Source organism: Hippoglossus hippoglossus, chromosome 12 (assembly GCF_009819705.1).
Source record: "Hippoglossus hippoglossus isolate fHipHip1 chromosome 12, fHipHip1.pri, whole genome shotgun sequence".
Lineage (NCBI taxonomy): Eukaryota > Metazoa > Chordata > Actinopteri > Pleuronectiformes > Pleuronectidae > Hippoglossus > Hippoglossus hippoglossus.
This window is the reverse complement of record NC_047162.1, coordinates 4,386,822-4,514,753: the sequence shown is the minus strand read 5'-3', so window position 1 is coordinate 4,514,753 and position 127,932 is coordinate 4,386,822. Positions and strand designations below refer to the sequence as shown.

The 127,932-nt window shown below is 41.9% G+C and overlaps 5 protein-coding genes across 24 annotated transcripts; 3 read left to right on the top strand and 2 right to left on the bottom strand.

Annotated features, from left to right (window-relative positions):
- Positions 1–488: 488 nt before the first annotated feature.
- dck (deoxycytidine kinase) lies at positions 489–7,316 on the bottom strand. The gene is made up of 8 exons (XM_034603053.1): positions 7,041–7,316; positions 6,645–6,760; positions 3,043–3,236; positions 2,652–2,799; positions 2,365–2,480; positions 1,900–1,999; positions 730–765; positions 489–696 (listed from the first exon to the last, which is right to left on the bottom strand). The coding sequence occupies exons 1-7, from the start codon at positions 7,165–7,167 to the stop codon at positions 739–741; spliced, it is 828 nt and encodes a 275-aa protein (XP_034458944.1). The 5' UTR covers positions 7,168–7,316; the 3' UTR covers positions 489–696; positions 730–738.
- Positions 7,317–9,600: 2,284 nt separating this feature from the next.
- LOC117772185 (MOB kinase activator 1B) lies at positions 9,601–17,549 on the bottom strand. The gene is made up of 6 exons (XM_034603159.1): positions 17,244–17,549; positions 15,943–16,109; positions 14,543–14,636; positions 12,743–12,876; positions 11,822–11,985; positions 9,601–11,693 (listed from the first exon to the last, which is right to left on the bottom strand). The coding sequence occupies exons 1-6, from the start codon at positions 17,255–17,257 to the stop codon at positions 11,616–11,618; spliced, it is 651 nt and encodes a 216-aa protein (XP_034459050.1). The 5' UTR covers positions 17,258–17,549; the 3' UTR covers positions 9,601–11,615.
- Positions 17,550–19,923: 2,374 nt separating this feature from the next.
- Positions 19,924–42,000, top strand: tnpo1 (transportin 1). 7 transcript variants are annotated; one of them, XM_034603154.1, is made up of 25 exons: positions 19,924–20,053; positions 20,165–20,284; positions 21,598–21,673; positions 22,353–22,502; positions 22,933–23,039; positions 28,626–28,759; positions 30,555–30,636; positions 31,312–31,434; positions 32,137–32,255; positions 32,627–32,687; positions 32,977–33,151; positions 33,364–33,516; positions 33,635–33,860; positions 34,033–34,204; positions 34,497–34,583; positions 34,669–34,776; positions 35,627–35,785; positions 35,885–35,972; positions 36,059–36,157; positions 36,292–36,387; positions 38,771–38,846; positions 39,726–39,825; positions 39,925–39,999; positions 40,228–40,367; positions 40,462–42,000. In XM_034603154.1, the coding sequence occupies exons 2-24, from the start codon at positions 20,180–20,182 to the stop codon at positions 40,333–40,335; spliced, it is 2,679 nt and encodes an 892-aa protein (XP_034459045.1). In that variant the 5' UTR covers positions 19,924–20,053; positions 20,165–20,179; the 3' UTR covers positions 40,336–40,367; positions 40,462–42,000. The 7 variants fall into 7 exon arrangements, 5 of the variants coding, with proteins under 5 accessions (XP_034459045.1, XP_034459046.1, XP_034459047.1 ...); XM_034603155.1 differs by having other exon boundaries at positions 19,926–20,053; positions 20,168–20,284; XM_034603156.1 differs by having other exon boundaries at positions 19,930–20,053; positions 20,153–20,284.
- Positions 42,001–44,915: 2,915 nt separating this feature from the next.
- Positions 44,916–89,755, top strand: fcho2 (FCH and mu domain containing endocytic adaptor 2). 14 transcript variants are annotated; one of them, XM_034603139.1, is made up of 31 exons: positions 44,918–45,117; positions 54,129–54,220; positions 57,645–57,719; positions 57,845–57,986; positions 59,157–59,309; positions 59,630–59,734; positions 61,669–61,767; positions 66,610–66,706; positions 70,282–70,326; positions 70,488–70,551; positions 70,721–70,745; positions 70,996–71,052; positions 72,158–72,215; positions 72,383–72,558; positions 75,113–75,137; positions 75,745–75,789; positions 76,510–76,549; positions 77,394–77,479; positions 79,014–79,097; positions 79,880–80,389; positions 80,833–80,948; positions 81,049–81,178; positions 81,342–81,452; positions 81,760–81,819; positions 82,382–82,493; positions 84,128–84,283; positions 85,069–85,201; positions 85,974–86,173; positions 86,685–86,749; positions 86,876–87,040; positions 87,130–89,755. In XM_034603139.1, the coding sequence occupies exons 1-31, from the start codon at positions 45,085–45,087 to the stop codon at positions 87,150–87,152; spliced, it is 3,282 nt and encodes a 1,093-aa protein (XP_034459030.1). In that variant the 5' UTR covers positions 44,918–45,084; the 3' UTR covers positions 87,153–89,755. The 14 variants fall into 14 exon arrangements, with proteins under 14 accessions (XP_034459041.1, XP_034459030.1, XP_034459031.1 ...); XM_034603140.1 differs by lacking the exon at positions 75,745–75,789 and having other exon boundaries at positions 44,919–45,117; XM_034603142.1 differs by lacking the exon at positions 79,014–79,097 and having other exon boundaries at positions 44,919–45,117.
- A 6,979-nt stretch (positions 89,756–96,734) lies between these two features.
- tmem174 (transmembrane protein 174) lies at positions 96,735–99,121 on the top strand. The gene is given in 5 exon segments (XM_034603168.1): positions 96,735–96,746; positions 96,988–97,303; positions 97,306–97,710; positions 98,995–99,062; positions 99,065–99,121. Coding segments are annotated over 5 exon segments (858 nt in total).
- Positions 99,122–127,932: the final 28,811 nt, after the last annotated feature.

The window sequence follows — 127,932 nt, the reverse complement described above, 5'->3', positions numbered from 1 at the left end:
TGAAATCTCTATTTTTGCATCTTGAAAAGGCGAATTCAAAATACAAATAACAAAACATTAATGCCTAAAGCAACTTTTGTTTGTATTCAGGTGTAAATTCCACATCCAACAAGTATAACAGCAAATCATGTTGTGCATCATATTCACCTGACACTTGAGTTTGTGTATGGAGGGTACACGCAGAGCTTGAACATGCACTGTGGTTATTTGTCAAACTCACACCGCACCAAAGAGCCTTGAAGCTTTACATAGTGCCTTCTCATCTCAGTAATTATAAGGCATTAAAAGTGAAAATTAAAGCACCTATTTCAGGGAGCTTACTGCGAATCCCATTGGAACTACCTGGTAAAGCTCAGCAGACAAAAATAGCTGACTGTGAGGACTAGCGCCACCTGCCGGACAGAACTCACTTTCACAGGAGCTACACGTCACCAGGACACATGAGGAAACCCAAACGCTTAGAATAAGTACAAGGTTTATTGTCAAGACACCAAAGAACAAAAGAAACGCACATACATTCTCATTTACACACACACACTAAAATTGATAAATACACAACATATGTAAAAAACATATAAAAGCCATTAATGAATTTTTAAAAAATGCAACAGGCTAGATCATATTTAATGATTCTATACAGAGAATGGAAACAAAAGAAAGTCAGTGTTAATGCATTTCATTGCTTTAAAAATAATTCCACTGTTTCTTCCTCCGGCCCCAATCTGTTGATTTCCATCTTCACAACGTGCTCAGGAACTCTTTCACCTGAAAAAGAATGACAACAGGAAAACTGTTTAACAAACATCACAGTCTAAATTTCCTTTGTGTAGTTCATCCTGGGTGACACGCACCCCAAAACAAGACTGTTTATATCAATTGTGAAAAGCTGTGTGTGTCTGTGCCTGGTTCCCTTTGTTGCTAATGACATTTGAACGGGAGTGAAATCTTAAAAAGCACCCGTGTTTACCTTTAACATGAAACTGCTACATAAGCAGTTCTTCAGGCCTCATTACCACAAGTGAAACCGAGGTGCATGCAGGTGTGTGGGTGTGGGTGTGGGTGTGTGTGTTTCAGTATCAGAACAATCCATCGGATCTGCATCTCCACAGACATATATGATAAATACTTTGATATGAGCTTATACTTAACCCCAAAACAACAATATACACATGTTCCACACTCAGTCACAATATAATAACCTTTGGTTACGAGCTAGTGTCCTAAATTTAAGTACAAATATAATGAGAAAAAGTATGAAAAGTAAACATACAGTCACTGCAAAAATCTTAACTAGATACTAGATAGAAAAATCTGTATTTCCACACTGGCAATTTTTACAGCTAAATAACAAATATGAATATATATGCAAATGCTGGTGTTATATCAAATACCATTTAGATTATTATTTCTAACGCATTAGCAATTAATGTTGCAGCAGTTGGAGATGGAGCTAATTTTTTTTACCACTTCAGAGATGGCTGGTTTTATGTAAAGCAAAGTTTTTTAAAACATTTTTGTGTTGTTTAGGAGGAATCGGGTGGTCCAGAAAGCAAAAAGAATCACAAGCCATCACGATCCTGTGCTCTCGAGGGAAGTTTCTGTCACGCCCACAGCCCGGCTCTATGATGTGCCAGCTCGTAAAACAAATCGTAACTCCAACTCCTTCATTCCTTCTGCTATCAAGCTAATGGCCACTGGTATGTTGGCTCGTTGACGTCCGATTGTGGCTCCTAATTGATCTATTCTTGTTTATTTACATGAATGGGTTAGACGGTGTAACAAATTGCACTGCTTGGATTAATAAAGTTGTGTGAATCTGATGGAATATGTGACTTGAGAGAAATACTGAAGCATTACACGACCATTTCAGATCTTTAAAAGGGCTTCAGTGTCACTCACCTTTTCCATCATGTCAGCTTTCTTGTTGTCATTTCCCTTAAATTCTTCATTCACATCTATGGTCAAGACCGGAACATCATTGAGATAGTCAAACTCCATACTGTGGAGGCCAGAGAGGAAGAGGGACATCGTGTTAATTCATATCCAGGAAACAGCATCCATACTTCGTATCGAATATCTTTAAAACATTTGTACACGCAAAACCAAATAAACTACTTATTTATGGCCTCATCTATTTCTTAAACAAATTCATGCAGCAGCCACAGATCACATGGACCTAAAAACTAGTTCAGTCTCCGAGCTGCCGTCAGATTATTGCATGAATGTGGTCTCTCCTTCAGATAATCAATGTGGTGAAACGAAATATTCTACAGGGCTTCTATAAACACAAATACATCTGCTGTTCTCAGACGTGCATTCACTCTCTGGTGCAAATACGTCATGAAAGCCCATGTGTTTGGTCACCTCATGGTCTTGTGCTGCAGCCAGCTTTCGTGCTTGAAGTGGAGCTTCTCCAGATACTCCAGTGGGATTTCTTGCTCCTCTTCTCGGCCTCTCCGGTGCAGGCGCTCTAAACATTTCTAACACACACACAAAAAAAAAAAGGAAATTGCTTGCATCTTACATCAGTTCCCTAAATCCTCTCTTCTGGCCTCATGTGAGCTCAGGAGAGGAAAACAGCCATTATCAACAACAGCCTTATAACGGGATGTGCTCGAATAACAAAGCAGCTGTGAGGGGGGGGGGGCTACCTCAGGTGACGCTCTCAGGTAGATGATACCATCCAGCTCGATGTGCTTGCCAAACTGGCTGTGCAGCCAGCCGTGCCAGTCCTGGTACACAGACCACTCCGTCTCGTTCAGACACTCGCTCTCGTAGAGGTTGGCAGCAAAGATGTACCTGAGACATCAGCAGGACAGCAGAAGGATTTTAAAAAACTTATTATCATTAAAATAGGTCCATAGCAGAGACTGAGCAGTTTTAAGGACACCAAGTGGAAATTGTGTACACTTTGCACGACTGTTGATCATCAACAAACCTAATGAACGCAAATAGTGAGTGCATTGGGTGTCTCAGATGACAAACAGTAGATCAAGTACGTTATTCGGAGATTCTGATATTCCTCATTTCCGTCGCTGATACCTGTCACTGTAGATGGAGCGCTCGAAGAACTGCACAGGATTCTCCGCTTCCCGCAGCTTCCCATTGGCCGACTTCATCTGGGCACGCACCCTGCTGATACAGGCGTAGTTCTGGAACGTGTAGGCCCACCTCTCGGGCTTCTGGTACATCAACTGCAGTATGTTCCCGCCGCTCTTCTGCGATGTGCTCAGCTCCTAGTATAGCAAATTAAAAAAATTGGAGTTGAATTCTAGTTTTCCTCGTGAACTGAGAAGGGTGAACAAATCTGCTGTGGTCACTGTTTGATGTCCACAATCACAATGAAAATCTAAACAATGAATTTGACATTCATGTTCCAAGTCATAAGTTCACTATATTACAAGTGCATTGGTAAAGTTGACATTTTCCATTATTTACAGTGGCTGCTTAATATCTACAGACTAAGCTGTATGAACAACAAACACAATCTTACCTGACATTTTAGATAAGTACTCGCCATTATTTCTCACTGACATTACCATGATCACAGAGAGTTCAAAGGTGTTCGACAGTTCAACTGAGCAATTTTTTAAAATACCACAGATATTTAAATACCCATTTCCTGGTCATAAAAGTCAGAATGACAGCAAGCCAGAAGGGACAAAAATAATATACGGCAAGTGTTTCTGTCAGTACATCACAGCTAAGATGCAGCAAAACTTGACAAATGGATCAATTAAAAGATATATAATAATAATTAATGTGGGTTTTTTAAGTTAGATTTGACATTTGCCCTTTGTGAGTGGATGACATTATGGGGAAAAAACTCCTACATGTACAATCTCCAGTCCCACAAAACGCTTCCATACCTTTACTTTATGAAATTCAAGTCACAGTTTTATATTCTCCAACTTTATTATATTTTGTATGATACAGATGATTTAAAAATATAGATATAATTGTAAGCTTGCGAGAAGAAACAGCTATTTTCCACAACAGCATTATAGTATATAGATATATAAATATTAAGATATTTTCCTGTCGAGGGAGTTGAAAAATTAAATTTTTAGACAAAGCACTTCTACCATAAAAGCAAGCAGTCGTCTCTAACAGACTTCAACATAATGCTGTGTATCTTTTGATTACTCTTCAAAAATGCAACAAATTCAAGTGTTATCATCATCATCATCAAGTATCAGGGATTATTAAAATAATACATTAACATTAAATAATATAAAGCAAGAACCCGAATGACCTGCTAATCGTTAGAGCTACAGTGACAGTGATACTGAAAATATGGGCGTGTTGAACCATTGAAAATAAGTCAGTGAGGGTGAGGCTGCAGCTGTGTGGGACGTTAGAGATGTTTGCCACGATGATGGCATGTTCATCTGTCCATAGTGGGACCATCTGTTGCCCTATGTGTGTGTGCGTGTGCGTGTGCGTGTGCGCGCGGTATAACGGTGACCGGTGCAGACATAAGTACAGATGGCAGCTGCACTCTAAATACAGATGAACACTCTCCCCAATATCTCAACCTGTGAAGTGTGTGTGTGTGTGTGTGTGTGCTGAGGAGGATCATCATATATTTGACATATACATCAGTTAAGCAATCTTTAAAACATACCAAGGCAATAACCAAATAACCTGATCATTGTTGTCACCTGATGTAAAACTACTTTCAGCAGTACTTAATGTGGATCATTATTTATTTATTTTTTAAAACTGGAGGAGCATTGTTGTGTTATGTGTATTGTATGTGACATCTACATACTAATTTCACAAATGTCTGTCTTTCTGTGGAACCGTTCATCTTATCGGCTTCACACTGTGCATCCGTATTGTAAAGTGGAGGGTTGTGCCGGGTTTGGTGCAATTTGGACACGCGATACGTTCAATATTCATTAAAAAAAAAAAAACGTCCGATTTCACTTTATGAAAAACATTGACGAAAAAAACCTTCACTGCAGATAAACCGGGTGGGATGAACACAAAGTTGTCCAACTTCACTCTGAGACATGGACGGTTTATAAAATAAACTCTGCACACAAACAATAACAAGTGACAGTGTATTGTAGAAGTGTTTGAGGGGGACTCACTAGGACAAGAAATAGATCTGAAGCAGCTCCGGAGCATTAGGACCAGAGAACAGACAGACATGGACCAGAGGACAGACAGACATGGACCAGAGGACAGACAGACATGGACCAGAGAACAGACAGACATGGACCAGAGGACAGACAGACATGGACCAGAGAACAGACAGACATGGACCAGAGAACAGACAGACACGGACCAGAGAACAGACAGACACGGACCAGAGAACAGACAGACACGGACCAGAGAACAGACAGACACGGACCAGAGGACAGACAGACACGGACCAGAGGACAGACAGACACGGACCAGAGGACAGACAGACACGGACCAGAGGACAGACAGACATGGACCAGAGGACAGACAGACATGGACCAGAGGACAGACAGACATGAACCAGAGGACAGACAGACATGAACCAGAGAACAGACAGACATGAACCAGAGAACAGACAGACATGGACCAGAGAACAGACAGACACAGATCAGAGAACAGACAGACATGGACCAGAGAACAGACAGACACAGATCAGAGAACAGACAGACACAGATCAGAGAACAGACAGACACAGACCAGAGAACAGACAGACAAGGACCAGAGGACAGACAGACATGGACCAGAGGACAGACAGACATGGACCAGAGGACAGACAGACATGGACCAGAGGACAGACAGACATGAACCAGAGGACAGACAGACATGAACCAGAGGACAGACAGACACGGACCAGAGAACAGACAGACACGGATCAGAGAACAGACAGACACGGATCAGAGAACAGACAGACACGGACCAGAGGACAGACAGACACGGACTAGAGGACAGACAGACACAGACCAGAGAACAGACAGACAAGGACCAGAGAACAGACAGACATGGACCAGAGAACAGACAGACACGGACCAGAGAAAAGACAGACACGGACCAGAGGACAGACAGACATGGACCAGAGGACAGACAGACATGGACCAGAGGACAGACAGACATGGACCAGAGGACAGACAGACATGAACCAGAGGACAGACAGACATGAACCAGAGGACAGACAGACACGGATCAGAGAACAGACAGACATGGACCAGAGGACAGACAGACATGGACCAGAGGACAGACAGACATGAACCAGAGGACAGACAGACATGAACCAGAGGACAGACAGACACGGACCAGAGAACAGACAGACACGGATCAGAGAACAGACAGACACGGACTAGAGGACAGACAGACACAGACCAGAGAACAGACAGACAAGGACCAGAGAACAGACAGACAAGGACCAGAGAACAGACAGACATGGACCAGAGGACAGACAGACATGGACCAGAGAACAGACAGACATGGACCAGAGAACAGACAGACATGGACCAGAGGACAGACAGACATGAACCAGAGGACAGACAGACATGAACCAGAGGACAGACAGACACGGACCAGAGGACAGACAGACACGGACCAGAGGACAGACAGACACGGACCAGAGGACAGACAGACACGGACCAGACACTGCACTTTGTTGTGATGGTTGAGAACAACGACGCTGTAAATACCTCGAAGTCACTGCCGCCTGTTTGGACGTTGCACCACCTGGCGATGGGCTCTGGTACTACCTCCCAGTCCGCGCTCTCCTGCTCCAAAAAGCGCAAAAAGGTGGATTTGCCCGCCGCTGAAACACACACACGGTGCGCAGCGGTCAGCCACATTACACAGGACACACACGCACAGTCACATACAGGCATCATGGAGGATGAGAGGCTGCTGCTTTGGGAAAGGAAGGGGAAGCAGTTTGGCGATTGGCGGCAAATGTTTACAAATCAGGAAGCAACTGGATAAATGAGCAGTGACAGCCTGGGGTCAGTAGGTTTTACGCACAGAGACACAGTCTGACGTCCCACCTGCTGTTCAAGCTTTAACGTTAGATTCAAACATGTCATTTCGCTTCTCACCGATATTTCCCTCCACCGAGAGCCGCCTGATCCGTTTCTCCATCGAGTCGTTCATCGAGTCGTTCGTCGAGTCGTCCGTCGACTCGTTCGTCGAGTCCGGGCAGCGTCTCTTCGGGGTCAAAGACATTTTGTGCGATAACCGCGTCTTGTTGCTCGGGAGAAGTGAGACGGAGCAGCTGCGGGAGGATAAGGCTCCTGGTTTTTTAAAGTTTGGCGGCCACAGACGTCAGGAAGCGGCGGTTTGACCACGTGTGTTCCCGCCTGGTCCCCGCCCAGGAAGCAGCTGCAAGACACACACACACACACAGTCACAGTCACAACCACACACACACACACACACACACACACACACACACACACACACACACACACACAGTCACAACCACACGCAGTCACACATGCACACACCGCAGTAACAATAACATCCCTTTTAAGGCCTCCAGTCAGTGTTTCCCGGCCGTAAAAAAGAAACAACAAAAATACAAATATGTATCAAGTATCCTTTGTAAGGTTTCTGGGATACAAATATACTATATTGTTGAAAAATGTATTTGAGAAACAAATTAAATGTATTATTATTATGTATGTTTTTATTTTTAGTGAGTCTTTTTGCCATTCTTTTGTATCTCTCTTTTAATCCTTTATACAGTGTATTTGAGTTCCATGACAAGTGCTATAAAAATAAAATGTGTTATTTATGTTTTTATCTTAAGTCATTCTTTTAGTCATTCTTTTTTATCTCTTATAATCCTTGTTAAATTTCTTTTAGTTTTTCAGAAGTGTACTGAAGATACCATGAGCTCGATGACTGAGAATTGAGAAACAGATTTCTCTTTTATTTACTTAAAAAGTGCTACACATATTCATACGTATATTATGTATACGTATAGTTGAAATCTTTTCATCTTCAATTCAGCTACAGATAGAAATAAATATTTACAAAAGTTCCACTTCCATGCTGAAGTCATACAATGTCATCCCCTCCTGATGTTTTTTGGTTCATTGGTTAATTTTATATATTTTATGGATTGCTTGATATCACTATTTATCTGCTCACCTTGTTGTTGAGGTTACTAACTGTTGACTTTACCTATTTCCTGTGAGGACAAGCAGCTGCAGATGTATTGATTTGTTCTTGTGAAAAAGAAAACAAGGAACACATGGTACAAGAGATACGAAAACACCTGTGAGCCCTTTAACTTACAAAAGTAAGTCCATGTTCGATGTGTGTAATATAAGAGTTTATTCAGAGGTCTAATGTCCCTCTGGGTGCGGAGGCTGTTTATCAACATTTTTTCAGTGTAACTAACAGCTGACATTAGTAACTGTCATATCCTCCTATCTGTTATGTCTTTTTGAGACAGAGAAGCTGAGAAATAAGACAATTATCATCTTATATTTTATTCTTAAAGTTGTTATTTTCCTCATCTCTGCTATATTTGTCTTTAACAAGAGAGGGCAGCATGTAGCACAATTAAAAATGATACATGCAAAATCATTAACTCGTCAATACTTGTTGACTCAGTCAGATACATGTTCATCCGACTGTTGAGATTGTGAACCATTATTCTCTTGTTTTCCAAAGATGATGATTCACTCCAGATGTGTCCTTATCTGCAGCTGCAGCCGCACAAACACTTGTGACACGTGTCCTGAGGATCCTCCTGATTGTCATCTCACACATATCAAGCTGTAACATAAGTCTCATAAAGTCTGAACGTTTGCAAAGTGTCACAGCTTAATTTGTCATGTTTTACATTTCAGCACAGTCCTGCACTTTAAATGTTCATTTCAGTCAAATACTAAAGTGTTGGAAACAAAATATACATCAAATAATAAAAGTAAAAGTCCTCAATGTGCTTCTTATGGATAAACATCAGCGCTTTCATTTTGTTGAACTGGATCTAATAAAGTGCTTTGTAGACTTTGGGGCAGTTTAATCTATAACACAGCATTATATTTTATAAACCTAATTGTGTGCAAAAATCTTAATCTGCTGTTAACTGGGATAAGAAGTGAATTATCCCACTCTTACTTGTAATGGAGTAGAAGTAGCAAGTAACTTAAAATGCTAATTCCCAAATCGAAGTAACTAAAAAAGTAAAAGTACCACTTATAGTCGTACACTCTTAATATAACGTTATAAAAAAAAAACATATGAACATCATTCAAATATTGTAGAAACTCATTTTTTTAAAATAATTTAGGATAGTTTCATCTAAAGTGATGCATGTTTATCTGATAAAATATAAGTCATGTGAAAGATTACTATCTGTATAGCTAGAGTTGGTGGTTGGAGTCCATCCCAGCTGACATTGGGTTAGAGGCCAGGAACACCCTGGACAGGTTGCCACGGTATCAGGGTCAACATACAGAGACAAACAACCATGTTTTTGGAGTGTGGGAGGAAGCTGGAGAAACCACAGAGACACAGTGAGAACATGCAAACCCGGGATTAAATAGCACAGAATTGAAAAACTCTTGGATTTGCATGAGAGTACCGTACTTCAGTAAAGCGGCTGCACTGAGCTCACAGGTAAATAAGTCAACAGAAAATTCATTCAAAGAGTCAAGACCACCTTTATTCGCCTTGTAAACAGCATCAATCAATTCAGTAGCATTGAAAACCCCTACCAAGCCATTATTTACAAACATTTCATCAATTACTACAGTCGGGGAGGGAAAACTGTAGGCAACAGGCTATGTGACGCATTTCATAAGGATGAGATGCTTTCAGGATGACCCAGGTTCTATTACATTTTCATGTATCTGATCATGAGCAGTAACATTCATAGTACTTAGCTAAGGAAGTGGTAACAGGTTCAGAACAATTAAAACAAACTAAAAGTTTATATCCAAATGGAGGGATGGGGGAAGCAGCGTCTAAAGCAAATCTATGCGTCCTTTGAACCAAAAGCTAGCACCCCATGCTCTTTGAAAATGACGTTTAAGACAGTTCGCACACCCTCAGTACTCAACATGGGTGCAATAAAGTGTTACACGTATCAGATATAAAATGTTCACATCACCTTTTCTCAAACCAAACCCCAATGAGAAGCACTTTTCTATTCTTAACATACACCAGAATTTAAGCACTAAAGGAAAATGAACATCAGATATAAAGTAGGAACGAGCCGCGCACTATAATCCTTTTTTTAGTGTTTTAGTGTCAAATATTGCATAGTAACCTACACTTTGAGATCTGGGGAGGGGGGGTCATGCATCTGCTGTTCGAAGCACAGCGACAAAACGAGTCAAACCGTACAAAAGCAGAAGAAATCTCACTTGTGCCATATGGATGATTTCAGAGGAGGTTCAAGCAGTTCAACATTCATTTGGGGGAAAATATGAGAGGAGACTAAATATGATCAGTCACATGGTACAGCTTCTCACAAAGCACGGTCTATGCAGAATAAACATTCAGGCAAGAGAGGTCAGGGGAATTGTTCAAAGTGCTTTTATGGCTAGTGAGATACCAACGGACGCCTCGAACTCCAATTCAAAATGCGGTTTCTGCTCGACAGTGGAGGCTGCGACACAAGTAACTATTCTACTGACCCTAATATACACTTTAAGGTTTTAGATTCCTTGCGGACATTTTCTAAAACACGTGTGTCTACTTAAAAGTTTTGGGGGGAGAAACTAGTTCACAGGAACATGTTACTAGGAAACGCTAAAGGTTTAAGTTCATTTTCAGTCCCCGCTACGACGTGACGATATTCTAGCCTCATCTATACGTCCTTAATAACATTCATTTATCATAACCTGCACAGCACAGTTGGCAAAAAGACGTAACTAAATAAGAATATGTTTGGTGAGAAGGTGGTTTTACAGAAAAAGAAAATCTTTTTTCAACCCAGTTACAGTACAAATAGAAAAAGGGTCTAAAAGGGAGTTTAGAAACACAGAAAAATGACAAAGGAAGGAGGAGGGGAGAAATTTTAACGCTGTGTCCAGTGTGTCAGTGATATATGGCCTTTATCTTCTTACAGTTCTCACTGTTGATATAGGGCAATTATGAGCCATGCTAGGCACTTAGGGTTCTTTTGTATTGACTGATGCGAACAGTCGCAAATCACGACCGAGCTCCTTCGACGTAGCTTAATGAATAAAATAACCAGCTGAAAAGGTTGGCTTAGATGCCATGACACCAACAATACCCTATTGTAATACAGCAACTTTACTTCCCCTGCGTTCTCCCCTGCAGGTGAGCTGGAAATCTAAGAGCATGGAAATGCCTCATGTTGCCAGAAATCTAGGTGATAAAAAACTGTGCAGTATAATAGAAAACTAATGTGTCTCTAATATCCTAAATGTAAGCCGTGACTGAACACTGTTTAGTTTTTTCATACAGCTAAAACCTTCTTCTCTTATATGTTAATCTGTGGTTTGTTCAATTATCCCTGATAGCATTAGTCCTGGTGCCTTAAACCTATCAAGACCCTTCCTTCTTCCTGGCCCTTTTAAAAACATTTCCCCAAATGGAAATATAGTATATACTGCATACGTACAGCCAGGGTGGGGTGGGTATCTGTGCAAAAACTAGAAGACCAATAAAATAAGGATGACAGCTGTTTATCTGTCCTTGGTTGTCAGTTTTTCAATCAGCTCCTGTAGTGGGACCAGCTCTTTCCTGTCAATGAGGTTGAACTCCTGAAAAAGACAAAGGAGAGGGAACTAACATTATCACATGATACAAAAAAACAGAACTGTTTGTTGCTGATATACTGCGTTCGTTTAAATTAAATAAAAGCCAAAATCAAATGTGAGAGACTCCTCACCTGAACAAAAAAGATGAAGTGTTTGAATGACGTGTTGAGGTGGGCCTCCTCCTGCAGCTGCATGACAGAATCAAAGTGCTGGTGGTAGATGTGGGCGTAGACTCTGAACAGACGCTTGAGAATGGTCTTCGCCACGGACATGAAGTTTCGCTTGAAGGGGACACCTGGGGAAGGAGAGCGCAAGAAAGAAAAGCTGTTCAGATCAATATATAATATATACATATACACACACAACAGAAGATCACTTATTTATGATATAAGGTGTAATGTGCTGGCAAGGGGATAGAAGTCCAGGGCTGGTGTATTGACTCAGACTGTCTGATGCTCCCAGGGAGGAATTGTAAAGTCTGATGACCGCAGCCAGGAATGATTTTCCGTGGAATGACTTCAATTAAATTACAACCAAAGATACAGATCATTTCAGGGATACGGTTGAGGGATTCCCAAGATTTGGGATTTTCTAAATGCCTGAATATTGTTAATATTTTACAAATTGTGCTTGGTTTCTTCAGGCAGAGCCTAAATAAAAAAATAAAAACAAAATATATATGTTATATACAAATATAACAATGTTCCCTCAAGCGGTGAATCACATCTTTTTTTGTTTTTTTTATCTCTGTTGCTGCTGGACATCTCACGAAGCTCAAAAAGCTCAGAGTGATCGAGGCAGACGCAGCCTCACTGAAGTATGTTCTCTTGGATTGAAATGTTATTACAGGCAGGCCGGAGCATGATTTGAGGGAAGTGCAAACACTCATGACTTCAACAAGGAACCACCCTGTTGTATCAATGTGTTACACGCTCATATGCAATTCGGACATTTTTACAATGTTTAAATACAGAAAAGCAGTAATACATCTATTGATCGTGGCTCGACGAAGCTTCGAAGAAACCAACCAGTAAAACAGAAACCAAACCTACCGATCTTTGAAGGGAAAAGTGTCTCATCGTCAAGCTGGTCTTGCACCCAGGTCATGAGGTAATCAATATACTTAGGAGCGGAACACTTGATGGGCTTCTTGATGTTAGTTCCATCTGCCCAGTGGTACTCGTACCTACAGGAAACACAGATGACGAACATTTGTAATATACTTCCATCTAGGTTCACACTCATTCACCACTGATGTAATTCAAATATATAACATAACAATTCCTTATAAACATGTCTAAAAACGACAAGATCTATGTTATATAATTTGTTGACTTGTGTATTAAAATTATCCACATTTTGGTCGCATTTTACTCGTCATGTCCACTTTACTTGTACCTTTGTCTGTCTCTGCTATAACTTCAGGGGCAGACAAGGTATGATGAAGGAAACACACTGCTAGCCAGTCAGCTGTTCCTCCCTTCCACTGTTTGTATTGGTCACTCATAATGGATGATAAGTGATTATTATTCGTTGCCATTTGTTGTACATTCTTTAGCCAAAGTTCTCCCAGTCAAGTGTGAACAAGGAGAAAAAAAGATTATGGGACAAAAATAGTGGTGAAGATAACAACTCCCATGATTCCACACTGCTTCACAACATTATCAAACTAGGTCTTTATTATTTGGACTGAAAGACCAGTGGCAGTTGAAGTTACCTACTGTATGTTTGATGTCAAATATTATTGTAATTTCAATTTTAATGAGAGAGAATGGGTGAGGCACGAAGCAAAGGGCTGGGTCGGAACCGAACTAACAAAATACTATTTTTGATTTTCAGCACCTTCCCATATGAAGCTTTCAACCTCGCAGATTTCAAACTGAATATTATGAAGTAGAACAGGACACTAGCAGATAAAACATATGCTGTTTTCATACAAGATATCTGGAGAAAGTCTACACAATTGGGTCCAGACATTCTCCAGAGTTTGCTTTTTACACATGAATGCTGCAGGAGATTCTCTGCTCAGATGCGTTCACAACAATATAATAATTATAATAATAACTTTATTTGTATAGCACTTATCTAAACAAGGTTACAAAGTGCTTTACAAAAGTCCATGGCAAAAAAATGAATGAACTAAAATAAAAGGTATTCAATTCAGTTCAATTTTTAGGGCCAAATCATAATTATGATAAGGTCAAGACCTTGAAATTTATAGAGAAACCCAACAGCTCCAACCATGAGCAAGCACCTTGGCGTCTGCGGGGAGCAAAAACTCCTTCAACACAGAATTCTCTGGTACATTGAGGTGAGGGGTGGTGCAGCAGGTTCAGGCAGGACGTAACTAGTATTGTGCTGCAGAGATCAAGTGTTTATTCTTACAGCACATCCACACCTGCATTGGCATTTATCACATGCTCTTGACATCTTTGTTGGTGTCTTCTACTTGTATGGCAGCTCTTTTTCATCCCGAGATATATTTATTCTCTTTGTTTCCGGTTTTCTGACTGTTGCGCGTTAGAAACGTCATCAACACACCTACTTGCTCGTGGAGAATCCTGCGGAAAATCTCCTGCTCTGCTCTGACATCAACTCATTTGTATATTATCCAGAACAAGTAAGGGCACTTGTGAGCTGGCCAGAGTAACTCCAGAGAACATCTGGAGCCTCTCACTCAGACATTTGTGTTCTCGTATACAGCCCCTCTGGATAATGTCAGGAGATTACCCGGAGTTCAGGCCATAGACCCTGTGATCGGTGACGGCCGATACTATTTCGATGATCGGCCCCAAAAAGCCCGATCGCAACACCCTTAGTTAACGTGCACGACCTAAAACTATATAACTTACTTAGGACCAGCAGACATGACTGGGCAGCTTTCCTCTGTGCAAAAGTCTGTGATGGTGCCATACAGCATGTTGATCTGGTTGAAGAAATCCACAGCTGAAAAGGCACAAAAAAGAACATATTTGAATCAAGTGCACATGAAACTGAAAACCATGGAAGCTAGTAAAACCACTGGCATCACGTTTCTCTGGAGCGGCTGACCCTTCCCACTTCACTGCCCAGCAGCAGAGTGCAGACCAGTGAACACTCCACTTATCTGGCACAAATTGTGTTATTGTCCATTCCCAGGGGCATATGGCCAACTTTGGCTTTCCATCAGTTTGAGAGATCCATTTAAAGGGTTGGCAGTGTTCGTGCTGGTGCTCTGTTTGCTAATCTTAGACAAAAATACATACTGTGCAGCTGATGTGGCATATGGTTGGCATATGTTTGGCCAGCTCACTTCAGTAGTTGATTAAAGTTTCCCCCTGTCCCCTCTGGAGACACTTTAGTCCCAAACTTTTGTATTCATAGCTAGTTGGAGGTTTAACAATGATAACCACACTAACAACTAGTCAAAATATGGTTTTCCCTGACAGCCACCAAAGTAATTGTCACTACAACTGATATTTCTCAGGGTCCAGAGCTGTATGTAAAGAGACAGCTGAGCCACAGGACATTAGAGACGCTAAACGGACACAGAATAAATTTGTATACACGCTCTCTTTCTCCCTCTGCTGTCACTATCCATTGCAGACAAAAAGCCAAAAAGAGAATCTAAACATTTAAGTGAACTGCTTCTTGTGTGAGAAGATCATTCATTTAAACTGAGCACTTTAAGTCTAACTTGTCCTAATTCTGCAAGTTGGAGCAGCTTGTTTGACTTGACTAACAGTCAAATCACAGAAAAAGGCTCATTTGATGATGCATCAGAACATTTATTTTGTCATGTTTGTCCCACCAAAATTAAAATCTGAATGACACTACTTGCGTTGCACTGTAGTACAGTGTAAACGGCTTAAACAAAAACGTCAGCGAGTAAGGCGATCTGACGTGAGAGGAAACGAAGCCTCCGCTGACCAGCCATTTGTCTCAATTCAGAGGAAAGTAAACAAGGCTCTCAGCACAGACAATAAAGTCTATTTAACATTCACAGTGGTTTTTCCAGCATGAACGCTCATGGTCTTTGGTGGGAATGCCAAGATCTCACACCCCGGTGCTTCACTTCACTGATTCTTTATGTGGATTATTTGAACTTTCAGGAACAGGACTACTGAGAACTTTAACAGCAAATACAAAGACTATGAGGAGACTGACGAATGGAAAAAAAGATTGCGTGAGGGTTGGGTCAATCTTCCTGGAATCTGAACCAAAAAAAGGGTGTATCAAGGCAGAGGAGAGGTGAAGGAAACTTGGCACTTACTGTTGACTGCGACCCATTCATTTAAGTCTTCGCCCTCGGGCAACATGACTGCCATGCGCAGGTTTCCACTTCCCAGTGTAGCCTCTGCATGTTTCAACAGCTCGTACTGATGAGAACCCTCCGGGATATTCTTCTTGGGCTTGAACGTCTTGGATGAGCGGTTTCCACTGTAATGAGTCACATTTCAAAGACAAAGACAAAGACAAATGGTGCGAATTAACATGCAAGGAGTCAAATGATCGGACAATTTGTGAGCTTGCGAGGGCCAAGGTGCGGGCCTCCTGGCGACAAAATATGCAGATCGTCTAAATAAGCCGACCGAGTTACAGTTGAATTGGTTGGTTTGGCAGAATTAATTAAGAGTGGGGGGGCCAGAACAGTGTGGCTCTCTGTGTATGACGCTTAATGAGGTCATTTGGAGAGGTACTGTATTCAATCTCTCTCACTGGCCCATTAAACAAGCATTCTTGTGAGTCATCACAACATGGTAGGGTACATACCAACACTGCTGCTTTGATTAGAGATATGACATCTGCTAATGCCAATCTATACAGAGGATCATGTCCTGGGGTAAAATATAGAATATAGAGTCTGACCATTTATGAACAGATCACCTCAAACCATTAGGAGCAAATCAAATATGTCGATGATAAATATTTAAAGGATGATTTTATGTTGGTTTTTATGCTGTGCAACGCTAAGGAAGTGACGGAAGTTTGAATCAGTTTCTTCAATGTACCATAACAAAAGTGGCATAAGGCAAAATGAGGTGATCTAATTGGCAAATCACTTTCTATGGTTATGTGTTTTTAACTCAGCTCTTCGTTCTCAATGTACCTTAAACACAGTGGTGTTAATTTGATTAATTACTGGATCAGAGATAGATCGCCGGGTTGTGTCATATCGGTGCTGGATAAGCCCGAGGTAACAAAGTGGTGACACCAGCAGATACCCAGGCCCGACAGTGAACCTCACACTGTTTAATCTGCTCTCGTATACGTGCTGAATGGGTTTAAGATTAAAGCCACTGGATGGGCTCGGCTACATTAAACATCCAGTTACACTGACAGTTCAGCCGATGATGATTGTCTTTTAAAAAATCGACAGAAAGCTAAAACGAAACACATCAGACATCCGAGGCGACTCCAGGGTGTAGTCGCAGCCCGTACTATGCTGTGGCTCGCTAACTAGCTCGGTAGCTAGCTAGCTGGGTAGGTGTGTTGCAACGCTGACATTGTGTAAACAGTCGGGCCGGCGGGCGGACAGCGCAAACACTCATCGCACGGTTTTGTTTTACTCACAAAAGAAAGCTCATGTTTCCCCGCAGCCCAGAAGACAAACTCTCCTGGCGAGCAGCTAACGAGCAGAGAGCAGGCAGATCCAAACTCTCCGGTCTCTCACGTCCCCGGTTCTGCTCGGGCTTCCGTTACTGGTCCGTATGAGGAGAAAATCCAAAAGTAACTGTTCCTGTGCCTGTTACAAACAGCTGATGGGAAGGGAAGCTGGTTAATTTGACAGACAGGCTGCTGGTATGTACGCTGAGAGGCAGCAGCGTACTGGATCTAGAGCGCACTTCTTCGTCTGACGCCCCGGGCACGTCACACGCAGCTCTGCCGTATGCTGCCATCTAGTGGAATAACATGGAAACTGTAATATTTCCAAATACGGTCTATGGTAGCAACCAACGACTTTTTTCGTTATTGATTAAACTGCTAATTGTAATTTAGTTTATACATTTGATGAATTGTAATTATCTATCTATCTATCTATCTATCTATCTATCTATCTATCTATCTATCCATCCATCCATCCATCCATCCATCCATCCATCCATCTATCTATCTATCATGCATCCATCTATCCATCCATCTATCCATCCATCTATCTATCTATATGTCTTTTTTTCAGATTTGATATTTATCCTCTAAACAAATAGACTACATCAATAACACGTCAACACCAACGTTTCAAGCTGGATTTACACTACGGATTACAGAGGCATTGTTGGGTAAATGTTATGTGGCCTGGTTTAACAAGGACGACACTCAACATCAAAATCTATGGAAAACCTGGAATACTGACTATTGGAATGTAAAGCCTAAAATTTCCAATTTCTCCCAAACATTAAATCGACTCTGCGCTGGCAACAGCCAGTGGCCGGATGTATTATGTTTTCGGGTTGTCCATCCGTCCCATTCTTGTGAACACGATATCTAAATCTGACTCCTCCAATCTGTCATAATTCCACTAACTCTGCACCTTAGCATATTTGCACTATTGCACACACTTGCACTATTGTTTTCCTTTTTTTCTTTAGGTGTATATATATATTTTAGATATATATATTTTATTTCTATTTTAAATTTTGATATTCTATTTTATCTTATTTTACTCTATATTTTTTCTGCTTGTAATATTCGGAGCATTGCTATAAGAGAGCCTGTGACCCAAGCATTTCATTGCAAGCGACTGCTAAATGTAATCGTTGTGCATATGACAATAAACTCTTGAATCTTGAATCTTGAATCTTGAATCTTGAATCTTAAAGAACGTCCTGAACTGAATGGAATTTGGTGGTCAAAGGTCAAGGTCAGCTCACATAATATACATTTTGGATCTTGTGAATGCGACATCTCAGGAACACATTGAGAGAATTTCTTCAAATTTGCTAGAAACATTAAGTTGGACTCAAAGATGAACTTGTTTGATTTTGGTGGTCGAAGGCCAAAGGTCAAGGATTTAGTGACCTCATGTTCTAGTGAACTTCACACATCATCAACACTCTGTATTTATTTTAAGTAACTGATGTTCAATTATACCCTTTGAATATTTTGAAAACACACTTTTGACAGGAAGCTTACTTCCAGATTCTGCACCTATAGAGAACTGTAATATCACAGATAATACTGTTTCACAACATTATAACACATCCTTGTTTAAACTCTCAATCGGTTTTCAGACAGGAACTCCTGAGGATGTCCCCTCAATTAGGTCTGGACTTTCTCTGGAGTTTGTCCTTCACACTTGAACAACGCAGCAGGAGATTCAGGCGAGGGGTGGTGCAGCAGACAGAGACGGGACGTAACATGAATTTCGCTGCAGACATCATGTATTTTTGTTAACAACACGTTGACACCTGCCCTTATCACCAAACACTCTCTTGACCTCGGTGTCTAATAATACTATTTCACAGCATTATCTATTATTTATTTTTGTATCTATATTGTATGGAAAGCACTTTTAGTTGCATATCTTGTATGGAAGGTGCAATACAAATAAAGTAGTTTATTATTATTATTATTATTGTTATTATGATTCTTATTATATGCGTGCAGCACCGTGTTTCATTCTGAGATATTTGTATTCTTTGTTTTGTTTTTCCATCTTTGCATCCGTTGCGCGTTAGAAACGTCATCAACACGCCCACTTGTTTGCAGTGAATCCTCTGGAGGATCTCCTGCTGTTTTCTCACATGGGCTCATCTGGCCATGTTCCAATTTTTGGAGGCGCCGGCAGGGGAAAGCCCGGAGCCCCTCACCCAGACATTTGTACTCTCACTTACACCCCCTCCGGAGAGTGTCCGGAGATTATCCTCAATTCAGTGCACGTCTGGTCTGAAAGCGGCTTTACTATCTGATCTCTCGCTTTCTTTGGGAATGCAGGTATCCAAACCAACCGCTGGTGGCCGCTGTTTAACGTTTGCTCATATCGAAACCAACAGTGAGGCCTTCAGGTGCACCATGTTGCCTTCAAGTGCTGTCGTAAATATGACACAGTTATCACGCTGTGTTTATACAACCATTAACATCTCTGACAGAAAATGGTTTTAAATTCCAGATCAAAAATTTAAAAAAAACACGCGTTGATGTCGCTACGTGTTAAAGATGATAACAGCTGGTGTATTTGCGAACACATTCTAAATCCTGGAGCACTAGGACCCCTCGGCCGTGTGTCAGCTGACGGGGCTGCCTCTTATATACAGTCTATGTGTGTGTGACCCGCAGCTTTTCCCAGCTTGTTGGAAACGGATGTGGGTGAAGCAGGCCCCTGTCTGAGGAGCCAGACAGCCGCACTCACCCCCTCACGGAGTCCGCCTCAGGCACACGAACAGGTAAACTCACGTCTCTTTACGTCTACCCAATCTGCGGGGGTTTTCATTTGAAAGAGCCGTTTAATGACAAATCCCGTGTGTTGGCTAACGTTGCTCCTTTATCCGCAGCAGCAGCAGAGGAGCAAGATGGAGTGTGAATGGAAGCCAGACGAGCAGGGACTTCAACAGATTCTACAGCTGCTCAAAGAGTCCCAGTCTCCGGACACGTCCACGCAGAGGTCCGTCCAGCAAGTATCCTTCTCCCGAGGCCCCGCTCGGAGGATAACGCGTTGTTTTCCCCACTCGTCTGCGCTGCCAGACTCAACAGGCTAACGATAGCCGGGGCTAGCCGGGTGGTTACCGTTAGGAGCTGGTACGCAGGTGCCCCGGCTCCGGCTGTTGCTTTGTGTTGTCTCCAGTAAGCTCAGCAGGGCCGTGCCGTGCCGTGCCTTTGTGACATTGGGCTGGTGTGTTTCCATCTGCTAAATCGGAGCTACCTTCCTCTGTACACCCAGCGGTTAGTCGCATCCCTGTCCGCCCTCACCTCTCATTGTCCTCTGGCAGTAAACACGAGGAGTGCAATTCATGCGACACCATTTGTTTATCATCCACAAGCTGATGTCCAAGTCAAAGTGCTGTGTCTAGCTGTCAGCCTGCAGTAACGCGTGACGTCTCACATGCACGAAGGGATCAGACAGTCGTTAACATATTATACATGTTGTCATAATGACGTAATGACATTGAGGAGCAGAACAGTAATCCTCATGTATCCAATTAGTGACTGGACTATTTATTTTATTTGAAAGGGACCGTGTACTGTAAAAAAACACACACACAAATGTCCCCATTTGATGCATTGTACCAGATTATATCTTAAAGCTGGTTCCCATCTGCAGACCCTTGGCAGGTCGGAGTAGAAAGACAACAACACAACACAAGACTGTACAAAGATGCACACGGGACACATAAAATAACGCTTTTGCAAATACCCTGATACATCGGTAGTAAATATTAGCATCGGTAGTATTTTGTTCAATCATCCCACTGAATGTCGGAAGTATAAACAAAGTCATCAGTCGATGTATCAAGAGGTGATTTCACAAGGTCATACAGAAGCAGAATGCTTTATGTAGGTGTCACCATATTATTATCACTTGATGTCACCTCCAGCAATGTGTAAAAAAAACCCAGAAGGAAAATCATTCATACTTATGTTACATTTCATATGCGCCGAGTCATTAACTCATAGTCCAAATGCTGTTGTAGCCCTAAGTATGCTATCTGGCTGGGTAGGTACAGCATTCAGTCACGTCAAATGACATATTTATGACCCCCCCCCCCCCCATCAACACACGCCGACTTCCCACTCACACACGTTATTATACTGTTATTTGTAATGTACACCGCCACTCGACAACATAAACACCGGCTCTTTCTACATCTCTTATAGCTGAAGCAAATCAGTTTTTAATCCATGTTATGGATTGCAGTGGTAATGTGCTCACAGCCTTGTGACACGCTGCACGTACAGTTAGCACTTTGTCTTCCTCAACCACCTTCCTTAGAGACTGGAGCAGCTCAACCAGTATCCAGACTTCAACAACTATTTAATATTTGTTTTGACAAAGTTAAAATCCGAAGGTAAGCAATCTGTCTTGTCCGTTTCAGTGTGTTCTGTTCTCGTGTCTGCACCCTGTTCCCGAGATGATCCGACGCTACCGGACAGTGTGAACGACAGACGTGTCATTTTTTTATGTAACTGCCCAGTGACAGGTCTGTGGAGCCATGACTCTGCTTCCCCGGTGGCATCTTTGCCACAGATGATGTGGCACTAAGAATATGGGTCACTCTAATTTTAAACCTAATTCCTGGCACCACACAACTCTTGGCTTGACTGTCTGCACAGTAGATGACCCACATGTTAAGTGGAGTTAAGGCATTTCTCATAGTTCAGATGAAACAAGCCGCATATTCGGGAACAATAAGATGACCAAAAATGAAGCCATCGATTTATAGTTAAATTTATATTGGCAGCAATTCACACAAATAGCATTAGCAGCTATCCATCATTTGTTAACTAATCCCTTTGTTTTACTTTCAAGGATTATTCTAGCATTTCGCTGAACAGCTTCTAGATTATGTTCTGATGCTTGTGTGAATCTTGCTGGGTCTGAATGAACAGTAATGTTGAGGCAGTAAAATCCTGTTATCAATTCAACGACTGAGTCAACGACCTTCACACCACTGTAACACTGAAGCTGTGACTCCACCGGTGTGTTTACTTTACGTTTTCATTTGTTTGTCTTCTCCACCCTACAAGATGAGCCAACGCGCTCCCTGAGTGGGCTGATACTGAAGAACAATGTGAAAGCTCACTATCAGAACTTCCCCAATGGTGTGTCTGATTTCATCAAGAACGAGTGCCTCCAAAACATTGGGGACACTTCTCCCCTTATCCGGGCCACTGTGGGTAAGTTCAGTCCACTGGAGGCAGTGATCACTAGTCATAAGATTGGAACTTGCTCAAGAAAAGTATCCACCAGATAATGCAGATCCAAAATATTGTCACATTAAAAATACAGTTAATTACAAGACCGTAACAGCAGAAAAATGTCAAAACCTGTCAGTATTAGTAGTAGATTACAGCCAAAGCAGGTATCAAATAAAGCAAAGACATCAATAAAACAATTCAGTTTATAACTTCATAATAACATAACAAATAAGATATTTAATTTCACACTATTTAGTTATTATGACAATTTTAATCAATGAATGGTAAACAAGTGTATTCATGAATGATTTTGGATTTGTGTGAGACTGTGCATGACACAACAACATGTCTATTGTTTATACTTGTGTCCCACCAGTGTAACTAACAGTAAATCCTTCCCTCATCTCAGGTATCCTCATCACCACGATTGCCTCCAAAGGAGAGCTACAAAACTGGCCGGAGCTTCTGCCTAAGCTCTGCCTGCTGCTGGATTCGGAGGACTACAACACATGTGAGGTGAGGACAAACAGTGCTGTAGTAGACGGTTTGTAGATGTTGTATATTGTTCTATATGTTTATTTTGTTGTCGATGGTGTCTGATCTCTCTGGCAAGTATTAGACCCAAAGTGGGACTGGCCGAATGTTGGTATTCAGGTCTCTTAAACATTACTGTAGTTCTTCTAAATTCCTAATCTTGTCTTATTGTGCAGAGTCAGCTCAAAGTACATTGAAAGAAAAAATGTGCATCAGCTCTTTTCTATACCTGCTCGTGTGTGTTTGTGTGTGCGTATGTGAGAGAGGTAGTGATTAAATGTGTGCACCTTTGTGAACATATGTTGTAGCTCACTTGTGCTGTTCAGGCACACAGTTCCGCATGTTTGTTTGTTTATTTATTTACTGTGGGGAGGAAGGAGAGCTGGGTCAGCTATAAAACAGCATCTGGATAGTGTCCTGCTGGCCAGATGAGCCAGAGGCAGTCTCACAGCTGGAGCACCAGCCACAACTACAGATTATTTGGACCAGAAAACCATATGACCCCATTTTCTGATCTGACACACTGAATAGCTTTTTTAAAATCTGCATATTAGCAAAAAACAAGATGGTGCCGTCTTTATACTGCAAATACTTTTTTTCTATATAAGCAATCATTAAACAATTATTTGTATTTATTATCTCTACACTGACCCCATTTGATTTACAGTGTAATATCATTTATTATTCAATATATCCAGTTTAAGTGCTAAATGTAGTAGATCGGTTCACGATGATATCTGCTCTTGTACAGTTACTACATTGTAATGGTAGATAAATACACCACTTGAAGACGATATTGGATCAGCTGATCAGTGTGATGGCGCCTCACCCATACTTAGACTCTCATAAACTCCCTGCTTGTTAATATGCTGTCAGCTGCGTGTGCCTGTGACATCAGCCACGGTAGAGAACGTGTACACCTTTGCACCGTAGCACATGCACAAATTAAGTAGCATGTTAAACTGTCGTGCTAAATTCAGCCGTGGCGAAGGGCATTTGAAATGGATCCTTGCAGGATTACCCATCACTGCTCGGAGCAGGAATGTGCACATGATTGTCTGAAATTTAAAGAAGTGGTGTGACAGAAAAAAAATTGTCTCTTCTAGTTGCACCACAGCCCGCCGCTCTTATGAAGCTCATTCAGAAGCGGAGATTTAGGTCATCTATTTACTGCAGAGGATCCTTAAGTGTGTGTGTGTGTGTGTGTGTGTGTGTGTGTGTGTGTGTGTGTGTGTGTGTGTGTGTGTGTGTGTGTGTGTGTTTTTGTGTGTGTGTGGCTTAATACTGAACAGTGACTGAATGTAGCAACTCCTCATAAGACTTGCTATGTTTTTGAAAAGCAGCTTTGAAAGCTTCTTAGGTTCTGACGTTGAAGATGGTTCAAATTGGTGCCGTACTGTTTTTCTAATCTTGTGGCGCAAAAGTGTGTGTGTGTGTGTGTGTGTGTGTGTGTGTGTGTGTGTGTGTGTGTGTGTGTGTGTGTGTGTGTGTGTGTGTGTGTGTGTGTGTGTGTGTGTGTGTGTGTGTGCGCGCGCGTGCGTGCGTGCGTGTGTGTGCCAGGTCTATGTTCACTGTCATTGAGAGAGTCTAGTCTTGTTTAAGTGGATGTGGCAAAATAATGGCAATACTACACTGGATATAATGGTTTTAATTATTACAGGCTGTGAAATTAAGGACTTTTTCCACAGAAAAGTTTCATAAGGTTGTTGGTGTTTTTTCACCCAATTTTGATTTAAACTGGATGTACTGATTTAAACTGGATGTACTGTACTGAATTTTAAAGACAGTCTAGTCCTGCTCCCCTTTTCCATAATAACCTGCATGCTAATCTGTGCACGTCTCACATACACGATATACATGTTTCAGTTGCGAACCTTCGCTTACCGTTCATTACCAATCCGCGCGAGTGGGGGAAGTGAATAAAACCTTCTCTTCCTGTAGTGTGGCTTTGCGTGGAGTTCAACTTTGGTCAATATTGGCCTTGCATTTGCGTCTGTGTGAGTTGGCCCTTTGACATGGTCAAACCCGATCATGAGTAACTTCACTTCATTTTTAAACAATTCCTTCCGTTTGAGCTCACGCAATGATGTTAAGTTAAAACTGATTTCCACTTTATGTCCTCTGCTGTGGACAATAACCTTCTCTGTACGTCTTTGGAGAGTTAGATGTGGACAGAAGTCAGAATTCCCTCTTGTGTGTAAACCACGATGAGCTCGGCCAACCCCACAGCAGCTCTCGTTCATGTTTCGGATGCAGCAAAAATACCCGTGTCGTTCCAAATTCATTTTTGAAGGTGTTGACTGTTGCCATAGAGACCCCTTGATAATCCACGCTGTTACTGCCGACACAAGGACTTTGATATCTATTTTAGGAATATTTTTTACTGGCTGCTGGAGCTATATGCATTCTGGTATCCAAGCCATGTGAAGTGTTTTTAATAGTGTAAATATCCACTGTCATGAATCTGTAGTAGATCTATGCAAGATCATCCTCATCACTCTGTTACAGAGTTATACTCATTATGAGCTTATATATGGTAATGATGGTGTGCAGCTTTGAGTAATGTGTTATTCTAAGTTGAAGTATTTCATTGTCTTACATGGTTTCTGCAGGGTCTTAAAAAGGTCTAAAATTTGATAATAGGAATTTTAGGCCTTAAAAGTTTTAAATGCGTTAAAATATTATGTACTAGGTTGGAAATAAATTTAGTTAGGTCTTAATTATCAGCAGCTAGGCTAAGAACACGAAAACAATAGATATGATCGCATCACACCTGTTTTATAGTTTCTACATTGGCTCCCAGTTTGTTTCAGGATTGATTTTTTTAAAGATTTTATTGATAATTAAGGCTCTTCATGGTGTGACCCCAGGCTGTATCTCAGATCTTTTAATTCCCTATCTACATCTGTGCCGCTTTTGATCTTTAGGGAAGGGTCTGCTGTCACTTCCTGAATCTAGGCTGAAAACTAGGAGGTGGTCAGAGGGTTCACCATCAGGGTCCTTGCCTGAGGAAATGAGGTTGTCTGAGATGGTGTGTCGTCTTTAAATCTCAGCTAAAAACGTACTTTCTTTGGGGGGAAGACATAATCCTGAATTTACTTGGGGTGCCAGGCTATTTTGGTGTTTTAGCTCTATTATTATTATTAGCACTATTATTTATGTACTTCATTTCCTTCTTCCATAGTTTGTAATGTGTAACGTGTGTTGTCGTTCTTTCTCAACGATATTACGTATTATCACACCGTAATCTAACTAAAAACCAGACCAACGTGGAACTGATAACTGAGTCTACAAACACCCTGGTCAGAATTTGGCTCAGTACTCGCGTCTTGGCTGTGGGAAAGACTATGGGTACCTTCTCTCTCTGCAGGTAGTTTGAGACATTACACAGTGTTTTCAGGGTGAATCTCTACCTGGCTACTTCACCTTACCTTTAATGATGGGGAAGTGCAAAAAGTTCGGGGACACCTTCCTGTCTGTCGTACTTACCCTAAGTCTTAAATTTCACTACGTTCTCAAATAGGTCTTCAATTTTGATAGTTTCAATGGTCTTATTTTTGAATGGTTATCAATACATATCATAAATTACTTGCAAATCAACACCAGTTTCTGGAAAACGTGGTGGGGTTGTAGAAGGAGCGCCCTGCACCGCCATGCCACCCCCTCTCTGCGTGCTCTATAAAAAGACACGAGCAGGTGTGTTGGATGCCAAGTGCAGTGTTGGTGGATGGCTTAATATAGGTTTTGCCTGAGAGCACTTTTACTGTTTTGATTAATGGCAGTTGGAAAGCGGGTGTGATGGTGTTGTGAGGGTCAAGTCTGATGCGGCTTCAACAGGATAAATGCTCACCTGTGCTCATGTGAACCGCACCATAATTCAGGTTTTTCTTCAGAGCAGGAGTGTGAAAGGAGATGTGCAGTTGACATACCTCTCTCTGCCCCCGGCAACCGGCTCGCTGTCATCTGTATGACTTACATTCTCCAGTTTAATGACCTTCCGTAGCCGGACTTGAAGGGAGGATTACGCTTCAGCGTCACCGGAATGCCTGAAGGCCACTCCCATTTCTTTGCCCTTCTCTGACACACGCCCGCCCGCTCAAACACTTACAGTATATAATGTCGTGACATCAGCGGGAGCGGCCCTTTGTCGTGCTCCTCATGTTGTCACATGGATCAGTTGGAATAGAGCTACATTTCAGCATTGTATAGAATTTCCAGAGTCTGATGCTGAACTGCTGACTAGTCCTTGTTCATTCATTATTGTCACAAAACAAAATAGTAATTATATGGTTCTGTTAAGAAAGACGTTTGGATTTGCGATATTTCAAAAATGTAAAGCGGCCACATACTGTAACTCTTAACATCCACATTGGGCTGCGACTAACAATCTTATAATTTGAATGAATGAATGAATTTTTCTCAGTATATGGTTTTGTATTTATAAAATATATCAAATCTCGTATTTCTTTGTCCAACCAACAGTCCAAAATGTAAAGATATTCACTTTACAACGATTTCAAACAGAAAAAAGCAGCAAATCTTCTCAAATACTCCATCAGTTGAATGATAGATTTTAAAGGATGTAATTTAAAAACAGCAGTTGGACTAATCAGGAATCATTTTTGTTTTAGTCTGTTAAATCTTGTGATATTTAGTTTTTTCACATTGAAATCATATTTTGTTGTCCCTCCTGTGCAGCCTCTGAAACACAGATTTATTTTTTTCCTAATGAATTTTAAGCCGGCTGCTCCTCTGCAAGGTGCCAGTGAGCCAACCGTACTTATTAGGGGAAAAATGGATTCATTCCTTTGACTCCCACTTGACTTCTGTGACCTTGACACAGTCTCCGCCTTGAGCATCCTCATCTTGCTCCATCCTTCAACGCACCCCCATGTTTTTTTTTTTTCCCTCTTTGAGACATTTCTGTGTCTGTCATCTGAGCAGCATGCAGACGTGAGAACGGTTTCCATGGAAACACATTTCAGACAGCGACGGTGTGTGCGCTTTGCCGTTTCTTGTGTCTGATCCTCAGGCTGCATTTTTGTGAGAAGACACTGGAGTCTGCAGCATATCGTGAGCATGCATACTAACCATCCGTCAAGCAGCCAGTATTAAGAACGAGTGTGGGGGTATATTTAGATCTGACTGCTTGCCAACTGTTAGTGCTCAGAAACGTGCTCAGTCGGCTCATCCCTTCCTGCTCCAATAACCTTCAGACTGTAGAAATATGACCTACAGTCCATATTTCTTACATAAAAGGTTATAATACATGTGCTGACTAGGGAGCAAATACACTATATATGAACATATATTATAAAAACAGCAGGAGGTCAGCACAATATGAAAAAGGAACTGAAAAATAAACCCATTCAACCACCATAGCCTTTTTATAACTGCATGCGAGGAAGACTTCCTTTAGGAATCACCAACAGATCTATTATTAGCTATAGCATCTCAGTATCTGTGGTATAACCGCTTGGTCGTTGTGAGAATCTGTACAGTGGATTTCATCTCATCCCTTTGTTCTGCTGTTATTCTTAGTGCTTTTCTTTTGTCATCATCCCTCAGGGAGCGTTCGGAGCCCTGCAGAAGATCTGTGAAGACTCTGCTGAGATCCTGGACAGTGACATGCTGGATCGTCCTCTCAACGTCATGATCCCCAAGTTCTTACAGTTTTTTAAGCACAACAGTCCGAAGATCAGGTATAATGTTTTTTTCTAATGCTTTCCATCTACCTACTAATTCCGTCTAACGTCTGTCTGTCTGTCTGTATGTGGAATGCATATCTTGTGAACCATTCAGCTAATCAGCTTCACACTTGGCATATGTTTTGCTAATTGGCCGAGGAAATGCAGTGCAGAGTATGGTGCGATTTGGACATGTTCAGTATTAATAAAATTAGATAGGCAATCAGAAGTCAGTGGGGGGGTGCAGTGTGTCTATAGTCAGTGGACAGACTTAAACATGTCTTCTTCTGCGTCCACTGATAAACTACAGCGGCAGTCAGCAACTGGGTCAAACCGCTGGTCAAAATCGCAGCCAGTTCAAGTATCGGACAGACATCGGAGACGTTGGTGCTGATCTCCATCATGGCAGCAACAGTCATAGAAAGCAATTTGTCTTCAAAATAAAAGCATGACGTTCGTTTCGTTGCTAAAATGCCTTATATCAAGGCCTTTGAAATACCCGACATGCAATGCCTGAAAAAATAACAGCAGTTCAGAAAAATCATTCAAACTCAAATATAAACCAGACACATGAGCACTAACAAAGCAATTTCATTTCATGAAAAACATTGACTATAAAATGGTCAGAGCAGATAAACCCAGTAGGATGAACTCAAAGTTGTCTGACATCACTGTGCACCATCCAGTGTTCATAAAATACTCGGCACACAACGTCCAGTACCGTCCGGGGGGGGGGGGGGTGAAGTGTTTGAGTCTACAAAACACTTCTGGAGTTTCAGGTGTAAACAGTTTAGCTGATTAGTGACCTATCATCAGACGTAATACAACAGAAAAAACATAGCATGCCTCCATACTGCTCGTGTGGTGTCATCCAAGTGTCCGGAAGCCCCGACATTCATATTGGACTCGAAACGAGACCATTTCCACTGTGTTCTAAGCCTAAAAATCCACCAGAAGTGGCTAAGCTAGCGGACGTTAGCATTTCCGACGGTCCCTGAAAGCACCTCGTTGGAAGATATCAGAGGACATTTAGGGTTAAAACTTGGTGTAAATGACCTAATTTGGAGTTGAATATAAGTCTCATGGCTTAACGACACTTGGATGACACCACAGGAGCAGTATGGAGGCATGTTATGGTTTTTCTGTTGTTTTATCACATCTGAAGAAGGACTCCCCATTGACTTCAATTGTATTGGATTCTACTCTAACAAAGTTTACCCCTGAGACTCCAGAAGTGTTTTGTGGACTCACCGCCCATCGGCATAGGGGTGAGTAGCTAATGAGTGAATTTTCATTTTTGGATAAACTATCCCTTTAACACAGGACAAGCAAACAAACAGCCCATTCCTAACAGGCAGGTATAGAACAACCACTGCAATAGTTTTGTTTAAATGTAATTTTCACTGTCAGTCATACACTATTTAAACCATCACCATCCAGTGGAGGTTAATTAATATTCAATGAGTGCGTTTATGTATTCACTTCCCTATAGTTGTATATTTTATTCATGATGCATGATATTATCAGTCCATTGTACAAAATGATCTTGAACAGATCTGCTGGTGAGTATGTTTCATGCAGCAGATTCATGTAATCACACGTGCACAGTTCATGCACAGACTAGATTAAAGGTCCATGCAAATGTACGGTTGGAGTCTCCGTCTGTTCGCTGTGGAAAAGAGCTCCTCATATCTGAAGCCTGAATTAGTGCCGTTGGAGCAAAGGAAAAGACAGAGGCTGCATTCATAGCGTGCAACATGTGAGGTAAAATTGTTGGTGTGACTCTTAAGTGTTGGTTATTGTATTACAGGTCCCATGCCATCGCCTGCGTCAATCAGTTCATCATCAGCAGGACCCAGGCTCTCATGCTACACATCGACTCTTTCATCGAGGCAAGTGTGACTCTTATTTATCTGTTGCTATAGTTACACTATGCAGACAAACTGCCTCCCCTCCTGCTTTGGTAAATACCAGCTAACACTCAGACAATTTGTCTGCGGTCTACCTCTCAGCTTGTTGCGTCATACAGCCACTCCTGCCTGCTCCAAGCTGTATGCAAATTATGGCTAGTACGTAATGTGGTTTCTTTTGTATTCTTTGTATTTTGTATATTTAACTCAAATGAAAAAGTTCACGTCGTGATGTTGTTTTCTGCTGTTTTTATGTTGTCCTAAATTTTCTCTGGCTGTTTTAATTAACTTTATCAGTCTGACTTTATTGCTGAATGTGTTAATTATATTTAGAGGTTAGAAGAAGAAATTAAATGGAAAAATGACAAATGGAAAAAAGTATATCTACAATATATCAAACTACTAGTAAGCATAAGTGCAAAATACACTTTATAAAACCGAAGCATTAGATAGATATCTGTATGTGGATATAATGGGATATATTACCATATAGACTTTGTCACCACCGTTTATATTTGTTCCAGAAAACAGTTTGTTACTCACATGTAATACAATGGCTGCTTCACTATTGTTCTTATTATTGGTATTACTTGTTGTGGTACTTGTTGTTTCACACACTTCACCTTTTGACCCTGGTGTCCTTCTATCGTCCCATAGAACCTGTTTGCACTGGCAACAGATGAGGAACCCGAGGTGAGGAAGAATGTGTGCAGAGCTCTGGTCATGCTGCTCGAAGTCCGCCTGGACCGTCTGCTGCCGCACATGCACAACATCATCGAGGTGAGTGAGACTGGGGACTGAATGAGAGTTAAACACTGGTGGAAAGGAGAAGAGTGAATATATGTATTTTAAGGATGAGTCAGATTATATTATATATTTTTATAATTTTACTACTGACATAACTTCTCACTAAAGACCAAATGATAAGCAATAAGAATGACCTGATCCTACAGTGTGTTGTCTGTGTATCTGATGCCTCGTAGTTTATTTCTCGATTACACTTTTTACTTCTGATAAAGTAAAATGTGCTTAAACACTAAAATGGCCACTTGTCAGGATAAACAATTTAGTCTTTTAAATAATACTATGTAATCTTGTTTATGGGATTGTTGACAAAATCAATCAATAGCAAATCAAGGATAGCATCTAGCCTAACCTATTAGCCTGAGCTAGCCAGGTCTCGTCGAGCTATGTGCTTCAGCGACCAGTCTTTACCCGGCCCTCCTCAGCTCTACCCACAGTCCACCTCTTTGCCCATTTTGGGAGTAGACAAGAACCGTGTTGAGTCAGGTGCTGGCAAGAATGCGACAGCTGAGCCGCCCACTGTCTGTGTACACTCCTGATGACGCCCTGTGGACAGACGTACTTGTGTTACAGTTGGGCTACAAATTGCATCCGTATTTTTTGAATTAAATGTTCAGTTTGTGATTAAAAGCCTAACGTATGTAATCCTGAATGTAATTTCTCTTAATTGAATCTCAGTACATGCTACTGAGGACTCAGGACCAAGATGAAAATGTTGCCCTGGAGGCCTGTGAGTTCTGGCTCACTCTGGCGGAGCAGCCAGTGTGTAAGGAAGTGCTGTGTGGACACCTTTCCCAGTAAGATTACACACACACACACACACACACACACACACACACACACACACACACACACACACACACACACACACACACACACCTACTGATAATACACACAGTGACACTCTTATACCAATATTGAAAGCCGTTGATTCATAGCAGCCTTGGCAGGTTCTATCTGAAGACCTTGTCACAGGTTGACATTCTTCTTCCCCACCTCAGGACGGCTGATTAAGAACCTTGGCTGTTGACCTCAGCTGTAACATCAGTCACCACACTGTTCCATTAAACTGTACCACAGCACAAATCAGATGTGAGTGATTACGTGTGGCCTCCAACCTATCCTTGCCCTTTGTCCTCATAATGTTTCCCTCTGGTGTCCACTCCAGGCTCACTCCGGTGCTTGTCAACGGGATGAAGTACTCTGAGATTGACATCATCCTGCTCAAGGTCAGTTTATATAGCCTGGTATTTGTACCTGTACAGATAACACGATGAAGTGGCCCATCACTCAGGATGGCACGTTTTGTATATTTTACTTCGGACATTTTTAGAACGATGTAAACACAAACATGATGTCTGTGAAGAATCTGATTTTATTCAGACTGAACTTCTATTGTGGTCGTGATTGTTCTTTTCAAATACACACTGTTGTAGTTCAACCGCCTTTCAGCCAAGTTAAGAGTAATATAACCGCAACATACATCATCCCTTATTCATTCCTCACATTCGTCATCAGGGCGACATTGAGGAGGAGGACGAAGCGATTCCCGACAACGAGCAAGACATCAGGCCGCGCTTCCACCGGTCGCGCACAGTTGCCCAGCAGCACGAGGGTGATGGGATCGAGGATGAGGAAGATGACGATGATGAACTGGATGATGATGACGACACAATTTCTGACTGGAACCTGCGTGAGTTCATTGTCTGTGCTCTGGGAACTGTCTGCTTCTTTGTCAAACTTTTTTCCCCCCTTACTGATTATAAATTGTCTTTTTAACGGTCTCCCTTTCTTTTTAGTGTATTGATTACTTGTTTTTTGTATGTCTGTACCTGTGTTGTCTGTATGATGTTTGTCCACTTCTGTGTTTGTGTGTGTGTCTTTCTTCTGTTCTCCAAACGTTAGGTAAGTGTTCAGCCGCAGCGTTGGACGTGTTGGCCAACGTGTTCAGGGACGATCTGCTGCTGCACCTTCTGCCACTCCTCAAAGAGCTGCTCTTCCATCCAGAGTGGGTGGTGAAAGAGTCCGGCATCCTTGTGCTGGGCGCCATAGCTGAAGGTAGGTAGAGAAAGAAAGAGAGGAAGGAAAAAGCCGGAGACAAACCATAGGGAGTAAAGCCCCCCCCTCAGAATATGGAATCAGCCTGAGTTGACACTGTTCTCATCCCTGTCTGCAGGATGTATGCAGGGCATGATCCCATACCTGCCTGAGCTCATCCCCCATCTCGTCCAGTGTTTGTCTGACAAGAAGGCCCTGGTCCGTTCAATCACCTGCTGGACGCTAAGCCGCTACGCTCACTGGGTTGTCAGCCAGCCCCCAGATGATTACCTGAAGCCCCTGATGACGGAGCTGCTCAAACGTATTCTGGACAGCAACAAGCGGGTGCAGGAGGCTGCTTGCAGGTAAACCCATGTTGTAATGCATAATGTCATCCCTGTACTGCTTTGTGAATGGTGCGACCCACATTTGTCCTTTTCGGAGTCCGAACTACACGCAGATATGTATTAATGTTTTTGAGAGGTTCCACTTACAGTGTTGTCTTCCTTTTCCACTTCTCTCCACTCTCCTGACCAGTGCCTTTGCCACTCTGGAGGAGGAGGCCTGTACAGAGCTGGTGCCCTACCTGGCGTTCATCCTGGACACGCTGGTGTTCGCTTTCAGCAAGTACCAGCACAAAAATCTGCTTATTCTTTATGACGCCATAGGAACGTTGGCAGACTCTGTGGGACATCATCTGAATAAACCGGTATGCAGAACTGAAAGAAGAACTGTTTCACTTCACTTTTCTGTTTGACTCTAAAATTAGCACGTTAGCACTCTTTATTCCCTCTTCCTCATTTTACTTTTGTAGTAGTGGAAAGTGTACTTTCAATTGTTAAAGAAAAACTAACAAATCCAATTAACACCACCCCCATGCTTTCTAGATTTAATTGTTTGAACGTATGGGTGAATACCTTAATGCCTGTAATTACCATCCTCACTTGTTATTTTCATACAGCGTATATGTGAAGACTAATTTAATCTGTGTCATCTATTAGGAGTACATCCAGATGTTGATGCCTCCACTGATCCAGAAATGGAACCAGCTGAAAGATGAAGACAAAGATCTCTTCCCTTTATTAGAAGTGAGTTTCTAATGGTCACATACTGCCTGTGTAATTGGTGTTAGTCCTGTGATGTTAACAGCTAACGGTTTAATCGTTTCCTCAGTGTCTGTCGTCAGTAGCCACGGCCCTGCAGGATGGCTTCCTGCCCTACTGTGAGCCTGTGTACCAGCGCTGTGTCAACCTGGTCCAAAAAACCCTCGCTCAATCCATGGTGAGAGCACAGGACCCTTAAATGTGTAGATACACACACATGCATACACTCCGAAGGATGTCTGCACAATTTGGAGTTTGCCTTTCACACATGAAGATGTGTGAAAGGCTGTGTGAGAGATTCTCCTCTCAGATGCGTTCACAACAACATAGAAATCTCCGTGGTGCAGAGGCAGGATATAACGTATTAATACCGCTGCAGAGATCCTGTCTTTTTAATTACAGCACATTGAAACCGGCGTTGACCCTTATTACCCAAAGCTCTCGTGACATCTTCTTCAGTGTCTGGCCCCTTGAGATGCTTGTAATATATATATATTTTTTCATTTTTGCATCTGTCACATGTTAGAAACGTCATCAACACACCCACACACTTGTGGTGAATCCTGCGAAGGATCTCCTGCTGTTTTCTCACATCAGTTATTTGGGAATTCTCCAGAGTTTTTACTTGGGGGCTGGCCAGAGAAACTCCAGAGAAAGTCCGGAGATCAGTGCATGTCTTAAATCAGCTTTAGTCAATATCTGTAGAAGTCACTTTCAGTTCATTCATCAGTTGGACACAAACATGAATACGAATGAATGCTGATGTTGCTCTGTCTGCTGGAGGTGTGAGTAGGTAATCATTTCCTTACATGTTGAGGATATCAATTTTTACAAGGTCAGAATAGGTTATCGTTTATAGATTATTGCACTAGCCCCAAGTGGTGAAAACAATATGTAGGTATATAGGTGAACTACCTGAAATCTACCCAACTCCATAACTCCAGAGCTTTACTTCAAAATAATTTTAATTTTAACGTCAATTTAACTTGAACTCTAACCCTCTTTTCTATCGTCCTACGCTGTTGTAGCTTCACCAGTCACAGCCTGACCAGTATGAGGCCCCTGACAAAGATTTCATGATTGTGGCGTTGGATCTTCTCAGTGGACTTGCTGAGGGTCTGGGTGGCACCATTGAGGAGCTAGTTGCTCGCAGCAACATCCTCACTCTCATGTATCAGTGCATGCAGGTGAGGAGCTGTCACAGTGCGTTAACATGTCACTCATCTGATGAACTGATTAAGTCACCTGCAGTGTTAAACCTTTTGTTCTTCACTCCGTCTGTTCAGGACAAAATGCCCGAAGTGCGTCAGAGTTCGTTTGCTCTGCTGGGGGATCTGACCAAGGCTTGTTTCCAGCACGTCAAACCCTGCATCGGTACGTTCTGTGCAGCTGATTCTGAAACACAGTTTGGCAATACGTTTTTAGTTTGTTGCTAAGTTTACTTGCTCTCCTTCTTACAGCTGATTTTATGCCCATACTGGGCACTAATTTAAACCCAGAGTTAATATCAGTGTGCAACAATGCGACATGGGCGATCGGAGAGATATCTATACAAATGGGTAAGTGCCTTAGGTTTACCACACATTCACAGTAAATGATTTTGTACTATGTATTGTGTTGTGCAAATACAATCACCAGAGTGCACAGTCAACAGATTTCTGTCCGTCATTGCTTATCTGTTCTCCACTCATAGGGCCTGAAATGCAGCCATACATTGCCATGGTGCTGCACCAGCTGGTGGAGATCATTAACAGGCCCAATACCCCAAAGACTCTGCTGGAAAACACAGGTACCACTCGGTGGCAGTGCTGAGCTAGCCAGCCAGCTCACCACATGCACAGGGAGGTGCTCACACACTCAGGTCCATTCAGTCAGGATTCACCACACTCACTACGGTGCCTGTCCCGCCCTTCCCAAGCCCTGAGCCTTACAGGTTTCGCTGGTTTCACCAAAGTATGGAATGTAAAGTAGTTCATCTGCTGATTTGCAACCTGGCAGCGCTGTGCCTGCAAATGGGCATCAAAGTAAATGAAACCCCCGGGCAAGACCTGGTGTGAAATTCTTGACAATCTTGAATCGAGCGAGCCATGTAAGTGCCCGGTCTTGGGATTAACTACTGTGGTCTGACTGTGCACCATAGGGTGAGGTAGAATATCGTAACAACAGAAGGTGAAGCACAGGCAGTGTGTGAGATACATAGATTGGAGAGTTCCCAGCCTTACACAGTTAACTGTTAGACTTCAGACATATTTACCCAACACTTTAACAATAACTACTCGTGAATGATTGCGAGAACACTTGAAGTTGCTAAATGTAGGGCACCTAGCCTAGAGCATTCGTCTAAAAAAAGGTTACACTCCTCTCTTGTTTTTACTCTTTGAATTGGAAATTATAATGCGATGAGTCAGAGATCGTTGAGAAAAAGGATTCACGCAAGCGTGAAGTGTAACCTGCCAAAATAAAAGGAAAAGTAGGGACTCTGTAGATGTGTTCCTGTTTGTTTGCTGTCAGTTTATTTGTTGCTTTTATTTACTGTTCTTTAAATGTTGATGCATATCTGCCAATAGATGTTAAGTGTTGTTAAGAATGGCCAATGTTTGATGCAGGATACATGATACGTCTAGTTTTAAAAGAATTTATTAATCACTTTTTTGCATCTGACCCAGTGAATGTTTTCACCTATAGGGGTGGGCGGTAACGACATGGATTGAGCAATATCGTCTTCACTGTGATAAATCAACAGCCGAATTATATTGGAAAGTAAAACATAATCGCTATCTCAGCCGTAGCCTGGTTAGAAAGGGAGCAGTCCAACTGATCAACTAAAGCGTCAAAAGTAGTGTCTTAGCTTTAAGAGAATAGTGGAGTGTCGGATCTGGACGGAGACACTGAGGCAGCCACGGGAGAGGAAACTCTGTTGACAGGGTTTCAGTAAATTTTTACTGTCACTGCTTCAGGTTCAGGGCAGGCGTGCATTTGGCCCAGTTGCCTTTCACTGTGCCGGAGTGTCCTGTTTGAGTGTCCTCACTCCACACTCCCACTCACATTGGAGGAAAAAAAAGAATGCAGCACGCAGTTCACCTGCCACACGCATAGCATAGCCAGGATTGAGGTTAAAGTGGACCGGAATGATCCGGATTCATGATCGGACGTCGTGCCAAAACTTGAAAATACATTAATACCGTGATATTAACTTTAGGTCATATCGCCCACCCCTACTTTCACCTATTGTTGCTTGTTTTCAATGTAAACGATTGAAAACACGACAGTGAAGCAAAATGATACAAATGAATGAACAAATGCTGTTTGTTTCTTTAGAGATCTGTGACAACCAGTTCACGAGTGAAATCTGGTGTAAAATAGCCACGTAAGACCACAGCTAGGAGTGGACGTGGCAATAAATTGACAGCACTTGTCATTTTGACTCTGATCAGCTGATCCTGCACTGAACTGTACTCTAATGAGCATACCATCTGCTTTCTGCATGTGTCATTGGACTGTTCATAAATGCCTGTTTGTTAATGAGAATGTTGCATAGTTTTGTGTCTCTTAAACTTAGGTCCTCCCTCCTCTCTGCCTCATAAGAACCTGCTGTGCTGGATACTAGTCTCCCTCCATGTAGTTGGCTTGGAGTAATCTTTCATTTCTTTTCAAATGAACCACGACAAAAAAAACACATTTCTGTTTCTTATGGAAAAATTGACATTTGTGAGTTTAAGGGAGAAATTTCTCAAGTGAACTGCTCTTGTTTATGCCAGTCGCATACACATGCTAAACCTCAGCGAGCCTGTGTCGTCATTTTTCAGACCTACATTTTAAATCAAGCTAATTGATTTGGATCAGATTACAAAATCTGTTTGAGCCATATGATTTCTGAAAGCAGATGACACTGTTTGCCTTTTTCTATGAATGTCCTGTCAAAGCTGTCAATGTGTTCTCCCTTAAACGTGTTGTATGTTTTTTTTAGAGTGTCATATTTTACATTCCTCCCCGTGACTGAAGGGGCAGTAATAATCGACACCAGTGAAATCTTCTGTTTATTATCATACACAGATTCTGTTGATTTATGTCTCTGAGTTGTTTGTTTTTTCTTTATTTTTCTCCTCCCCCTCCTCATTGCTCATGTCTTGGTTGGCGTTTGGTGGTGTGTAACCGTGATTGCGTTACCTTAGCAATAACAATTGGTCGTCTTGGTTACGTTTGTCCTCAAGAGGTGGCACCCATGCTACAGCAGTTTATAAGACCCTGGTGTGTATTATTCAATCTTTTATTTAATTCATCTTCTCTCTGCTTTCCTCCGATCTCTTCGCTGTCTCCTGTGGCTCTCCTCTTCTCCCCCTGTTGCTCTCCTCCTCTCTTCACTCTCCTTCTCAAATGAAGTCTTTTCTGTTTTTTATTTCTTTTTTCCTTTGTTATCAGTTCGTAATCATTGCCAACCATGTGACTAACCCTGTCCTCTTTTAGGTCCTACATGTGATTTTCTTTTTGCCTCAGTAGCACCTTCGTGTATTACACTTTGATTTGTTTAGTTTTTAGTTTTTTTTGTTGTCATCGTTAACTGTTGCTAACAACCTAAAAGATGCATGGGATCAGATTTGTCACATGCCTGCTGGTTCAACAACATGAGAAAGGATGCAAAAAAAAGCAATTCCTAAATCCCTTTCTCATTTAGTAGTCACCCAGCTGCATGTGCCTGTCCCATAGTGACCCCCAAAACCTTCTCTAGTCAGTCTATCAAAAAGTAATGTTATTTTCAAGGTGCTAAAGACGCTGAACACACTGCTCAGACTAAATCAAGTTATAAGAGCTCAGAGTAGTTGTATTAAGATAAAGACATTGTTTTACTATATTTGTTTTGTGTGCATGCTTGACTCGTTATCTCGGGTCATTGTAGACACTGTTTTTTTATTGATAAGGAAAGAAAACACCTAAACAATACATTTTTATAAGGAAAGAAATAATTTTGTGAATATCTCACAATAAAATGTTAGTGTATTGTTATATATATATATATATATATAGGTATTAGCATCAGTGATTCATAATGGTTGTTATACAAGTTTTTAAAATTGTTACTTTATGGTTTTTGAATCGTCTCATGTTAAATTTGGCCGTCCCCTTTGTCAGGTGCACCTCTCTACGAAATATAAGAGACAATGAGGAGAAAGACTCTGCGTTCAGAGGAATTTGCACTATGATCAGTGTAAATCCGGGAGGTGTAGTGCAGGTGAGATCCAGCACGAAGATAGCAGCCTGGTCATTGTGCTTTCTTTCTTTTATTTCTCTGGAAGTTCAAATGTTGCCTCACCTCTCTTCTCTGGAACAGGATTTTATATTCTTCTGTGACGCAGTGGCCTCCTGGGTAAATCCAAAAGAGGATCTCAGAGACATGTTCTACAAGGTAAAAGCTGAAAATGACTGTTTATATAGTTCAGTTAAAATCTACCAAAGCTCATTTAGGATGCAGATGGTTTTTATTCATTTGTTTTGTCGTTCACTTAGTTGCTCTGTCTGCCCCCTAGTGGAGGACTGCCAGGGTGACATTCATAATAACCCTGTCATGCACAAGATCTATTTTGAAAAAGTTGTAAAAAATAGCATGAAATGTCTCCTGGTATCAAATTTTCAGATCCTTCACGGTTTCAAGAACCAGGTGGGAGAGGAAAACTGGAGACGATTCTCAGATCAGTTCCCCACGCCACTGAAGGAGCGGCTTGCCACCTTTTACGGGGTGTAACTGTTTCCAGAGCAGTGTGCCTCATCGCTGGGGTCAGTTCTCCCTGTGATTTGGTTTCATATTGTTGAGAAAATACGCAATGTGATTCCAGTATATTCATGACGGCTCTCTTTTCTCTGCACACAGGTCATTCACTTTGGGAGACAAACTAGGGAACCTCTTTTACCCAGGGAACATGTTACCCTTTACTGGGGGGAAGGGTCTGCCTGCTGAGGGGAGGGAAGGGGTGCGGACCCCTCCCCGACCTGGTGGACGGGGTGGGAGGGAGGTGGTAGCTGCAGTGCTCAGAGCCCTCTATGCACCGGCAACAGGGGGAAAGGGACAGGCAGAACAACCTTACCATGGGAGGAAAATTCATGTAATCACATCTTAATCTGTTTTTTTTTTCTCTATCTCTTCTCCAAACACTTTACTTTCTGTCAACCAAACTACTGAAAAGAAATGTAGGGAGATACGGAGAAAATAATTTGTTTTACGAGTTTTTGTGTATCGAAATGTTGTGTGCAGGAAGTGAAAGAAGAGCAGTCACACATGTATAACGATGTCAGCCAGGTAAATGGCTCATGGCAGTTTAGTTAAACTGAAGATTATACTCAGTAAACACAGTGAACATTCAGCAAGAGATATTTTCTTTAGAAAGATAGCTTAAGGCTAAGGAACATCAGCGCATAATAAGAATGCATCATAGTGGATCCATCTCTGGAGACAGTGATTTTACAATGCTGCATATCACAGAGAATAAGTTATCGCCTATATATTTGTCAGATAATTTCAGTGTTTCTATTCTTTAGCAGGGCAAACGCTGTTCATTGTGTCACTGGAGAGCACAAAGTTTTGTTTTAAGGGCAGCTTTTCTGGGAATAGGTAGCATGCTTGTATCATTGTGAAAAGCTGTAGAATATTAGTGATGTGCGTTGCGTTCGACAGCCGTCATTGCCCTGTGATAAGGTTCTTCTTCGATCTTGCAATTTATCTGCTTACAGTACTTTTTGTTTCCTCTACGTGAGAATTACAGCAATCAGCTGAAAAGTAGCATGACTGGGTTTACAAAAAAAACAACAAAAAAAAAGAAGAAAATCCTGGCTGTGACGTAAAGGTGGAGTGAATCTCTCAGTCTGATCTTGTGGTGTGGATGTGACATTCATCAGCAAGCATATCTGAGCTTTAGATGCTTCCCATCCTTTCTATTGTCTGAGCCTCGCGAAGGAGAAGCACACGGGTTGACATCCTGAGTCGGTCGTCACCGTTTGTTTCTCGGACTTGAACCACAACAACACTAATCCCGTCTTTAGTGACGTTTGGCTATCAGAACCATGCAGCCCATCAACTCAATGTTGGATATGTTTTATTTTCTCAATGTACTGAAATTTTGTTCTCGGTTGTTTGGCTTCTTGTGCTAAAAGCATGATCTCGAGGATGACTGTGTAATGTTTTGGGTGGTTGTGTTTTCGTGGGGTACTTGGATGCTTTCATCTCTTGCATGTTGGTGGCCCCTCACACCCCAACATATAGTGGGGAGGGGATTATGGGAGGGAGGGGAGCTTCAATTTAAGGTTTAAAAAGAACCTTTTTGGGTGTTGCAACACTGGGACAGTTATAACGTCACGTAAATCTTGCTGGAGTGTTCTCCCTTAACTTTGACCCCCGTAGCTGGATGTATAGTTTTTAAAAAAAGCTGTGAAACCACAACGTTATTGTCCCTGGTTGTTTTTGCGCTGTTCTATTTAATTAAGTGTGTTTCCGTTACAGATAGGCTGAATGTATTCCATGATGGGTTGGAACGAGAGGGAGATTTTCTTTTTAATCGTTTTTCATTTTTTCTTAACGCCCAGCCAGTAATTTTTCCTCTGCCGGCCAGAGTAATAACTGCAGTATTTTAACCTTATGCGATGCACATAATATGCACTTAAATTTCAAATTACAAGCGCTTGAAATTAATGTTGTAGCCAAACCCTTCGAAATATGATTCTAGTGTTAACACAGATAATAAACTATTGCTGCTAAAATCTATTTACCTAATGCAATAAGTATTAAGTAATAATACGTATCTTGATGCAATTGGGTTATTAGACTTTAAAAGTAGTTTAGTTTCTCTGATAAACTTATACAATGTGAAATATACAACTAGTCGCTTAGATTTAATGTTAATGGGGTGGGTGTGGGTTAAATTCCGGACATAATGCATCATGGAATACAGAGGCAAATACTTAAATGTGCCACATCATTTTGTGTTTTGACGTGATTTTTTGTCTGTCACATTCCAGCTGTTTGGCATGCAAAACAATGGAGTAATCACAGCTTGATGGGGTGTGTGTGTGCGTGTGTGTTCACAGTCCGGTTGGTCCGTCATTGAAAGAGTGTAGAGTCTATAAAACACACAAAAAAATCCCCCCCCCCCAGCCCTGCTGTGTGCTGTATTTCTGACTTGACTGCTGCTATACATTGTAGTTGTGTGTCACTACTTGAATATGTGTTTTCTACGTGTTAACCTCAGGTCGTCTGTGTTCAGTGTTTCTGGTTTTCATGGTTTCCCCCCCAATGTGTACACGCCTTTATCCATTTCCTCTCAACAACTGAAGATAAGTTCAACTCTTGCCCTCCGTGTTAAAAGTGGGTAGCCGTGGGTGTGAATTGACATTAGTGTGGTATGTGTGAAACACAGCTAGCTGTCAAGTGTTACTACGACTGCAACGCAAGAGGGAAGATTAATTTGGAAACTTGCACATACTTTATGTACCTTTTATCTAAAGTGATTGTTAACAGACTACGATAAATATTTAGTGTAATGTGTACACAATGCCTTGAGAGCAAATACTTTGAGGTTTGGTTGGTGTTTTGCAATAGATATACAGTATGCTGTATCTAAAGAAACAGGCAACGCCTAAAAAAGCAAAGAAATAGGTTGAGGACTTATGGACATTATGTTATGAACATGATGTTTGAAAATATAAGTTTGACTTTCTACGAAGCTTTATTGAAAATTTGTATTTTATAAAACACCCACCAATATTGAGGAATGTCTTGTCAAAGAACTCCGGTATTCTCGTTTAGCCTTCGAACTTGATTAGACGATCTGCCTTCATCTTTTTTGCTAATAACAGCAAAAACATCATTTTGATAGACATGGTTTGAGTTTTTTTAATAAGCTGCTGAATTTTAAAATTAATACTTTTGGGGCCACCAAATATTTTGGATCATGCAAAGAATCTATATTGTACTGTAGTAATTTTGTAATATTTGTAAGATGATATAGTGAGTGTGACTGGTTACCATTGCTTGAGTCTGTACATTGTTCCAATAAATTGTTTACATTATTGTGGGGTTTTGTCCTGTATTTTCTCACATTTAGAGCCTTTTTCCTTCTGCAGCTGCACACAATTCCGACTGGTTCCATCATGTTACCATATTAAAATGTTTATGTCTTAAAAAGAATGTAGCCAGGAAATGATTACGAAGAAGGACCCAGTGATGATTTTTTTTTCCTTCTTTTTTAAAAAGCGATGGATCCATTAAAAGTGAGCAGACACATGATGTAACCTTAATGAATCCTGTGCAAATATGACTGCAGCAGCACAACATGCTGCATTCCGTCTGACTACTCATCAGATGGGTGTATTGTGTCCTGCATTACGAGGAAGGGCAGGAATGCTAAAGCAGTTACACCCTAGTGTTTATACTACAGTCATGTTTGACTTGTTTTTAGCACCTGTTTGTGGAATCTGTGTTGCCTTGAAGTGATAGAACACCCAAAAATGAAAATTCACTCATTATCTACTCACCACTATGCCGATGGAGGGGTGGGTGAAGTGTGAAACACTTTTGGGGTTTCAGGGGTAAACAGTGTTGCAAATTACTACCACTTCTTCAAACGTAATAAAACATAAAATGCCTCCATACTGCCCCTGTTGTGTCATCCAAGTGTTCGGCATTTTATGGCATTTTTAAGGCATTACATGTTACACGTTTTTAGAAGTGGTCCCCAGTTACTTCAACTAAATTGTATAAATCGTTGCTTTCTTTACCCTAGAATGGGTGCTTTTTATTTAAATACTTTATATTTACATCAGAAGCGGGTCCTCTCTACGGAGGCCGCCAGGTTTTTTTTTTACAGTAGCCAGAACTAGACAAGCTAAACACCATTTCAGTTTTAATGACAACTTAACTTTACCACAGGTTCTCCTTCGTGTTTGGAAGGGGAGGGTGCGGTGAATTCAGCTGCAACATGCCACTTCACCACTAGATGTCACTAAATTCTACACACTGAACCTTTAAGGAAATGCACAGTGGCAAAGCAAAAGAGTTTCATAAGGATATAAGTAAATTCTTCTTATTTTGATTCATAGTATGTCTTTAGTATTTGCTCTTAGACGTATTTACTTATTAAATGTGTGTTCTAAATATCCCCCTTTTATGTTTTGGACAACTTTTATATCCTCTTTTTCTGTACGTGTAAAGAAAAAAAAAAATCTTCACGAGTGCCGGAGCTCAAGCGGAGCACTTGAAGGCATCACTTCCCTTGTCTCCCTCCGCCAGCCGTGGCGCTGTTTCCCAAACCGTTGGAGGGGACGAGCCGCAGCACAGTCGAGCGGAGGTGGAGTCTCGCGGTGGGGAGGGAGAAGAAAGGGGAGAGAGGAGGAAAACGGGGACAGGCAGATCCGAGAGAACCGGGGGGAGGACGGTGGATGATTTACGCCTTCAACGTTGCATTAGAAGCGGGTAAACGGCGGCGGCGAAGAGGAGCAAAACAAGATGATAACGCCCTACTTCCTGGAGAGTTTCTGGGTAGGTGGTGCCTTCTTGTTCACGCTGTTTACACCGGTGCTGTTCTTCTGATCCTCCGCACTGCTCGCCCTCCCCACCGCGGTCATGTCAGCCAGGAACTGGGTGATATTCACGGCGTCCGGTTCACAGGCTCGCTCCCGTGGAGGCGGCGGTGTCCGGTGTCCGGTGTCCGCCGCGCTCCCCGGCCTGCAGCTCCCCGCTCCTCCGCTTATTCTCCTCGGCGATTATTATTTGGCCACCGCGGGACTTTGGGCCTCGGTAGCCGCATCTAACTTGCAACCTCCATGAATCCCACCCTCCGCCGCCGCTAATTGGCCCTCTCAGACTCGCTTGGAATGTTGATGGTCACTTCCGAGAATGCCATTGGCCGCCGCGGCTGCCCGTCACAGCCCCCCCCCCTCGGGCCGGACGCGTCCGTTTTTCTTCCGTAACAAAGTTTCAGTGAGAGGCCAAAAACGTTGAGCGAGTCCAGAGGAGCAGTTTTTTTTAAAAAGCCACAGATTCTCACTTTTGTTTAGCTCACGTTTGAATGTGCCCGGTGCTGCTGCTGCGCGTGTTTCCCAGTTCACACCCTGAACCCGGCCGACTAAAGGTCAATCCTCTCGCGATACTCCTCCGACGTGGCTCTGTTACGGCAGGTTTACAAAGTTAAAGTCCTGCTCAATCATTTGTCCTGTCTGTCATTTTCATTTGAATAAATCTCTACAGCCACGAACACAATGTCACTGAAGCGACCACCGCTCCAGCTCTGATCTCAGGTCATGTGTGGGTGATGTTGTGGGTTTTTAGTCTCTTAGCTTGATCACCTTTTATCACTCTGAGATCAGGGAGGTTTGGACAATGGCTAATAAATAAATAGATTAATATTGCATGAGTGAATATAGTAGAGATATTGTAGTTATACGTATAAACGTGTTTTTCAATGATCCGGTAAATGTACATCCAACACACACAGCTTTCCCTGTGTTTCACGCACATATTTGTAGAGTGCATCTTAGTGCAGCACTGTCACTTACAGCTGTCAGGGGCAATTTGTTTTCCAACACAAACTACAAAGTGCTACACAACAGAAAACAAATGGTTGAAATACAAAAGGAAGTACCTAAATAATAATGGTATTAATAGTAATAGAGACAAATACTAAAATAGCCTGGCACCCCAAGTGAAATCAGGAATATGCCTTCTGGAAGAAAAAGTATGTATTTAGCTGAGATTTAAAAGAGAAGCCTTATTTCCTCAGGCATCTTGCCCAAGGACACTTGAATGGGGGAGACTGGGATTGAACCGCTCTACGTCCTGATCCACAGACGCTTCAGGTGTATTTATGGTGCCTGGAAATGTGGTCATGTTGCTGAAACATCTTTTATGTGGAGTGTGTCAGCCACTAGAAATAACCTCCATTCATAAAACATCTCAGTCTTCCATCGAAGGTGGGAAATCACAGCCCTGCTTAACTCAGTTACCGAATGGAAACAACATTAAGCCATGTGTTTGTAGTAATTACAAAAGTACAGTGCTGTCGACTTCTCAAGCCTCTCTTCTTGCAACAGAGACTTTCATAATCAGTGACATGGAAAGAGAGGGGGGAGCTGAGATGCTCCCGATCCCTCAATCTGCCCTTTGTGCCCCTCAGTGGACCACAAGAGGATCCAGTGATGGCAAGGATCAGCTGTGTGTTTAACATGCAGCGCATGCACGCACACACACTTGGCATGAAGGACATGCACCCATTTCCCTTTGACTTGACCACAAATCATCACCACAAGCACACAAACACGGTCACATTGGGTTTTCAGATATGAAACGTTTGTCAATCTTTACTTTTTGCACAGCATGCAGGAGAAAGCGCCTCCCTCCATCCTGCCCTCTTTCAATGGGTAGACATTTTCTTGGTTCTTTTCCATGTATATAATCTTGGCTCGGATCTTAGTCGTAGACAATATCGCCCCTCAGCTGAATAAACAAGTCCTTGTGGAATTGGGAGCCAGACATTGAACGGCCATGTTTCGCTGTCACTCGATTGCTCACTGGCTGCAACATCTAGATTTGCTTGCATGTTTCATTTCCCTTTTTCATGTGAGTTCTCTGTCGTCTGCGGATGAAAGCTTTCAAAGCGGCCGTGTGACTGTCCCCCACATGTACTGAAATGTCTCCGTGGTCCAATAGTTCAGAATGGCAGCAGGATAGTGGAGCTAATGCTCTAATTTTAGCGCTACGTCTGTGATGAGCTTATTCTTGATGTGGAGTCAGTTACCCTCCGGCCAGTCATGGGAAAATGAGATGGCAACGCGATAAGCAAACAGTGTTGATACAGCCAACAGCCCCGGGATGGCCGTCTTCTCCCTGGTGTCTGTGTTGTGTGTGTGTGGTCCGATAGATTCTCACACATCTCACTGTGCAAGCTGGAGGTCAGACAAGGGAAGTGTTGCAACAACAGCAAGACTGAAACAAGAGGTAGAGATGGACAGTGCACTGGTGACATATTTCCCTTCAATTTCTTTTAACAGAGTCTCAAATTAATCAAGCACAATCGAAGCAGCCACCATATTGCTTTCCATCCTGTCTTCAGTGGAGGGTTTTGCAGTGGAGTTTTAGTTGTGAGGCTCCAGCAAAGAGCCACGAGAACTGGTGGGATCTCTCCAGCGTTCCCAGAGGATGAAACATAGACGTTTGCTCTGGTTATGAAACAGAAATCCTCTCTCGTGGTGGTTTGTTGTCGTTTACTTTCACTGCCCGAGCTCCAGAACTCATGTCATCTTTGTGTGGAGGTGGTGAAATGAGTCACAAGTTGTGATGCACCAACTTGCTCTGGGATTCACCCTGCACGCTCGATGCCACATCCGTAACTGTAAGCAGTGGTCAGGCTCTTGTAGATTGATGTGTATACCACAAACAAAGCCCAGCCCGTGTGTGCCTACCACATACTAGATACGTGTGTTGTTGTCAGACTGATGCGTTGCGACAGCACAGTGCACCGCTCCCAGACCTGAGTGGTCACATGACCCGGGGCAGACACTGTGATGTCATCCTGCTGTCTACACGCTCAGAGCTCTGGGGTCTGCACCAGGCCGTTCGTTTACATGATGTCTGGAAAGAGGGAGGCTTGTTTAGCCACTGTTAAATTCCTCAGTGAAAGTTTCTGCTGTTTTCACCTGAATGTTTGCTCAGACGTCACGTCAGCTGAAACCCTCTTAATCCTTCTACTAATATTTTCTGTTTTACTGCTCCCAGTAGGAATTATGGGCATAAACTTCTTTTAAATACACTTATCTAACCCGTGATACATTTTGCAGCATTATGTGATGACTGTATGTACACTAGAGCAATTTCTACTTGCAGCAAGAAAGTGTGTTTCAACACAGATCTGCGTCAGCTCAGGTCTGTGAGGAAGTTAGTGTAATTACTTTTACTTTGTGCTCGTAGCACATACTAACTTCTATTTTGATGGAATTTATCACACACATACAAATATGTTACAAACATATAGTTGCATGGAAATCGGTTCTCAATCAACATACACTGTTCTGGAGCCACTTCAGATTTATTCCTTGTCATTAGCGAGTCCTCCTCAAACAGCTCTACAATATACTGTCCCTTTTTATTGTTTGCATGATGGACGTTGTGTGCAGAGCTTTTATATTTTTCGTTCACCCTACCTGGTTTATCTGCAATGAAGATTTTATCCTCACTCTTTTTCATGAAATAAAACTGAATTTGCTTTATTACTGTTACTATTTACTTAACCGCTGTTATTTTTTCAATGTACGTTGCTATTTCAGAGGTCTGTTAAGCAACCAACACAATCTTCAGACCCAAGTTCACAACTTTTCAAAAATAAAAGCTCTGTAAGTCAGCTCGATACAAAGCATTGCAGCAACAAAACAAACATTGCAAAAGACTGCTCAAGAGGAAGTGATTCTATGAATGCTGTTTCCAATGGCGGAGATCAGCACCTTTGAATGTGTGTGACTGCCTGATATAGTGAACGAAAATGTATCAAAATTATGTGGCGGCAATTTTGACCCAGTTTTCAACCGCTGCTGCAGTTTATCAGAGGCTGTAGAGGAAGACATGTTCCACTTGGTTCACAGACTGAAGGCTCACTGCCCAGCTCTCACTGACTATTACAGTGCACGTGTCACCTGTTTATTCCCATTTTATTGATATTGAACGTCTCAAGCCTTCAAATGTCACTGTTGACACTGCACTTTTCCCGGACCATTAATAAAGCGCATGCCAAGTGTGAAGCCGATTAGATGAATGGTTCATGAAATATGCATTCCACATATAAACACAGTTTGTAGAATTTGTAGGTAGATGCAGACTGCTTTGTAGGATAAGTAAAGACCTTGTTTCATATTGCAATGATTAATAAAGTCAAGTTGAATTTAGTTCAGTAGAAACTCAACATTACAACCTTCATAAAGTTAGGATTCACTGAAGGACCTTTAGTTTCAGCCTGATGTACCTACTAGCTGAGTGTGTAGACATGTACTAACACTAGGAGTGGTTTTAAGTGACTCTCAGGCTTGGTTTGGTCCTGGTTGTCTTTTGTTGCTGTTGCACAATACTGAGTTAACCAGGACTCCTTCCGTGTCATGTGTTGCATTACTGCCTGTCAGACACTAAACACTTGATTCTGCACACACTGGATATTGACACGGGTATTGTACTGTGACAGAGAGAGAGAGAGAGAGAGAGAGAGAGAGAGAGTTCCTGTCCCCCTCTGCCCGGCAGATGTTACATGATAAACAGGAGAATTTTGCAAAAACTATTGCATTGATTTCAAAGAAAGACCCCATCGCATTTCGCTCAGATCCAGACAATTTTAAATATCTCAAGATAGGGATTTTGTTTTAATAATTCACGGATCTTGATTCAAAAGAAGATCGGGTATATTTATGGGACTCATATCTATAACTTGTACAATCTGGTGCAGCTTGATTGATTCTAAGGGCACTTTTGTCCCTTGGCAGGAGTATACACTCTACTCTGTGCACTCTATAATTACACAGATGTTGCTGTGTGAAAACACAGTACAATGTGTATTTTAAAGCAGTGCTTTGTGTTTTTGCATTCATAGCTCTGGACCCTATATAGGGTGAATGGAGCCACTTAATTATAGCACTGCCTGTGTCCCATTGTCTGCTCATTGAAATAATGACTCAGGCGTCTGTGATGAGAAAGCTGTGTGCTTTGTATAATGTATATCTTCATATAGTTTACCCCACTGCAAGTGGCGGTTACTTTTAGCATTAATCTGTGAAGCTGCTTTTAGACATGCACTGAGCTCCGTAGATCTTCTGCAAATGTCAGAGTGAGAGCCTCCAGATTTTCTGCGGACTTTCTCCAGCTGGCCCCCTCGTATAAAATCTGCAGACAGTTAGCAGAAGTCGATGTAAGAGCACAGCAGGGGATCCCTGGCTGGATTCTCTGGGAGTGAGTGGGCGTGATGACGCTTCTAACACGAAAACAAATATCTCCGTGTGAAAAAAAACAGAGAGACACACCTGAAAGATACTGACGAAGATGTCAAGAGAGTTTGTGGCAATGGGATGGCGCCAGTGTTGTAAACACAATCTGACGATCTCCACAGTGGAATTTATACGTTACAACCCGGCTCTGTCTGCTGCTCCACCCCTCACCTGAACCCTGCGGAGAGTTTGTTGTTGTTGTGAACACGACTGAGTAGAGAACCCCCCCCCCCGCTGTGTTGTGCATGTGTGAAACGAAACCTCAGGAGAAAGTCTGGACCCAATTCTGTGGACATCCTCTGTAGGACATGACTAAAATGGTGTTTAGTTTTTTACTTTAGTTTTACTGATTCAAAGTTTGGTCCTTTTTTAAATTTTCAAAAAGTGTGTTTTTATGGTCTTAAAGGCTGAAATGATCTTTTCGTGTTGAAAATATCCATGGAAGTAAACATGAATGGTGAAAAACGAGGGGCTTAAATAGTCTTTAGAAAAACAGACCGCAGAACAAGACTCAAATCTTATTTTTAACCAAAGTTAAGCTTACGTAATGCTGCTGTTTGCATTATAAGTACAACTTCAGGTAGAAGTTCACTGAACCCTCAGTAGTTCTGGGACCGCGTACAAGTACCTGAGTTGTGTCACAGTAGCTTTTTTTCCAGGGAAAGAACACGCTGTTTAATTTAGCATTATATAACCTGAAGCCGTAGTTTATTACTGTATATTAAATTCTGACGTTGCTGCTTTTTCCATCTGAGCCATAGGGACTGAGCTCTCTTCCCAGCTTAAGCATTACTGCACGTTCAACCATGACGTTAGACGTCTAGTCGCTGAGCTATTACCTCGATTTTTTTTTTTCCAGCCTGAAGCACACAAATACGCTGCAGTCTGTGCACACTACAGGACATAGTGCAGTGTGTCACAGCCTGTGTTTATCAACTCCTACCCTTCTATAGGAAGCTGTCTCAGCCGCTCGCTGAGCTGTTGCTCAAACAAACCGTGACTGACATGTGTGCTAACCTCTCAGCACGGTTTTCTCCCTGTGGGGTGGAGCAGGGAGTTAAAGAACCCTCTCCATCCAAAACGCAAGCATAATGACCACTTTTGAATTTCACAATGTGTGGTTGGAATATTAAACACCCAGTGTGAGGGCTTTTATCAATGAGTCTCCAGATGAGGACATTGAGTAACTGAGACACGCTGGTATCACTTCTCCACTACCACTCATATCAGAAGTCATACAACAGCCATAACATAAGAACTTGTAGTGAACTTATACAGTGATTCACATATTTAAGTCAAGTCAAATCTGATTAAAGGTTTTATATGCATCCCTGGCTCCTCTCTTGTTGCGTAAAGATTTTCAGAACCAATTCCACTATTGAAACGTGGTATAAAGTCAAAAACGCCCTGAGCCTGTTTCCTGTGTTTGTTTTTATTTTTCTTTGTATTCACTGACATCACATTCCACGTGAGCACAGTTGTTGCGCAGAATGGACTTTCTTCCTGTTCCTGCTCCGTTTGGAGCCGTGTGTTCTCGCTCACTTCCCCGTTTTGTGGGCTGATTGGCCAATCATCTGTGTTTCTCTCACTCATGGTCCAGTAAGTGCTGTGCAGGTCGGTGTTACGGTCTGCGTCTCCCCTTCCTGGCATTTAAATCGAAAGGCGTGCAGTAGTTTTTTGTATGCCGTGCTGTTTGCTGCTGGCGGGGGGAACAGCTAAACGTGTCCTTTTTTTAATGGTTATCTTGTTAGAACAGGAAACATCTCTCCAGGTTAAAATGTCGGCCAGTGAGCTGCAGCATGGAGACGGATGCTTTTCCTTTAATGTGTATTTGCTCTGTAAATAAAGTTCTATTTGAGCTGACTCTGACTTTTTGACACCGACTTACTGACCTTTCATGGTCGTCAGTGTGGACCAACAGAGCTAAACCACGGTGTAACACTGCACTGATGTTGAAGCCTGTGCACCAAACTGCTGACTGTGGATCGCTCCAGGAACCAGGAAATATCTGTGACAGTCTTAGGTTGCCGTGAAACAATGCTGGCAAACAGAATCCGACAAGAATGAGGATGAACTTGAGAGTGTGGACAGAGGTGTTATCTTATTGACCTTAGCCTTTGTTTGAGTGAAAGTATGAGTTTCCTTATTTGTCTTCATCTGGGACATTTGGGTTGAAGAAGTGCTTCAGTCATCTAGATAATGATTTGGAAAAAGTATCACATTTGTTTTCTTAGATAATCCGAGGACACTTTGTCGCTACAAGCTGTGATTTGTCTGTTCCCTCCTGCTCACTGAAGAAGCAGCCTAATGGAGGGCGATGAGAGAGTAAAGTGGTTAGGGTTAAGTTCCTCTCTTCTCAGATATGACAAGGAGACTTTACTGTCGAGAGTTTAGCCGTTGCCGGACCACCTGTCAACTGTACTGTTGTAAACAGACTCTACATAGGGACTATAATTATAAATATGATATTGATAATAGCAATAACGATAATAATAATAATGATAATAATTATTTTATTGTATAGCATTTTTCAAGCAAATAAGCACAAAGTACTTTCCAATGAAAAAGGATTACTTGCAACATTAAAAGATTACAAGATGTATGAATAATGAAATAGTTATTGTCTGATTGATTGATTGATTGATTGGTTATACTGCTTCAGTCGACAGTATGGGTAAGTTTTATCAGTCGTAGCATTTAATAAAGAGTTGAACATTGAGTGAGGTTTCACAGTTGAAAGTCCACCTGTCAGAGCTTTCTGGTTGACAAACTGTGTAATGGCCCAGATATACACTGATGCAATAAACTAATATCGATATAGCTGATTTGTCGGTCTTGCTCTGGTAAAGTAGATACAATATTAAGTTTTTCTTTTATTCATTGTGATATTTTCCTTTGAATTCATTGAGATTGCTTGTTGACACTTATTCATTTTATGTTTTATTCATTGGCTTGTTTATTTTTCTATCCTAATCCTATTAACCATTTAAATCATTGTTGAGTATGTAAATAAGCAGAACACAAACGATCATAATTATTGTTACTAATAGTACTAGTATAGCAGCAGTAGGGTATCAGTATATCTGTATTAGAAGTGTATGGTCATTTATGACTATGAAACATTTAGTTTAACCTAAATCCATCAATTCTCTTTCATTTTAATTATTCAGATGTTTGTTTGCATTTTTAAAGCATCGGTGCAACTGGACACTTGTTACGCAGTTGCGTGGTTACGGCAACACAGATAAGACAGATCTCTGGTTGTCTCCTACATTAGATGCTGGAGCCTTTATACCAGTCTACCACCATTACAGCGTTTATTGATATTTCATTACTCTCAGACATGGCCAGGATAAGTATGGTCGACCAGAAGCTGCTGCGGATGCAGCTGGAAGCGATGCAGACGATGAGAACGCTGCTTGTAGAAAAACCCTTCAGGGTAAAGTGGGATCAATAACTGAGGTATTGTCTTTGTTGGACTTGGTTCTTATTCTGCCCACTGATCCGTCTGCATTTGTCTTGTCTCTGATATTACAGGGGGAAAAGAACAATGGCTTTGACGTGCTCTACCATAACATGAAGCATGGCCAAATCTCCTCCAAGGAGCTGACAGACTTCATCAGAGAAAGGTAAGTTACTCAGTCTTATTCTGGGGAGGTGACCATTTGCCCATGGTTTACCAGTTAATCATGTGTAACATGTTACTCATTAACGTATTATATCATGTGTTTATAAAATACACGTCTCTCCTGTCCTGGGGTTTTCTTGGTATTGAAATGGAAAATTCCCAGTCGGCACCTGCAGCTCCTCTTCTTTTCATTCATCCAAATACTTTACTGCTGCTGCTAATATCAACTATCTACTGCTGCTAGTTTACATTTTCAGAGTTGTGGGTTTGTTACAGCTGGGGCTTCAAATAACATTTCTCATTGTTGAATAACCCCTGTTGTTTTTATGATATGGTTATTGATTATTAGTCATGTTTTGTCTGATGAAAAGTCAAAAAGCTAATTATATTAAGTTTACTGTGATACATGACAAAGAAAAGTAGCCAGTCGTCACATCACAGAAGCTGAAACTGAAGAAACTGAAACTGTGCTTGTTATGTAAACTTCAACTCTTTGTTCAGGGAGCTTAAACCCGACTCCATCTGTAACCTGGCATGTTTCACACCCTCAGTGTCAACAGCGTGATAATAACATAGTAACAGCTTCTAATCCAATTCTACCAACCTCCACAAAGATGAACCTCACTGTGTAAGAGCTGTGTGTTCATAACCTGCTACTTGATAGACGGTCTGCCACTGGAATGCAACAGTGTCTCTCTGACTTGGAGGAATGCGCTCAGTCAGATTTGATGTCCTCGATCGGCTCTGTCCATTGAGAGATGATGGGAAAGTGACTGATGACAATTCAAAAGTAACATGAAGGAACATTAGCGTCTCTTCATTATGTTAGTTGTTAACTTTTACTTGCGTTGTATTGCTGAATGATTCTTGAACCATTTGTAAAGCTTTTCTGTTTAAACACTCCAGACTCGTTTGTTATGTATCATCTTTAAGCTTCTAGCTCTGCTCAATTATTAACCGTCCTCATGGTCTGCAGGAATGTGGCTGTTTATACACATGCAAATGAATGAGAGCATTATTAATGAAGGAGACAGAAGGTCAAGTAGAGCTTGGTTTTATTAACTATTGCTTGTATTGCTTTTGGGTGTATCATAAATCTATTCACTCTGTGCCAGCTTCCTGGTTGACTTCATCGACTCAATGATGTGACATGGTTGCTTCCCTTTTGAAAAGCTTCACTATGGCTCCCTCTTGTGGGGGAAACAGCACATTGCACTCTGTGAATATATTCCCAGAACGTTTACCCTTCTGTCAATAATGCCCCATTCCCTGAAAGCGTCTGAAGATTATATTCGCAGGATCAGGAGACAAACACATCCATAAAGTATCTTGCAGCTGCTTTGAATCTGCACTAAAATATAAACAAATACCTCCCCTTTTAAAGCAAGTGGATACGATTCAAAACATTTCAACCACAAACAAATCACACACCGTCCAAGTCACTGGACCAACTAAAAATAATCTGAACTAAAGGTTCATGCACTGGTTATTTCACCTAGTGTGTCTCAAAGAAACAACTCTGCGCTCCCAAGTACTGCATTCTTATCATCATACTCTTTTGAACAATACGATCAGAGAAAAATCACTTTTCAGCACTTTTAAAGTGACAGTGAATAATACAGTTAGTTTGTCACTGCCAGTAAAACTTCCCAAAGAGATGTCAGAACGTTTTCCATGTGATTTGATGAAGCTGTACCGTTACCATTTATTCAAACATTTTCAGATGTGCACACATTTGCCATTTCCTTTTGTTTTTTGCGTTGTTCAAAACCAGTTTGGAAATGGTTTATAGTTTGGATTTTAGACACAACATCAGACAGTTTGCTCATTGTCATAGAGATTGCAAGGTTGTGTTGGAGATATATAAAATTTAGTTTTTGCTACTGTTTTAAGGACAATAATGTCTCTCTTAGACCGGCTGTACCAAAATTGCTTCAACCACAGATGATCTTCTTCTGGTCACTTCATCTGTGGTCAAAACAGTGTCACACAATGTTTTCATAGAAAGGAAGAGAAACTAAGAATATCTTCATGTACAGATTTAAAATCAGATCACACGTTGTAGATTTGAAAGCCTGAAGTGTCATTTTGGTTATGGAGTTCAGACCCAAATATTAGGTGGCCCTTGAGCTAGTGGCTAAAGTATAAGAACACTCAGTAGGGCACATACCTCTGCCAAGGGCCAACATTCCCTTCAATTCAATCAAGCTGCATCAAGTTGAACACACTCAAAGATGTAATTTCCACGAATCATTCCCTGTGGAATTGGTGAGAATGTAAAAAATATAAATGGCCTATCTTACATTGTTAAAGTAAAAAAATCCTGGTTCTGTCCTTTTGTTTGGAGACATACCATAATTTCACGAGTTCTTTCCGATAAATTCATTCAGTAGTAGTTCTTCGTAATCATGCTGACAAAGAAACAAACGCATACAACCAACTGACAGGGGTGAAAACATAACTTTCTTGGTGGAGGTAACAACAACCTCCAACATATGGAGCATTTAAAAGAAAAATAATATTAAGGAACAGATCAAACTTCACTTAGAGAAGTAGTTTGTTTGTTTGCAAGTCAAAAGTCTGTGTGACTAATCTAGTAGTTAATAATTACAATCTTTTGTCCTGGTTTAAAAGCACAATGCACACTTTAGTTTTTTAAGCGATATTTTAGAAGTATTTACAACATAATGATGTGTGAAACTGGAACTGCCACTCTGGGCTCACAGGAAGATGTGGAAGTGGGAATGGAGCCAATAGTTCATCTCTAGCTCTTCCCCATCCTGTGTATTGATGCAGTGCTGTCTCTGAGTGCACTTGTTCTTCCATGGGACGTTTGCGCTTGTCTGTGTGTACCTGTGTGTGTACTTGTGTGCATGCATGTGTTTGCGTCGCACAAGTTTGTCCCGTTTCCCCCTGGCTGACCTTGTTCCTGTGACGTGACTGCAGAGAGAGGCTGGCAAAACGAGACATGCATAATTCAGACCTTCACTAGAACTCTGCCGCAGTTTTTTTTTTTTTTTTAACTCCTGTCACTTTGCTACAGAATGAAGGAATAAAAATGAAAATTGAGAGAAGCAGGGTTTCAAACACTATCGTTCATACGCTGTCAGCGTCAGGGTTGTGAACAAATCAAAAACCAAACCATACTTATTTCCCTACACTGTGCATGTGGTCAAACATTTATGCTGCACGCTCTAAGTGGATGTTTTTGGCCGGGATCCGCAGTTGTTCAGTGCCGTGGCCTATTTGTGCCATAACCTAGTTGCAAATACTTAAGAAAAAACGTACTATACATTACAGTTTGTTTTTAAGAATTGCCATCTTGGTATCATTGACGTATCTGGGGATAATTGAGGTGTTGTCTGTGACCATTTATACTAATTTAATAAGTAATATCTGTGTGTTGTGTTTTCTCCCTCTCCTAGGAGTACTATTGAAGAGGCCTACGCCAGATCAATGACCAAACTTGCCAAGTCAGCTGGCAACTTTTCTCAGCTTGGGTGAGTGTAAACAGCTTTCTGTCTTTCTGTACAAAAAAAAAAAAAAAAAAAGATCAATGTGAATTTATGCGAAAAGGGTTTTGTCGTGTCTTAGCCTCTGACTTGTTGATCATCCTTCATCCCAGGACATTTGCTCCAGTGTGGGACGTGTTCAAGAGCTCGACAGAGAAGCTGGTCAGCTGTCACATGGAGCTCGTGAGGAAACTGCAGGAACTCATAAAAGAGGTTCAGAAGTACGTGGAGGAGCAGGCCAAAGCACACAAGAAGGTACACAAATGGAGAACACGGGAAACTAGAGCACTCAGGTTGATCAAAGTTCTCATTGCTAAACACTTTTGGAAATTCAGAGAATCTGTGGCCTGTAGTGTTTTTCTATGAAGCTTTTTCCTCCCCCCCACACCTCACTCCTCCATTTCTCCGCCCTGCTGAGACACACCATCAGCTCATATCTCATGCATGAGGCCACAGAACACAAAGTAAAATAGGAGTTAGGAATTAGCCGAGTTGTGTTTGTGCTTCCAGCATGGCAAAAAGGCTGTCACAGTTTCTCTCCGTCACTTCCCTGCACTCCCTGCTCCTCTGCTTTGTGTTTCTTCGCTTACTTGCAGATACGATGCACATTGAAGTAAAGCGGTGCAAACGGCCAAAACTAAACACCCATCACGGAGAAGGTGCAAATGTTGTTTGTTTATTTTTCTTTTGCTTGCTTCAGTGATGTTTACATTACATGACTGTGTCAAGATGAGCATCAAATAGGTAAATCAATGAGTAAAACTATTGATTACCAGTAGGCCAATCTCCGAGCCTGACCATGAATTAGCCCCTGGAGCATCGGCCAATGTTTTAACAGCTATCTGCATCTGAATGTAGATAAATTAAAAACCCGACAGCCGATGCATTTCCCTCTTTGCGATCCGCTTCTGTTGCTCTCCACGCGAACTGTTTACCTGCAGGCACCCAAAGCCTGATGAAGCGTGATGGGTCAAACTAGAAACGGAAATCCGAAGGCTTCCATCCTCAAAATCTTGTCCCTCACCCACAGATTCTATAGCGATTACCAGCAATCAGTGTGGCCACTGTAATTATGTCCTGATTATATTTCTTAATTTTGTGTCCTTTATAGAAACAGAACAAATGCAGTCTCTTCAGATCAAATGCAGAGTTGTATCTATATTTAATAGCTACAGCATAACTATAATCACTCCCCACTTTACTGTGCAACAGTTCTGTGTCAAATGCTGGAGAGTGAAATTGTGTTTTACTAGAGCAATAAAGGACCTCTGTCTTTTTCTCACATGATATAAAAGGGTATTCGAGAACAAATGTTGACTCTGTGTTATGCTACAGTGGAACTATAGAGCAATGGGTGGCACTTGCACTTATTATCTAGCTGGTGGTTAGCCGAGTAACTGTAGAAGACATTTGCGTTGTTGTCAGACAAAAGAAGAGGTGGCGTCTACCCTGGAGGCCGTCCAGAACATCCAGACCATATCTCAGGCTCTGCAGAAGTCCAAGGAGATCTACAACGCCAAAACTGTGGAGCAGGAGCGCCTCCGCAAAGAGGGGGCCACCCAGAGAGATGTGGACAAGGTGGGAGGTCACACGCACACACACACACACACACACACACACACACACACACACACACACACACACACACACACACACACACACACACACACACACACACACACACACACACACACATAATCATGGTATGCTAATAACTCGTCATGAAGTGCCTTAACACCATACATAAACCTTAACCTCAAAAAGTCTCTTGCCTGCAAAATGTTAAGAGGAGTTAGATTTTCCTGCTGATTCATCATTTGATCGAGGAAAACAGAGGCCCATTGTCTACAGTATTTAAACCTATGATCGCCATTTATCTGGCTGTTTATACTTTGCAGGCTGGAGTGAAAGCCAAAAAAGCCACAGAAACCTACAAAGCATATGTGGAGAAGTATGCCACAGCCAAGTCAGAATTTGAACAGAAGATGACAGAAACTGCACAGGTATGGTGATTATTGTATTTCCTTGTGCTGTGTGTGCATGTGTCTTAAATGAAACTTTGTCTGTCTTTGTGGTATGCAAGACTTTTGCTGTGTAATATGGCAGCCTCATATGTGTGTCTGTGTGTGTTCCCCCGTTTCGTGCCCTGTGTCATCTCCAGATTGTGTTTTTTCCTCTCTGCAACGGAGTCATCGTGGAAAGCTCTGATTGGATCCATCTGAGCGACTGATTAGATAAACTCCAAATTAAAATCAGATCAGCAGAATATGGTCTCCATATCCTCCTGCACCGCAGCAGCTGCGCCACCAGAGATGGTCCCGGTTATCCCTACATTTCTTTGTGTTTGTTTTTCCCAAGAGAAAGTGGTGTTGCAGCTCCGCTTCCTTGGCACCGCCGTCTGCAGCTCATCTCAAAGTCAGCACATGTGGACATTGGTTATAAACACTGAACACATGTGGCTCTCTGACATCACTGGGGCTCCTCCATGTGTGTCCTCTTTGTCTTGATGTGTCTGTGGGCGGGTGGGTGTGTCTGTGTGTGAGCTTATTGTGGTGAATGACAGAAGTGCAGTCTCACTTTGTGTGTGAGTGTCTCTGTAGAGTAGATGCAGCACTTTGTGTGTTTGTGGTAGGGGAAGCTCGTCGTCCTCTTCCTGGACAGTTTCCTATTATTTATACTCATCCTCTGTGGTTTATCCCACAAGCCCAGAGTGAGAGTCAAATGGAAGTAACTTCTAGCTTTTAAGGTGGTGATCTGCACTGTAATACAGCTCAATACTGAGGCTACATCCATCTTTTCCCAACTAAAACTATTTCCGTCCACGCAAGCATTTCAGCCTCGTGTGAGTAATAATCCGTGTGCATACTAACGCACCTGAAAACACATATCACATGACCTTTCACGTGTACTGGGCATGTGCGTGCCGGTGTAAGAAGGAAGCAGATTGTCTACTCTGCAGTCGAATGGTGAAAAGCAAGAGCAGAGTTTTGTTTTCTTGGACCGACGACGAGGTGGAACTGTGACTGATGATAAGTGTTAGCGACGCTTTGCCTTTACTGCTGGTAGTGAAGTCATGACTGATAAGACCCAATCAGGAAGCAAATGTGGGTGACTGCATTATTATTTCCAAACCTCTTTATTTCTGCCTGTCCAGACAACATCGCAGCTCAGGGGTTTTCTAAATAAATGGGTCCAGCAGCATTTTTAAGAACTCGAAACCTCCGGAAGAGTGTGGACGGCACGTGTAAACATTGCTACAGTGACGCATTATATCCTGTGGTACGTTTTGTGTATGAGCACCGTATACAGTTGCGTTCACAACAACAACAAATCCTCCGCAGGATTCAGGTGAGGGATGGTGCAGCAGACAGAGGCAGGAAGTAACCTATTAATTCCGCTGCAGAGATCACGTGACTTTGTTTACAGCACATCAACACCGGCGTCAGCTCTTATCACCACAAACTCTCTTGACCTCTTCGTCGGTGTCTTCTACATGTGTGACACCGCTTTTTCACCCTGAGATATTTGTTTTCTTTTGTTTCTTTATCATTTTTGCGTTTGCTGCGTGTTCGAAACACATCAAACCCCCACTCACTTGTGGTGAATCCAGCAGGAGTTCTGACATCATCTCCTCTGGACTGTCTGCCGACTCCTTTTTTTTTTTTTTTTAAGGAGGCCAGGCAGAGAAAGTCTGCAGAACCTTCGGAGGCTCTCACTCGGACATTTGTGTTTACACATACCCCTCCTCCGTTCAGAGTTCAGTGTATGTCTGAAAGCAGCTAAAATAAGAAATGTTCCCAAGCGGCATTTTTTCACCTAAAACCTTTATTTGTTGTCATGGCTGATTAATGACACTGATTCCGTAATGCATGTTTGTTGAGTGACTGAAGAATATGTTGCATCTCCACATCCTAACTGTTCTCACCCTGTGTTACAGAAATTCCAAGACATTGAAGAAAACCACATTCTCCACATGAAGGAGATCATTCAGTCATACTCGCAGTCAGTCAACGAGACACACATTCAAATAGGAGAGGTGAGTGTTTGCACACATACACACACACACACACACACACACACACACACACACACACACACACACACACACACACACACACACACACGCACATGCGCACATACATCTCTAACATTCCTGTGGGTGGAGTAGGTGTCTTGTTGACCTGCGGCTGTGCTCATTGGGTTCACTGTGTGTCATATCAATTAGTGTCGTCTTTGATCTCGCTAATCATTTAACTAAGAAGCAGGAAATGGTCCATTCAGCCTTTTATGCCGAGCAATTAAAAACTGATCAAAACTCCCTCTCAGCCTACCTAAAACACCTCCAGAAGTCCAAACACTTGCCAAACACTGTGTCTGATAGTTCAATGTGCTGCACAGGCCTGCCCGTTTCTGCGCCAGTGTGTTTGGGTTTCAGAAAATGGCAGTAAGTGCGATCAACTCCAATTGTGCGCGCTTTCAAACATCGCTCACAGCTATATTAATCAGCATTTAATGTTAAACAGAGATTCTGTTTCATTTATTTGTGCGGCAATCATACTTACCAGCGCCACACAGAATACGTCAAGACCAACACTCTGCTGCCCTGTTCTCATTCATCTGTGGCCGCTCGGTAGTGATGCCCTGGGTGTAGTTTCCTCTCTGTCCATAGAGGGCGACGCAGCTCCACTGTGAGAGTGTCTCAGGCTCACCTCTCAGCTCGTGCGGCAAGTTGGAAAGAATGCGGAGCGACAGGCTACCACAGGTTATTCAGTCTCACAGTTCCTGCTTCTGAGCTGGAGATGGGCAGTGCTGCTGCCTGTTGCTGAGCCAAATTAAAAGACGGCTCGGAGACAAGTGGCCGGTCGTTCCATACCAGAAAATCCGAACGAGTCTAAGAAATTATGATTTGGAGATAAGTGCCCTACAAACCAAGCTGTGAGGGACTTTGGGAAAAATCATTATTACATAATGGTGGGGCGAGAGGGAGCGGGTGAGGGAGGGAGAAGGGTGAAGGAGGCTGGGACCAGTTTTAACTCAGCAAAATTGTGCTTAGTCACTGAGGCCGCAGGCATTCATGTTGACAAGCAAACAGACAAATTCATACATGTGCATATTCTTACATTTAAATATCAAATATGAAGGCTGCTTCAATTACACATGCAAGCTCACATATATTATTAGACACAGAATACACGAAGACCTTATCCTTGCATTCTGTCCCCCTGATGTCAGAATATTTTCAGCCATAGTTCAAGATACAATATTTAAATATTATAAAATAAAGGTTTATTTGTCACATACTCGGTGACTGCAGTGAAACGTGGGAGCAGCATTCACAAGAGGATGAGTTCCAAAAGCAGAAAATTACATAAAAGTAACGATTGGAAAAAAATATATTGTAGTCATCACTGTAAAACCTGTTACAGCTCCTATGAGATACAGAGGAAAATCTATCTCCTGCCACCAGGGGCCTGTGCAAACTAAACAACATCAAACACTGTTAGAAGTGACAGACCAAGTCATTCATCAGCTGGTTGATTTGGCTCATATCTGACAAGTTTTCTTTCTTTCTCTTATGATTTAGTTTTTTTGGTTTACTTGTGGACATTTTTTTCATTGAAAAAAAGTTCAGTGCATATCTCCTTAAGCAAACAGACAATGCAAACTTTATTTAGAAATATTTGTATATGTTTAAGTGAATAATACATTAGTGTTAGAATAAATACATTTTGTCTCTCTTTTCTATTTTTATTAAATTAAAATAATTTTTATATCAGCCACAAGCATCCCCATTCTCTAACTAAGTTTATAACTTATTAGCCTTCTATATTAATATAGTACTACAGTATATAAATAAATACAGTTGTAGAAAATTAATGCATGTACAAGAACCTTCCAGCATATTGCTATAGTTTTATTTGTTAACTCTACTACTCATGTACACACATATATATATATATATATATATATATATATATATATATATATATATATATATATATATATATATATATATATATACAGTATATGAAATATCCGGCCTATTACTGTACTTTTAACTTCTATTTATATCAATATTTATCAGGGTATCAGCCAATGAGAAACTCACATCAGTCAACTACTACGTGTTAGTGTTCCTTGGTTGGAAGTTGGTTGGAATCATGTCCTTCTCACTGCACTAATGTATCTACTGGATGGTTGGAGTGCCTGCAAACAGATTTGCACATCAGTGATGGGAGAGCATGAATCTCTGCGTGCCTTAAACCCATTTAGTTTGCTGGTGAGTCCATGTGTATCAGTTTATCAGATGAGACGTAATTGCAGGGAAGTTGAGTGAATGAAACCAAAGTGAAGGGCACCTGGAACCGAAAGTGTGTCACTAAAATCATGTCAACCTCGCAGGCGTTTTCAGAGTAGACTTATCCAGTATCAGCTCAGTGGGCGTGAAGGATAAGCAGGTTAGAATGAAAGGATGAGATAAAAAGGTTAGCAGTGTAAAGAAAGGAAACACCATATAGATTTATATTAAGTTCCTATTTCAGTTGAGAGAAGTGCAGAGTTCCCTGCACCGAGCGCTTCAAACTCATATGGGGCATAAGGGCAGGTGTGTCTGTCAGTGTGCGTGCTGTGTTTGCTTTTTTAAACGAGCGTTTGTGTGTGAGTGAGGATCCCTTGAAGGCAGATGCATGTTTCGAGCATGTGGGCGAGAGAGGTCTCCACAGGACGAGTTTTCTGTGTGTTTGTGTGTGCGTGTGTGTGTTTATGCGTGTTTGTGAGGCGAGCAGGCCACGCAGGTTGATGACATTAGTGCCCCCCCCGTCATGCCAGCAGCACCTGACAGATCGCGTGTGCTGCAGTGAGCATACTTCCTCACCGCGGCAGCCTCCCTGCTGCCCCCCCTCCTCCCTCCTCACCCACATCACCATCCCCCCCCCCCCCAACATCCTCTCCTGCCAGGGCACAGAAGGCTAATGCACTCCACCTCGCTCCAGGGGCCTGGGGGGCAGACACATATGTGTGTGTATGCGTGTGTGTTTGTTTGATAGTGGAGCCACTCTGCGCTTACAGTATCACGCACATCTAAATGGTTTGGTGAGACGGCACAGTCAACCGCTGTTCTTCATCCCCACGCCTATACATCGCTTTCACTTCCCCCTCAGTAAACACACAAGCACACATGCACATCCAAAACAAACAAGCAAACAAACACTACCCTTCCTCTGATACTGCCCAAAGGGCAGGCCACAGTGCCAACAATGATTCAACCTGACACAATAGAATGACGGTACAGTACGGTTTGTCTCCACAGGCCAAATACAGAATAAATGTTAGAAATATCAACAAAAGGGAAAAGCAGTGCAAGTCACAGGGAGAGTGCAGCCGGATGCATTTGTCTCCCGTCATGTATATCATAAAACAAATCGCAGCAAAAATGTGACACTAATCCTTTGTTTTTCTTTATTCTTAGAAATGTGTGCATGTTGTGACATAGTCTGACGCAGTGCTGCACATCGCTGTGCCAGCGCTGGAGAACGGTCTGGCAGCACCCATTATCATTCTGATGTGGTGGGGGAAAAAATGCTTTGGCTTGTTTGTATTTCTTTAAACCAATCACGGCCATCTTGGGTGGTGCTCTGAGGATGGAGTGATGGTGCTGCTGAAAAGAATGCAAAGAAAATGCTAGAAAAACAGTAAAAGACGTAGTGATTACAGCATTTTTGTCAAAACTTGCCACTTTCCACATGCAGCTCCTGCAGTGAAACTGATTTTAAAAAGGGTAATAGGCAGTAAGGGGAGAAGAGTGCTGCACGTGACAGGCACCAAAGGCTCATACCCACACTTTATATGGTGACTAGTTACTATTCACACAAAATTATCAAATATAAAATCAATCAAAGAGCAATAAAGTTAATGTTGGCTAAGTCATCTAACTGTAGTTCCCCCAATTGTTAATGAACATTTTACATATTAAGTTACATAATTTATAAACAATATTCAAAACAGTAAATTCTGTTCTGAGTAGAGAAAAAGCAAATAAGACTGATAAACTTTAATGAGAAGCAACATAATAAAGTGTAGTGAAGTCTCAAGCTTACAGTGCATTACAATACAGTACATACAATACTTTTATATTTATCTATTATCAGTACGTCTGTTTACATCTTATTTATCAATTTATTCAATATGTACAATGTAATTCTGTCCATGTAATATCCTCATGTCTGTCTGTACCATATTTATCTATTTATTCTTTTACTTATTATTTCCTTCTACTGTGCACGTTCTGTGTATGGTCTGAATGACAATAAGGTGAATCTTAAAATCTCTTTCATGTAATACAGTTTTAATTTATCCATAAACACAGTATATACTGTATGTAGCTGGCAAGCTATACAGACTGTCCATGTAATAATAGATGTAAAACATTTTCTTGGAAGCCAAAAGCTACATGCAAGCCATGAACAATGAGAAGTGATCGCCTGGGAAAAAAAGCACATTTTGATGATCTCCATAGGGAGAAATGCCCGCCTGAGACCAGGTTTTAAAGTGAATGAAAATGTGTCATTCTTCAGTCAGGTTCAGGGCACTGGAAAAACACACTGCAATATTTATTCACTGTTGTTCCATCTTTGCTGGTGATGTTGGATGTGGCTGTGCTGCCAGTACTTTGATATGTAATTTGACCTTTGGAATAGTGAGGATACTGTTGATTATTACTGTGGATGTTATTGATCAGCAATTAACTGTATAAATTTCCGAACACCAACATCGAATGGACCAAAAAATCAGTTGAACTTCCCTGTGTTCCTATCATCTCCAGTAAGTCTCTGAGTTTCTAGTAACTGACCATACATATTTGTTCTTTTTGACTTTATAGCTCCACCACGAGTTTGTGAGGAACGTTGAAAACACCTCGGTGGAGAGCTTGATACAGAAGCTGTCTGAGAGCAAAGGAACGGGAAAGGAGAGACCAGGTAAGCCACACTGACTCATGTGTTTTTATTCTAATAACCCGTGTTTGTCAGTGCCTGCGTGTGTAAATAAATTAGTCCGGGGGGGGGGACGGGGCCCTCGGCCTGTTCCTGCCTTGTGCGGATGGGAGGGGTGTATAGAGAGGGGCAATTAGAAGAAGGAGAGGGCCATCAGAGTCAATCATAGTAATCTGCTGTAAAGGTAGGCAGGCTTGGCATTCCAGTAAGCATGTGACACACGGGGGGCTTTGCTGTGCTCACAGACTAAGCAGGCAGAACCAACCTCTTCAGGAGGTCAGAGCTCAACAATGACTCTTGTGTAAACTTTGCCATGCCACAATAATCAAGGGAATACTCCTCAGACTCCTTCGGCTCTACACCCTCACCTCCCTCTTTTTGCACACACACAAGCTCATTCACTGATGGCTGGTCGCTCGTGTAGTTCATGTAGTAGCCCTGCAGCTAGATGTTAACAGCAGCGCCTAATAATTAGTCGGCGAAAATCTGTGAACAGTTTAAAGCCCCGTCGTAAAATGTCCAGTCACTTCACTAGTCCCTGTACTTGCACTACATTACGTCAGGTCACAGGCACAAAGGGTTCACCTCTGCTGTGTTTGTGTGTACACAAACGGTGACCCCTGTGTCCAGACGCTGCGTCCAAGGAGTGGTGGCCTTCATTTGTTTGGACAGCAGAATTAATTGAGGCTAAGAAACGGTCAGAAAATTCCTCTTGTATCAAGCTGTTCATTAGGGATTGCACAGCAGCCCCGGCCCTGTCAGAAAAATAACCTGTCTGTCCCCTGATTAAATAGCTGAACGGATGGCCAGTCCGGTGCCTTTAGAGAGAGAGAGGTTGAATAAACTTTCTATTGCGGAAACAATCCCAAAGTGACACACTGCGAGGCAGGGGGGTTCGGAGTGTTCAACGATATCCAGCTGAGCTGTCAACTGGCGGCGGGCCAGACACGCAAACCCCCTCTGCCCCTCTCCCACTCCCAGTGCCATGTGAAGCATATGCAATTTAAAAAACCATCCTCCGCTCATGCGTGACTGCATGCTTCCCTCACAGAGAGTAGAAAGAAAAGAAACATCTTCCCCTGTATAAACAAAGTCGTCTGTCTGTTTAGGAGATGTTTAAACAGTTCCTAATGTCGGCCCAGATTTAGGTAATATTCATGTGTCTGGTGTTTAGACTTTTTCTGCAGTTGGTGTGCATAAATATTGTCAGATGCAATCGCGGGATGCTAGCGGCAAAGAGTTCCTGCTCTGCCTTGGCCTAACGTGAATCCGCTGCATTTGTTAAACATCCCCAGAGCTTGGACCAAGAATGCAATGTGTAATTTTCCAGTAATTTCCCCTTTTCTGGGTCCCTTTTTTATTTTAATTATTTTTGGTTTGACAATACCTTCAGCTGATGCATTCAATTAAAAATGATGTGAAAGGAGATAATGATTACGAGCTTCCTCTCGCGGAAAAGACACACCTCACGGATTCAGATCTTCTCACCTGGTTTATGTCGGCACAATGAGCGAGTGGGGGCAGCGAAATTACCACGTCTGCGTGTGTCTCTCTCACTTCCTCCCATGGGAGAATGCTTCTTGAGTGAGCATGCCAATTTTGTTTTGATTGGCATGAAACACTCTCACGCACGCGCACACACGCACACCCAAACAGCCATTCGTGCTCTGCATTGTGCGTTTGCCGGCGGTGAAGAGGCCTGATATTGCACAGTAGAGTAGATCGGTCATTGGTGTACTTTATCCACTTCACTTGGCGTGATGCATGCCTCTCGTGACTCGCCGCTTCCCTGCGCTTCACTCAGCATTGCACACGCCAAACAATGCGTCAATTCTGCTCGCGACTGGCGTCCTCTGGGGAGACTTCATTGGACCACTGCTAATGTATACATTTTGAGTTAAAATATCATTAGCTTTGTTGTTTTCAGGTCAAGGCATGTTAGTGTATCGGCAAATATTGCCAGAGGGTCGTGCCCCATCTCTCTCTCTCTCTCTCTCTCTCTGTCTCTCTCTTTCTCCTGCTCATCTTGCAAGCTAGTAAGCTTTCCAGTCATGTGCAGCACATCTGTCTGTATCTGGTTTGCTGGCAGACACAGACTACGTGTCCTTCAGGTCATTCGATTTAAGAAAATCTATTTTAAAATAGCATTTTAGCAAGATGTGTTGTTTCCTGTTACTTGGCTAGACGTCATAACCGTGCAGCTGCAATGTTAATACTGCATAGAAATAAATTGCTGTACTGTAGTGCTTGAGTGTGTCTTATTAATTTACAATTAAAGATATGGATCACATGCACTAGTGTGGCCATTACACTGATGTGAAACTGACTTCAGTTTGTTTCATTAAATAGTCACTCTTTCTAACAGATAATCACACGGTCTCACACACACACACACACACACACACACACACACACACACACACACACACACACACACACACACCCACACACAGCCACACACAGCCACACACAGCCAAACCTCCTGGATTTTCCTGATTGACTCATACACACATTGCATGACTTGCCTCTGGTCCTCCTGCAACTCTGTGTGTGCGTGTTAGCATGTGTACCTTAAAGTGTCGACCCTTTAAAAGCCCCCATAAATGTTTCTGGAGGCTCACTTGAAGCGTGCAGGGCCTCGGAGGTACATGTGTATAATTGATGAGCATTAAATTAAGTGTAAACGTAGTTGTTTTTGAATGATGTCTCCCAATATACAAAAGCTATGTTATTTTTTATGTTAAATCACATCCACGGCTGGTCGTGCTCCAAGTGATATTAAGGCTGTTGGCTGGAGTAGATATGACGATTTGTTGGTCCGGTCTGTTATTTCAGCAGGCTTCGCATGTATGTGTGTGTGCGTGATTTGTGTAGTTGTTTCTTCTTTTTTTTGTTTTTCTTCTTTTTTTTTTTCTGGCCATATTTTCGCATGCCATAGAGAAGGAGAAAAGGGCATCTCTTAAGCCTGAGAGCAGATTTGTCCATGTGGCTTTAAACACTTCTCTGCGTGTAATCTTGGACTTGTTTGTCTTATTGTAATAGGGTTAGTGACTTTGCGTGTCCCGTGTGGGCAGGTTTAGTTTCAGCTCACTTCATACCTGCACACACACACACACACACACACACACACACACACACACACACACACACACACACACACACACACACACACACACATTTAGAATTGGATTATGATTGTGGTGATTCATTTGTCCCAGGTGGTTTTTTTGTGTGTGTTTCTATGAGGAAGAGTCTGTGTTGTACAGTGGTGCTTTGTGTGCCCAAGAGGGAGTGTCACATCTCTGAGTGCCACCAGACACACAGTTGACTCTGCTATTGACCCTGTCTGCCCTCTGGGACCAGCCTAGCCCTGTGTGTATCTACACTCTGTATGGCACGCCAGACCGCGTATTGTGTGTTTGCCCGAGTGTGTTTGTGCCGTGTGTGTATATATGTGTGTGTGTGATTATTGCGTGATGTACATTCACAGCATTCACAGCAGGGGGCTGTTGACCCTTTCCTTGCCAACTGAACCTAAATGATTTTTTTTGTCTCATTAGGGCCCATTGAGTTTGAGGAGTGCAATACAGCTATCGCAACTGAAGGTGGGTCTTGTCACAGAATTAATACACAATACAAGTTTTCACAAATACACTGCAAGTGACATTTCATTGAAGTAAAGTCAAGTTAAAGCTGTCAAATTTTAAATAAAACATTTAATGTATTTTTTGGGGGGTGTTTATAATTGCTTTGTTTTTGCATTAAGGTGCTAAACCCAGAAAGCGAAAACCATTCGGCATCCGTAGGAAAGACAAGGACACAGACTCTACGTGAGTCCCAAGACTTCCTCTTCAGTCCATCAACACAGTTTATGCAGCTTGTTTTTCTTTGCCTCCTGATTAAAAATAATAATAATAAAAATAAACATATAATAGTATAATAGATAAATATTGTAATAAATACAAAATGCTCATCATTATACGACCGTTTGTCTTTCAGGGAGTCTACAGAAGTTGAAGCTGCTGTGAGTATATTTTTCTACCCAAATAGCTAATGAATGTTTTCTTTCAGTTGACACTTAAAATATTAATTCAGCTTTGGATGTTCTTTTGATTTCAAACAGCAGGAGGTAGAAAAGATCCTTGCTCGTATTATTTTGCTTTGTATTTTACTCCTTGAACATGTGACTCTCTCCCACTGTCTCTCTCTGTTCCCTCTTGTTTGTGTTGTAGATATGCTCATTCATTCATTTATTTCTCTGTTTGTGCTTGTAGAACACTGCCAATGGCGCTCCCCCCGGATACTATGGGGCCATAGACATCCAGAACGCTGTAAGCAAGCTAATACACAGAAACAGACACACACACACACTGAGAGAATATTCAGACCATCATACATAAATAAATTAAAACATTTAATTGACACAGATTTTCTTTTTTTTAAGTCAATTGTTGAAAGCTTTTTTTTTTTTTTATCAGCATTGGATTTCAACAAAAGCATTTCCCTTGTCGTGTATTGCTATTCTTGTATCCTCTAAAGTAGCTTATATAAATGTTTAATGTGAAAATTTGTAGTTGTGAAAATGTTTGCTTGCACCACTAAGCTCTTGTCGCACATGATGACATGATGAGTGTCAGCCAAACGTTATGTTTGGGTGTGGTGCAGAATTACTGGAATTAAGTGTGTGTTGAGTTTTTGAAAAATGTGTGTAACATTTCCACTGTGTTTCATTGGTAATGTAATATAGATACTGTATAAACAGGGGAGAGAGTGACTATTTTCCTTCTCTATGTAAACATTAAAACCAGAACTCCATTTAAATGTTATTTAAATGATATGATCTACACTTGACTAAATGACACACTTTGATGAAAATGACACTTATTTACATTTGAAAAAAATCTAAATCTAGAACGTTTTAGAAAGTTTGTCCAAGGTTAAACATTTTAGCAGAGGACAAAAGTTTAGTATGCAAAGAGAATTAAAGGGTTTAAACCATTTAACTTCTGCTGATCAACAGAATACGATAAATTGTATTTAAATAACATGACTTACACTGAGACAAATCTGGAAGAACAAATCTAAAAGTTATAAAGTTTGACTAAAGACAAAAGACAGATAATTAATATGCTAAGAGAAAATTATTGTATAAGCTACTTGTTAATACTTGTTAATGCTAATTGTTTGTCCTATTTTAACTGCATAATATTCCATGTATATCATCAGAATTTATTTATTGTCTAATCCTTGATTGAAAATTTTAATGAATTTTCAAAATGTAGCACGATGAGATGAGCAAAATCTTAAGTGTTGATAAAAATAATTTTGGTATGTATCATTTAGCTGTTTTTGTATACTAATATATTTATTTTAACTTTGTGATGATTGACTTGTGCAACTAGAATTTTTTTAAGTGTCTAACTTGTGTTTTTACAGAATGTTCCCCAGGTTGATGCGGAGGGCTTCTGTATCCGACCAGAAGGAAATGAAAACGATATCCTTTGCACAGCTTCTAAGAGTCATTGTTGCTATTTTCTTTTATCTGTTCGCACCATTTGCATCCTGAGGCCAGGACCTAACACAACTGGACTGTAGATGCTCTCTCCTCTCTTTTCTTTCTGCTCTGCTGCTGTTGTCTCCTTAACCCTTTTTCCTTCCCACATGCCAAAGAGAATTCCTTCTATTCGTCCAGCGACTCCGAGGACGAAGACGAACCCAGGAAGTTCCACGTCGAGATCAAGCCCGTTCAGCCAAACAACGGCACGCACCAGAACCGAGCCACCATCGACGAGCTCAAAGCCTCCATTGGAAACATCATCCTGTCGCCCTCCACCTCGGTATGGCTTTAGTGACTTGTTAAATAGTAAAACTCCCAAACTCAAACCTGTTGCTGTGCTGCTCTGCTGCACCACACGTCTGCTCTGCCTGTCCAACACTAGAGGGCAACAGCAGAATATCTAACCTTTGTCGGGCTACATGGGAATGCCATTTATTCAGCCTGGCTATCCCCCCTGTAGTCGTTTGCCATCAGTCACTCTTGCTTGGAGCTTATTTTATTTACAATGGGAAGGCGTATGTGTTATGTCCAATTTATTTCACATGCCAGATTGGCTTCTGGTCCAGTACGTTTCCTGCATGCACACATTTCGTGTTGTGTTTTTGCTCAGAGTTCAGTTTCATGGTGAACAACCTCAGGATCACGTTTTATTTTTAAACAAAAAAAAATATCAATAACTCTGGGTCAATAATTTTTTCATTTAAGTGGCTGATGTTGTTGGCCTTTGCCGCAGACTCATACACACAGCTCTCTTTACAGGCGCTTGCAGGGGATGTTTTGTGAAACTGCACACTCATAAATCCGCGCGCGCACACACACACACACACACACACACACACACACACACACACACACACACACACACACACACACACACACACACACGTACACACACACACGGAGAGAGAGCCCAGTCTGAACCGTGACCTCAGTCATGGAGCCCTTCATTCAGCTCCTTGTCCCTCACCATCACTTCAATCTCTGAATCACTCTCCGCTGCTCTATGAAAATAGCAACTGCCATTAAAATTTAAAGCCTCACTACTGCTTGTGTGCAAACATGCACCGTGTGTGCACTGAGCTGTTGTTGTTGTTAATGGTGTTGTGGAGTGGCTGAGGGGGCACGCTCAGTGTCGCGAATGGGGTCTAGTGGGTTTCACCCGTCGCACTTCCCCGGCTGCACATTAAACCAATGTCACGGCATCTTCCTCCCTCTGCCTCAGACTCTCCCCACCCCCCCCACCCTGCTCACACCACCATTCCTCCTCACTGTTTGTGTTGAACCTCACTCTTTCTTTCCCTTGTTTCTTTCTTTGCTTTCACTCTTTGGCTTTTATTGGATCCCACTTCTTCTAGACAGGACTCTGTTGTGGTTATTTATGAATACTTTATAGGCCTTTTTTTTTACGTTTTCTTTTTTTCCACCCTTGGAATTAATGGTAACGATACATTACAAGTTTATAGAGGATGTTTTTTTTTTCTATTTAATGTAACAAGACTCAGGAGGAAAGATGTTCTCTTTTAAACATTAGACTTTGTTCCTTGCAGTTCGGTTTTGGTTGTTGTCGTGACTCGAACCCGCAATTACTTTCTCATCCTTAAAGTACCAAAAACGAAAAAAAAACATAAACCGCTGTTTGTGTGTTTGACTTATTTTCAGTTAAATACTAAAAAATAATCATTACATTGCATTTCACTTCCTCTATATCTGTTTAGATGTATTTTCCCTGCTTTATATGTATCCCAAAAGTTCTGGATTAAATTTCCAGCATACATCCAAGGTGATGACGAATGTTGCATCATCTGGTGTGAATTACTGAGAGATTTTCCTTTTTTTTCCCCCTCAGTGCTCATTTTTCTGTCTTTTTCATTTCTTCTCCTGTTTGGTTCTCCCTCCACGGTGTTCCCTTTATTGAAAGAGCAATGGAAGTCGTGTGTGTGTGTGGCCAGCAAGAGCCGTAATTGAACCCATTTGCCGCTTAGCGCCTGTGGGACTAAACCCTGGCCTCACAGCTCTACGGTGGTTAAATGCTTTTGCTATGTTCCTTAAACCCATTTTGTTTCTTTTTCTCCCCTCCTCCCTTGACTGTCCCCCTAACCATTCTCCTCGTACGAAAACGTTCTTTATTGAAATTGATGCTCTGAGTTTCCATTGGGTTGGTGGCCCCCAAGAGCATATCTCGCATATCTTGTGTTCCGCAGCGTGACATGGCAGATTTACGTTCCTCGCAAAAAAAAAAAAAAAAAGGCTCTGGGAAGGAAGTTGGTGAAGTTTTGGGGGCACGCGCTGTTTTGTCCTTGACTGATTGTCGTACGGGCGTAGATGCACAGTTTTGCGCTAGTGATTTTTTTTTACCCTACGTTTAACGTCTGGTATGTGTGAGTCGGGAGTAATCCTGTGATTTACTGTCTCTAACTCTGAAGTGGAAAATGCCCTCGGCCTCTGGGAATAATCAATAATATAGTTTTCATCCCTCAAGTTTTCTTAACCCTACTTTCACAGTGGTTTTATATGTTTGAAATTTTATATATTGTTATATAAACAACTGTTCGAGGCTTACATCAACTTATTTGACATTAGAGGATTTGTGTTTGTGTTTCCAAAAGTTGCAAATGTTGTAGTGAAGCAGAGAAGAACATGATGACCCGTAGGATTCTTTCTTTATTAACTGCCAGTTTTATGCGTCCTACATGGGGACTGATAATTTCTGTCTTGTCAGTCTTTTTTAGTTTTGTTTGGGACAAAATCAGCCAAGTTTTGGAAAGCACCGATGAAAATTTGTGGTGGGTCTCATGCGTCTTTGATTAATTGCTCTTTTTTTGTTTTGTTTTCAGGGACAGATGCGGAGGAACCAGTCCAGTGAGTATTTTCTCAGTCTGACCTCTCTGTATCTGTGTGTTGCTGGATGACTGTGAAGGAAGGAGAGGGGGGGTCAACTGTACAACTCCTCAGCTCCGTTTTTCTTGGCCTGGGAGGTTTTTAAAGAGGTTGTCTTTAAAAAGGAAAATCCAGAAATGTAGCCAAAATCAACACATCCCAAGAAAAAGTAAATAACTGTTCGTTTCTGTAAATGTGAGCTTCAGGGTTATTTCTCCAAAAACCATTAATTGCTACATTAGCTGTTCGTATTTTTGACATGTCCGATTTTTATTTTATCTTCTCCAAACTGTTACAGTTTAGTGTGTTTGGTCTGTCATGTAATGATTCAAGCTCCATGTCGTCTTAATGCACATTTGAAAAATCATAAAATCCTTGACTATAAATTCAGAAAATCTATTTTTTTATTTTATCAGCTGAAAAGCTCTTTCTTTTCTTTTTGTTCCAAACTCTCAGATTCAGCCTTTGCATGACCCTAAATGATAATTGTATTAATGTTATTTGTATTCACATTATGCTGCTGAAACACTCACTGAGTCAACTTTACACAAGGCAATGGCATTGATAGATGTACTGTACATATGCTTAGGGACCACAGGAGTATCTGCATTAAGCCCTAAGGCTCAGGGTCGTGGTGAGTATGTGTTCGCTGCAGTAGTTACCCTCCAACCCTGCCTTGCCCTCCTCCGCTCAACGTACCTGCCACAGCTCTCATCTCTGTCCCCTCATAGGAGCCTCTTCACTCAGCTGATGCAGCTGACACCAGCTAACACCACTGACACCGTGTTCTCTCACTGTCTTATTGGGAAAGAATTCTACTGACATGTGCGGTTATAAATTTGGGTCCTTTCAGCCGCATCCTCTTACCTCTGGTGCTTCAGTTCTGCTTGTATGAATCTTAGCAGGTTATTGTAACACTTTAGACAGGGGCACAGAATAACCAAGCAACGCCTGATTTTATTTTTAGTTGCTAAATCACCCCCCCCCCCCCCCTGTTGTAAAGTGTTACCACCGCATCAAAAACACATTAGCGGGTTGTCTTAATGCTTTTGCAGTAAGGTTTTGCTTTATAAGGCATCAATAAGAAATGTATTGTATCTAAAATAAATCTTACTGCAAATATATTTGTATGATTTTTCATGGCAGACGGTGGTTCCCACTTGTTCAGTCAAAACCTCAGTTGTGTTTCTGGTTTAAGGTGTGATGTACTTTTTGGCAAATGTCTTTGAATACAAGATGGTGAAAAAGCTCCCGTGTTGGTTTTTCGGTTTTATTTTTTCCTCGCTGTGAAAGCGTAATTGCTGTCATCACCCGGTGCAGGTCTGAGTTTGTGTTTGTTTTGCCCTCGCTGCAGGCGATGAGCTGGCGAAACCCCGAGTGCCAACATCATATGAGTGAGTATTAGAGGAAAACATCACAACTTCCTTTTTTAACTGTCTGTTTAATTGCCAACGTGTTCATAGGCTCTACTATACATTTATCTCATCTGTGCACTTGAAATAGTCTTTGTTCATTTTTGTATTTAAAAGCTGCTTTAAAATAGGCTTGTGTCGACTTGTTATCAAGATAATCTCTAGAATCTGCACCCTACTGTGCAATTAAAGATGTTTTTTCAATGGCACGTCAAACCTATTATTCAACACAAGTAACAAGTGTTTTTAAATCCTTAATTACACTAGTTTGCCATCTCTTTTCCCTGAATCTGACACGCATTGCCATTCTCCACATTATGGATATGATTTAGAATAGATTGTGATATTAAAGACAAAACGGAACATGACGCTGTGATATCGTACAGATGCATTGAGCTGCTGTTTGAACAGAGCAGACATTGTTATTTAATGGAAAGATAAAATAAAGGTTCTGTGTGAAAAATCGGACCATGAGGGATCTTGCAACACCCGTGGTGCACTTTCATGCTACCTTGCTTGTATTTGGAGCTTTTAGCAAAAGCTGCCAATATCGCATGATGGTTTATGTTGGCAATTCACAAATTCAAATTTCTGTGCTGCTTTATAGTTTAAAAAAAAAAAGTAAAAAGTGTAGTACATTTATTTGAACATTTACTGTATACTCTGCGTTGCGGGGTTGCTAACACTCTTACATACTCTACATTGACTGCCCCCAAGCAATCAAATCGTCTATCGCTGATCTCCAGTTCCACAGTTTGATGATAGAAAGGAAACCCCTCTTGAAAATGTGAGAAGGTTTGTTTTGACTCCCTCTCTCCTCTGTCAGACTGACCAACAACGACCTTCTGTCTCTGGACCCGTTCAGCCCGACTCTAGCAGCAGGCTCCTCCTCCTCTGTGTCCTCCTCAGCAGGTAACATCACTTTGTCCTATCTGCATCTCTGTGCACATATTGTCACATGATTTCATGGATGATACTTTAAATCTTTGCTCTGTAACAGAATCCCTCAAACAAAAATGTGAACCTCCGAGAGCTCACTTGAATTTAAGTCCGGTCAAAAAAAATATTTCAACTACATTTGATTTTACATTTGGCATAACGAGTTTTCCACAAAACAACAGAATAATCTTCTGACAGAAAAATGCCCTGAAATAAATGACCATTTTGGTGAACGGTCGTGGTCAGTGATTAATGCTGACTGTTTTCTGTTGACTCTCTGTTGAGAACTTTTAACGTGAAACAGCACTATAGCAGCAAATGTCTGGTTTGCAGTGGCGGTGAATGAAAACTGTTATGATACAGTGTAAAGAAAGTGAACATTTAATAGTGAGGCTCTTACCAGTGAGATTCAATTGCATTGGCTTACGTGCGTCCATCGTTATCTGTGAAACGTTTGTGCTTAGATAGACAATCTGAAACAAGCACCACCAATACAATCTAATGTGCTGAAGGAATGTGAATACATTGAGAGGCTGATAAAAAGGAAGACATTAAATAATCATCAATTGAGGGTTGATTGTAAAGAAAGTGTGAAGGGTTATAACTTTAAGTACGCAGGGTTTTTACTCACTGAGTCAAGGCAGTGATCCAGTCTGTTGATCTCTCTGTGGAGTCACTATGCTGCCTCCCTCTCATTCTTTTTCCCAGCTACTCAATTGGAAGCTTCTCCTCCCAGATAAAGGAACTGAACACAATATTGACCCCTAAGGGAATTAAAATAGCAGGATTATAATATCAGTATTTTGAGGTCATTTCCCCAGTTTGTGCTTTCGTGCTTGTCTCTGTTTTTTTCTTCAAAACCTACCTTAAGTGTTTGCAGTAATGCTTCTCTAAGCATTTCACTCTCGAGGTTTTCGCTGCACAAAAAGTGTGATAGTGTGACTCTCATGGCTTTACGTGCATGACACCAGTGTTTAAACAGAGTGACATTAGCGCTGACCCATTGCCTAGGCTAAGGGTAATCCACAGTTAATTGGCACCTAGTGGAGGTCAGCGGGTCGGCTGTAAAGCCCATTGGCACGTATGTTGTCAAACATTGTCTTGTTGCTGTCAAAGGTTGTGACTTACAAGTCAAAAGAGCATCGTAAAGTGCCCCGATTAAGATGCGGTGACGGGAATTAAGTCCCCGCGTACAGCCTGTTAAATCTCTGTGTACAGTGGCGCAGTTTTACCAGCTCCAAACACACACATGACACATTAAACACATCTAGTCTGTGCGGATTTACAAAGATTAAACTCTGAGGCAGAGATTAAAAAAGATTGATGGACTTTTTCTTCATTTTATGCCATATGTTGTGTTCACTATATTTTTGTCTGTACATTTTTATGTTTTTGGTTTAAATTCTTTTTAACTTTGCTTTTTAGTTTTTGCTATCTGAATTTATATCATTTGATGTTTGTTTTTTTTACTTTACTTTGATTTATTTATTTGAACTTCTCTTGTTAGACCTTGGCTCTGTTTTCCTTTCAATCTCTCCATCCCCATCTTTTCTGATGAATGATTCCGACGTCTTTCTGCCAGAGGCATCAGGTAAAATCTCTGCGCCCCAATAATTGAAATGAAACCTTGTGTGAAGAACTCGAAGCATTCATCAGCTGCTGTTTTGCATGGTATTTATGTTCAGTTTTTGTTTCTCCTTATGTAAACCTAGAAGTATTTTGTGCTTCAGATGCATGGGTGTGTGACTTTTAATTGTCAGGACATGTCTGAAATCAGGGTTTGATACATTCTAGTTGCATGGTGTGCCGGGTATTTCTTAAGAACACAAAAACAAAACTATTTTTAGACATGTTTTAAGCTCATTGTGAGCTACAGTAGATTCATGTAACTGTTCTTAATTTGTGAGTTCTATATTGGTTTTACTCTGCCAAATTTCCACCAACTGTAATAAAATAAAGCTAAGATTAAATTTGAGTACAATATAACTGTGCAGCTATAAAACTTAACCACTCCCAATTCGTCTGAAACAATTAAATAGGCTAAAAAACATATTATAGACACTCAGGAAAGACAAAAACATCATTATAACTCAGTGGTTCTTATTTGGTTGAATGCCAAAAGGGAGAGCCGATATTGTCAGCTGGCTATGAGGAAATTATAGGAGATCCAAGCAGGACAGAACATCAGAGGTTATGCTGCTGCTTCATTAGTATGAGACCTAACAGCAGAGTGATTGTATCTGTCAGGGCGAACAGACAGGAAACAGCTTGACTCAATGATTTGCTGCTATATGACTTCATGTCTCAAGGGTTGCTCTCTATACTCTGCTCTGTCATGTTTATCGCCTCTGTCAATCGCATCACCTCCTTCAGTTGATACGGTGCCACAACGGGAGCGCTCCCCTCCCCTGGCAGAGAGCCAGCAATCCAAAGATGTCTCCTCTTTCTCCTCATCCACGTCCTCTCCGTGGGACTCGCCAGAAAACGCTTTCCAAGCAAGCAAACCCGTACCGGCGCGGGCCCAGAGCGCCCCCATCACCCTGCCGACTGAGAGGGTGGACCCCATCAGAAGCCCGGCCGCCGCCAGCCCTCCAAAGAGCGTCGACGCCTTCTCCTCCGTGTCCTGGTCCCAGAGCCAGTGGATCGCGTTCAGTGATGGCTTCGCTCCGCCTCGCCGCCAGGGATCAGGCCCGTGCGCGAAGGAGCTCCAGAGGCCTCAGCCGGGCTCTGGCAGGGCGAGCTGCTTCCTCTCTGATGACTCTGCAGACACCTACTGCAAAGCACCGGGCAGCAGAGAGGACGGCAACTCCTGCTTCACGGATGTCTTCACTGGGATTACAGATAGGGCGATGGGTGCATCTCCACCAAGCAAAGTATTCAATGGTAACATTACTACTAATGTCAGAGCGTGCTTCATGCCTGAGGTTGGAGTTTGAACTAAATATGTTATATTGCTTTTGCTTTGTTTATTATTATTTGTTTTGTTTTTACTATTTGTTGTTATTTTTTTTTGCATTCGTTTCCTATTTGAATGTTGTTGTATTTTTCTTTATTTAATTTGATGGAAATGTGTTTATCCAACTCACTGCCTGTTTTGTAACATGTTTGTCTGTGATTTTATTTTTGTGAAATTTATTTTGGAATGTGTTTGTGATTCCTGTGAAGATTTTTTTTTTAACGCTTTGCTGTGAAGATTTACAAATAAGAGGTTTAAGGATGATGCATGATGGTTTTGAAGCCCAGTTGTATATGTACATGTAAGTACGGATTTTCTTTTCCTGCTGTTAATCTGTCACTAACCAGTGGAACCTTGTTTACCTGTGCAGTGCCATTACCGAACCGGCCCACTACGCCGCTGACAGCTGGAGCCCTGGTGCCCCCACCACGACCCTCCTCCAGGCCCAAACTCCCCACTGGAAAACTCACAGGAATCAATGAGATTGTGAGTCACTATAACTCCCCCACATGAGCAACACACATCCTGTTCAAATTCCTTTCTAACATTGCAGTACCATCCTGTGTCATTGACTCCCCTTGTGCAGGTACGGCCGTTCAGCCCACCCAAAACGTCCGACGCCAGTCCTCCACCTACTGCCCCACTCGCCCGGGCGGAGAGTTCCTCCTCCTTGTCCTCGAATGCCTCTCTCAGCGCCGGCAACACCCCCACCGTTGGTAAGCCTCCTCAGCGTCCTCCATACCTTTTCTATACACATGCGTACATTTTTCTATTTATTATCTTTTTCCTCCGCTCCTCCCCAGTGTTCCACATGCCCTTGTCTCTGCATCATAACGTCCTGTTTTCTCCTTTCTCCCTCTTCCTTCACTGCCTCTTCAGCTCCTTGCTTCACTCCTCTCCGTACAGGAGCCGAGCACACCTTTGCTCACCCCCTCTCCTCCCCAGAGCCCGAGCTGCTCTTCCTTTCTCCTTTTTTTCTACTAAGCCAAAGTGAGTCTGCCTTTCCCAACTCTCGTTTCCCTAAGAGAGACACTCCTTTCCATGGTGCTTACAGTCATCATCTCTGCTCTGCATACTTTTCACTGATTCTATGAACGTCATCATTAGGGCCCCGTCAGCTCTTTGTTCATCTCTGTGCAAATCACATCAGCCTTGTCAGCTTAGGGCTCACCTGCCACCGCCACACATTTAGAGAGCGGCTCACAACAGCGCTCAGCAGCATCTCTCCTCACATTTGTGCTCTCTGGGTTTGTTTATCTCCTCCTTTCCCCTTTATGCCTTTTAATTTGGCGTAAAGAGGATGATGTGTTCATAGCGAAGCTGCCTACCTTTGAGAAGCGCTGTGAAACACCAGCAGGTATGGTTGAAGTTCATACAAGAGGACTCTCCTCTGTATTTAACCAAAACTAACACCAGTGTGTTGAATGGACTGGATCGACGACTGGACCGTTTTTTTTTTTGCTTTGCCGTGATTGCATTTATCTGCCCTCATGTTTCTTACATTTGTCTTTCTGTAAAAAGCTTCTAACATTATACAGAGTTGTTGATTGTTTTGAGTTGTTAAAATAATGAATGATACGACTGCTACATCTTTTCTTAATTTAAGTTTTCATGTGCCGTCTGAGGTCATTCCGACTGTCTACTAGTATTTAATTATGACTAAAGCAGCTGTAGCACGAACTGCTCTCAAACCGTGTCGCATTTCTGTTTATTTGAAAAATAACAGAATGTACTGATTTGCACTGAATGAATGACTGACCGCACAAGATGTAATAATACAAATATTCTTAATTATATAATGCATCATTGCATGATCAAACCTTCCTAATTCTGATGTGAGCTTTGGAGCCCGATGTTCTGGAAGTCTGAGCTGCAGCTGAGTCAACAGGCCTGAATCTCTGTGCCTTTCTCTTTCTCAGGGACGTCTCGCGGTCCCAGCCCTGTGACCCTGGCATCCCAAGATGCTTTGCCCATTGCCGTGGCCTTCACAGAGTCGGTTAATGCTTACTTCAAAGGGGCTGATCCTTCTAAGTGAGTCTCACATGACCTCCTACCGCTCAAAGGACCCGGCGTGGACCTGCACGCATACACATTTTTGTCCATATTTGAACTTAAACAATAACACACATGACGCTATAAGTTATACCGTACATTGCGTGGTGTTTGTGCTTCATGGTCCCTTGCCAATGTACACTTTGCTCAGTAGGTCTTTGGCTGCCAATTTTGCCGAGTGTATCTCCCCCTCGCTCTGCATGTGTGGAATGTTTTGCGTTAGTCCGACACCATTCTTTCAGAGTGGATAACCTACATGGGGCAGATTATAGTCTGGGGCAGTGAAAACATACAGCCTTTTATTAGTTAACTGCTGTTAAATTGCCGGCGTGCAAAAAAAGCTTATTTTTGCAGGGATTAGCAAATGGAACATTTCATAAGCAATGCAGCAGAGACGCGGTGCAGGGTTGAGACACGCTGTGGGTCGTTAGCCACCGCAGCCCAGGACGGACCCCAAATGGAGGAAGACTCTTCTCATCCCAGAAGTTATTTTGAAACTTGATCAATATTAGTCTATAGAGGCAGACAGACACACATTAAGACTCACAGATGTGGACATGTGTTAAAACCTAAAGCTAATGTGTCGGATTGATCCAGAAGTCAACAACAGGCTGGATATCTACTTTAAACAGGCCTTGGACGGAACTTTATATAAAGAGCGGATTAACAGGCTAAAGACCAAATCTGTCAAGTATGACTTTGCATTCAGTGATAGTGATGAAAAGAAAAGTGGAGCAAAAAATGAACAGTAATTTTGATAATAGATTAATTGTTCAGGTCTTTAAAAAATTCTTTAGATTCTGTTTCTCAAGTAGAGGCTTTCATGCCTTTTTAACAGATGCTTATTGACTAGTTAATGTCTTTTGGGCTGTTGGTCAGAGAGAGCATGAGATTTAAAGACATCACACTAGGAAGGTTTCATGGATACTTTGTCTGTGAAGATTCTCATCCAGGTCAATCATCTAGCCAATCACACCTTGACTCAGAGGACCCCAACCACCCACAAGGGTGGGGGGGGGTGGGGGGGTGGGGGGGGTGGGGGGGGGGTTCAACGATCTGCCTGTCAAACATAACGACTCAACACAGGTACAGACCCACAGAGGTTAAATACCTGAAACCTCCCATTAGTCACTTAGAACTGAAGAAGCCTCTTAGATGAGAAGTGAAACGTCTTCAAGAAACACAAGCAAGTCCAGTTGCCTCAGAACACTTGTATATCTTCTGAAGTTTTATTAGCTGATAGAGTATTCGTTTAAAAATAAAAGGCTGGATGATTTGTGATGAAAAGAATCATTTGGAGCTCTTCTACCTCATCTTCTCCATCCATCTGTCCGTTATCTATACCACTTATAATTTCAGGGTCAAGGGGTACAGGAGCCAATCCCAGCTGACACTGGGTGGGAGGCGGGTTACACCCTGGACAGGTCACCACTGTATAGCAGGGTTGACATATATATATATATATATATATATATATACACAAACAACCATTCACATTCAATCCACGCAAACATGGGGAGAACTAGCTAACTCCTCACCTAAAGACCCCGCCACGCTGCCCTGCATCATGTTATCTATGACTTAGCTCATATTCACACTTCTGCACTCCACAGGTGCATTGTGAAGATCACGGGAGACATGACGCTGTCGTTCCCCATGGGCATCATCAAGGTGTTCACCTCCAACCCCTCCCCGGCCGTCCTCTCCTTCAAACTGAAGAACATCAGCAGGCTGGAGCAGATCCTACCCAACCAGCAGCTCTTATACAGGTGAGGTGTCCGGTGAAGGTGAACACACAGCAGCGAAAATACAAACAGGCGTGTGTGTGCGTTGCGTGTAAAGACACTCGCAGACTTGATGAGTTGATAACTTGTTCGAGTTGCGGTCGAGTCAAAGGAGGGTTTGGCCCTGATGATACGAGTGAGAATGGAGGAAATGTAGTCTGCGTCAGCGAGGGGAAATTCAATTAGTAATCTGACATAAACCCGTCATTAAGTTGTCAGGGAAGTATTTTCCACCAGACTTTAACAGCCAGGTTCTCAACAGCTCGTGTCTTTTCTGAAATACTTTGCGCCCTAAAATAGCAAAGAACAGCAAACTTTATATAACAGCTGCTTCGTTTAACGCACTTTATGTTTTCTCTCACCTCTTTTGTCTCAGTCCAAGGGGTTTTGTGTGTGTTTTACATCACATGCAGTGGAGTTCCAACGTGCCATTTAACTTGTCAGCGCTATTTTTAAGACAAAGAGTTTGTGACCAGTTCATTTCTAAAATGACAACGTTTTCTGTTTCTTTTTACGTTTCTTTTTTTTATGATTCTCGCTCCGGTTCCCTCAAGACCACATGGCTGGCCTAATTGAATTCACTGGAATTTATGATTTAGTAGCTGGTTGGATAAAACAGGGTCATTTTTTCCAAGCTATTGGAGCTTTACACACAAAGCCAAGAAGAGCAATGAATAATTGAGTCTCTGATAATTCCGCGTGTGTGTGTGTGTGTCTGTGTGTGTCTGTGTGCGTGTGTGTATATTTCTAACTGCTTGCTCTTTATCCAGTGATCCTTCCCAAAGTGACTCAAATTCCAAGGACTTCTGGTTCAACATGCAAGCGCTGACGTCCTACCTCAGAAAAGCCTCTGATCAGAATCCCTCAGCTTCCTACTACAATGTGGACATCCTAAAATACCAGGTCTGTCAGCCAGCGTCCAGCCGGGGGCATAATCTAGATCAAATAAATGTAGTCGAAGAATGCTGTCTGAAAACACATTTTCCCCAAAGTGATTCACACTTCAAACAAGCCTGAGAGATTGTCACAGGATTGTCATAAAGAGAAGTGGTTGCATATCATTTAGTCAGAATGAACTGTGTGCATGAAACTAATGACCAAAATCTTTTTTAATTTGCAATATCAATTTATAGTTTTTAATTTCAAGTTCCTATTGTCACTTAGTCAGCTGCAGTCCTAGAGCAGGTTGGGGTTAAATATCCTCCCGGGGATCGTTCACCTGGTTTGACCAGACTGTCATCACGCATCCCGCTTCATGACTCAGGCTGGCGAACAAACCTCACAAACATCTTAAGGTCGTACTGCCACTTGTAGAGTTCTCCTGATAAATAAATAGGAGTTTTAGTTCACGAGAGGTGAATTGAGAAACTTAGGAACAAATATCAATTAATTGAAGTGTTAAAAAGAATCCATAAATCTGCTGAGTCTGGTCAAAAAACGTTTGGTGATGTGAGAAGAGTTGGTCTTGGTCCTGGTTTCTGTTTAGTGAAATGAGTTGTGCTTTGGTTCTGTTTTCAGCACAGGGACCAACTAGATTTGTGTCAAAACATTGAGATTAATGCTGCGTGGTTTTATAGGTTCATTGTAGGAAAGGATATTAACAAAAATCACTGTTAATTGTTCAAAATGCTGTTCATACTGACTGTTCTTTAATTCACTGTGCTGCTGTGTTCAGGTGTTGTCTGATGGGATCCATTCCACGCCTCTAAACATGGCTGTGTACTGGAAGTGTACAGACACTACAACAGACCTGAGGGTAGACTACCGCTACAACCCAGATTCCATGGCCTCTCCTGGGCAGCTCACCAACGTCCAGATCTTAGTGCCTGTTGACGGAGGAGTCACCAACATGCAGTCTCTGCCCAACTCCATATGGTGAGATGTGGCGCTGGAGCACAACATGTGTGATGCATCTCAGTTGAACAGGAGACTTAAAGGAGACATATTCTGCTCGTATTCAGGTTCATCATTTCAGTTTGGGTTTAGTTGCTCTCATGTTCGGAACACACGTCACTTTCCTCCCATTTCTGCAGCTCCTCTTTTCAGCCTCTGTCTGAAACACTTAGTTTTAGCTCCTGTCTCTTTAAGACCTCCCCCTCCTGATAATGCAGTGTGCACCAGGCGTAAGACCAGCTGCTTGACGTGCGTTATGCAAATGCGTGGCATTGTGATGTCATGTCACATCTTGACACCCCGGAAGAATGGGCCGGACTACTGATGAGGCGTTTCAGGAGCTTCAGGAATAGATTTCCTAGCGGACTTTGGGTTTTTCAAACTTTTGAGAACTTTCATATCCACAAAAAAACTGTAACACATCAGAGGAAAGACAAAAACTGAAAAAGTATATGTCCCCGCTAAGCTTTTTTTTCCCCCCCTCTAATTTTAGGAATTCCGAGCAAAATAAGTGTTTGTGGAAGCTGACTGACATCTCAGAAAGGTCTGAAAATGAAGGTATGGAATCTTTTTAATTGGCCGTTCTTACAAATTTGTTAAGCAGAATCCGTGATTGTGGATTTTGTGGTGCAGCCCTGAACCAGTCGCTGGAGTTTGAATGTACTTGTCTGTGTTTGACCCCAGGTGCTGGATCGCTGAGGGCCAAGTTCGAGCTGTCGAGCGGTCCGTCAAACCCCTCCACTATGGCAGTGCAGTTTATGAACGAGGGGAGCACCCTGTCCGGAGTGGACATGGAGCTCCAGGGGCCTGGATACAGACTTTCTCTCAGCAAGAAGAGATTCGCCTCAGGTATGCCACACGCTGGACCATCCATACTCACCTGATTCTGATATAATGCATCAACAACTCAAACTGTCCCCTGTGTTCTTCTTCTTTAGGACGTTATATGGCAGATTGCTGAGGTGGCCCCCCCCCGCTCTGGTTCACATACATACATCTCTCTCTACACACAACTTGGCAACTTTAGCCTCCGAAACCTCTGGATCCACCTGAGCACCACTGTGCTTTTTGCCCAGGCGGCAAGAATCTCACTACAATAAAACAGCACTGAGTATTGAACACTGTCTAAAAAAAAAAAAGAATAAAAGAAAACTAAGATGAGCTTTCAGGAACTGTGTAGATATGAAGTGGAATAATGCTTTCTCATCAGTTCACTTTTGTATAGTCAGAAACGATTTATGGATTAGATATAAATCTATATTGTTTTTTGAAATCATAAAAAAAAAAAGAAAGAAAAAAGTGCACTAACAATCTTTTTTTCCGCTTATGTTTGTTCTTCTTTTCAAGAGCCTTTGAGGAATTTAAAACAAAACCATTTCTGTCTGGAAGAGAAGAGAAGAGAAGTCTCTCTTTTTCCTCTGATCTTGTAAATATTAACGCTGAATCTTCTGCTCCACCAGCTCTGGCTTAGTTCTCAAATCACTTTTGTTTGCCGATCGTTCTCTTCGCCTCCGCACAAGTCGTCTTTTCGTGTTTTGTTTCATGTGCAATGAAGCCATGAAGGTAGAATCTGTCTCACCCCTCTCTCACTTTCTCGTGGCACAAGCTTGATTTTGAAACTAACTTTGAAGTGCTTTCAAACAAAATGCAAAAAACTAAATCTGACCTCAGTGCCTCGTCTTATTCTGTGGATCAGTAGGTAACAAAAGTGCTTCAATGTTTTACCCAGATCTGGGTTGTTCTAGATTTAAGCTACATTTCTCTGTGGTAACATGCGTGGAGTTTTTTAAACAATCACCCATAATGGGCTTTGTGATCAGTGGGGTCTTTTTAAAATTTATAATTTTTTTCCCCTTTTAAATTCCCCTTTCAGTCACGACGTGTCTTTTTTTCTACATTTGAACCCCAAATTTCTATTCTTCTCACCAATCTTGACTTTAAACATTGTGTCAAATTGTTAGATATTTAAAAAAAATAGCAAGGGCGTTACTCCAAAAAGTCGTAGCTTTTTCTAAACTGGCTGTGTTTTTTTAAAATCAAACTTTTGTGCCCTATCGTTGGAGAAATGTGCCTGAATCGAACTTGTTTTGTAAACTCCAGCACAGTTCATGAGAACAGCACCGACGTTGTGCCAGTTGTGTTTTTTACAGCTCTATTTGGATACCGAAGGGAAAATGTCGCCTCTTTTTACAAGCCAACAGTCTTCCAGAAATTAGTTTGTCACGTTTGCCTTCTTGGATTGAGTTTGATCATTGAACTCATTTTTAGTTTTTATATCTCGTCTTCTTTTCTGTACTCGTCAGTCGACCTCAACCTGTCACATACTCACTGAGCATTAGTGATGTTTGAGAACAGTAGCACATTAAGGCCAAACTAACGATCGAAATGCCTTAAACCAACTGCTCTACTACACTGTGTAATCCAGTGTGGTTACATGCTGTGACACAGTGTTGCCATTGCCCTGTAATAGATTACTGATGGGTCCTGCCTCTCGCACAGTGCATGCTGGGATAAGCTTCAGCCTCTTGTACAGCAGGAGCGCGTGTAGAAAAGTGGAAATGTGTCACGTTTGGAGGGCTGCTGCTGCTGCTGCTGCTGCTGCTGCTGCTGCTGTTAGAGGCTGTTGTACTTCTAGATGGAGTATTTTACGTTATGTTGTGTGTCGGACATACTTTCGTTGACCTCATCCCCGCGATGATCCTGAAATTGGTTGGTGTGTCGGTATGTGACTCATCTGGAGATGCAATAAGTTGCGTGGAAGCTGTGATTGAATATGGATGAAACCTTGTGGGAGGCAGGAGTTTCATACGCTGTGCATCCTGTGGCCAACTGACCTCAAATAAGATTTTAGGAGACGACAGTTCAGACTCATGTTTAATCACTTTGTCAGTGCTATAAAACTTTTTAACTGGTTTACAGCTGTTCTAAACTCAAACCCTCATTTGATTCATTTAATGTCTCACTTGGAAACTTCAGGATTGATCATATCTTGCCAGGGTGATTAAATCTATTCATAAATTCATAATGTTTTTAATGTTTTGTATGATTCTTTAGTAGCTGGATTAAGACTCAAGCTTTTAATAATATCTTAGAGCCGGACACCGTTGTTGTCTGTTGAACTTTTAATCAGCCAAATGTTTGAAATGAATGAGTTTATATGAAATCCTAAAATTGTAGCACCAGAAGTTTGTACAGCGAAAAATCAACATGTTGCTCTGTGATCCCCCCCGTAATCGATTCTGTCCAGGATTTTTGGTCAGATGAACCAAATGCATTAAAAAAAATGGACTTCACAGATTCTGTAGGTATATTCAGTATTAGCAAGCTGGTTCTTGCTGTCCCCGCAACACTTTCTAAATAACTTTTTAAAGGCTCATTTCTAGGTCACTTTCATTTTTCTTTCTTTATATGTTCTATGAAGAGCAACATTTTGTAAATGATTCTCATAAATTGTACATTTTTACCAATATCAGCCACTTTTTGTCTCTACTTTATGATTTCTCATTGTGCCTGTATTAAATGTGTAATATATGAATATATACAAATATATGAAAATGACTACTTCAAGTGTGTTCTGTGTGATTTCTTTAAGCCTTGGAAATGAACAGTAAGTGTTTATAGTGCAAGTCTTAAGGACAGTTATCTCACTAAAATGTCTTGATAATTACCAGATGTATTGCCTGAAATATGGTAAATATGTCTTGAACCTTTCTACTTGAAATGAAGCCTGATTACTTTATTCAATGCTTGCTGCTTAGCTCGGGAATTAATGGAATTGTGAATTGTGTTTTTCTCAAACATTAGGCAGGTGGAGAACTGTCACAGAGGCCGTAATGTCTAAGCTGCTACCTCTGTCATCATGGGAAGAACAATAAACTCAATGAGTCACGATGACATGTTGATGATCAGTTCTTTTTACAGCAGAATTAAACCTCTTGTATTTGGCTCTGACTCAGTCAAAGAAACAAAAATCACTTCTGGAAGATTCAACATTATCATCTTTCCTTTTGTCTGGAGACAATTTGGTGACTATGCTTCAGCGGGGCTCGGAGGAAAGGTTGAAACATTTCAAAATCGCGCTGAAATGACCTGAATTGACAGATAGCTCTCAGGCACAGAGGGAAAAACAAATGTGTGCGGAGCTGAACCGGCCCTTTAAAGCCCTATAAATCCCCCCAAATATACAGATTTCACTGATGAGATGTTGGAGACTGAAAGGTCAGGAAAACGACAAGATAAAAAAAACAAATCTATTGTCAGTTTTTTTAGGAGCCTAATCCATGTCAAAAGGTTTATACTAACCTCTGCTGACATGCAGGAGGGGAGAACATGAAAAGTTTGAACGCTACACATGTTAACGTGTTTGCACTGCGAGAACTTCACGCAGTCGCCTCGCTCAGGATCATGTATGCATGTCTGTGCGTACGCGCTCAGCACCACATCATGACCGTGTGCCTATTTACACACTCGGCCATGCCTTGCGGCCTGAGAACCTCCTCCTCGCAGTTTGAAATGCAGCAACATGTGTGAGCCATCAGCGTTGACTCTACTTTCCCCTGTCCGCCTCACTCAGACGAACGCGAAGAGATCTTAGGGTCTCTTGTGTGTGATGTTATTCTCTGAAAGGCCGGAGTGAGATATGTGAGCTGAAGTCATATCCTGAAACCGTGTTGCTCCACGTGTCGGCTTTTGTGAGTGGCCATGCGTTTTATACGACTTGAGACGATGTGTGTGAGTCTTGAGTGTTTGGGCTACACAGGTGAGCAGGCTAGTGAAGACAAATTAGATTGTGAAAGTTTGAAAGTTTTCACTTGCTTGTAGGGGGAATACATGTATTTGCTTTCTTCCTACGAGATACATGAGTGGATCCAAACTACGTGCACACATGTGCCACAGCCAGGTCATTCAGCTCAGCATCTGCTGACTGTGTTTTCTCGTGTTATTCGGAATGTGAATAAGGAGAAAACACGGATGATGAAAACAAATTGCTTGTGTTTATTCAGAGCTGATTGTAAAAAAAAATGCATGTTGATTGATTACGTAAACTGATGGCAACTTGTGTACCAAAGTGTTCACCATCTTTCCGTGTTATTGTTCCCACTTGAAGTTGCATTCACGTGAGTTTTTCCAGTCTGGAATTCATTTTTCCAGTTATTCACCATGTGACCACACGATCCAAACTGGGAAACCACCAGCCAGCTGGAAGGTAAATATAATTTAAAAAAACTTCCACAAACACGAGCAGGTTGACTGATTAACACATTGTACCTTATTTGGGTATAGCGGGTTAAAAAACTTCCTCTTAAAGAATAGTTTGACATTATGTTTTTGAAATAAAGTTATTTGTGGTTTTGTCAACAGTTACATGGGACGGATGACACCACTCCTTGGTCTGTCTGTTAAATATGAATCTACAATGAGCTAATTAACAACTTGTCTTGTTTGTACAACAATACTGCATCCTCCATGTTCTTGGATTGGACATGAGCCACACTGAAAAAATCAAAGTACACGTTAAATAATTTCCTTGCAAGATGGTTTCAGTGATTTTGGTAGTTCTTATCACACTAATGTTTGTTCAAGTGTTTGTTTTTCTGGTAAGTTTGGTTTCAATTAGTTGTTTGATGATATGAAGAAAGGGTAAAACATCATGATTGACAGCTGAGACTGTGTGCATCACCGGGACCTCGATACTGTGGCTCCATCTCAAAATCGCTACTCTGCAGACTCTAGATTCAATCGTGCAAGATGGCGGCGTCCGATATTTTGGCTTCATTTCTGGATAACAGGAGGAAGCAGAGACACATCCTCTGTCGTTATATACAGTCATTGGTTTTACCACAGTCTCTTTGCTAAGCTAAGCTAACTGGCTGCCGACTGTGGCTCCATATTTACCATGCAAACATCCATATATGTCAATCTCCTTTAAGAGAAACAAAGGGTATTGTGGGGTCAGGGGTGGTTGGGGTGCCTGTGTCTGGTATCGATTGATAGAGCCTGAATGTCAGAATCAGCTCCGTGAAACGGTCTCGGAGCAAAGGGAGCATTTCATCTTTGTTGTCCATCCTCACAGTTGTGTTTGTCCAACGGCCCACAGGAGCCATAGAGATGAGTTATTCTACAATCCGGAGAGCAAGGCCCACATCAGTAACATTTACGGACAATTTATAATTGATGAGCCCATTTGATCTCCCTCTTCGCCGCAAGAAAAACCATCTGAACAAACAAGGATGGTGTAAGTTTATTGCATTAATATGGATCCCTCTCCTGTGCTTCTGCTGCTCACTCCAAAACCCAGAAGACCCCTTTAGAATAACTCAAAGCCCGAACATGTCAGACTCACATCCAAAGGCATCTGTCACATTTTCCACTCGGCAAGCAGGCCTCTGACAACCGTTTCCCCCTGGCAATAAAAGTATGAACACAATTCAGCGTTAACTAAACTGACAGGAAATGTATCACTGTGAAAGGTCTTAGACAAATTACCGTTGCCTCCCTGACACCAGAAGATCATCAGCTTTACAACTGATCGATCAATCAATTAATATTTACTCTCAATCTTTAGGGAATCATATTGGGATTTACCTTAAAATATAACATCTAATAACTCAGAAATAAAACAAACAACCAGTCAAAAATCCTGCCTCCTTATAGAGGTCAACTTGGAGGTGGATGCAGGGACTAAGGAGCGGACATTTCCCTCACAGTTTCTCTTTTGTAGGCTTTAAAAGATTTATAGTAATCAAGTCATCAGAGCTCTGGAGCCATTTATGCCAGATATCTTTGAAATGTGCTTTGAAACATACCTCAGGTGCCATTAAAACTTCTTGCTGTCTGATTCTATTTGTCAACACGAAAAAGTAGAAAGTAAAATAAGCATTTAATCTGTCAATATCCCCTGCAGAAAGAAACGACTTGACCTCTGCAATGCGATTTTGACACGCTAAGCCCCGTCTCCATAGGGATACCGTCATTCGGAAAGGGTTGTACCTTTATATAACCTGAATTTAAAGTTAACATGTACATTTCAAGGGTGTAAGCAGCTTGAAGTAATTAAATTATACAATCTAATTGGCTCATTTCATGGTGAAACCTGTACATCACCACGCTGCACATCCATGACACTGAGTCAGGGGACATGCTAAACCTAGGTGTGATCTTCCTGCCAAATGCAAACAGACAGCAACATAAATACCACAGTTATATTTTCACCTTTCTCTGACCACTGCTGGAAAGGTGACACGAGGGAGTAAGAACCGAGATCCGGTGATGAGACGCTCAGAGTCCCATCTACTGGCAGACTCCGCTGCCTCGTCAGCCCTGGGGAGTGGGAGTGGACCCTTCCGTGCCATGTTCACAGAGGCACGTCACAGGCTATTTGTCATGGTAAGCGTGTGTGTTTGGGGGGGAGGGGATGACTGAGAAATGGTCACATCTTAAATCCTGTGGTCGTCCTTCAGTCCTTTCTCTAATGGGCCGGCAAAAAACCCCCCCCAACATTACTGCGTCGTTTCTCTTTGAATATGATACAGAGACACGCAGGTTCCTTATGATTTGACTGCAGCAACAGACCATGTCAAATATAAATGGGAGAAATCATTTCAGATGTTTTCTAGTCAAGTCAAATCAATCATAAATCAGATACTTGCCTCAGCTTTGGAGATCTCTATATTTACTATTTATCCTCAATAAGTAAAAAACCCTTTAACTAAAAATGAAGAAAGTAAATGTGAAGTGGAGGACGACAGAGGACTAACCCTTTTCTCGCACAGACATGAATGCAAAGAATGTAAGTACGGTGTTGACTGAAATAGCAGTAGGAACATTTTAATATGGGAAATTAAAACACACAGAGGGAGAGAGACAAAGACACCATTAAACCCAAACAGAGAGAGACAAGGACACATTTGACTCAGAGAGAGAATCTACAAGGACATCATTCACACAGCGGGACAAGAGACAAGGACACTGTTCACACGGAAGAGGAGGGACAAGGGTGCAGTTCACACTGAGCGAGACAACACGAGGACACCGGTCACATAAACACAGATAGACAGAGGACAGAGTTCACACGGAGGGAGAGGAGACAGGGACGCCATTCACAAAAACAGAGAAAAGATGAGGACACCATCCTCACAGAGGGGAGAAACACAAGGGCACCGTTCACACAGGTTGACGCTTTTTACACAAAGGAGAAAATAAAAGCTTCAGAGACGCCAAGAGGAAAGATCGATGGATCTGGGAACAAAATGTGCAGCTTAGATGCGTTATCGAATTAAGCAGATGAATTGATGTGGGAGGAGTTCCTTAAATTCGTCTTATAATAAAGTGGGCGTGGCATCATCATCATCATTTATAGCCCTTTTTGTTTCTGAAAATCAACATGTTGTGCTTTTACTTTGAAGACAAATTGCCTAACAGGAAGTGATTCTATGAGTGTTGCTGCCACATCAGAGATCAGCACCTGGGACACCGGTGACAGTCTGTGTTAGTCCGCTTTTGGTGAAATTAAAAAAATCGAATAATTAAAATGATGTGGCAGTAGTTTTGAACCCTGGTTTGACCCAGTCAGTTGCCGACCACTGCTGCTGCTGATCTGAGGACGTAAAAGAAGACATGTTCATTTCTGTCCACAGACTGAAGGCTCACTGACTGCTACTGAACACTGGTCACCTCTTCAATATTTATTAATGTTGACTTTATCAAGTGTCCATATTGCATCAAATTTGACACTGCACTTCCTTGGTCTTTTAACAATACACAGTGTGAGGCCGATAAGATGAATGGTTCATGGGATATGCGTTCCACATACAGACAGACATTTGTGGAATTAGAAGGTAAAAGGTGGCAGAGCTGAAGTCAAATGAAATGAAGCGTAGACTCAGGGGATCAATACATGAGTCAACAGGAGACACAGACAGAGCTCTCCTTCTTCCATAGAGGAAATGTTCAGTCCATAAATATTTGGAGTTTGCTAATTGAAAGAGGGTGTGCAGCTTCACTTCTGGGGGGTTCTTTAAACACTGCACTCATATGGATTCTTTGTATAGTTACATGTCCCTTTGTTCATTAGTGCCAAGTGAAATGAGCTGAGTCTTTGGTAAACAACCACACACACATACACACGTTATTGTCTTCCTATAGTTGTGAGGACAGATATTGACGTAACGTATTCCCCAACCTAACTTAAACTTAACCATCACCACGAAAGGCCTGACCCAAAACCTAACTCAACCTCTAACGCTAACCTAAACTTCATTCTAATCCTAACTGGCCAAAATGTCCTCACAGCGATGGTTTTGATCCACACACACACACACACAGGTTTGTTGTGATCAGCGACTGGCCCTGTGTGTGTTTGAAGACCTTTTGTTTGGCTTCGCCATGAGCTGCACATGATCCATCCTTTCCAACTGGCAGGCTGGTTTCATGCCATGCGGATGTGTGGATGTGCTTTTATAAATGCAAGCTGTCCGCTGGGACACGAGCAGACTGCTCGGAAATTCAACTGAAAAACATGTTTGCATGTCACCGTGTTTGCATTCGGAATTAAACATTCATGAACATAGGTGTTTTTCTACTGTAGCACACGGAGTCACGTCTGGCTGTTCTGCAGACTGCTCTGCTGCAGCCCGTGAAGGAGGCACACTCACTATTAATAAATGAGATAATACTGGAGGAAAAAGACTGGCAACTACAATAGGGATGAATTGATGCTTTCACTGTATAAGTTTAATCTTTAATTACTGTTATAATTACTGTTATTACCGTGATGATTTGGTTGATGCTGTCCAGAACCAACCAAAATTCAGCAAGTCTCCAAGATGCAGGTGCAGCATTAGTTGTGTGTTGTTAAAAACATGGCGGAAGCAGCAGCAGCCAGGTGGAGGCTGTATCAAATTCTAACATCCACTGTCGTCAAATTACAAACAAACGCTGATATTTAGTCCTGACATTTGGGGTCGACCGCGATAATACTGATAACCACGATCATTTTGGTCACTGTGATCGTGATGCAACATTTTCACACTGTTTTTGTCTCTAAAGCATAACAAAAATATTTCTTCTCATAGTTTCTCATATGAAACTCAGCCTCAGCACTCTCTTACCTCTGCCACACCCTGGCTGAGTGTTGAGGGTCTTCCAACCTGCGTGTTCCGTGTGGCTTTCACTTGGTGTGCAGCTCATTTAGCCCCTGACTGTAACACGTATAGCGTGATGTGTTTTTAAGCCCTTCCATTTAACATGCTAGACTGATTGTTCGACTAGTGCAGCCATGAGCCGTCGCTGATATGTTATGCATAACAGCGCAGTCGGGAGACGTGTCTGTGTGAAATGACATGTGACAGGATGGATTTCGGATCACGTTCTGTGCGTGCAGGAGGACTCCCTCTCTCCCCTGCTCCTCAGCCTCTCAGACGGACCTGAAACACAGCAGATCTCCTCTCGTGGTCTTATTACCTCACGTCATGCATGTCTGCAGTGTGGTTACACATACCAAACTAAAACATGAACACAATAGACAAATATTGACGGCTTTCTGATGTTGTATCGTGTACGAGAATGTTTATCACATTGTATAATTTCTTTCCAAACGGATTTAGTCTGCTACAAACTGCCCCAGTTTACCAACCGGCACTTCTATGTGAAGACAGACATTATTCAACCATACTCACATTGTCCGCAAGTTGTTTCACACACGCTGAAATAGAGAAGTTTTCATTTGACCACAGTGACCAACACTGGTGCCATGTTTTCTCTGGAGCAGGTTAACTTATAACTTGTCCTCTTGGCAGCTGAGAGTCTTCAGTTACTCTGTTTTCACCCTCTTCGACTCTGTGTTCACTGGAGGAGGCACAGTGGCCCAGATTCAGTGTCCGCACACGTTACACTGCAGAGACCTCGAGGTTTCTGGACTGGGATGGTGGTGCAGTGGTCCTGTAACGGAGACCGGCAGGGTTAGAAATCCTGCAGCAGCGCTCAGTGGGCCACCTGGTGACCCGACTCAGACGGTCGCACCTGCTCCACGCCCTCGCCAGGCAGACATTTTCCTGGATGTGGAAAAGCCTGGAAATGCCCTGCTGCTGTCAGGAGTCTTCCTGGCTCTGGTCGGCAACGCTACCAATCCAACTCCAGCTTTGAGTGGACCCAACTGCTGGGGCCAATGCTGATCTCCACTGGGGGCACGTTCATGCTCACCAGCGCCTGCAGGCTCAGCGTCACGTCCTGCTGGAGCTGCAGACAGTTGGACAAAGAGGCGCTTGTGACGCCTGGGTCGTAGCAGAGCTCGAGGGGACTTTCTTGTACGTTAAGTTGCATAAATCGACCCATCGTTCTGCACAGTGCTACAACAATGCTGTGTATTCCGCCTGCCTATAAATCTTTGATCCAGGATGTACGGCAGGCTATTGATTTCCAGGCTGGCAGCTCAGTGAATGCCGCCCTTCCTCCTCCTGACGCTGTTTACTGTGTGGATGATGCAGCTTTCACAGCAGAGGAACTCAGATCAGAAAGTAGACATCCCTCCATCTTTAGAGAAAGCACAAGCCTCGAACACAGAGTTTCAGCCCTGCTAACTTCTGCTTTCACTTGAACATTCTGCTGTGTTGAACCTGTGATTTTAGAAGTCGTGCACCTGCATTGGTTTAGGGTTGAGGTTGGAGTTAGAGGGGTTAAGGCTTACGCATTCTAATCCTGCCGAGTTCCTCAATCACTCAAACGTGTACTAATGCATCAGTTTCAGGTGCACAACTTCAGGGAATGCATTCCCCCTATAAGTGCTGGGTTTTGCTTATTACCCAGCATGCAACATGTCGAAACTCTAGAGCAGATTAGACCTTGTGTCCGATGCGTGTGTGTGAAAATCCCACAGCTTCTCACGGCGCTCATTTACACAGACACACTGTGCCAGAGTTTAGATCTATTTTCACTCGGCCTGAAGTGTTTTTGGCCGTCACTGCTCCAATCGGCCAATTATGGTGCAATTAATCTTTATAACAGTTAACGCAGTTAAGTGAGCATATTTTCACAAAGTAACAAAAATAAAGCTGGATTATTTTAGGAAAGAGGAGATGATGAAAAGAGAGTCATCAGTTTAACATTCTCTGAAAATGAAATAAGCCTTTTATCAATAAAATGGGGAAAAATACTCCTCATCTTCTCATTAAATCACCCTCCAGAGATATAACATATCATAGACGTTTAACAGTATATACACTGTGTGTGCTTTGTAAGGGAATCACGTGCATTCTTTTAGTTCGTCTTATTTTCCCACCTGTTCCTGCAAAAAAAAATGCTGAGGGGAACGTAACGTTATGCACGTTCATAAAAAGCAGTTTCTTACCACTAATTGCGGGATCCCATTTATTTGAAATCCAATCAAACGTCCTGCGACAGACGTCCTGCGAAACCGAATAATACCAAAAAAAAAAGCTGCATTCCATTTCTTTTTATTGTTTTTAGATGATTACTCCCAGCAGGTTTCCAGTAAAAGTAATTCACTTTAATACAAACAGACAGCGGGAATAATACAGTTAACCTAGAGTAACTATAAACTGCTGCCCGATCATATGAACACATGCTCAGCTCACCAGCTCTCACTTATGTTGTCACAACTTCTGACCTGCTGCAGTGCGTTTCCAGTGGTTAATGCCAAATAGAGGAATGATCAAGGGAGAAATTGCTCAACCTCAGTGTTTTCTTTTAAAGGCCAATCTGCTCCCTGAAATGTACTTAAAGCAAAACCAATTGGGGCTGTAAACATTTGGGTATTAGCCAGATCTTCTCTCAATGTTATTCATCCTGTGAAAGGATTGAGGAGACGGACGAGGGTGGAAGAGGACGTGGTGATGACAGCAGCTCTACCCGGCCCCCCGTCCACCTGCTTATGAAGACATCTACCCGTCCTTTAACCGACACAGTCTGCAGTAAATGTCTGCTGAAACTTGTTCTGGACATAATTCCTCTGCTTTTTTCGCTAATGAGTTCAAGAATCATACGTCAGAGAGACTCGAAGATGCCCTGCTATAATAAAACTTTAGTGTTTCCCTCGGCGGCACATAGCTTAGGTTTTCCTCTGACACATAGAGTTACCATTATAATTATGTATGAAGTCATAAAGTCCACAAAGATGAGACTCCCTGCAAGAAAACCTCATTAAAATGGAGATTTATGGACACACTCGTCTGTATCTGAGGACTTGAAGCTTTTGGAAACTTTGAGATACTAAATTTACATTCAGAAAAAAACACACACACACACACACACATGCTTCCACATCCAGTGCTTGTTGTGTCTCGATAGCTGCACAAACCACTGTACATGCCCATCAAATGTTGGCAGGGGAAACGCAGATGGACACTTTTGACTGAAACAAACATGGAGACAATTTACCAGAGATGCTTAAGAACAATATGTTTTTTTTTTCCTCAAATATTCTTCGCTAGAGAAAATTCACTACAAAAGAGCGGAAAGTCATAATGGTGATTTGACATTTGGTTACAGTTGTTCACATGTTGGCAGAATTGCTTGTATTTGTGTGTGACGTTTAAAGACACAGTGGGAGTCAGGACGATCACTTATAATAATGATAATAATAATAATAATATATTATTATTATCATTTTGAATTTCCATGTTTATTTGCAGTTTTCCCGCAGGATCACTCAGTTTAATGGTGACTACTAGTGTTGGTAGTTAAATAGTTCAGTGGGTAGTTCAGGGTCGCTTTTGTTCTCAGGATAAATGAGTGTCCCTGCACCACACGGGGGCAGAAATACTGAGGGAATCAATACACCTTCACTCAGCGCTCAGGTCAGGTGGTTTCACCGGGATTAGAGAAACACAAAAATACTACAACTACTACTATTACTACTGATAACTACAATAATTCTAACAATAGGCTAATAATAATAATAACATTAAAACGTTCTTCTAAATCAAGGCTTAAAACTTACTTTCTATAACTTTATGTTAATTATTAAACTGTTTATTCGAACCGGATTGTAGCTGAAACTCTCGTTCTCCTATTTTATTCAACTTTTCCATTAAATTTGACTCTAGTTTATCTACAGATCCTGTTAATGCACGTGTTTTTAGTTTAGTTGTATTTGTTAAGCCTCGATGTATATATGAGCGGTAATGAATGAAATTGTCTTGTTGAAAAGTGCTATAAAAATAAAATCATACAATAAAACCTGTAACACAACTTCTCACACGCGCGCGCACACACAAACATACACACACACACACACACACACACACACACACACACACACACACACACACACACACACACACACACACACACACACACGGATGCGTGCAGTTACTTGGACACAGTCTTGCACAATGATTAACATTCTTTTTTTTACTAATGGACTAATTGCTGTGTTCGTTTTTTTTCCCACCTGAAGTTATGTGAATTAAACCGTAAATAAATTAATAAATAATTGATCACTTCATCTACAGTCAACATGTAAATTAACAAAAACAAGCAAACAATATTTATGTTCATTAATTTATTAGAATTTAAAGATCAATTAGTTAGATAGTTGAAATTTAAATGCTCGTTCTGGGGAAGAAAATTATGTATTTATTTATTTATTTAATTGAAAGTTACTCGTTTGTGCTACCTGTGAAACAGTTCATTTGTAGTATATTCTATAAAATGTGTGAAAATAAGTAATTATATTAGAGGCAAATATATGGATTTAGTTTTATTTTTTGTTGTTTTATATATAAAATACTATTTTATTTTCTCGGTGCCTGACGGTGTGAATCTCTGCAGCTTTGTGAAAAAGTTTGACATCTACATTTTATTTACAGGTCTTTTGACACGTCACTGTTTTTAAACACTGACCTAATAAATAAACATATCTTCCTCCATCTATATTTTATACCATGTTATTAAAATCCTCCTCTAAGTGTCGACTTTGCTCCAGAAACACTCTGCGCACATCTTTCCAGAAAACGTCTTGTAATACAGAAAATCCTCAGCAGTTCAGAAAACATGTCGGGACCTCCTTCAAACTTGCGCCGCTCGCCTGCGCACATTTCAAACCGCAGCGCAATATGACTTTCATTATTTTTACAGCACAGTAAAATGCGGGTGGCCGACAAGGCCCATTATTCCACCATCTCGGAGCAGTGGAGAGGATTTATGAAAGTATTATGGAACATGCTGAACGATAACAACTCTGACATAAAAACAGACAGGGGGGGTGGGGGGGGGGGCAATGTGGAAATATTCACCTACATAAGATCTGAGGAGACCTGGAGCTGATATGAGTTTGGGTTTTGAATGGGTCATCATCAGTAATTCTGTGGTTAATAATAAGGAAAACCACTTAATTTTTTTACAGCTGCAGATGTTTTTAAAGGCAAATAACAATCAATTATTTACATTTATGAACAAAAAACTTCTCGTTCAAATTATTTGGCATCTTAAAAAATGCTCTATACACAATAAAGTACAGTGTGAGGTGGATGAGCTTCTCTCTAAATGATGAATGACTGTATCTTCTGATACCAGAGGTGTGTGTGAGGGCAGCAGGTGTTGTTGTGTCTGTGTTTGGAGCAGCTCTCACTCCCCGGTCTGCGTTCTCTTTGTCACATGTTCCCCAGGATGAGCCTGCACTGTGCATGGGGCCACTAAAGTGCCTGGATTGTGCAGGAGGCCCGAGCTGGAGGCCCTCGCACTCACTGTGCTCGCAGCTAAACATTTGTGGAAGGATTTGGAAACTACATCTGAGATGGCATTTTCCTTTTGAAATCAAAAAATACCAAAGGGTCCGATAATCCCCGGGAAATCATGATTAGACGAGAGTAATTAGCGCTGACCTGGCTCGGCACGCCGGCAGCCAGTGGATCCAGCCATTGTGTTTGCATTGTTACACCACCATACTCCCATATGGTGCATGCTAATAAGAATGAGAGGGCTTTCTGCAACCAACCAGCAGCTGAAGTCGGTGTTTAGTCTGTAACTTGAGCTCATTGTGTGAGGAAATTCTCCTGTAACACTGCGTTCAATGAGCAGCTTTGTTTGCAGCGACAAAAAGCTACGACATATTATGTTTGACAGTTTAGGAAAATACGTTCAGAGGCAGCGGTTGGGCAACATTTCAGTTAACACACACAGAGCGATTCATCAGACCTCTTTCTACCCTTTTCCTCCACCTCATGTGGCTTCAAGTTGGACAAAATCATCTTAGTTCACGTGGTCCGACCTTGTTGTTTGTTCTATTTCATCTTTTTCTAACTCGTCACTGATGTTTGTACAGGGAAGTATTCAATCACCATAGAATGCATGATGTATATGACTTTCCTGAGAAGAGACGTATTCTGGACTTATTGTGAAACTTTTTCTTCACATTCCCCCAAAATTCACAAACTTGCGACTAGAAACTTGAATTCAAAATAAAGTGTGAAAGATGCTCGGCCTTACAACATTGCTTTTCAAAGATGAGCAGGTCGTTTCTTTTTGAAGGCTCACGTCTGTTCTGAATTTATAACCATTTATGTGTATATGTAGCAAATAGCATGATATACTCTAACCATACCTTCCTATATAACAGTCTATATATGCATATATGTGGTATACGTCCATTTCCTTGTACTAATGTACAAATACAGGTTACATCCTCGTGCACTCACCCTGTGCCACTGCACTACTCAAGTGCATTTTCAAGCTGTTGTGAAAGGTGTATATTATGTACATGTTCTCTGTATATTTATATTTTTATTGTATAGGCTTTTTCAGTCTCTTGTCTACCTATCTGCTGCGGTAACAAGTGAAATTCCCCAGTGTGGGATCAATGAAGTTTTATTTTATCTTATCTTATCTTATCTTATCTTATCTTTATCTGAATTTCTTGAATTATCAGCCGTAAGCAGTGACCACATTCAAATGTTTTTCTGTGCGCAAACATTTTTTTACTTTCATTATCTTACTGGGTTGCTTCAACCCAAATTACAAAATTAAACATGATCTGACTTCGCTCCACACACTCTTGACCCTCTTGACCCTTCATGTAATATCTGCTCGTGACCCTTCATCACAGATTACAACCTGCTCGTGTGCAGTACGCTGTGAGCAGCTCACTGAGTCAGTCCAGTTGTTTCTTGTCATTTGAATAATTTTTTAAAAACCTAAAGAGATAAATCTGATAAGTGAAGTATTTTGCAAAAACAGAATTTTTGTTCTCATTTTGTATGTGAGTGATCATCTCACGACCCCTTAGATCCTCGGGTTGGGACCCATCGTTTGAAAAGTCCTCTCTGAAGTTCTGTTCATTTTGTCAGAGGTGCTGTTTCTGAATGAAAAAATAGAATAAAAAAATATTTTAATCATTATTATTAATCGTTTTATTAATGTTAAATTCATGTATTTGAGGGGACCTTCCCTTTAAAGCCTGTGTGTGTGTGTGTGTGTGTGTGTGTGTGTGTGTGTGTGTGTGTGTGTGTGCATATTTGGAGCTGCTTGTATTCAAGGAAAATGACTTTAAGTGTCCAAAGCTCCTGTCAGGTCTTTCATTTCATGTTATTGTGACGGCAGAGGCAGATCTGGAGAAACTCACTCACATTTTCGTCTCCAAGTCCCTCATGATTATTTTTAGCAGCTTAAAGTGGCTGTTTTCAAAATAAGTTCCCGACCATATATCAAAAGATCCCGTGCCACAGCGGTGGGCCTGCTCCCTGTGCCTGCTTTCCTTCCACTGTGCGTGTACGTGTGTGTGTGTGTGTGTGTGTGTGTGTGTGTGTGTGTTGCTCTGTATGTAAGAGCATGTGCAACTAGAGGGCACGGAGACGCAGGGGACAAATGGATTCCATGTTTGCAGGAAAACACGCTGGAGGCCCAGGAAAACTTTGTTGTTTATGAAGAACACGTGAAACCAATCAAATCTGAATTATCTTCCTGTTGTTCCAGCTTTTGTCGTTTGCAGTTTTCAGTTCGCTCGCCAGCAGTGTCACCACCCAGCAAGCAGGTCTGTGCAAAGAAGGTAGAGTCACACACACACACACACACACACACACACACACACACACACACATGCACAGAGCTCACATGCACGTCACTGTGGAATTGATTGGACTGGTTTGGCCTTTTCAGATTAAAGGCCTCACACTTCTCATTGTGCTTCTTCTGGTGGTGAGGCTGGTGAAAAATGCAAATTACCATCTTTTTTTATCTTTAAGATACAGAGCAAACAAACCTTTTCAAGCTGCTTGTATTCTTTTTTCTTTTGGTCTCTGTTAATCTTCCTGACGCACACACACACGCACACACACACACACACGCACGCACGCACACACACACACACACACACCCACATGCAGACGTGTTTGTGAGAGGAGCATCTAAACCTCAAGGGGATCTGATAAATTGTCAACCCACAGGAAATGATTTGCAGACCTTCTCAGCATAATAAACCATTTACATACTCATCCTTTCAGGGAGCTGGGCTAGCCACACACACACACACACACACACACACACACACACACACACACACACACACACACACACACACACACACAAAGGGGAAAAACACAATCACACTATCACACGCCATTCAATGGTCAAACTCATATTTGCCTTTACTTGGACACACTCTTACAGAGGCAAACAGCTGCTAAAGTGCTTGGAAATCACACACATGCACACGCACGCACACATACACACACACGCACACACCCACGCACACACTTTCTGAGATTGAGGCTGAGATGCTTGGCCTTGTTTTACAGAGCTAATGTGGCAAAGCTATCAGGTCACTTTCCCTCTCTAGTGACGACAAGCCGCTGACTCTGCCCCTGATAAAGTCATCTCTCTCTCCCTATCTCAGCCTCCCCCCCACCCTCTTACCCTCTCTAATAACTTTGACATCACTTTTTTTTTTTTTTACGATCAATCTCCCTCTCCAGCTTACTCACTCCCAGCGAGGTCGGCTCCATGTGCTGCGTTATTGGAAATAACCATATATGTGTTATGAGGGCGACCGCAGTGGATGTGACTGTATTCTGAGTGCAATTTCATGTGCCTTCTGCAAGGGTCAGTGCTTTGTCCCACCGCAGAGGGACAAAGTCATGTGGAGAATGAGTTCTGTGATGATTACATTCATGAACAGTATTTCATTTTATTTTTAATAAGTCATATAAAAGATTTTTATGTGACGTTTATATGTCCTACACAATTACGAGGCTTTAAATCAAAGATACGCTGTTGTAGATATCACTGGCAAATGCAGACACAGTTCCTGTGTGTCACAAGTGACCTTGGGAGTAGTGGTAACCTTGCAGTGTTTGGACAAAATAACCTTAACTTATAGTTCATTTTGTTTTCAGGAGCTTTTCAAGAACATCTTCCATCTTCATCAACAGATGACTTTACGTTCATTGTCATGGATTTCTACTTTTTTTTAATTTAATGGGATTTATCAGAACATAATCAGTATAGATGAATCTAAACCTGAAATCATTGTAATGAAGGTGTCATCAGATGTGTTCACCTGTCGAGGATGTTGATGTATTGCTGTCCTGGCAGGGATCTCCCTCAGAGAGAGAGTTCAGGGATTCAAACAACAGGTCAGAAGTAAAACGCAACATGACATGATTTTATTTCCATGTAACCTTTATTTAACCAGGAGCATACCACTGTGGGGAGACCTGGCTGGACGGCAGCTTCACAAGTTTCCGACAGAACAATTTGACATCAGGCGAACAATGAAGCGATTCGAAATAACAGGTGACAATTTTCATTACAGTTTTTGATTAAACTCTTTCTTGTCTTAGACTAAACTCTAGTGCCTCCCCGTAACAATTGGGACCAGAGCTGAAAATCAAACGGACAACAGTAGGAATGGTGGGAGTAACAGTAGAAGTGGTTGTGGTAGCAGTGGTAGTAGTAGTAGTAGGATGACTAATACAAATTAAAATATGTAGATCAACCAGTATTTGACTTCCATGTTGTTCCCTGTAACAAACAGTAAACTTGCACCTTGTCCCTGATCATGTTCTGTATCACTACTTTGTGAGGTTATGACTGTATAAATGACATATAATACAAGTGAATTTAACTTATTATTATGTATATTGTAATAATTTGTCATACAGATGTCTGTGTCCTTATACTAATATAGGTAACATATCACCACAGAGGCACTGCAGGTTCTCTTTTTACAGATATTTGAATATTTCATGCTCACAGTTTAATAGGGTCATTTTATTTGGATTAGTCTTTGCTTCATTACATTGAGCCTGTCACTGTGTTGCTGATTTCCTAACAGCCCGCTTTACAGAATAATAAACCTGCTGTTTTATATGTAATGTGACTTTAAGTTTCCATCCTGTTGCCGATTTACAAAAATATCCTCACTAATCCTCATAACCTCATTCTCACATTTTAGCCTGAGCTCGTGTTTTGGCCTTTTTCTCTCTAATTACTGACACACTCCCACACTGCACACTGTTATTTTACTGCAGCGTGTATTTTAATATGACATTGTGATACTTTTGGGAATAATCGTGACTCATTACAATAACGAAAGGAACCGCAACACAAAGTAAATAGTGAGGAACTATTAATTTTCGGTTTATTTTCAGTTTGAATGGTGATTAATCTGTGATGAACTCATACTTCCCAGATGGTGAGAGAAGATTCCCCGGTCGGATGAAGTGAAAGTGAAAGGACAGAGACTCTCTTCTTTGGCTGAGCGATGCCCTGTGAGGGTCACTCTCCCGGCTCCCAGGGTTCCATTCCTGCCCTGTCAGTAAACGCAACAGTAAGTATAACATTTCACACTAACAGAAATTAGGAGCAAGGAGAAAAGTAAACATGGGAGAATTTGGGAGCCGGGGTTATTTTGGAAAAGAAATCCTGTGTTTGTATTAATATTTCACCTCTGGGAAAACTTCTGTCACTGACAATTTAAAGGGCACGCGGCCAACATTATGTCAATTTGCTGTTACACCGGTATTTACGACTTTATTGAATTAGGGCAGAAAGTCTGTGGTGGGTCGAGGCTTCCACGGAGCGGGAGGAGCGGCGGCAGAGGAGGAGGAGGAACAAAAGGGAAAAGAAAAATGGCCCGTTTGGAGTGAGGACGGAAAATCTGGACTTATTTTTGTTTCAAATGTGTTTCCGTCCACATATGGTCCTTGTTTTGGCCTATATACCAAGAATCTCAGAGGTGACCCATGACCCGGCTCCTCAGACTGACATGATTTTGGCTGTCTCACTCCGAGCTCAATTTGACCCCCGTGTCCCCAAAGTTCAAGGGTCACCTCCAGGGAGCAGCAAATTAACCCAATGTGTCAAACCTGGCATGACACCATGTTCAGCCGAGCTCTACCGTTTAAATATTCTCCTCTTTTCCACTTGCACGCATTTGATGTTAAGCTCTCTTGTCCTGTCTTTTTTCTTTGTGGGTTATTTTAAATTCTACCTCTCTTCAAAGTTTATGGTGTGTGACTAATTTTCCTCCTTTTAACCTCCCTCTTCCTTTTCTGCTGAAATCCCACCCCTCTATACGCGGCAATCACTTCTCCCCTTTTTCCGATGTCTCTTTTTCTCCCCTGACATCTTCTTCCTTTCTTTTGGGCAAGACCTCTCTGTCTGATCTCCCCCCCCCCCCCCCCTCTCTCTCTCTCTCTCTCTCTCTCTCTCTCCATGTCTCTCTCTCTCTCTCTCTAACCATTCCTCTCCCTCAGCCCAAATCCTTCTCTCTCTCTCTGTGTCTCTCCCTGCGGTTAAAGACGTTTCAGTTCAGCTGTCACAAATTATGTTCGCCTGCCCAGCTGTCAAAACAGGGGGGTGTCCCTTTCATTCCACCTCACATACTACGAAAGGGGATGGGAGGGAGGAGGGCTTTAACGCTCGTGTTTGGACACAAGCAATTATCTCTAATTATTGTTTTTCTTTTCAGTTTTCCTGTCCCGATGGAGGTCCGACCAGACGAACATGCAATAATCCGCTCCAGTCGTCCAGGATCAGCGGGCCTCGGAGTCCGGGCTCGGTCCTGGGACTCTGTGGCTTTCATCTCAATGTGAGTCAGGAGTTGATTCAAACATGGAGTGATGGGAGAATTAACCCCTGGGACCCAGCTTTCAATAGGCTCAGCTAAGAGATTATATGTGTTGATGGCAGGCTTTTATATGCACTGGGCTTTCAAAACCTCAGCTGTTAAATCAAGGCACCACAGTCGGGATCTTCACCTTTACGTCTTCGGTGTGCGTGCCCCCTCTTCTCCCTCCTGGCACCTCAGGTTTTTATCTCTGCAGCCTGAAACTGTGCGTGAGTCACATTTCCTCTGAAGTGCCAATGACACGGCCCACAACTTCACAAATTATACCGTACATGCTCAGAGCCGACGGACTCTCGTCAGACTTGCCACTGGGAGTTTGTGTTTGATGTGCAACTTCAGATTCCCATGACCGTCACTGAGCCTTTGGGATTCGAGCTCTTTTTAGTGCATGTGAATGCATGTGGGACGGCATGTGCACACAAACACACACATCGGAGCAGTGCATGCAGTTGATGTCAGACGAATTGGATCATCCTTGAGGTTGTAATTAATTTGAGTTTGAGACTGACATCTTTGGTGGTCCTTGCAGGCTTCTGAAGAAAGGCAAGAAAAAAGAGAAAAATCCTGTCCGTCTCTGTAGACTTGTTCAACATGTTGCATGCATCCTTTGGTTTTGGCACCGATTCCAAACCCAAAGGATGTTTTGGCAAAACAAAAAGCCACACGTCTCAAAGATGAGTGACACGAGGGATGTCAAAGAGAGGAAAAAAACAAAAGGGAAGAAAAGAAACGAGTTAAAGTCACTGATCCCTGTGGAAAACACAAAGCAGAATGCAAATTCAAAAAACTGCGTCCTCTGAAAGAAGATGGCGTTAGACTTACTTTCCTTGAGCCTCACCTCGGTCACATGTTGCCCCTCACTGTTGTGGAAATGTTCCCTGCTGAGACTGTTAGTACCACTAGACTGGACACAGCAGCATTTAAAATGACCAGATCTTGTGAATTGGTTAGTTTCAATGGAATTGCTAGCAGGGCAAAGAAAATCCATCCATCTTTTCCCAAAGAGATTGTCTTTGCGCCATAATATAAGCTCTTTTCACATCGGTGACCTTTCAAACCATGGAGAGCTGGAGAATCCTGAATGGAGGATTGCTCTTGCAGCTTCGAGCTCCTCATCCTAACCATGACTGAACTTCTTACAAACTGAAAATGTTTCCCCTTTGTTGAACGGAACATGTTCCTGAGAACAAAACACCATTTAAGAGCTATTGTAACTGTTTAAAACGAGCCTAGTTCTGGCTAGCGCACATTTTTGTCATTAGCTCTAATAATGCGAAGCCTAAATAGCACCTGGCTCTGCAAATTTGTGGTGGGACCATCCTGTACAGACCCTGTGAAACCAACATGAGAGCACTGTTTGATTCAGCATATTAAAGACATGAAGCTATAGAGCGGACTGTCGCAGACAACAGCTTTACCTATGCCTGTGGATTTTACAGATGAGTCGGTCTTCAGAGTCTAGGATGGGTCATGAAACTGTTGAAACCGTTTTTTACTGAAAAACGTTTTGATAAAAAAATATTACAATATTGATTTTTAAACGTACATTTTCCATATAACAAGCTATACATGAAGGACTGAGAAAAAAAAAACAAGGAACATGTATTTTATATTTCATGGGGCCTTTAATTCTGTGCAGGTTGGTTATTCAGTTTGTGTGATGAGCCTTAATCAACAGCAGGCCTTCGTCTCATGAGCCTTGTTACACTGCATTACACAAGACCTACCCATGATGCATTGTTCTTGTCTATCTCAGAAACTCAATGAGAAACACAGAGTGGAAGTTAACTTGTGTGTGGTTTTAACGGGAAAATCTAAATCCGATCATCATGACAAACCCAAACCTCACACAGCATTTGGGCCGTACACAGTGAGCTGCTACATGTAATGGACATTACTCAGACCACCGAGGTAAGTATATATGGTACATTCACACATGTAAGAGCGTACGCTGCTTTTAGTGTGGAATCATTTGGCCTCTGTAAAAGTCATCTGTGTCACTGAAAACCACTAAAGCGAGCTCGACCTCAATGAGTTATGAGCTTTCCATGTGCTTGATGGACTGAGGCCTAAATCCTCCCCTTGGGTTTTTTCCCCACAGAGCCAAAATGGCCATCATGGAGCTAGTGCTATGTGGACACTGATAAAGCTACAGAAAACCTAGTGGAAATATGAAAAAAACGTTTTTATCAGTTCATCTTCAGTCAGTATTTATTGTTTTTGGCTGCATATTATCGCCTCATGGAGCTACTGTGGTGAATTAGCTGAAAACAGCTTCCTAATGTGGTTGAAAACAACACTGATGAGAGAAATGAGAATGAGCCAGGACAGTTGAATTTTTTTGCTGTAAAAAACTCGAAACAACGTAAAATTCAGAGTTGGGTAAAACTCTCTTGGTTTGTCACTATGGCAACGTCTTTCACAAGAAAGGGGTCATGTGATCCATTGGTAATTAGAATAGAGCAGTGCCCGTTCTTAACATGAATGTTTGGAATGGGCTGTTCTCTTGTCCTGTGTTAATGCTCCAGAGCTTCTTCAGAATGATTCGATGTTGTGAGTCCTCCTCAAACAGTTCTACAATATACAATATGACTTAGAGTTAAGTTAGAAACTTTGTGTTCATCCTACCTGGTTTATCTGCAATGAAGCCATGATTGCGTCAATATAGTCAATATTTTTCTTTAAATGAAATGTTCCTGTATGACTGTTCACATGTGTGGCTTGTATGTTAGTTTGACTTATTTATTTAGGGTCTTTTTCATACATTGCATGCCGGCTATTTGAGAGGCAGGGCAGGCAATCTTCAGACCCAAGTTGACAACTTTTCAAAATAAAATCTCTGCAATTCTGCTCGGTATAAACCATTGCCACAACAAACCAAACGCTGTGCTTTAACTTTTTCGAGAAATTGCTGAAGAGGCGGTGATTCTGTGAATGTTGCTGCCATGAGATGATGTTCAACTCGGTCCACAGACCAACAGACTGTCTGTTGAGCGCCGCAACCACTGACTGCAAACCGCTGTTTGCCTGTTTATTCAAATTTTTATCAATAATGAACATATCATTTGTCCAAATCGCACCAAACTCGACACAACACTTTCTTGGTCACTTAACAATACACATGCCAAGTGCGACAGACAGACATTTGTGGAATAAGTAGGTAGATATATAGTCATACATATATCATCTCTTTAAAGCACAAAACAAAAGTAAACAGAGAATTCTTTTCTCATTTTGGCCAATCATAATACCCATGGCCACACATGGTCATTCTCTAAGGTCATAGCTGTCCCATGTGATGCTTAGCTTTGTGCTGTCAGGTCTCCCTGTGCCGCCCCTCCCCCAACCCCCCAACCCCCCGCCATCCCCTCCCCATCTTCACATTGTCCCAAAGGTGGCACCTCTTGGCTTGTGTCACATTCACCCCCCTGCCTCCCCCTCCTCTAATTCCTCTCCCCTACGGCCTGATCCACCCGTTTTTTTTGTGCTCCGAGTCTATAGTGGAGACATTACATGGCAAATCTCTATTGTCCAGCCCTGGGCCCTGCGTGTAATCTCTCTTGTCAAAGGGGAATATTCAGCGATTAGCCCCACGCAAATTACAAGGGGTGATCAGTGTGTCTGTTCAGCCCTCATTAACTGCTAACAGCGCTTCATCAGAACCACCCACACTACCAGGACCTTCAACCTCTCACCCCTGACACCTGGAACTTTCCTTGAGTCGGCTCCCTGAGCGCAGATTTCTTACTGCGTCGAACAAACTCTTCTATTTGCGTCCTCCTGAGGGATCTGAATGGGAGAACATGATTAAAGCGTTGTATTGCTGGTGTGAATGAAGACAAAAGATCCTTTTGCCAGAAGTCCATATCCCTCCAGCGGCTGGCATCAAAGTGGCATCATGGAGTAATGAGCAGGTTGTCATCGCCTGACTGAGATCATGACATCTTGCCACACTGGCCGCCTCCCATGTTGAAGACTGTTATGATGGTGAGGAATTAAAGGTGTCTTTCGGTGACACGACAGACCGCGAGCTGTGTTATCACTGGACCACCCATCGGTTACATGTGTTGGACCAACAGAAGGGGTTTCTAGGTGTAATATCTAGCAGATGGGGGGAGAGGGCACATTAGAATGGGGTCGTCTATGATGCTGGTCAAGTGGTCATTTCTCCCGGCCCATTAACCACCTGGGATCGGTATGTTTTGTCAGCTTTTCCAGAGTTTCAGGTTTCATTTGCCGTGCTTTGAAATCAAACACGCCCGCCCCACGCACAACCAGAAACAAAGCCTTTCCTGACAAACATACATAAACACATATGTGCGCGTATGCACCGTGCCTGCCACAACCGCCTCACACACATACAGAATATATATATATATATATATATATATATATGCACACATAAAGTAAAGTATAATGCAAACATACACATGATGCACGCTCTCATACACAGACTCAGCAGATATTAGAGAGTAAAGTGTAGTTTTTATTTCCCATCTTTTAGAAGATGGAACTGTCTGTCAGATGGTCGTTCCACCACTTAAGCTCCGACTGAAATATCTCAACAACAACAAATTTTGTACAGACATTCATGGTTCCTAGAGGATGAATCCCACTGACTCTCGTAATTCCCCAATCTTCAGCGCCTCTGTGAGGTGGATATCAGTGGTTTTGAGCGTCTCAAACGCTATTGCATGGATCAATTTGAAATTTGATACAGCCATTCTTCTCTCCTTTCAGGATGAGCTGTAAAAACCTTATGAGTAAATACCTGCAAAACTGTGGGACCTATTGCTCTCAGCTCCTCTTCGTGATTAGTGCATATTGGTAAATACATCAAACTAAATACTCATTTATAATCAATATTTGATTATCCGTATTCTGCGCTCATTTCGTCCGTATTTGTGCACGTCTTCTGAAAACTTTCAACAATGGCAGAACCTTTTGAGGAGAGACTTTGTGAGTTGGTAAGTTGGACCACCGCACTTTACACTGCTGCCACTGTTGCCTCTTACATTATCACAACCTCCTTCACCATCGCCATGTTTATTGTCGTTAGGAAGTGGTTGCCATGAAATGCCAACGTAAAGGACCCATGGAAGTAGGTGGGCAGGGACGGTTACAGCATTTAAAAATGGACTTATCTCTTTTTTGTATGTAAAGCCATCATAAATGAACCATAAACAGGTTAAAATTATTCCTGCCGTGTTAATTACATACTCTGCATTGTCAAATTTGACTTTAAACAGCTACTGTGAAGTCAGTGAGATGTTTCTAGGTCCAGTTTCCTGGTGGGTTTGGGTTCTGTAGCTCAGAGTAAAATAAAAACAACAATGCATCTTACCTCAGGGTTTTGCTCAGTGTACATTAAGTGATTTATAATGAACTGTTGGAACAAGCAGTTGGTTTTTGCTTATGCGATATTCTTATTATGAGTTCTTTGTAATTAAAAGAAAAAGGGGAAAATGTAACTGGAAAATCAAGAGTTCACGAGGTTAACGCTCACTGTAATAGACTCAGATCATGTTATAAACCCACACACTCTAAAACCACATGTGAAGGTCTTCTGTGCTTCTGCCAGTGAGTTAAAGACTGCAGACAGATTTAAGTGATAAGCGCAGAAATCTTTCAGGATGAAAGAGGAGCTCGTTGCCACTTTCCCTTCCAAAGGCTGCATCAGCTGTAACTTCTTAAAAAGTCACCTCTCTGCCTGTCGTGGTGATCACTGCCGAGAGTTCAAGTCTGACAAGACGTGAAGAACACAAAGGAAAGCGATACTCCTCGGATCCCTCATGGTGTCCAGACTGCACGAGGAACGGAAGAGTTATATTCCCAAATGTTGAATAGCAATTTTAGAGAATAAAATGTTAATCTTTATCAGATGTTCAAGAGCCACTCCATCAACCAAACACTTCAGTTCAAGGGTATGCTCATTTCTCTCTTCTTACTCGTTTTTTCAAGGTGTCACTCTTGCAAACAGAATATGACAAATATTTACAGATGTTACGATGGAAAAAAAAAAAGAGGCTGTATTTTATCACATTGGATTTTATTGAAGATATATTGTTGTTGGAGGCAGTGAAACTTAATCCAAGCTGTATGGTTTGCATGTAAATCTGCCTCTAACAATGGCAACATTTCATCTTTCATGGCTACAGATATTTATTAGGCTGTCAGCGAGTGCGAGGACTTCTCTCACTGCCGCTTCACTATTTAATCATTTAATCATTCGAGAAGCCTTTTCCCTTTAATTGTGGTTTCCTTTGTTGTGACTTGTCCGACGTTACAGCAGAGATGAAGCTGTAGGAGGAAGAGGAAATGACTGTTTACAAACATCATATAAAGATCGCTTGATTTATTTCAAACTGAGTAGAATTCAGACGTGTTGTAATAGTATTTGATTCAATATGTGCGTAAGCGCATGTGGGACACGCGTGGACACACATGCAGGGAGACGTTTAACACTTTAACTACGTGAAAGATTGATTACGCTTTATTCTATGTTGTGGACCTACGTGAACTATGAGGTATATTGTCTTTATGGCAGCAAAGGACTTTGAGAATGTGATATTTTCTTGAACCACATTAAAAGCACCGGCCTCTCGGTACAAGAATTGAAAACACATTTATTCCAAATATCAATTTGGTATTGTTTTATATGGCTCTGATTATTCCTGCTCTTTAAATTAGCCTTCTCTGTATGCACGGCGAGGACGAGAGTGTGTGAACTGTCTGCAGATTTAATGCACATGGTGATGCTTCCACTGTCCTCAGGGGGAGATACCCTGGTGTGCTGCTTGACAACACATGTCTCCTGTTTCCGCTGAGTGGATTTGGGTTGTCTGGCTTGAGTATTTTTCTATGGAAGCGGCTGATGCTTCTGTAGGGGTCAAGATATTTTTTATTTTTGGCTGAGTGGTCTACTGCAGCAGACACAGGTACAACCTACCATCTTGTTACACCTCCCTTTCATATATCGTTGTGTCAAGTATCATTTTACTGTAGGTTTGGATCATATATGTATATAATCAAGTCTGCTCTTCCTTCCACTCTCCACAAAAGAAGTCAAAATATCCCGGATATGAACACTGACATCTTGCGCCAATGACGTCTTTTAGAGCCAGAGTCATCGAGGGATAGAGCCAATACGCCCAAGTGGGCCAATACATTAAACAAAGACGTCAGCCCAGGATCTGTTCAGATCACATATTACATCAAATACTGACAATTCCTCTACTATGCCATGGTGATTATCCCCGTTCAGTGAGATCATATTCAACTTCCCGTGGCCCCAGTCACAGGACTCGTATATTTGTTGTCGACACCTTCAGTGCATGTCTGATGTAGACAAGACTGTGAAACTGAATCCTCCAATCCAGAGACAGACAATCAGCAGCTTTGAATCATCTTCCTCTGCATCACTGTCACAACACAGAATGAGTGATGTCTTCTGGAGCTCATTGTTGAGCCAGCCTCTCAGAAAACATGCTGTTCATAAAACATTTGGAAAAAAAACGGCTTCTGGAGTAAAATAATTTATAACCGCTCATCCCCTTCACACACACACACACACGCCCCCCCCCCCCCACACACACACACACACACACACACACACACACACACACACACACACACACACTACAATTGCATCTGGGTTTTCTCATTTGTTTTCTTGCATTTTCAGAGCGTCACCCCTTGCACCATAGCTATAGATCATATTGTCCCATGAGAAAATGTCAGTTTGGGTTTTGAAGCGCCTCCTGTGATGGGATGCTGCCCTGGGTTTGACCTGCTACACTGAACTCAATCAGAGACATATTTATATCTGGTATAAAACACAGGGACATGAATGTAGAAGCAACAGAAGCAGCATTAAATAAAATCTCAATAAAAGCGTCCAACTCAAAAACGCTCCAATAACACGACTGTAGCCTGAATAAAATCCGTGCTGTTATCTTACACGACACTCTTTCACCCAAGGTTGTAAAAACAGCATTAATATTTATTGAATGAAAAAAGGTTATCTGTGTTTTAACATAACTCAAAAGGTGATTTCGAAGAACGTGCAACGACACAAAGTGCGATTTGTGCAGTGTGCAATACTGACTGCTGAAGACAAAATGTCACATATGCTCACTGCCACCATGAGCCCCACTTTCATTTCAGAAAATAATTGCAGCAGTATTCATCTTTACGTGTGTGGCTGAGTTAGATGATTGCAACATGCTGGCTTCTCTGCACATGAGAACTTTGTCAGGAACCATAAACTGTCTGTGCTGCAGAGGACCACACTTGAAGGCCCCCCCACCCAAATCTCTGCTCTGCTGCGTATTGATTATTTCCATAAAATGTTATTATGAAGCTAATTGTGCTCCTGTACTTCATATCACTGTGCCAGCGTATATGAAAGTCCATAAAATGTGGTATTTGTGGGCCTGAGGATAAATCTACCTCGGCATAAATGATCTAACAGTCCCCCTCACTTATTAACTCGACTGGGTGACATTCAGGATTGAAATTGAAATATCACCGCAAAACCGTCTGGTGGAGAAATAATCAATTTTAACCCCATAGCGAGGGTGTGTGAGAGTCTCTTTAAGCCAAACGTGCGCAGGGTAATGGTTAGGGTGCAGCACGAGTAGTTAATGCTCTCTCAACTGAGCCTGACAGCAGTGTCCATTACTGGAAGTATTGTTTGAAAAGCAGCATGCAGGTGTAAGTGGATGAAAAGATAAAAAGTTACAATCACTGAGAACCATTGTCTGTCTGACTAACGGTAAAAGCGCTTGGAGAATTTTACAACATCCTTTGGTAAAGAGACGCTGGTGTCGGTGTATGGAGAGCTGTTGGAGAGCCAGCTGTGCAGCGTGGCCGCCCTGATGAAGACGTCGCACAGTAAACAGTTCCAGCCTCCTCCCGGAGCGCGAGATTGTTGCAGTAAAATGGCACAGAGACTGTGAGCTGTGCGCGCCCCAGCTGAGCCACTGCTATCAGATGTAGGGCGCAAACCGCAAGAGTGTGGGACCATGTGGGGCAGACCACCCATGAGTGCGCCTCCCCCATTTTCCCTGGCTGCAGCTGGAAGATACACAATGCCGGAGCATGGGAACCGAGCACCAGCCGTCAGCGGCGTGGAGCTAGTCCCTAAACCGGGGATATTTTTGGTTTAGCAAGCGAGGACGGTCTCACTTGACGTGCAGTGCATGCACAGGTTTTCTTAGGTATGTCCTTCTGTCTGGTGCTGTTTTGAGAATTTGAGTTTCAAACATGTGCTGTTGAAACTGATGCAGCCTGGAAGTTAGATAGAAGAAATGAATTTTGTCAGTCCTGAGACAATGACCAATGTCCAAATACAACAAAATTATTGTTTTTATAATCCTTAGTTTAAGCAGATTTAAATCAATAAAAGTTCTGAAAAAACATGTGATTTAAATACTTGATCTTGGATAAAAGAAATACTCAATATGTCATCTACCAATCACATTCCCTCCTAACATAACTATTTGTCAGAGTGGATCATCGACTCCATCATCCTAACGCTCTGTCACTTTCAACAATGTTTAAAAAAAAAATCAGACCTCTCGAAAAACTTTGAAACGTAAAGCGGAGGCGTTCAGCTGGGATGTTTAGGTTGAGGAACCCCCTGGGTTAATAAACCAAACAAAGGTAAACCATGCAAAATGGCTGCAATGAAAGCCAGGCTAAGTAAATGAAGCAGAGTTTACAAGATACCAGGGGTTGGGGCTGCATGCGTGAAACGGTAATGTGAAACAGGTGATGAGCGTGTTTTTACTCTAATATAGAGGCTCTGAGGGAGAATCCCAGCGAAGAGACGATTATTGAGAATCGCGTTAGAAACCAACGTGTAGAGATGTTTAACGCACTCTGTTGCAGCGCATCAGCCTGTCCTGTTGTTATTGATTTTACAGCAATGGCATGTAGACGTTATCTGCGCCGCATCATTTGATCAAATATCACGGCTTTTGGTTTAAGTCTGGGCTCAGTTTTGTGGATTATTTTATGTTCGGCCACTAAACTGCTCGCTAAGTCTCCGCCGGCCATTTAAAGCATTGAAGTTAAACCGTCTAAACACGGAGTCTGGCAAGCACCTTCAATAAAAGTAGCTCGGGGTTTTCACCCCGCCTGATTTATATCTTTATCTGGGAGATTATCTGTGGAGTCTTCTGAGAGTTTGTCTTCACTTTAGGTGAGTTATTGCGTTCAGGTTTTACCCTTTTCATTTTCAGCCGGGGGAATAAACACAGCGCGTGGAGCCACTCCAGAGAAAATATGAACCCCAGGAACAACAAAAGGGCTCTTTTTAACTTCTTCAAACCACATCTCCCAATAAAAGCTGAACAAACATACCCTGCCACTTGTGAGCGGCTGCTGTCCAGCGAGTTTCACAGAAAAAGGGCTCGCTTTCAAAAGGGGGGGCTTACGGGCCTAATGAAAACTTCACCTTAACTGAAATAATAAAAAGCACACCACCCAAACACTGGCGATTTGTTCCTCTCCAAAGTGTTTTCTCTGGGCCGCAGCTCGTCATCCTGGACCCTTTGAGAAAGAGTCATTGCACGTTTAAAGGTTTTCAGCTTGTGTTTGTGGATTCTTTTGGGGCAATAATGGGACTTAGCTCTAAAAGATGTAATATGTGCTATGAACTGCCAGTAAACCGCATTGTTGTTGGATGGCTGCAACAAAAACTGATGGCTGCGAGGGGAGCAGTTGCAAAAAGCCCCCGTGACCAAACTGCGATGCCCCGAGCTCCTCCTGGGGAAGACAAAGCGGGTTTAACGGCGGTATGAAAAAGAGTGGCCTGTGAATGGTTACTGTTCAATTTGTATTGGTTCCCCGCTGGTCGCAGAGCTGAGATCAGAGCCGAAAGTGAAAACACATGTCGAGGGTCAGCAGGATCACAGGACCACCGCACACACAGCGGAGAGACGGAGAAAGGCAATGGGAACTTATGTGAAGAAATGGATTGAATAAACAGAGTCTGCAATCGCCTGCACCCTATTATCCTATAATTTACACTGCATGGGAGCTTGGAAACGCAGGCTGTTAAAGACGACTATTGCTTTCCACTGAAAAGAGGCACGCCACGCCCCGTGCCAATCAAAAGGCCGGGCATTATGGTCCGAGACAAGTTTTGAATTCTTTCAGGCCTAATGTGTTTGTTTTAAATATCCCAGGGAAATTATTACCTCAGCGGCAAGCGATGTCCAAAGAAACAGCCGCCGCTTTGAAGTTTCCAGCAGCAAAGCATACATCTAATTACATAACAACTTTGAAAATTGTATTTGTACAATCAATAGTGAGGATTAAATGTGGAAGTATGAGATTGGGCTAAATAATTGGCCGTACCGTGGCAAAACAAACTTTAGAGGGAGGAAAGGCCGAGAAAATAACTGGAGATGAAGAATTAGGGTTCTGTTGGCACACAGATCAGCATCAGCCGCCGTTCCCCCCCCCCGCTCGCTCCTGATGAATGTCAGCTCACTTCTTCCACCTCGCTTTAATTACCGCTTGGCGCTCTCTGTCCCCTCCAATCGAGCAGAGAGCGAGCGCCAGTGAGCTCAACAGTAGTGAAAACATCTCTCGGGTCTCTTGAAAGATGTCCGATACGTTTCCAGTAGGATCCTGCTGCCAGTTATTCCGGAGCTCTCTCGCCCCTAATGCGAGAGAAGGCGCCGTAATTCATCTGCAATTTGACAGCCAGCCAATGAGTGAGGGTCCTAACGGTGCAGGATGCTCAGTATGGCAGCAAGTGATTGCACTAATATATGACATCAGTGTTTTTAAAGAACTGATGTTAACTGATGTGGTTTAGTTATAAGGAAAGTAAAGGAAAAAAAAACTACATGGCAAAACATTGTCCTCTATGACATGGATGAACAGGTGAGGAGTGCATGTACTTGCAAATTCCACAAACATTTGTCTGTGTATGGAACGTACGTATATCTCATTGACCCAGAAAGTACAGTGCCAAGTCTGATGCGATATGTACACACAGTACGTTCAATATTAATAAACACTGCACAAACCGGCGACCGGTGCTCTGTAGCGGACAGTGGGGGTGGGGCAGCATGCTAACGGTCCCTGGAGTTCTGAGTTGAACGTGTCTTCTTCTACGTCCTCAGATAAAATACAGCAGTGGTCGACAACTAGGTCAAACAGCGGGTCACAGTCACTGCCAGATCATTTTGATACTGACACAGACACACAACGCACAACAATTGTTTTGGTACTGTCATGCTGTATTATCGAGCTGAATTACACAGCTTTTATTTTGAACGGTTCTGAACTAGGGCCTTAAGATTGTGTCATTTGCTCAGCAACCTCTGAAATGCAACGTATGAAAAAACAACACCAGTTAATTAAATCATTCTAACTTTTTCATAAACCACAAACGTGAAGAGTAACAAAGCTAATTCATTTTTATTTTATGAAAGACATTGAGTATAATATCTTCAGTGCAGATAAACTAGGTAGGATGAACACAAAAACCTTGCACTATAGACTCTTTATAAAAACCGCTGCAATAAAACAATAAAAAGTGACTGTATATTGTAGAGCTGTTTGAGGAGGACTCACTAATGACAAGGAATAAATGTGAAGTAGCTCCGGGGCATTTACACAGCCCCCTTTGTAAACTGGCAGGTTTAGAATGGACACTGCAGTAGTTCGGTAAAATATAAGGGGGATCACAATATTCCCTTTTTTGTTTCTTTTGCAGGCCTCCACCTTCTACCCCCTACGGATCTGGGACTGGAGGCTAATTGGAGTCAGTGTTGTCCCATTTGAGAACGGGGCAGATTACTACGGCCTCTCATCTGTTTGGTTTGATGGGCATTGGCGGAGGTTATCCAGCCTTTGAATCTCTCTGCTTATTTATGCAACAGCTGGGCAAATACCCACAGCCCGTCTGCATTAGGGCTCATTTTTAAACATTTAGAAAAGACAGGGCCCTGTGTTTATGCCTCCATCTTCCTTCACATCTGCACTTAATATTATTTTGCAGACTTTACGCAGAACAAGGGCTCGATCCTTTGTTATGACAGGAAGGTATTTTGAACTTTTTGAGGATTAATACTGTTTGCTTTCCCGCTCACTCCCTTCAAAACAGCTCCGGGGATCCAATAGGTTAAAGCTGAAATCTGTAACTGAATTTGGCAAGCCTGGTGGATGGGATATTGTTTTCAATACATCTGCCACTTACATTACTCAGCTGGGTTACACTGTCTCTTTTATCAAACCCTCATTTTCTCTCCATCGTGGTTTAACTTCAGTGGAAAGATGTATTGTTCCCTGTATGAGCATTTTCACTCCCATACATAATTAGAATAAATCTACTTACTTAGTCTTTATGTCACAATTTCATCCGTTAGTTATTGTTGACTTTTTTTAGTTCTTGCAAAGTTTTCAGTTCTTCATAGTATGAATCTTAGATGTTTATCTTTCCCATTTTTGTGGTCTCACTTAGACAATCTTCATATTGGAATTAATTTTGAATGCTCTTTTTGTGTCTGCGTGTGTGTGTGTGTGTGTGTGTGTGTGTGTGTGTGTGTGTGTGTGTGTGTGTGTGTGTGTGTGTGTGTGTTTGTGTGTGTGTGTGCTCTCACCTGTGTGTGTGTGCTGCTGGATGGGCGTGGCTTCCAGTTACCTCCTTCTCCAGCTCAATCAACCACCTGCAGTTCATTCATCAATCCACTGCCTCCTGCGTCAGTATGTAAAAGTACTGGCCCACTACTCTGAATGAGCATCATGTACTCTGAGGTATTAATGCCTCAGCGAACCCTTTCTGAACTTGACCTCTCGGAAAGCTTTTTTGTATTTTTGTGCCGGCCTCCTCTGAAACACTAACTCTGTCTTTTTCTGCTCAGGATCATCTGCATGAACCCAGTTTTCCTGCCTGACTGAGCCAAGCTGAGCCACAAACGTTCTCTGGATCCAGTGTCGGACTTGGAACACGCTCCTGGTTGCAAGTGAACACCAGATTATCCTATATTGCTTCATATAGTCATCTTTGGACTTGGTGTTGAATGCGCTTCTGAACTTTTATTGTGCCTCAGTCTCTGTGTTCAGCCAATGTGTCTGTAAATACACTGAAACCTTAATAACCTAAATACTTATATGATATCCAATGAAATAAAAAGTAAAAAACTCCTGAACGCTACCTGCTCAGCATCAAACAGCAGTCAGACAAAGTTAGCTACTATCAGCAGCCGTATTTCACTCAGCAGTGGGTAGATGATGCCAAATCAAAAGTGAAAGTGGGGTGAATATTGGGCTGACGTTCATCATGTGGAAACAAACGGGATTTCATATGAATGCCAATTTTGTGCTCTCTCTGTACAACTCTCTGTAAATAATCCATTTCAAATGTATTCGGATCAAATTCCATTCTTAATTTACCTCTATAGATACAAGTAAAACCTCTATACTATTGGCTTTAGCTGAAGCCTTAGCATCCTTATTTTAACTAGTGCAGGGCCGGTTCTAAAGCTGCCTGTTTGCTTGGTCGGCAAAGCAAAGACACCAGTCAGTTACTGTTTGCTGTTTAAAATTTGTTTTTATCTTAAATCTTTAATACTCTCCTACACAATATGTATTGGCAATAGATTCCACCTGACCATGGCTCTATACATGACTGCTTTCTGCAACATACTTGTCTTAGCAGCATGAACGTTCTATCTGTAGCATATCATGTTTTATAGTCGTGTTGAACAAACTGCTAGAGTAACCTTTTACGTAATATGTATTAAGTACATGTCGAACTAACTAAATTCAACAGGGCAGAGGTAAATCTCTAAAAAACAGTTGGCCAACTCAAACTGTCATATTCCCATCACAAGTTCACTCTGCAGACTTACAATGCATTAGACAGAGTGAAGTTTGTTACTGTGACCTCAGGCTCCGGATGCTCTGAGGTTGTTCTTTTCATACACTATGAATGACTGTCTTCAGTCAGTGGGTGTTTAGTTCAGCGAGGCACCACGCAGAATTTCCAACAGAGCCCTAAATGATTGGCAACACACAAAACAGGCTCTGGTGGCAGATGTACAAGTCTCCATGTAACTTAATGTCATCCTGGATTCAAAGATGTCCGACTGTTTGTGGGTCAGTAGTTTGATGGAGTGTTTCTACACATGGCCACACAGATTTGAATCCCATACTGGTCTGTGGTGGCGGTGGACTTGAACTCGTAACTCTTTCAGCATGGACCAATCAAACACATTATTGAAGACATATTCTGTTTGATATGAGTGATTCAAAACGGTGCTCAGCTGGAAAAAAAAGAGCTAAACAATTATCAATTTTACTGAACTTTTATTCTTTGGTTTAATGAGCAGGACTGGCTTCTATTCTGAGGTCGCACACACTTAACAGAAAAATCTTGAATTATTCTGTGGGGAGAAGAGAATAGTTTTTTTCTGGGTGGAACATCGAGCCGTGCCCAAACTCTTGGCTGAAGGATTCCATGAAAGTTGCATTAATGGCAGTATTTCTCTTTTTTACAGAACGAGGTTGACTTAAGTTTGTGTTTTGGCAAATCCAGGGTCCAGCACAATATAGTTCACATTGGTGGCTGCAGATCCTTAATTTGAACAGACCACATGGAAACACACATGGAACAAGTGGAAAGAACAAGACATTGTCAAGCTTCATTAAAAATAAATCCACTTTTAACATGAAGACCGGCTTAAATAACTGCTGCAGCTATTTAAAGGATATCTGAGAGAGAATTAAAAAACCTGGGCAGTGGATTAACAGACTCATAATGTACCTTCTCTTTGTTCCTGTACTCAAAAGTTCTGTTGACAATCAACTGTCAGAGAACTATAGCGTAAAACTGGATTATGATGTTGAGGAGCCACTTTGACTCTCAGTTCGGTGATATGTAGACCCAACTCTTAAGATTTGATTTTCCCTGTTAAACTAATGACCGTCAGGAAGCTTGAGCAGTGGAAATAAACTACATTTACTTAAAGCTGCACTATTCAATATATCTAAATTGCCAATGGATAAAATAATCATGTGTAGTGTGAAAGTGGTGCTCGTGGGGAGTGTACAGGAGTGTCACAGGAGTGTAAAAATACTTTTGCCAATTGTGAAACTGTTGCAGGTTAGAGGCATATATATATATATATATATATATATATACACTTTAAGGTCAAGTATATAAAAGTGGCATCATTCCATATTGAGGATAAAAAATATCTCCTATTTCAAATTCTGGGTGACTGATGAGCTTTATATTTGATGTTACAAAAATAATAAACTTTATTTATACAGCACTTTTTTTTTTACAAAGCTACAGTGCTTAAAAGAAAAAATTAATAGGAAGACAATAAAGAAAGAAACAGGGTGGAATAGAATTAAGTTACACATAAAAATAAAACACCAAATTGATAAAAAGCTTTGTGATAAAAAATATATTTTGAGGACAGAAATAGCATTGCCGGCAGATCTGTACAAGTTCCAGAGTTTGCGACTCTAACAGCAAAAGCCCGATCGCCCTTATTTACCAGCCGTGATCTGGAATAGAGAGAAAGAGAACCAGTGCCCAGGCCGACAGGAGGTTAATCCATTTTTGATGTGGTTTGGACCTCTGCCATTTGTTGCTTTGAAAGTGATGAGTAGAATTTATAAATCAATGGTTTGTGTGTGTGTGTGTAAAATCATCACTTTTAAGATTCTCATCACACAGAATAAATGATGATAAAGTCGCCCCCCCCCCTGCCCTCTGTGGTCGGCTCATCCACTCGAATGCTTCAGCGATGGTGTCTCCTTTTGGCACACGTATATGCGCGTTTTTATATGTGTGTTTATGTGTGTGTTTGCACAAGAGACAGACACAAAGAGAGCACGACAGACACACAGTGAGGGAAGTGTGCTGTAAACCTGCCACAAGTGATTTAGAAAGTCATATTTTCTCCCACAGTTGACCAGCAACATGTGGTGTTCATAGACGGCACATGAGGCAGGACATAATGGATGCTTTAAGGATGGCTTTGCCGAGCGTGGTTCTGTCTGTCCTTTCAAAAAGTTAAAAACACACATACACACGCACAAAACATTTCCTTAACCATAATTCTGAGGGACCACCAGCTAAGCAGAACGAGAGTGTTGGCGATGCCCGGTATTTAACATGCACCAGTCTCACGTCATGAAACGCAGCATCTGTCAAATGGAGGAGGAGAGGAACAGAGAAAAAGCTCCTCCACCCATCATAATTAGCATCATTGCACATTTTTATTCCAACCATAATTGGATGGGACTATAATATCAGAAGCATGTGCAGAGAAGAGATTGATCACATTCGACATCTCACTGGTGGATGTGTAAGGGAAAGAAAAGGCAAAAATGATTAATTTCCTCCTAACAACACGTACTCTTAACATTTGTTGCTGGTTTGTGTCCATGTTGTCGTACTGAGCAACCGGCCTGTGAAGTTCTGATACATCTGCTGTTTGTTCCCCGGCTGTGGACGTGGTGTACTGTGCCTCCACACACCGCTACAGAGTGTTTGGTACAATCATACTGTTGCACTTGATTACACAGGCATTTTTACTTTGTACTGACTTATGAGGCAAACACAAGGCAGCTGATAAACATTACTGCTGGTTAACTTTGTATTTCACAACATTTATTGCCTATTTGTTTTGCTATATTTTCACGCATGACACTGATGCATCTACAGGCTTATTATCCATGTAGGAGATGCAAACAAGCCTGTGTGTCTATAAAGATGGACGAAGCGTCTCCACTTCCTGCTACTATCTGGATAAGTATAGGCTGCCATTTTGTGCATTCGGAGCCAGAGTCTGCACAGTAGCATTCAGCGGATGGAGCCGCGGTAGCAAGGTCCCGCTGACACAAGCGCTCGACCAATGTTTCACCTTGTTTTTATAGCATCAAATAACATAATTAAAAGCTAGCTTACAGGAAATATTCATACTTGGACATACATCAGTTTTAAAGAACTACCTAAAATGACAGAAACCATCTAAATGTATTTGCTGTGTACTTTGACTTTTTAGTTTAGTGCACGTCCCATCCACTAACATGGAAGAGGCAGGGTTTGTGACTAATACAGCAGTCAGCCACTAGAGGGTGATCGAGCCATTTTGCCTTCACTTTTGGCGGAGTCGTCATGTCGTCTATTTTCATATAAAGTCCAGACTCGTAAAAAGTGATGTGCTAGACTTAAATTTACTTACAAAGTTTGTTGCATGGATCAGGTTTGTGAGGTGTTTAATGGTCTTTAGGTGATTATTGGATAAGTTGCTTATCAGGGTGGGACAGGAGTCTAATGACAGCATGCAAAGATGGCCACAATGACAATATATTGATTTTAAAAAGGTTGAATATTTAACATGTTGACCATTCACCAGTATTTTGTCATAAAGCACAATGTTACACAAATATGACGCCAGTCTCAGGAGATCTTATTACAATTCATCCTGAGGGAAAAAAGAATGTCTGGGCCACATTTTAAAGCAATCTGTCCAATTATGTCTCAGATATTTTACTGGATATATCAAACTCAGAGTGGATCAACAGTCATTGGGAAGGTCTTCACAGCATGTCATACTGAGTTCATTCAGTAAATGTTGAGATCAGGACAACAATGGTCGACAGACTGGGTTCAAGTCTTTATTGTCACATGTACAGTAAAACGGGCATTGCACCATATGAAATTCATACTTTGCTAATCCTCCATTGACACAGAATTAAACACAAAAAGTATACCAATTGTTATCCCTGGAGCAAGGGGACTGGAATTTATAAAATCCAGAGGAAACAAGAGTAATAACAAAAGATGCAGAATTCTCCATGTATACTGTAGGACACATGTTTCCAATATTTTTCCAGACACAAATGAGATATAGAACACTGAAGCTGTTCAGGTGACTCATGGCAGCTGTTTTTACCTTACCTGCTATCTATATACCAAAGGGTGGCAACTTCACATTTAAAATAACTTGTGTGGTAAAAAGATGTTTACATTCAATGCAGGGAATTCATAATTTGGACAGTTTTACATTCAGAATTCCACTGACGCGAATGAAACATGTTATTTAATCATTCTCTTATGGTTTCAATTGTCTCTTTCACTCTCAATAATGCACCCCCCTTCTATTTGAGCTTTTGAGTAGCACCACTGTTTCAAATTCATCATAAATCCTGCAGCTAATCCAGATATAAAACCTATTGAAAACAGATCACTGAGGGTTTAGGTCCTATATAAAGCACAGTAAAACTCCAGCGCTGTTGGTGGGGTCTCTGAGGTATAGCCACTTCCCTGCCAAATTTGCTGCCGTGCATTCCATTAATATCACGCAGGTTTCCTGCTGCTATATGCTCTTGCCATGCACATGCTCTATGTAATGGGGAAAACCACAACTTAAGACCGCTATCAGTGGGGTATAATTTTTCTAAATTGTTCTAAAAGCCACATAATGTTAAATGCTTGTATAAATCCAACCAGAACCAGACGCTGAGGGTATTTTAATGCAGCCCTGGGCCTGGTTATGATCTTTTGGCCCGCGAGACACCGTGAGTTGGAAACCCCTGAGCCACCACCCGCATTGAATACTGCAAGAGTCGTTTGCACAGAAACAGGTTGTCTCGTCCTAATGAGAGGTGGGTG

Coding starts and splice junctions, on each gene's coding strand:
- LOC117772185 (XM_034603159.1), bottom strand. Junction 12,877..14,542: donor GTCATGTCTGCTGGTCCTAA/GTAAGTTATATA, acceptor TGTTTCCTGTAG/GTACGAGTACCACTGGGCAG. Junction 11,986..12,742: donor ACTTTTCCCTTCAAAGATCG/GTAGGTTTGGTT, acceptor CTCCTTCCCCAG/GTGTCCCCTTCAAGCGAAAC.
- tnpo1 (XM_034603154.1), top strand. CDS start 20,180: ATGGAGTGTGAATGGAAGCCAGACGAGCAGGGACTTCAACAGATTCTA. Junction 28,760..30,554: donor CACAACAGTCCGAAGATCAG/GTATAATGTTTT, acceptor ATTGTATTACAG/GTCCCATGCCATCGCCTGCG. Junction 33,517..33,634: donor GCTGGGCGCCATAGCTGAAG/GTAGGTAGAGAA, acceptor CCCTGTCTGCAG/GATGTATGCAGGGCATGATC.
- fcho2 (XM_034603139.1), top strand. CDS start 45,085: ATGATAACGCCCTACTTCCTGGAGAGTTTCTGG. Junction 54,221..57,644: donor ACAGACTTCATCAGAGAAAG/GTAAGTTACTCA, acceptor TCCCTCTCCTAG/GAGTACTATTGAAGAGGCCT. Junction 70,552..70,720: donor GACAAGGACACAGACTCTAC/GTGAGTCCCAAG, acceptor TTTGTCTTTCAG/GGAGTCTACAGAAGTTGAAG.
- dck (XM_034603053.1), bottom strand. CDS start 7,167: ATGTCTTTGACCCCGAAGAGACGCTGCCCGGACTCGACGAACGAGTCG. Junction 3,237..6,644: donor CAGGCGGCAGTGACTTCGAG/GTATTTACAGCG, acceptor TTGCTATACTAG/GAGCTGAGCACATCGCAGAA. Junction 2,000..2,364: donor CTGCAGCACAAGACCATGAG/GTGACCAAACAC, acceptor TGGCCTCCACAG/TATGGAGTTTGACTATCTCA.